This window comes from Ascaphus truei, chromosome 4 (genome assembly GCF_040206685.1).
Source record: "Ascaphus truei isolate aAscTru1 chromosome 4, aAscTru1.hap1, whole genome shotgun sequence".
Classification (NCBI taxonomy): Eukaryota; Metazoa; Chordata; class Amphibia; order Anura; family Ascaphidae; genus Ascaphus; species Ascaphus truei.
In genome coordinates, this window is record NC_134486.1 from 27,011,645 (window position 1) to 27,155,823 (window position 144,179).

The window sequence follows — 144,179 nt, forward strand, 5'->3', positions numbered from 1 at the left end:
GTATTTTTGTTGAAAGGGTCTGGTGTGTGTTACATAAGTGAAGGTGTCAATCACACCGCTTTCAAATCACATCTGATTAATGTGTGGTTCAATGGCCGTCTGTAAAGTGTAATATAGCTAGTACATTACTGGCCAGACCAACATTGTATATGCTGATTGTGGCCTAGTGGGAGTCGATTGTTAGAGAGACCACCAAAGGGTTAGTATATATCCTTCAATGCAACGCTGGATCAATTAAAATGTCAAAGAAAAAGGCTACTATGTAGCTAGGGGTGGTGAGGCTATATTGTGGGAACTATTAAGGTGTAACAATGTTATAGTTGGTTCCCCCTGGTCAGTAATTATTCCAAGGTTATTATAGCCTCACATGTGCTCAAACCAAATTAATGTAGTAAATAGATAAATACATAATGAAATGAATCACTGCTCGTATCCCCTGTGAAGGTGGCAAGTGTGTATCTGAATAGGCTTGCTGGTATACAGATAGATAAGTATGGCCAATTATAAACGGTTTACTTCAGCTGCCTATAGGACAAAAAGCACTCTATCTCTGCAGACTTATGTGGATGGTTTCACATTTAGCTTATAGGGCGAGTACGCCCTGTCTGCTGGGTAGAGACAATAAGGTATGATAGAGATGGTGCCCTGCAGCCGCTCGGTAGAGTACCCTCTACAATACAGGGGTGCTGTTGGGGGCTACTATCTCGGAGCGTTTAATCTCTGCTCACGAGTGGCGACATCTGTTGAGTTTCCGCCCGGCATGGTGTATTAATGAACACCGCTATGAGTAAAGTTGCCGGGTGGAGCTCGGAGTGAAGCTGCGGCTACAGTATTGTCCGCGCTCTCTAGACAGACGTCGCCGCACCAGTGCACGTGCTGACGTCACAGAGGACCGCCCACCGACGTACGTTTCGCGTCACACTGACGCTTTCTCAAGGGGTCCCCCCATTGTAGAGGGTACTCTACCGAGCGGCTGCAGGGCACCATCTCTATCATACCTTATTGTCTCTACCCAGCAGACAGGGCGTACTCGCCCTATAAGCTAAATGTGAAACCATCCACATAAGTCTGCAGAGATAGAGTGCTTTTTGTCCTATAGGCAGCTGAAGTAAACCGTTTATAATTGGCCATACTTATCTATCTGTATACCAGCAAGCCTATTCAGATACACACTTGCCACCTTCACAGGGGATACGAGCAGTGATTCATTTCATTATGTATTTATCTATTTACTATATTAATTTGGTTTGAGCACATGTGAGGCTATAATAACCTTGGAATAATTACTGACCAGGGGGAACCAACTATAACATTGTTACACCTTAATAGTTCCCACAATATAGCCTCACCACCCCTAGCTACATAGTAGCCTTTTTCTTTGACATTTTAATTGATCCAGCGTTGCATTGAAGGATATATACTAACCCTTTGGTGGTCTCTCTAACAATCGACTCCCACTAGGCCACAATCAGCATATACAATGTTGGTCTGGCCAGTAATGTACTAGCTATATTACACTTTACAGACTGCCATTGAACCACATATTAATCAGATGTGATTTGAAAGCGGTGTGATTGACACCTTCACTTATGTAACACACACCAGACCCTTTCAACAAAAATACACACATCACACTGAGGCACCCTATCTAATTTACACTGCAATATTAAAACTCTTTATTGCACATGGTGCCAGATACATCATATTCCTTCAAATAGCAACCTCTATTAGTCTACGATTCGGACTTAGAGACATTTAGTTTAATACGTATTTTAATTGTGTTGAGTGTTTATGTACTTCACTTATTTTACCCATATACACTAATAAAGGTATTTTTAATTAACTTTCTTGTATCAATCCCAATATGAGTGCTTGTTGAAAAGGGGTTCTCTCACCTGTTTAGGCAGGTACTTTGCACGTTCAATGACCCTCTCACCCCTGGCACCGTATCACAGACAGTAGCTTGAGCTTACCATCCTTTCCCCCCTTCACTCCCTATTATTACAAACAAACCAAATAACTTATATATATCTTACACATATTGATATAAAACCATAGAAAAGGACTTACAGCCGTAAACAAAATATCCTTTTTTTTTATATATATCATTACTTATTTTTTAAATTTTATTATATTAGGGAAAGAGGGAAACTTACTCTCCAAGTGCTTTCGAAAAATCTTTATTTATTCAAGTCCACCTATTCATAAAGCGCATACAATATTGTAAGGCTAAGGCCAGGCTGATAGTGCAGGCTATGGGGACGGCAACACGACCACGTGACATCATCCATCGCTGTTGTAATAGCGATCCCTGCACTATGGTGCAGGAGACGAGAGGGCGACCAGGGGGGCATGGTGGAGGCGTGGCCATGAGCGGTTCGCCCTCATTGGCTGAACCGCTCACGTGCCGCTGATATCACGCGGCGATCGCCGAAAAAGTCACAATCCTTTGACTACCACCGATCGCCACTGCTCTGCAGCGCCATCGCGGTCCGCCCACTATGGGCACCCACGACAGACTGCATGTACTTGTCACGTGCTGCGTGACATCGCAGTCACTGTAGCCAGTACTATAAGTGCAGCCTAAATCTTGTAATTGGTAGCCATGCTTTAAATACCATCATGACTGACATAGTCCGTTTGTTTTGTCAGTAATCACCACCCTTCCACTTTCATTTGTTCAATGCATTCTTGCATTCTCTCTCAGGCCTAAGCAGTATATTGTCCAAACCCTTCATCTATTCCAGTCCACCTTACTGTAGAGTGCACACAATCTTAAGAAATACTATTCGAAGGATATTCAGTGCAAAATAGTATCCTTCTGTATAAAGTGTTAGTTGATCAGATGGATATAGTCACACATCCTGTCAAAGCAGTTGGCCCCATGGACGATTGTTTGGAGATTCCCCATGATGTTTCCATATAGTGATGAGCTTGAGAGTTGCCAGGACATCGTATTTTCAGGTACCAATTAATCTGAAATGAGCTTTCTCTTTTGACCTCTGAAGATAGGATGATTTCAAGCCTAACCAATAATGTTATATTGTCTATATATACTGTATATTCAGCATGTAACTAGTTAAAATAAGTAATTTACTATTAAGTTAGAAATTATATTGGGAAATTATTAGCTGCCTCTGCAAAGATAAGAAGATAAATCAGTCTGAAGACAGGAAGGTGTAGAAATGTTTTGTGTGATTTAAGAAACTTGGTATGTTTAATGTCTGCTGAGGTGAATAGTGTATTGTCTTGAGTGTGGAATCAAAGGTTGTTAAATAGTTAGTAAGTCAATACAATAGAGAGAGGTCTTAAAACATAAGGAACGTAGGATAAACTATAGTTAGTGACAGAACAAAGAGGGGTTTGTAAATCAAAGTTAATATTGCTAAATGTAGAAATCGCTGCCATTTTTTTAAACTTTTTTTTTTTTATTATTATTTATTTAATTAACTGGCGCCCGGCCGGAGTCATCGCGGGCCGCACAGAGAAGCCAGGCGGGCCGCATGCGGCCCATGGGCCGTATGTTGTGCAGGCCTGCTGTAAAGGGTGTTTTCTATTGTCTCTGACTAAATTGAGAAAAGAATTGGAGTGTGGACTACTTGATATATATTGAAAGGTGGGACATTTATTTGCACCCATATAATGAGCAAATGCTCTCAAGACACTATAAAATGAGCACTTACACCTGTTAGACTGTGGGGGGGAAATTAGCATATTTATTGAAATCTTCACTCTGCTGGGAGTGGAGCAAGGCAACTGGGCAGCCAGTTCTGGTTAACCACTTACACCTACAAACACACGCGCGTATGTACATGACAAAGAGTAATATTATTGATGTTAATTATTATCCTTAGCTGTAGGTTTAACAACTGTATGACCTGTGACAATAGAATAAATGAAGCCAGTGTTTGAGACTTGTTTTTCCGTTTTGTGTTTGCTTTACCTTTTTGTCATCTTTGTTCTGTCCACTGTATGGTTTTTCTTTGCCTGGCTGTAGTTCCCTAAACCTTAGTTGTTACTCTGTAACTCCCATAGCTGGCTTCTTAGTCTATTGCCCTCGCAATCCCCCCTTTTACTCATCTGTGAATTGGACAGCCCTCCTCCCCTTGCTACTTGGTGCAGTCCCTGTCCTTTTCCTGCTTGCATAGGCAAGCACGCTTTCTTTTCAAGACCGCAGTCATTGTGAGTAGTCACACCTCACTGATTTCTCCAGAAAAGTATTGTCTTTTTACCTTCTCTTATTCAGCTACCCCGTTTCCCCTTTCGTTTGGTGTACTTCAATAAAAGTCTACAGAAGATTAAAAGAAGGACTCTGTGTACATGAACAGGGGATGAGTTCAGCTGCCTGTTTCAACTCATTAGCCACAGTTAGCCTGGGACAGAACAATCATTGTATCCATCATCAGCCTATAAATAACAAGGAGAATACCCACTCAACTTAGGATGAATAGTGCAGAGAGAGCAGGTGCACTAGGGAAGGGCAACGCTGTGGGAGAAGGGGAAGATGAAAGGCAGAAAGTGTCCCACCAGGGGTGGGAAAATGCCAGGAAGGTCCCAATAGCATGCACTCAATGATCGCTAGTATTCTTTAAGTGGGAAGATAACCCGTCAAATTAAAAGTGGCTAAATCTGGGATAGTGACACTGGTTGAACCATAAAGCTCCACAGGTAATGAAGCCAAACAAGTCCCAAAACAGAAGTGTGTGTGTATATTGAATGTGTTAAAAACAGTTTAATAGTCATACTGTACAGCATATAAAATAAAAGATGAGGGACCAATATTAAAACAGAGCTACAGTGTCATATGAGTCCAGCTCTGTGAAAGCAGCATAAATAGCTAAGAAGTAATGGTAACTCATGAACGACCAACGTGCAAGTGTATCCGATAGAGTGTAGGATGGGAATCGAACTAACTCACCCTGGAAACATACCCCTGCACACAGGGATAGGTGGAGGGTGGAAGGGAGTACAGTGGGAGCAGGTAGCAAGGCAGAAAAGGTAAAGAAACCCTAATTGCTACACCTCCTCTGGCCTTCAGTCCGATTCCCAACCTTCCCTACCTGCTCCCACTGTACCCTTCTCCATCCCTGTGTGCAGAGGTGTGTTTCCCATCCTACACTGCGTTTGCCGTTCATGAGCTACCATTACTTAACTTAAATCTAATTAACAACTCCTTTTTATGTCTGTATGAGCTGAATAGACAGACCCCTCCCTTAATTATTAGTCAAGTGAATGTTTAGAGTATTTAAGTTAGTCTATCTTGGCTGTGCCATATGTATGTGTAACATCTTAAGTGTCACAAATAAAGTGTCTGTGGAGTTACTACTGGAGTTACAATTGGAGGTGAAGAATACATGCAGATCTAGACTCTGAATTACAACAACAACAACTGTGAGAACTTGACTTTCTAAATGCTGTGATAATTTGAACTCTTCCTATCCTCCAATATCTGGGAAGTCTCTCCTCCGGCATCTCATTATGCCCTCTCTGTTGCTTTTTCTGTTTACTGTTTCCTCACTCCTTTGTAAACTTTTCTGTTTTCTCCACCTGCCCCAGTTCCTTCTGTCACAAGAGACCAATGCTTCTAACACCAAAATACTCGGATCCTTTGAGCAAAGAAAGAGATAAAATAAATTGTAATTTATTTACAGACACGATTATTTGCAAAAAACACTTGAAATACACTTAATGGGACGGGGAAAAACGAAATCTTCTATTTCCAAAACGAAATCATTAGAAACAGAGTCTTTAGGCACAACTTCCCAGGAGTGGGAGTTGTGCGCAAATAAAGCCGAAAACAGTCTTTGGATAGGGGTGCCTCTTGCAACCCCTGTTACTCCTCCACAGCTGCTTACTTCGTTCTACCGCCGTAGAATTGGTTCTAGATTCCTTAGTTCTTATGAATTCTTTACTTGGGTTACGATGTTGCAAAGTTTAAAATCCAGTTTAGATGAATCTGACTCCCGATCGGCTGCAGGGATTTTTATGCAGTAAAAAATCCCTATCTGTAACCTCTGCAGCCAATCCCGTTCGTGGGAATAATATTCCTACCTATCCCAGGGTTGCCCCTACTTGGCAAAACCTGGCAGAGTTCTTCTTCGTTTACTATGGGCATGCGAGAACCTCGCACCTTTGCCGCTTAGCATACCAGACCATGTCCCCTTACCTGGTGACATTTTGTCTGAGCTGGCCGGACATTTGGGCCATTTGCTAAGATGGGAGATACTTGAATTACCCCTCCCCACTTCACACTTTTAGTCGGCTAATGCTTTCAACTTTTCCAGACATTGGAGAACCAAACAAGCGGGGTGGCTTAGAAGTCCTAGTCACATGCATTGCTCACCTCTCAGGAATTTCCTGCCAAACATTTCTAAAGTACTGCAATTACAACTTGAGTGTTTCCCTCTGGTCCGACCATCTGAATAAAATCCCCCTATGCCTATAATGTTGGAACCATTAAAATAGGGAGACTTTCATTCATTAATTTTTATGAAACTGTATAAAAATTGCGTTATAAACTTTTTCATGATTTTACTCTCCCAGCGCTCACAGCAAATCTCGGCGATTTTATAGGACTTTCCTAGCAGAAGTTAGCTAAACGCTGTGGGCTGATGGGTTTTAAAACCATTTTTCCTTTGCGCCTTTTGAGGAAAACACTGCTATTGAAATACATTTCACAGTAGAAATAACATGATTCTCGCCACCTTATACCTGGTGGGAGATAGACATTTTTATTAAAAGCACAGTGTTTCTGTCATTACTGGGTTGAAGAGCTGACAATCACAAATCCACAATATGGCTCAGTGACACCCAGCCGGGCATAATTCCTTTTTATTTACTTGTCTGGGTACTCCTTCACCTTCACACCCTCCTATCCAAATTTCTTTATCTATCCCCCCCTCCACCTATGCCTGTGCCCATACACTGCACCATTATTTATACACCTCTCTCCAAACAACCTCTTTACCCCTCAATAAAAAGCATTCACACCCTCTATCTACTCCTTCCTGCTGCTGGGGATCTCTCCTAATCCTGGACCCAGCCATATGCACACCTACTCTCACCCACACCTCCATGCCACCTCTTCCCCTGCATATGGTGTTAACCTATCTGATTTAAAACTGACTAACCTTTAAAACTCACCTCACAAATCAAGCATCCCAATAGCCTGTACTCATGGTTCCTGTCCAACACGCACAGTCACTCCTACCAGCCATTGTGGCCAAGAACTGCCATCTACAGCACTTATTCCGTTACCTGCTGTCTCTGTAAGTCTCCCATCATGCCACTTAGATTGTAAGCTCTTTGGGGCAGGGATTTCCTTTCCTATTGTCTGATTTTGCTGCACTTATTGTAATATTATATTTCCCTGTACTGTATTCTTTGTGAAGCACCGAGTACACTTTTGGCACTATATAAATAAAGATATACATACATATATAAATTAATAGCCATTTATGCTGCTTTCGCTGAGCTGGACACACATGGCTCTTTAGCTCTGTTTTAATATTGGTTCCTCATCTTTTATGTTATATATGACTATAAAACAGTTTTTAACACATTCAATATACACACTCCTGTTTTGGGACTTGTTTGGCTTCATTACCTGTGGACCTTTTATGGTTCAGCCCTTGTCACTATCACAGATTTAGACACTTTTAAATTGACGGGTTATCGTCCCACTTATAGAATACTAGCGATCATTGAGTTCATGCTATTGGGAGCTTCCTGGCATTTTCCCACCTCTGGTGGGACACTTTCTGCCTTTTATCTCCCCCTTCACTATCAAAAGCCTACTGTGTCCCTGTCTGGTTTTCAACCACTAAAAGCTGAATCACCAACCAAGTCAAAACTGACACATCCCAGAAGACAAAATAACTTTCTTTGATTTGGGTTTTCTTATTCTGTACCATCTCAATCCCAATTTTGCTGGTTTATTGTAGAGTATTTTGTAATTATTTAAAAACAGAGCATTGGGGGATGCTGTTTGATTGAAATTTAGGATCACAAATTTTGCTGGTAGCACCAATGCATAGAATTGTTTTTATTACTGCTGTTGATCGCTGCAGAAAGATGATTCATACATTTATTTTACATGTTCAAAATCTTTGTTTTGTTCTAAAATAATGACAATAAAAATATATGTAAACATCAAATCAAGAGTTCATGATTGCATCTTGTGATTGTATTTAATACAACCCACAGAACACACATCCTTAAACATACAAAACTACTTCTAAACAACTTATACCGAAACCTTATAGCAGATAGAGAAAGTTCCATCCTTCTGGAAACCATGCACCAAAATAAGCACACCTACCCACTTTACCCCACTGGTGTTTGCGAATAGTGGTCTAAAGAACCTATGATTTTTCTTTTATATGTATACTGTAATCTAAGTATTATGGGTTTGTAATGGGACTGCCTCCATTTTATATTTAACATAACATTACATAGCATGATTACTAGATCTACATGAAACTTCTCCAAATTAGAAAGAACAGAGCTATGAGTTTATGGCAGACCTACAGTATACAGTATATCTGCCTACTTACGATCATTGGTATATCAAATTATATCTCAACCGGATATTTTCTGTATGGATTCCAGACTAACGCTGTGCAATAATATTGTTAATACTATAATATTGTAATAATCATATTTCGATTTAACAATACACTTAAAGATAAGCAGAGTATGGGTTGTAGCAGACTAATATTTTCAGGGGGACCAGTGTTTTAAAAAAAAAAAAAAAAAAAAAAAAGGGTAGTACTGTACAAGTGAATGTACAGTATATTGTACTGTTCACCAATGTTGGACTTTGAAGTTTAGTTGGGGTATGACTTGTATTTACCCTCTGGGCCGGGTGAGAGGTAGGGTCAGGTGCAGTAACCTAGCTAGAAAAGAGCACAGGGGAAAAACGAGAGGAAAGCTGATAACTATTCAGCAAACATCTCTGAAAATGGCACCAAATGTTAAGGATTTTTTTCCCCCCAGGATTTCTTGAACGCCTTCGGTTTCCAGTGTGTGGCCGGGATCCGTGTTCCATTCTGTAAATTATCCTTCCTGGAATAAAGAAACATGTTGCATCAAAACAGATAGTTTGTTAACAACACAAGGGAGAATAATATAGAGGTTCACAGTTGCTATAGTCTAACATTTCCTGATTATGTCATGATTTCTGTGAAGTTGATAAATGTTTTACTTCAGACACTTCAGTATATTACTTGTCTCTTCCTTTACATCTTTTCACATTCAGTTTCTGTGATGTTGCTCTCCTCCCACCCAGATGGCCGCTGTCATCTATCACCTTTGTGATCATGTCATCCCCATGCTGCTGTCACCTGCTGTATCTGACGTGTACCTGTTTCTGTCCCAACTTTGAATCCTCGCTCTCCTTCCGCTTCACTGACTTACTTCACCTAGGCAGGTGTGTCGAATAAGTATTTGTTTCCTGACATCATTGCCTTCTTTCTCTAGTCTCCTCCTTTTGGTCTCTACTCTCTACCCAGGGGCAATTTCTTGCACCCACAAGAACAGTCAATTTCTGTAGAATATATTTAATAAGCCTTGTTTCCGTCAGATATCTGTATCAGCTCTTTTCTCTTTTCTTACCACTTGTAGGATGCATTATTTCAGTTTACTGCCACTTACACCTCCATGCACCATTCTTGCATTTTCTTTTATGACTACATAGAGAATTCTTAGCGTGGAACATGCGCTCTAATGCTGGATCCGTTAAGTACATATAATTATGTTCATCAGCAATTAATCCACAGCACTGCTTAATGGGTAAATGTAATCTTGAAACAAGAATTCTGTGGTGTGGTATCCTTAAAAGGGGCCTATATTCCCTGAAGGGACTGGACAAGGGGATAAATATCCACCGCTCAGAACCTCATTGGGATGGACCCTGGAACACTATTAAACCACAAAGAATATCATCGTATTTAATCATATTGAATGAAGATTCCTACTCACATCTCTGGAGTGTCCCCATCCTGTGCTGGTATATGAAGCGTGCTGCCACTGGTAAAGAGTCAAGATCAGCATCCATAGAGGTGTAGCGCACAGACAAAAGAGTGGGTCAGAAACTAGTAAAAAAAAGTTTTACTAGTTTCTGACCCACTCTCTTGGCTGTGCGCTACACCTCTATGGATGCTGATCTTTTAAGACTACAGGCTGAACACTTCTGAATCCTGTTTGCATCAACTCTTTGCTGTGTGTATGTTAGTATATGCAACTGAAACAATCTTAGGTAATATCCTATATCTGAATCCTGTCAGCTTCAACTCTTAATTGAATTAAGTGTTGGCACCTAGGCTGGGAACACCCTGTGTAGAAAACCATCTGTTTGAATGTGCCTCAGATGTGCTAATTAAGCAGACAGAACCAAACTGTCAGGTGACTTTTTTAGGCCCATATAAACCCTGATAGAACAGCCTTATGCTGCCTGCAGCCCATGTCCAAGTGGCCCATTATAAGTGGCAGGACTACTGTGAACTGTAGTTTAAAAGGAAGTTGTGAGAAAGTGGACACCCCCATCTGGCACTGATTCCTGCATTTGTACTACGCTGGAAAGGAGGATATACCAGACTGCATCATTACTGCTGTGATGCTGCCTTTACTTTTTATATTTGCTGTGACTACACTTCTTCTCAAATTATGCACTTCTTTTTACCAGCCTCATTATGTCTCTAACTCTATTCATATATCTCCATCTCTCCTCCCTTCACCACTTCTCTGTTCACATGAACTCCTTTCTTACCTGTGCCTTCTGACACCACACAGCTATATCCCCAGCAATAAAGCACATCCCTATAAATCATCCTCACACATTCTCTTTCTATCAATGCTTCTTCTCCTTGCTTCTGAGGATATCTCTCCCAATCCTGGTCCCTGCCTTATTCCTACATGCGCTCGTCCTCGCCTGCCACTTGCAACCTCTACTCCTTCTGGTGTCAATCCCTCCAACCTCATACCCATCACCTGCCACCCTCCCTCCTCTCTCCCTTTCTCCTGTGCCCTTTGGAATGCTCGCTCTATTTCTAACAAGTTCCTCTCTGTACATGACTTTTTTCTCTCTCACTCTCTGCTCCTATCTGCTATAACTGAGACCTGGCTCACTCCGTCTGACTCTGCTCTAGTAGCTGCCCTCTCTTATGGTGGCCTCTCTTTCTCCCACACTCAGCGCCCTGATGGCAGGGGTGGAGGCGTGGGGCTCCTGCTCTCCTCTCTCTGCCATTACCGAACCCTTCCTATTCCTCCATCTCTTGCTTTTCCCTCCTTTGAGGCTCACACTGTCCAGATCTTCTCTCTTCTCCCTGTCCATGTGGCGGTCATCTATCGCCCACCTACCTCTACTCATCCCCATTCTGCCTTTCACTCTCACTTTTAATCCTGGCTCTCTTTCTTTCTCTCCTCAGACTCCCCTGTTCTTCTCCTTGGGGACTTCAATTGCCACATTGATGACCCCTCTCTCCCTTGGGCTTCCCGCTTTCTTTCTCTAACCTGTTCTTTTGGCCTTCAACAGTGGACTGCAGCCAGCACCCACAAGGATGGCCACTACTTAGACCTGGTTTTCACTAAAAACTTCCCTCTCTCCGATTTCTCCATTTCACCTTTTCCTCTCTCTGACCATCACCTCATCTCATTCACTCTATCTCGCTTCTCCCCTTCTCCACCTCCATCTATCCCCCGGTTCTGCAGAAACCTGCGCTCTATTCACTTACCCGACTTTGAGTCCACTTTACGCTCCTCCCTCTCCTCTCTCAGCTCTGCTACAGACCCTGACAACTTGGTCAGGAACTACAAGTCTGCCTTGTCCTCCTCTCTTGAACTACATGCCCCACTTTCTCTCTGCCGCCCTCGCTCTTCTAACCCTAGACCCTGGATAAATTCCCACACGCGCATGCTGCGTTCCTACACTCGTTTCTCTGAACGCCTCTGGAGGAAATCTCATACTCTCACAGACTTCCTTCACTACAAATTTATGCTATCCTGTTTCAACTCTGCCCTCTCGCATACTAAACAAGCCTACTTTTCTTCACTAATCAACATGCACAAATCTAACCCACGCCGACTGTTCTCTGTCTTTGATACTCTACTCAAACCACCCTCAGCTGCCTCTCCTTCCTCCATCTCCGCTCAGGACTTTGCTGACTATTTTAAGGAAAAGGTGTAATCCATACGTCAGAACATCCCCTTTGTTTCTTCCTCCCATTCTACACCTCTTCCTAACTCTCCTCCTGCCTTCCTTGACTCTTTTTCCACTGTCTCAGAGGAGGATGTGTCACTGTTGATAGCCTCTTCTCCCTCAACCACTTGCCCTCTTGACCCCATTCCCTTCCATCTCCTAAAACCTCTTGCTCTTACTATAATCACTATGCTCACACACATTTTTAACTCCTCACTCTGCTCTGGAACCTTTCCATCCTCCTTCAAACATGCAACAGTCATACCATTACTCAAAAACAGCAAGCTTGACCATATCTGTCTTTCTAACTATCAACCTGTCTCCCTCCTGCCTTTTGCCTCTAAACTCCTTGAACGTCTTGTATTCTCTCACTTGCTCCATTTTCTCAACACCTATTCTCTCCTAGACCCTCTACAATCTGGCTTCCGCACTGCTCACTCCACGGAAACAGCCCGCACTAAAATAACTGACGACCTCCATGCTGCCAAAGACAGAGGTCATAACACTCTGCTCATATTACTCGACCTCTCTGCAGCATTTGACACCGTGGACCACCCTCATCTCCTTCACATTCTCCATACTCTTGGTATTCGGAAAAACAAAGCTCTATCCTGGATCTCATCCTACCTCTCCCATCATACTTTCAGTGTCTCTTCTGCTAACACCTCCTCCTCCTCTATTGATCTCTCTGTGGGGGTACCCCAGGGCTTTGTCCTGGGACCTCTTTTCTTTTCTCTGTACACACTCTCTTTAGGTGACCTAATAACATCTTTTGGGTTTAATTATCACCACTATGCTGACGACACACAAATATACTTTTCAACCCTGACCTTACACCTGCTGTACAAACCAAAGTTTCTGAATGTCTCTCTGCTACAGTATATCATCCTGGATTGCCCTCTGCCGCCTTAAACTCAACATGGCTAAAACAGAGCTCCTCATACTTCCTCCCAAACCTGGCCCTACTACCTCCTTCCACATTACTGTTGGAACTACGATCATTCACCCAGTAGCCCAAGCACGCTGCCTAGGGGTCACACTCGACTCCTCTCTCGCATTCGCCCCTCACATTCAAAATATTTCTAAAACTTGTCGCTTTTTCCTCTGCAATATAACAAAGATACGCCCTTTCCTCTGTTGCTCGACTGCTAAAACTCTGACTCAGGCCCTCATTCTCTCCCGTCTTGATTACTGTAACCTCCTGCTGTTCAGCCTTCCTGCCTCTCACCTGTCTCCCCTACAATCTATCCTAAACGCTGCTGCCAGAATCACCCTACTCTTTCCTAGTTCTGTCTCCGCATCTCCCCTCATGAAATCCCTCTCCTGGCTTCCGATCAAATCCTGCATCTCACACTCCATTCTTCTCCTCACTTTTAAAGCTTTACACTCTTCTGCCCCTCCTTACATCTCAGCCCTAATTTCTCGTTACGCATCATCCAGACTCTTGCGTTCTTCTCAAGGATGTCTTCTTTCTACCCCCTTTGTATCTAAAGCCCTCTCCCCACTTAAACCATTTTCACTGACTGCCCCACACCTCTGGAATGCCCTTCCCCACAGTACCCGACTAGCACCCTCTCTATCCACCTTTAAGACCCACCTTAAGACACACTTGCTTAAAGAAGCATATGAATAGCACTGTGGATATTCTGAACACATGATACATAAAGCTTGGCCCCCTGCAGACGCACTTACCAGAACTCCCTCCTACTGTCTCTGTACGTTCTCCCTACCTACCAATTAGACTGTAAGCTCCTCGGGGCAGGGACTCCTCTTCCTTAATGTTACTTTTATGTCTAAAGCACTTATTCCCATGCTCTGTTATTTATTTGATTACCACATCTATCACTACTGTGAAGCGCTATGTACATTAATGGCGCTATATAAATAAAGACATACAATACAATACGAAGTCGCACACTTCAAGGTGACTTTCTTCATTACAAATGTCTTCTGTCCTCTGAACACTGTCCTCATTCATCCTAAATAAGTTCTCAAATATGTAATCCATGCCTTCTCTGCTCTGTTTTCAACTTCTTCTTAGACCTCCTCTTGCTACTCTATTCTTTTCTATTGTTCAGAACTAAAAGGTGTGAACTGCTCACACAAGTTTGCTAATGCTTCCAAATTTGTTGTTTTTATATGGTGTGTGAAAACACTCAATAATGCAGGGTCGCATGACCCTTATGTGCATGTCCCATTGAACATGTGACCTAGATTTTTAAATAAAATTGATGACACACTTGGTGAAATCGCACAATACATTTTGAAAAAAGGCATGGCTTTGCCATTTTTTTTTTAACAGCAACATTTTTTGTTGTTGTGAATTTGAGCAAATTTCTAAATCATAAACCAAAACCTAAACAGTTTACATATCTTCACTTACAACCAATTCTAGCACAAGGTTTACTATATCTACATAGCAGTCATCTAAACGTCATTGAAATTGCTAGATAAAACCACTCTTCCATCTACTCTTCTCAGAAGGAAGTCACTGTTGCTGTCTGTCTCCTCCATAATACTATTTATTTGATCTCTTGTACTGACTCCTGTCTAACTCTCACACACATCTTCAACTCTTCTTTCTATTCTGCCACCAGCCTCCCTTTCAAGCTTTGTCTAAAAAAAAAAAAATGGCTTTAAAATCTTCTTTCACCCTTACTTGTTTTCCATTTCTATCACCGTATTAAAGATTATGTATCCACGTATCCCCTGCTTCTTGGTCTTCCGACACCCCTGGCAAAGCTATAGTGAAACGCACATCGGGTGTGGGTTCATTGAGTGAGGTCCTGGCTGGCACGGCCGTAAGATGGAGACGCCATTTCAACTGAGCCATGAGGTACTGGCACCTAACACTGGAATAAATCTGATCCTTAATATCTGGGACTGCGACTATATTTACTGTACATCATTAGCAGCATTCATGTCCGCACCTTAGATGCCTAAGTATAAACCTTTTTTAAATATATGTTTGTTTCATGTTCTATTTTTGGTCATTCTGTATGTCTTATTATATTTTATTTCTCTTAGATCTAACGATTGATTAATGTTGTATTCAGGATCTGCTCCCCTCAGGAGTGGACTGGTCTGAGGGGCCGGGGTGCAATTGCCCTCTGGGGCTGGTCTGATTTCACAAACTCAGGGCCGGTAGCCAAGAGTAGGAGAGGCTGTGTACAGCTCCCAGATTCCAGGTATAGGTTGCTGAACAGCTCACATAGAAGCTGCTCTGAGGGTCTCCCAGGCTAGCACCCAGCAGTATGTGGGTGTGTGTATGTGTGTGTTCCCCCTATGTATTTAGTATCCAGGTACTGTATGCAGGCTGGTTTACTAGTGGATTCTTTTTTTTTACTCCACAATCACCTCATCTGGCCCCTAGACTAATGTATAACATACAATTTGTATTTATTTATTTTATTTATAAAATGTTTTACCAGGAAGTAATACTTTGAGATACCTCTCGTTTTCAAGTATGTCCTGGGCATAGAGTTATGATGACAAATAACACATGGTTACATTAAGTGGACAGGGTTATACATTATATACAATACATTGTATTGATATGGGCCTCACTCTTGAATAAAAATATTTTTTTACTTATTGTTTTAACCATTGCGCCCCTGTTCTTATTTTGTGATTACACATTACGTATAAATATTTTTCCTATTTACTTCATTTATGCCCATTTATGCAAGACTTATTTTGCCCATGTCTTTGTCTGGGTTCTGTTGCTTTCTATTAGATTTGGGTCCTTCGGGGGAATACCTCCTTTTGATGTTGTTTATTACCTTGATACCACAGGGGAGTCAATTATTTATGCCGGGTATACATGTGGATGTGCACGTTACTATACTTCATTGCATATATAAAAATAACAACATTTAAGACAAACTCCCTAGTTTTTTGCAACACACGGATGGGAGATTGAGAGTACTAATTTACTGCTTCTTGGGCTACAGTATGAGGTTTTTAGTCACTGAGGTAAAATCGCCCTAAACATGCAAACTTGTATTCAAGATATAAATAAATAAACTGACGCTACAGGGGAAAAGCAGCGTAATTAGGCAAATCTGGCCCCATGTTCAATAGTGCCTAATGAAAATAAAGTTGCTATTGTCCTTGTACTTCAGGTAGTACTTCACAACGCAGTGATTAGTATTCGTATGCACACCAAGCAGCCAGTGTTGCCAGACATAATGAGAATTGTGCAAACAGCAGGGGTATCGTTTTAGGCATTTTACAATTACCATCAAATTGTGAAAGTTAATGTCCCCTTGGATTCTGTAAAATTGCATTTGCATGATTAGAATAAAAATGCAATTTATTGCAGCATCGCTGCTAATTTACAATGCTCTCCCCACGTCTAATCTCTTTTAAAGCAGCATTGCAGGTTACATCAAAACGTACTTAACACTTACTCTGAATATTTCTTACTGCTGGGGTCATCAAGGTGTAACACTGGGAATCCTGGCATTAGGAATTCTTTGTGTGTCTCATACTGTACATCATGTGTCGTATGTATATAATGGTATGAAGCATTTTTGCACAATTGGGTTGCACTACTGCTAATGACATTTTCAGTATAGGGTTAATTATAGCGTTGTTATTTAAGAAAGCACATGGACGTGCTTAGACTAAACAAGGTTGCCACGCGAAACGCGGCAAGGACTGATTCTCATTTTATACAATAAAATATAAGAACTATGGAGGCTGGTTTGTAGCCGGGTCCATGGAGTTCTTGTTGGAGATATTGATCCAGCTGGGGGACGCGTTTGCAAGCCTGCAGCCTCCAGTTAGGGCCCTTTGGAACTCATTACTTATCACATATTACTAATATTACACATTGCTCATCACATAATGCCTCCAATACCTTTTCCATCTCCTATAATACCTGTTCAGTTCCCTCTTTCAAAAGCAGTAAGACTGCTTTTCAATAGAGGGTACTTCAAAGGACCTAAAGATGACGGGCGCTCTCAACTCTTTTTCATAATGGAAAGCGAGAATCCCAGCGGAAATTGCTCCATCGTCTTCAATAAAGGATATGATCCTGGGGCACTCAAAAATATTTTGACGTCTCAAATCGACATTTAAAGCCTTTTCAATGATGCCGACATGCTGCATAGCATTTTGGGGACATTCCTTCATCAGGTGTTATAACACGTACCGGTCTGTTTCACCTGACGAGGGGATCTCCCAGAAACTTTCTGCAGCATTAAAAAGACTTTCCATGTCGATTTTGATGCGTCAAAATGTTTTGGAGTGCCACAGGATCCTGTCCTTTATTCTTCTCAATATAGGGGTTTGAGTTCAAACAAATAAAAGTATGATCTGATGCACTGAACCCTTTTCTCTTTGTGTCCTTTTACAATGTATAAAATATATGAATAAATGTGGCTCAGACTGGTGAACAAGGATATTTACTCCACTTAAAACCTGGCAGAGTTTTTGATGCAGAATAAAGGGAGAAAGAGAAATCCCACAGAACCTAACATGTTCTAACCTAGGATGTAATACATAACATTATATTATGTGCATTATGCACATCTTCCATACTTTTCTTACTGACACTATTCAGATGGGGTAAAATTGGATATTTGCCTCTAGATGAAAATGTCTCTACAGATTTGCTCCAAATTTACTTGATATACAGTATACCGTATCATAGATCATAAATTCTTCCCCAAAAATGGGCAAAAATGCCACCAGATACTGTACATCAAGGCAAAATAGACCATCACAAAATGTATCACAGATTGTAAATCTGTACTATGACATAAAGAGCATCATTTTCATAGTATGCCACTTTTCACAAATGTATGAATGTGCTTATTTAAACAATTGTGCTTCATTTGCACCTGTGATATGTTTGGATTTAGAACTGGTGTATTATTATACAGGATGTCTCATACAGATATAGTGTGATTCCGTGTTCCATGCGCTGTAATATATCCTAGTAAAAAGCGTTCTCTCTCAAGGTTTTATTCTTCAAGCTCCGAAGCTTTATGTAAATTGATTGCAGATTTCAGTGTGATTGTGTGATTGCCACAATTTAGGGAACACTGAGGGATGATTCAGCATACCGGGTTTGCCCGATTATAAGGCGATGTTTTTTTTCGATAAAGTTAAAATGAAAATTACATACTCGCCTTATAATCGGGCCCGCCCACTTTGCGAGTCAATCAGCAGTTGGATGTATGAGGTTGGAGGATAAAATAGAGGAAGCTCCACCTTGGGGGCCCGAGGCAGCCATGTTGCTTGTGGCAGGAAGGTCAAACCGAGCGACAGAGACAGAGAGAGACAGACACAGAGAGAGAGAGACACAGAGAGAGTGAGTGTGTGCTACTAAAATTATAGGGTCATCCTAAAATCGAGCAACTACAGTACTTTAGAATAGATTAATTCAGTCCCTTAGTTGTGTTTCCTCCCTAGTTTGTGTGCAATTGTCTAGTCTCTTTGCATTGATTAAATCTGCCACGTCATTAATCTCAATAGTCTAAAACAGAGGTCCCCAACTCCAATCCTCAAGGACCGCTAACAGTGCAGGATTTAAGGATAGCCTCTCATTAGCACAGGTGGCCCAATCATTTTGACTGAACCACCTATGCTCTAGAAGGGGTATCCATAAAACCTGCACTGTTAGTGGTCCTTGAGAACTAGAGTTGGGGACCTCTGGTCTAAAAGATAAGTGTAACTTGTAGGAGTACTTGCCCTGTAGACCTTAGAATCTAGTTTTCGGTGACTTATTGTAAGGAATCCACACCTCAGTTTATTGCTTACCTTGCCTTACAGACCTGTGCAGTCCTGGAACACTCCACCTGGTATCTACAGCAGCTGTGCAAGCTATGACTGCAGCCCCAGCCTGGGTTCAGTCATTAGAGCAATGCTGTCACATGCCCCTTCTGCTATTGGTTCGCTGAACTTTAAATACAGCATTCCCACAATGCTCCTCTGCCGAGCATAATCCTTCTTGGATATCTTCTGTGTTTGCCACAAGCTACCTGTTTGGCCGCCTTGTTCCTGTTTCCTTATTCATGTTCCTGGTTCCTGGGGCCTGCTGCTCTCTCTCCATTGCAGAGGCCGTGTCCTGGTTCCTGTTCTGAAGCGGTGGATCTCCAGCGTAACTTCAGTTCCCTGTTCCCTGAGGCCTGCTGCCCTTCCCATAGCAGAGGCCTGTCTCTGAGTCCTGAGGTCTGTAGCTCTCTCTCCCCGCACAGGTTCGTTCTGGACTCCTGCGCTGAATCATTGGTTTACCAGTTCTGCCTGGCGGTGTGCCCACTCCGGTCTGCCTTCTCCTCCTACGTGAGACCGGTACCATGAGCCATGGTCGCCGCTCGCGCAGAACCCGCTCCCGGCCTGCAGCTATTACGCTGAAGCGGGACCTAGTTGACTTCCTGTTGCCGAAACTCCGCTTAGACAACATTTACTCTGATGTCTCCTATCCTGACCCTGGATTGTCCACTGACTACGATGCTCTCTCCAGTCCCGACCCTGCTATGTACGACTACAAACTGCGCAACCCGGGTCAGCCTGCGCGGTCTAAGGTCGTGCTTATATAACCCCACCTCAGCCACCCGGTCCGACCCTGGTTTGTGGCGAGCACAACCGTGACACTTATCCATGCTCACAAGAAAAGCCGACACTGATATTTGAATCAGGTTCTCCCTGCCTCAAAGACAGTAAGATCACTGAGTTACAAGAAACATATCATGTTCATGATTTCATCTCTAGAACTGACCGGATGGGTCTTGTTCGCTGGTGCTGTGATTGGTAGTGAATCTGATGGGTGCTGCTTAGGATCTTGACGTATATGTATGTACAGTATGTATGTATGTATGTAATATATATATGTATATGTATATATATATATATATAATATATATAATATATTTTATATATTTTATATATATATATATATATATATATATTTATATATATATTTATATATATATATATATATATATATATATTATATATTATATATATTATATCTATATATATTATATATAGATGTAGCCAGGTCTCCCCAGAGTGTCAGCCCCGCCCTCACCTAGCTGCCGATCGCGGGTGCCGCCGAGTCCAATGGCGGCTCCGTCGGGCGATACAGGAGGTGAGGGCGGTCAGGTCCCGGCTCGGGGGGTTGCCGGGGACGCGCGCGACCGGTTGCCAAGGCCGCACGCGCGTCACAAGGATCCCGGCGCTTCCGGAGCCGGGCGGTAAGGGCGCCGCCATTGCCCAGTGACTCGCGCATGCGCAGTGGTCGCGCATGCGCAGGGAAGCCCCTAGAGCCAGGGAGAAGTCGCGCGAGTGCAGGAGCCCAGGAGAGGTTGCGGTGGCCATTAGAGACTCGCGCATGCGCAGGGCAAGTGCGCACGCGGCCCCAATGCCAAGACAGGCTCCATGCGACTACAACTCCCATGAAGCATAGCGAGGGAGGCACCTTGTGCCTCATAGGAGCCAATAGTGCTGCAGGACTGCTCTGGAGAGCAATAAGATACATTTCGCGCGCTGAGAACATCAGTTGGAGCTGGGGAGCTGTGAGGGAAGGAAGGGTGCAGAGAGCCAGTGCAGCTTCTGCACCGAGTAAGGTCCCCCACATCCCAAGTAAGGCCCCAACTCCCCACCAGGTTAGTGGGTAAGTGCTGAGGGACGGCGCAAGATAGGGACGCTGCCCTTAGTGCGTGTGAGTGCTGTCTTGTCAGGGTCACGGCTGTGAGGCCTGACAAGAAGGCATAGGGTTAGTGTGCAGCAAGTTTGCTGTACACACTCCGTAGGTTGCAGCGCGTAGCTGCGAGTGTAGTTCTTAGTTAGTCAGGACTGGGAAGAGTTAGGTTAGTGGGGCAGGCTATTAACCCCTGTAGGCCCCTAGGAGTTTCCCCCTAAGCCATCAAGGTTGCTGTGCTATAGGGACGGCCTATAGTACAGTATTGTCCCTGTAGTTATAAGAGTCAGATAGGAACATAGCGGACGCTGCGGTTCATGCTAGGAGGTTCGGACCCAAGTTGGGGTCCACAGAGACTCCAGGGTGGGATCGCCCCGGCGGACCCGTGCAAGGAACCACCGGATCAGACGGGATCCAGAGCCACAGATCCTTTTCGAAGTGTTGCAGGCCTGTGCAGGAGCACTCGGCAGGTAACCTCTTTTGTCAACAAGTGCACCAACAGTTCTATTAGTTAGTGACTGCACAGTCACCCATATCCTATCTCTCTAGAAGAGTGCGGGACATTGGGTGGGGATCTTATGGACACGGGGTGGGAGCATCCTGTGTTGGGGAAGCGTCCTGTGAGACGCATTAGTTAGTGTCTCCTCCCGAGAGGGACACCCGTCGTTCTGTGCATGTTTATGGAGTGTTATGTTTCCTTAAGTAAACAGTATTGGTTATCATACTTAAGGTGTGTGAGTATTGTGTGATTGTCCTGCGAGGAACCACTCCCCTCTGGTGGGAGCCATCGCAGGTGGAGGCGCTGCACCGATGTAAGTGATTACTCCTAGTATAATTGCCCCAGGTTCCCCTTGGCGGAAGCTCAGCCCTCCTGCGAGCCAACAGGTAAAGCACCACACCTGGTAACATCGTATGTCTCCGCACCCACATTGTATCTGCGATTGGGGGGGGGGGGGGGGGGGGGGAATACCCGTTACATAAATATATATATATATATATATATATATTTATGTATCTGTGGGGGACCCACCAGATGGAGAGATCCTAGATTGCGCACACCATTCAGATGTAGCCAGATTACCACACCCCACTGGCAGGATGTGGTAAACAGATTACGGCATCCCTCAGCAGCAAGGAGAGAAGCCACACGTTGCTGGTAAACCAACACTGAGCTGCTGGTGCTTCCCGCGGCTTTCACCTTCTCCGCAGCCGAGGAAAAATGCGTTTTTTCCCTCACAGCACCAGGGGAAGGTGAGTCTGGCTACATCTGTGTTTATCAAAGAAAATAGTTCAATAGCAAGTAAGGGGATTTACAGTTATTTGATAAATCTGTGGCTGATTTGGTAACCGCATTGTTCAAGTTTTGAAGACCTTGATAAATAACCTGATTGATATACAGATATATCTTACCAGTTTTAACAGCAGGTATCGCTCTCTTCAGCTGTACATCATGAGCTGCATCCACTGCAAATAAACATGATACATTTGTGACAAATGCAGTATTTTAAAACATGTATAATTTGAAGGAAATTCTTTTATTAATAATAGTGTTTAATACACAGGAACATTTCAAACAGACAAAATAGGAGGTGTTTGGAAGTTTGTTTCCAGATGCTCATCTCAATGCTAAAATATTCAAAATCCATAAATAAAACCGCGTGCAAGTGACACCTTTAGATGGCCGTGACTTTGCATTTCCCATGTCAAGATCTAATTTTCCTGAAAACCTAATAAAGCTGTTCAGGTTCAATTAAAATGTAATGCCAACATGATTGCACAACTTTGTACTATACTGTTGTAGCATGCCTGGTTTGGCTACTAGTCTGCCCTCCCTGACATGCAAGCCCTGGTAAGAGCAGGCAGTGTCAGAACCAAATATGGGTTTTCCCCACACAGGCAGCTCCTTAGAGTGACAGGGAGGAGGTGGGACTAGGTCTGTGTTCTGCCCAATCCTGGGATCAGAACTGGTATCTTCCCCCTACTGTACTTAAGGAGTTGCACCACCCAAATTTAGCAGTGTCTCTACCGTGAGGGAGACAGGTAACACGCTGGATTGCTATGCACTGGCATACCCTGGTATCCCCTTAGGGGAAGAGTGAGTGATACCATTCCCCTGGCCCTGCTAGAGGGTTATGTAAGAGAAGGGACTGATGCAGGGGGCCCTTGACCCACAGTGTAGGTTTCCAACGCCCGGATGGTCCCTGGACATACAGTGAACTGCATTGGGCAGAGGCCCAAGTGTTACTGTATGAGCAGAAGGACAATAAACCAGTTCCAGTTGAATATACCTCCTGCCTAGAATGTGATCCTTCTGGGGGGAGAGGAAACCGTTTCTACCGTAGGAGATTGCCTCCATACATCTGGAGTCTGAGGCAGATGGAGGCGCTGTGTACCCAGAGATAAGCAACTATAATGTACCCCAGAAAACAGTCCTGTTCTCCCCAACATCGGCGGAGACTCAGATCTACTGTGAACCAGCAGGTATGCACCATCCTACACTGTGTAATGGCGACATCTCCCAAGGGGTGGGGGAAACAGCGTTACACAGTTATCTTATGATTTAAAATATGTAATATTCACAAAAATACCTGTACATTGAATCGCTGCTAACTCAGTAGTCCAAAAATGTGAAATAACTGGGTGCTCTTAAAATATAAGTGACATCAAAATAGTGGCAATGCAAGGTGAGAAGATGATGTCACAATATATAAGTGACTAGTGAAAAAAGTGAACACAGCTCTAAAAAAACATAAATATGCTGCTCAAAACCCCAAAAGAACGTCCTGGTGGTCCTTGTAAATTGAATTTTCTTGGCAAGGCATCAGACGCCTTACCTGAGGGAGGGAAGGCAGCGTGCAGCACGCATCCTTTCCAGTGAAGCAGCAGCATTCGAGGCGGGAGCCCTATCTAACTCTGTGCTGGTTTTCACCTTTTTAAATTGTAAGTGTTGATGTTGCACTTTATTGTTATTATAAAATAGTTTTTTTAACGAACGTTCCTATCTTGCTCGTTGGGAGAGATGGAGGGTTCCAATTAGGTCTGAGGAAATATGAGGGGATCTACTTGCCATCCTTAATGATCCAGAGTGTTTTACACACGTGCCTGTTTAAATCTGACGCCATGTGAGTTGTGGTACCTCAAGATCTCCTAGCATCAACAACCAATTTTTTATTATATTATAATATTGCACTATGTATTTCCTTTCTTTTCTGCATATCCATTGATGCTGCACTTCTCATTGCCAAGAAGATTAACTCAGTAGTCACTTTGTCTGCTAGGTAGGCATAGTGTATTGCTTATACCAGGGGTTCTCAACTTGAGTCCTCAAGACCTCCCAACAGGTCAGGGTTCCAGAATATCTCTGCATCAGCACAGGAGGCTCAGTCCCCTGTGCTGAAGCAGGCTCTTTTACTGAGCCACATGTACTGAAGCAGGGATATCTTTAAAACATGACGTGTTGTGCGTCTTGAGGACTGGAGTTGAGAACCCCTGGCTAATACAATAGTGTCTGCTTTACAGACAAAATATGGCATTATATCCTCATTATTAGTGTACATCAGAGGACACAAACTGAGAAACAAAATACAAATGCGTCACATTTCACCTACCTTTTCCTGGCTCACATAAACTCCTTTTCCATCCGTTGATAACGACTGAAATGTCTCTGAGAATATTAGAAAAACAGAAAGCTACATTTGTTTATTGTTCCATTTCATCCGTCTGCCATCTGGCTGGAAGAATACAGAAAATTCCAGGTTCCATCAAAGGAACATACGAATTCTTCATGTTACCTTGAGAATTCATATAAAGTGGGCTGACATACAGGGAGCATAATGTCTCATTTGAGATGAATCCATAAGTTTTCTTACTCGAGATGCATAAATAGCAACTGAGGCTACATCAAGCTTCACAGGTGAACTCAATGGCCCTTATTATATAGCTGCGATAGCGCAGATCCAGCACTATCGAGCAGAAAGCCAAATTAGAGTCAATAGGTCGGCACTATAACATTTAAAAAATATGAGCCAATGAGTGTTATTCATTACAGAGCGATAGAGCCAACCTGGCACTGCCGCATGTAAATTCCCATTGACTTGAATGGGAGTTTCCGTGCGGTAGTGCTCTCTTGGTACTATTGCAGTATATTGAATAACACCTAATACCCAAAGAATACTGTACAGTGTACATGAAATCGTATTCTGTGTGAAATGGGCTGTGTATGACTTGTCCCTGTTATCTCAACAGCTAGTAGAAGGTGATCAGACATGCTGCTCTCTTGGGCACAAAGCTCTGTTGTGTCTTAATATGACGTTAAACTAACTTAAAGTTACGTTAAGCCTTACCGTGTACCTTCAAAGGACAATAATGTAACGTTAAGTCATGTCTTTTCCCGTAAACAGTAAGTACATCTCTCTCTCTGTGTCTCTCTCATAGGCCAAAGGCTCAGACATACTTAATATCACGCTACTGGAAGATTACGCAACGTTGTTCCACAATAATTTGACATGACGCCTATGCTAATGAAATCTATTCCGCCGTTGTTTTTGCAAATAATTAGTTTAGGGGATACACGTTAACATCAAGGAAAGCAACATCCATTCCTGTTGTAAGTAATGTCACGTTATTGGTCCTAATTGAACGACGCATTATGGATCCAGCCCTCGGTTTGCTTTATTTCATTAAACAATATCAGGGATAGGATGCAGCCAATTTTTTTTTAATCAAATAAATGACTACTTAATTGAACACTTATTTGAGTAAGCAGTGCTGATTAAATGTCCTCCTTGTAACTGGAATGTCACTGACTTCAGTCCATAACATCTGTTTATGGCAAAGGAAAGTGGTGTATTTGTATAGTAGACGGCAGAGAGTTGCAGTTGAAATAGTGTAATAATAAAAAAATTTGTTTTTAACTTCTCTAATGATCCGGAAGAGGTTACATTTAAAGCCTGAGTGGTGACACTGTGCCCGGAATAGAGTTACCTGTTCTGAACTTACTGAAGGAATTTAATTCCAACCTGATCAGTCAGAATATGTGTCAGAAAAAGTTAAGGGTTCACATTTCTTCACTTGCTGGCACAAGTAATAACATTATTAAGGAAAGACTTTGTCTATTAAGAAACCTTTTAACTCCTGAGGGAACGGCTTATTTTTGGCACACATGACAATAATATATTTTAACTAATAATTGTCACATTTGCAGGTTCAACATCCCCAAACCTCCGAATTTGATAGGTCCGAATTTCAGGAACCGAACTGCTGAGACTCTTGTGGCGCACATTAATCCGGACCACGAGTTTGTCTGGATTAAATCCAAATCCGGGACAGCAACAAATGAAAACAATATATATATATACTGTATATATATTTATTTTAAAATCCAAAAACAAAACAAACCATGTTGTGCCAAAAAAAACTATTTTTTTTTTTACAACTACAGCTAATACCAAACCAGCAGTGAATGTTCCCTTCCTTTCAATTTGAGTTAAAAAAATGTAGTGCAGAGAGGTAACACTGAGAAGTGTGTTTTTTACCCAGTTTGTGCTAGGAGACCAGGGAATCCTGGTGGGTGGGTCAGTGGCAACAAATTAGTTGGAGGTCCGTGAGTTTTTTTTTTTTTTTAATTCCCTGTGGAAAGGTGACATTGTTAGTGTTTTTTTTAACCCCTTATTTACCCCTCCACTATCACGTTGGAAACATCAAGTGCTCCTGTTGCTTGCCAGCCAAAGTGTGAATGTGACATGTTGCATACTGTATATACCGTGAATGCTTTAATGCAGACCAAAGAGTCGGGAATGAACTGCTCCCATCCGTGTAAAGGGATTTGCTCTATTTCATTTGCTTTTTTTTTTCTAATTTCTATTATGCTTTTGATAAGGCTACCTAGTGAAGAAATGACATTACGTCCCACAAAAGAAAACAGTAGAAAATGGTAGAAACGCATAAAAATTAATGTGTAATTAATGCAAGGTTGTTTAAGAACCAAAACACGAAAAAAATTTAGAACAAAAACCAATATCAAAACACCAGTAAATGTGCCTGTCCCTAATTTAGAGTTTTTTTTTGTTTTTTTATATAGTTATTGAATGAACTTACTTAAAGTAACATGAAGTCGCACCATACAGCACAGATAATCCGTGAAGTTTAGTCTCATTCCAGAATCTCCATATCTTAAAATCATCTGGTTCAGCTGATCATTGTTAGAGAAAAGTCCTATATTAGTATAGTTGGATAAAAATATACATATGAGTTTGGTAATCATCTTCCATCATACTGTAGCAGTTAATATATTTGTGCAAGTTCATGAACACGTTATTAAATCCAAGGGCAGCAACGCCCAGCAATGGGTTTAAAGGGGCATCACTCCCTGCATTACACTTTTCTTACAATGTTTAAACAAATAGGTCTTCCACTTTGCTACCAATATACACGGATTGTCTCCTCTCAGTGACTCCTATTCAATATGCTTCAAAGCCCTCTTCTCGTTGCTCAGGAAGATTGCGACTTAATTTAAACGAACGGAGAGAACATCTTCCTGAGCAAAGAGAAGAAAGCTTCACATTGTGTTGAACAGTGGGCGGTGTTCTGACACCTGCTCTTCCTCTGTGCTTCTGCATTCATGGACTTTACATTTTGTGTTATTTTTATACCCACTACAGTGGTGTGAAAAAGAAAGTACACCCTCTTTGAATTCTATGGTTTTACATATCAGGACAAACTGTAATAACAATCATCTGTTCCTTAGCAGGTCTTAAAATTAGGTAAATACAACCTCAGATGAACAACAACACATGACCTATATCTGAAGGCCGCACCAGGTCTTGCTTTTCCTTTACCCGCTTACTATGTCCTTGTTAAATCTTACTGATTGGGAGTCAGTCTCAGTGACTTTAGCATCACCAGTCTCAGACTTTAACAGATTCTCACTAATGTCTCTTTTTGGAGGGCCCGGAACCCTCCAATTCTCACAGATTCCAGTCCTTGACATCTCTATGTCGGAGCTCAGGCTGCGGTCCCAGTCACGACTGTTACACGCGCGCCCGGCGGGGGGGGGGGGTGGCGCGTGCACAGCGCTAACCGCGATCTGCGGTCTCCAGGAGAGAGGGAGCTTGCGACGGGAGGGGGCGTGGTCGGGGATTTGCTGGGGTGTGGCCATTATGTCACGCGGCTGCTTCGCCCTCATTGGGTGAACCGCCGGTGGGGGCATGGCCACGCCTCCGTCGCAAGGTTTAAACTCAATTTCATTGAGTTTAAAAAATCTTGCAGTACGGCGCGGCTGCACCTTCAGCGTGAAGGTGCGTACTGGGCCCTTCCCCATTGAGGGGCGGTGCATACACGTACAGCGCACGCCGAGGTGTGCGCTGTAGCAGTAACTGGGACCGCAGCCTTAGTGTAGCTTATTTAGAGGGTGGCTGCTAACTCTGTTTTAATTCTGTAATAACAGTTTTGCTAATATCTTCCATTTATGCGTTGGATGCTGTAACGTAAATGAGAGAATTTCGCACTGTGCCCCCCGCTACTGTGCATCCCTTGTTGTTGGCCCTAAATAGCCACGTAATTCCAAAGCATACCTGCTAATTTCACTGCTTTCTGCAGGCCAGGCAGATCGAGAAGTCCACTGCGGTTGATATCAATTTCATTGAAAATGTCCTTAAAAAGAAACGGGTTTAGTAAATTCTGATCATGATTCGACATGACCACCCACATTTTAAACGTTTTATGAGCCGAGTTTTACACCGACATTTAATTACAACTCCAGATGTTTTATAAACTTGGAAGATCTCATAGCATAATATGTCTCTACCATACCATAAGTCTCCAAGAAAAGGAAGATAAAGACTTAAGGAGGCTTACATTTAAGAACATAAAAAATATGTGCTTGCAAAAGTTGCAACATCTTAACTTATTGACAGATTAATTTTATGATGAATTTACGTTCCATTTCTTTTCCAACTCATCTTTTAAAGTCTGTCATTACCTTATACTTGGTAAGATGTCTCAATATGTGACCAAACTGTACTGCGTCAAGCCTGCCAGTGTGAGAATACTGTTTTTGGAGTTAAGTGAAAAAATTAAGTCATTATTGTCCATCATTATGTACCTGTTCATCTCTTCTGCTCTTCTCAGAGCTGTCTTCTCCCTGTTTCACGTATTTCTTCAGCTGTGTTCTGTCTGAAACCTCTCTCTCTCTTACATTCCCCTCCCCTCTAGAACTCTTTCCTCACTATCTACCAAGCTTTGCCGCTCTCCATCTTCTTGACCTACCTGAAGAAGCCACCTTTACAATGACAGAATGCAAAGTTTTCTCCTTGCTCGCTTGCAGGATATCTGCGTTGTATATTAATTTGTAGCTAGGAAAGACAATTGCCTTTTTCACTCCCCTTGCTGGCAGTCTCAAGAATCCAAATTCATCTCGAAAGAGATCTAGCAAGTAAAGGTAGAAGGACCACAGCACTAGGGATACGCAACAGTTAGCAGAGGGAAAATTCAGAGCTACATTTATTTCCCCTCTTGCGTAAGCAGAAATACACGAACCTGTGTATCCGGTTGTCCCTCACCTCTAATATGACTTGTTACCACTTCATAAACTCAATCCAGCAGAACTGTACACTAGAGATGTTGAAACTTTTTCCACTTGCCGATTGTCACCTATTTTGATATGGCGAAGAAATTTGCTTTGATACAAAATTTCATGGCAAATTCGATTAACGCTGAAAAATCAAATCAGGATTAGATTTTCTTTTTTTCTTTCACTTATGAAAGTTTATCAAAGTTATTTAAAAAAAAACTCTTTTTTTTAAAGTCGCAGGGCTGCTATTTTGCCACTTCAAAAACGGCACCATTTTTCCTTTTTAAACAATTTGGGCCATTCCCGTACAAATGTTGATGCCAAGTTTGATCATTGGTTTTTACATTTCCCAGAATCCCTTGCTGCAGTGGAAGCACTATATGCTTAGAGATAATGGTGAAAGGCAGGGTTGCAGACCTGTCTGAGACACGTGAATGTGCTCACTAGTAATATTTTTATTTGCTGTATGCTCTATGGTGGAAGGTTTTTGTCACCTTTTTTTACCCATCATACCCTATTTAATGTGTGGTTGAAACCTATCCCAGCTTCAAATTGCAAGAACAATATAACCATCCTCACACTGGTAAGACCCAAAAGGTTAAAATAGCTGTCCGTGAGTAGGTTAACTGGCTCTGCACTTCTTTAACCAAGCTGTGCTGAAAAGCTGTGTAATGCGGCAGACATATGATTATAGGCGTCCATGTCAAAATGGATTTGAAGTAAAAGGTGGCACACATCTACTGTAGACTTTTTCTCGATTACACAAACCAAACAACAAATGGGATTGTTGGCAAGCTGTGGAGATCATTTTTCATGTTGGCTCTACAAGTCAAATAAGCTCAATTCCATTTATAAAAGGAGTCTAATTGGTTATTATATTAGCTAATATAATAAGAATGATGATTTAAGGGTCATTTGTATTCTTCCAAAAATGTATTTAGTAGTAAAAGTGTTATATTTTGTATTGATTTTTTTAGGATACATCCATCAGAGCCAGCATTCCTCGGCAAGCATCTATGGTGAAACCTGCTCCGTGACTTGATGCAAACTCTGCAAGGAAAAAGGTACTGAATTCATTCCCACAACATTATATTTTAGCAATTTTCACCTGAAATCAATATGCACAATAACTTTTATTTGAATAATTTATGCTTTTTTGGGGGGCAATATTATTAACATGTATTTGGATCGTGTGAAATTAGGTTTCTTTATAGATACAGTAGTTCAACTAGAATTAAATACTAGTTGATTATACTGTAGTACAGTATATTGTCATACCGTATATAGATGTTAGAAAATATCCGCATAATATTTATGAAGCACTCTACAAATAAAAGAGAGCCATCTAAAAAGTACAGTATATTTAAAGGCATATGTTTTACGAGACACATTTTTTCTTACCTTTATAGTTTTTTTTAATATTTTCATATATACAGTATATCTTTTAGATTTTTGAGACAATATTTGCCATTTAATTAGGAAATGTTAAGACCTTTTAAAACAATTAATCACTAATAAGTCTTACCTTTCAGAATCACTTCATTCAGGGATCTCTGTAGATCCCAGGCATTCATTTTCAGACCCTAATGAGGCACAGAACAGATGTTGACGCAATACCAGTACTGCCTTCTATAATAACCTGTGCAGGACAGCTGCTCTACAACTTGGCAGTGCCTAAGAAGTTTAGTTGTACTTAAGTCAGTAGAGAAAGTTAATGTCCATGAGAAACGTGTTGTATCTGAGTTGCCAACTAGTTTAAACATCAGTCTTGCATGTAGTCTTACATTACGATAGGGATGCTTAATAATTATTAGCACTATTTTATTATGCATTATTCAATACATTATATAATGATACAATGTAGCATAAAGGGAAAACTATAAAACAAAATACATGGATAAAAACCCTCCACAAATGCAGACATTTTAAGTATAGGTGCAGCACAGGTGTCAGAGCACCTGCAAGAAAAGACAATCGGGATTATTAATTAAACTTGGGTAGTGCTGAACAGGGCACTTTTGCACAGAAACTCCTATTGGTTTGACTGGGAGTTTCCAAGTGATACTGCCCCAACCGGCACTATTGCAGTTGAATTAATGACCCTCTTTTCAATATGTTTTGAAGTGATCTTCCCCAAAGTAGACTTAACTGACACTTGTTTAATTTCCGCCAATAGATCAGCAAATATAAATGCATGAATATATTAATGCAGGGGCAGAGCTGACGTGGGAGGATGGTCTCATATTAGGGGCCTCATGCAGAGAGCAGCGCTATTTGAAATTGGAGAGGGGAATAAAAAGTAACTGTAATGGAGAGTTTTTTTCTCCATATGCAGAAAGGGCATAAAACTGCATTTAGAATCCTTTCTGCATATGGAGAGTTTCAACCAGCGATATGAGCGCTGTTGAAACTAGTGGGGAAAAAATCGGGGTTTTTTTTTTTTTCTCTCCCACCGGCCGCAGAGCGCCAGCTTCTTGCTGGCAAAGGAAAATGTTGAAAATCGCGCCTTTTTTTGCCGCGAACAGCCACTAGATGGCGTTCGCTGCTCTCTGAATACGGCCGTTTTCAACACTGGAGAGATTTATGTTCTCTCCAGCCGCGCGGCGAGTTTCAGAGAAAAAAAAAAAAATGGCGCTTTTTTTTAAAACTCGCCATTATCTGCCTTTCTAAAGGCAGATTTCGCCAATACATGCCGCTTTCCCTGTTAGCGCTGCTCTCTGCATGAGGCCCTAAGTGCTTAGTGGGAGTACACTTGATGAAGAGAGTTGTATGGATTTCAAAAGCTCTGCACACTATAATTTACTCAACTGTAATATGAAGAACTCCCAACCTACATTGACTCTACAGTTCTCGAGGACTGATATAGTTACTACAACTTTGAACTACATGTTTAGTTCATATGAATATTACTTCATTATCCCCCCCAAAATGGACTGGTGAATAAGTTAAATAACATTTATTCTGCCGTTTCTGCTCTGACTGTAAATGTAATTATTCTCTTTGGGTTTACGTTCCAGTTTTTTACTGACGCGTCTGCCCTGGCAGTGGGGGTGGAGGAAGATTATTACTAGGGGTAGTCTGATAGGGAACCATGAACCCCCCCTCAGTGGGACACAGACTTCAGCACCGCAGACCATTGCTTTTTCGGCCCCGGCCCCGGAGACCATGAGTCTTGCTACTGTACATCTGTACATACTGTAGGTCACATGAGATACTGTATAGAGGGTATAGGCTTCTTTCCAGTGATGCTTAGCGTAGTGAACTGCATTTTTCTTACCTGAGTAGCATACTGCTTGAAAATATTTTCATAGGTGTTGTCTTCATAGTTCTATAAAACAATAACTCATTCAGACACTCTTTGGCTGTTTTGTTCATAAACTAAATTAGTAATAACGTCTGTCGTTTCTACTACACAAGTAGATCAAATGTAGATAAATACTACTGTTTGATAGTCTAGGCTGGTGGAATTCATCCGTAACATCGTATCTATCATGCTATGTTACCTAACCTACGTTATTAAATACATAACCTATCCAAACCCTTCAAGTGACAGTCGTATTTAATAAGGTGTGAAGTGTATAACTCCCCTGTAGTTATGCTCCAACTCCCATTCACCCAAAAGGAAGTTACAGCATCATTTGCTATGCTTTGTGTTTCCACTGCTTCTCTTTATACTGAATACAGTAGGTGCCATGGACAAGAAGAATGATACTGACAGAGATACACACAATTAGACAAAGTGACTAGTAGAACAAAGGTTGAGACACCCCTGTTATGTGTTCCAAGTTTGACAGCTTGGCTTTAAATTTGGTTTCTCTACGGGTTAAAAGAATAAAGGTTTAGTTGAGATGACCCATAACAATTATAATTAGGCCCGTGGCTGTTGCAAGTTTGCCGATAGCTGTGACAATTTGATGGCACTTGAAACTAATGTGTTTACAAATTATTTTTATGCTGTAGCTGAAAGTGATCAGACATTGCGTTATTTATCATTTCTACACAAGTTCAAATAAAATATAATTGCATTGTTTAATTTAGAGTTGTAAAAACCAGCAGGACATTACAATTACGGAATCATTAGCCAGCAATATACTAGCAGTACTTACCATTAGCACCTTCGAGCTTTGTGCAGTACCAAGCTCGCTAGAAAAGAGAAGATAAATAATGATTATTACTATAATAAAAAATGACGTACGTTTTAAGGAAAATGATGAAGATGCAATTTGGGGTTAAACCAGTTGGACAGGGGATTCTCAACTCAGTCTTCAAGACCTCCAAACAGATCAGGTTTTAAGAATTTCCCAGCTTCAGCACTGGTGGCTCAATCAGTCCCTGCTTCAGCACTGGCGGCTCAATCAGTCCCTGCTTCAGCACAGGTAGCTCAGTCTTTCCCACCTGTGCTGAAGCTGGGATATCCTGAAAACCTGACCTGTTGGAGGGTCTTGAGGACTGGAGTTTAGCGCCCGTTGAGTAGGGCATTAAATACACATTAACTTGACTTTATCAGGTCACCTCCATGTTTATGTGAAGGGTGTGTAATAGTTAGTGGATCTTACTTTACTGTCAATATCTACTACACTCATTTCTTTTTGAGGTTTTGCGTACTCACCAGACACTATGGTGGGTAAAATGGGACAAGACCTGCCCTCACTTGTCCAAGTTGCCTAATGTGAAAGGCGGAAGTTTTCTAGAAATAGCTGATAAAAAATAAATTTAACAGCTACAAATGGCACACTTAGATGTGCTATTTATTTAACTGTGATAGGTGCATTTCCGGGTGACGTTTTTCCCCCGCACGGATTGGCATGCCTTTATATTCCTTATTTCCTTATCGCATGTCTAAACAATGCACAAATGGCTGTTTTTGATGACATTTGGTTCTGGTTACGCAATAGCGTGAGCTATAGAAATCTATCTCTCCTCTCCCGTAAAGAAAACCTATCCCACTTTACTGAGGGGGCGAGATTTTCGTCTGCACTTTCCGGTCAGTAGTGATAGATTTGGACAAAAAGAGCCCGCAAAAGAAGCAAGATTGTTATATTTTGGAAATGCTTTCGTGTCACAGTGAGCGGATGTATGCTAAAAAAAAAAACGGTACTTTTTTTTAGTTCATCGCTTTATACAAATGAGGTCACATGACCAATATCACCTGCGCATTGGTCATACACCCCCATTTTGATATTTCTTTGCAATTTGTTTTCCCACTAAAAACAGCTAATTTAGCTGCGTTCGAGTTTGGCGAAAAATTTGCACACCTCTACAAAGGGTACAGTACATCACAACGTTCAACGTTTATGCATACATTATTTTGATTTAATACTGTGAAAATGCCAGATTGTTATCGTGTCAAAGTGTGCGCCATGTTCGGGTGACATGCCTTGGCAATAGGAGTTTAATGAGCAGGCCTGTTAATGTACTTCCATGTCTACGCCCAGAATGTGAATAGCTGCAGCCCAAACACAGTGGGATGTGGGAAGAATCTATGTGAGACATGTGGATGTGATGTTGAGTTGCTTTCCATCTCTACTGTTGCATGTTAACCACACATTGCGATATTAATTAGCTGCATGTTGGAAGCATGCAGAGTATCTCACACAGAGTTTCAGGCCTATGAAGATATTCAATACACCCCAAGCCCATATTTACTAAGCAATGTTTTGCAATAACAAGTCATTCAGCTGTCATACTGTAGCACTAGTTAGCAACTATAGTTTGACCCTCAGTCATCAAGCTATGTAATAGAATAAATGGAAAAGGGTTGCCAGGTATCCAGTATTGAACCGGACTATCCTGTATTTAGAGTAGATATTCTGTCCAGTACAAAATTAGAGGTTATACTGGACATGTACTGTAAATGTCTGATATTACCTCTCTGGACATAGTGACTTGACCCGTTTGGGTGGCTGCTGGATTTCCCCCAGCAGGGAGAGCAGAGCTGTTTCTTGTCGGCTGGGCAGCTTCCTTCATCCTGATTGGCTGATACTGGGTAATGCAGCCAATCAGCAGGAGGTGTCACGAGCCAGGGGGTGGTAGCAAGGAGAGGAGGAAACGGCATGGAGCGGAGAGAGGGTGTGTGTGTACTTGCCTGCGTTGGTCTCGAGCGCATCGAGACTTTCCCCATTGTGTCCAGTATTTTTGGAGAAGTCACCGGCAACGCTATGTATATGCTGTTTTGTGAAATACATGCATGTTGTGTGGTTATCAAGATCTTATCACGCAGATTCGACGTGAGTCAGACTAATGAATTGGTAACATATTTACACGATGCAGTCTTCGCTCTTCAGGAAGATTTGCAGCAGAAATGAGGACTCCTGGTCTCTGTTTGTTGTGTAGGGAACTATAACATATCTTCCTGCAGTCAGCTGGAAACTCTTGGTAACTTCATACTTTTTGCTAATATCATTTTTACTGAGTTGTTCATTAGTAAAGAATGAATTTGGTAATTTCTCTTGCTGATCCTGTATCTGTATGAGACATAATAAAAGAAGCTGCATTAATAAAAAAAAAAAAAGCATTTTTTTTTTGCAATGGGAGTTATAAAGTATTGTAAGTATTGTTAAAGTTAGCACTCTAGAGATTTTAATTACTCAATGGTTAGAGGCCTTTATTTGGGATGGCATGAATATATCGCATCAGTAAATGTTATTGTATTTGTGCATGGTGGAAACTTTGATATATATATATATATATATTATATTAGAAAAGGAAAAAGAGGAGCGCGTGCCACATGGTGTAAAACTGTAAAATGTTTCATGCCAAACTTGAAAAAATATAAGGTAGCACACTCACAAACGGAGCTAGAATATCAACATAGTAGGCAGACCCATCATATCCGAGATCGAGTCGGGAGTGTCCAGATATGTGGACCACTGTCTACAACCTTATGTACTCCAATTACCTTCATACCTGCGTGAAACTCTACATGTCGTGGTCTCGGGTATTAGATGGAAATCCACCTACCTGTGGGCAACTTTAGACGTTCAATCCTTTTATACTAACATCGTTCACAGTAAAGGTTTAATTGCAATCAAACACTTTCTGGATGCGGATGATAAACTTCCTCAAAAAGACTTTCTACTCTCATGTATCAGCTTCATCCTATCCCATAATTATTTTTTATTTAATGACATTTTTTATCTTCAAGTCTCATGGGAACCAGGTTCGCCCCCAGCTATCCAAACCTGTTTATGGGTTTTTGGGAGCTTAGTTACTGGGCAAATCCTAGACTGGGGGTGGGCCTAGTATACTATGGCTATTTCATAGACTATATTATTATAATTTGGGATGGAGAGTGGAAAGTCCTTGAGGATATCATCGCTGGTTTTGCCCAAAATGATCTGGGCCTGGACCTTTACCCATTATATCCACGAGGAATGTATTGTCTCTTTAGACCTACTTTTATTCGTGGATAAGGAATTTAAGATTCAGACGAGTGTACATTTCAAAGAAGTCTCCACAAACAGCTACCTACATGCCAAAAGCTGTCATCACCGCAAATTACTGAACAACATCCCACTGAGTCAATTTAGCAGGATCAAGAGAAATTGCTCAGTGGAGGCTGATTCTGTGGAGGAATTTAATATACTGACAGAACGGTTTCTAGAAAAGGGATATGAGGAAAATTGAAGCAAAGGATAGAGTAGAACGTCTAGAGCAGTCTTGTGCTAAAATGTCTAAGAGCAAGAGTTTGATGTCAGTGGTTGTTGCAGGTTCTGAAAACAAAACAGCATTTGGTCCACCTAAATTCATCACCAAATACAATTCTGTGTCGAGTCGAATTGCCAAAATACGGAACTCTCACAGGAAAGTGCTCAAGTGTGACCCATACCTTGATGGGGTTCTCACTAAATATGCCTCTGTAGTCTACAAAAAAGCTACTAACATTAAAAACCTAATAGCACCTAGTAAATTAAGACGTACCAAGACAAATATTAAACCAGTTGTGAATTGTAACTTTAGGTGCAGGCGACCTAGATGCATAATGTGCAAACAAATACATCTACAAGACTGCTTTCGGTCACATGTAAATGGGAGCTCCCACAAGGTTAGGAGACACATTGAGTGCCAGACAACACATGTGGTATACATGTTAAGCTGTCCCTGTGGCATCCAATGCATTGGGAGGACTATAGATTCTGTCAATATAAGATTTTTGGAACACAGGAGGCACTTTTTTCACCACCATGACCGGAATCTGGGGCTCCTGACTGTTATGGGTTTGGAGCAGATTCCCCCCTCCATATTGGGGGGGATAGATTCCACAACCTATGCAGAAGGGAGTCATATTGGATATATACACTGGATACGCTCAGGCCGGCTGGGCTGAATGAGTGCCTTGACACAAGCACCCTGATTTAAAATATAATATAGTAATGGTCACTGCTGTCTTTTCTCTTCTTGACAACATCCCTAACCGGTGATTATCACTGGTTAACTTTTATCTCATTTTATTTCATTATAATTATCTCTTTATGCACTACAACTATTTTAACCATAGGATTGGTCTTAGGCTCTAGTGTTTCTGTTTTTTTTCCGATTTAGAACTGCTATATAAGTTATTTATAATTGATGTATTTTTTATTGCAGTTAATTTGTCTTGTTATTTTATTTATGAGCTACTTTATAATATTATTATTATCTTTTATTATATTTGATTGTTGTATTTGTACTTTTATTGTAGCAATTTGTATTCCCTTCCGATTGCGCAATATACGACCAATAAAGAATTGCACTAATTACATTGGCGCTATAAATGAACGTGCAGTAGGGAGGGACTTCCCCCCTGATGAAGTCACGTGGTGATGAAATGCGCATTGGGACCCGGATGAGGTGAGCGACTGACGTCAACGCGGACGCCTACGAGCTTCTAACTAGTTGCTCTATGCGCATGGTGTTCTCTGTATACCGGAAGGCTGCAGTTTCAATTTATGCTACCTGGCAGCTGTGTTTCTCTCTGCCTACCCTGTATTGTGCTGTGTGGGAGAAACTACTGTAGGACTTCCTCTGGCTACTAACATGGAGGATTGAGACCTGCTGTAGAGGAGTAACAACTAGAGACATATCTCTCTAATACAGTATGCTGATATCTAGCTCCATTTGTGACTGTGCTACCATACAGTATATTTTTTCAAGTTTGGCATTAAACATTTTACAGATTTACACTATGGGGCATGCGCTTCTCTTTTTTTTCTGACAGATTCATGTGGATGCAGGTTATCCTATAAGAAGCAGCGAACGCACCCAGGAACTACAACATTTTCTGTGGACTTTTATTAAGTATCACCTATATTATATGCCTACATATATGTGTGTGTATGTGTGTATATGTGTATATAACAAAAAACAGAAGCGAATGCTCAGTAACGTAAAATTAAATTTGAATACATTAAGAAACTGTAAAAATGCACATTTTATGGGCATAGGACTACATCGTTGCACATTGAGTCTCCGGTAAAAGCTTTACTTGCTAACTCCTACCTGTGATCAGGTTGTTTCAAACTGCGTATATTATATCTACACTTATGAATGTGCATTTTACGGTTCCTCCAAACCATCAAAGTATTCAAATTGAATTAGGCTATGGGGCATGCACTACTGTGTATTATGTCTTTTAGAAATCTTCCTGGGACTGGTTTAATCTATCAGAAGCAGCTAAGACCCCAGAGATTCGTCCCGCTCCGTCTAACATATATCCTTTCATTATTTTTTATATGGATTTATTTACATACTGTATGCTATTGTTTTACTTGTGATAATTTAGCGTGTGCGTGTGTCTGTGTGTGTGTATATAATGATTTTGGACAAGATTGAACTAAATGTGAATTTAAAGTAAATTGTATAGAAATGAAGGACAGAGTAATTGAAATTATTTGGAAATGTCCATTTTCTGTAGCCAGATAAAAGAACCATTTAGTCCTCTGTTTTGTGAGTCATTATGGAAATAGCAGGCACAATATCTCTATAGCCGTGGATCCATGTAGTGCTTTGCTTGAGGATACCTCTAAGGCTGTGTCCCCGCTGGCGCTGACCGCGCTCATACTTGAGCGGTGACGTCACCAACTCTCTAAGCATGAGAGCCGGGTGTCCTGTCTATTTTGCAAGCGCGGACAGGAGGAGCATTGCGGGCAAGTTGAGCGCGCTTCAGTCTGCTCAAGTGCTAAGCTTGGGTGCGCGTGTTTGCCCGTGCGCGTGCACCGTGTGAGCGGGGACTTGCACATAGAGACTGCAATAAGTAAAAGTGGCAAGTGCCGAGCGCAGCTCGCTCAGCGCCAGCGGGGACACAGCATAATGGGCTTAAGTTCACAGAGGCATTCGTTGTTCAGCGGCTTGCGGTTCTATTGTAGTAGTGTGAAAAACCTCTAACCCCTATCTCTATACCAAATAAGGCAAAGTATCTGGAAAGTATCAGCTATGGAACGATTAACAGGATTATTGAACGATACTGACCAAAAATGTATGTTGATGTAGTTATTCACAGAATTCCTTCCTATTGTTTGTTAAGGAGTGAAGCAACACATAATCCCTTCTAATTATATATTAATTTAGTAGTGTTTGTAACAATATTTGAATATATTTTTTGTACTTTTTTTTTACACTACATGTTTACTTTGATGTAAATTAAGATATGGTGCTGTAATCCTTTTCTTTCCTTCACTCTTGTCCCCATACTTTGTTTTTATGGTACCCACCCCGTACACATCCTCCTACAAATACAAAATCCTTTGATAAAGTCCTGTTGTGCCTTGAACCTCCCCCGAGGGTACCGCAGCCCCCGAAAAAAATGCACTGATGGCTGCTCAGTGGTCACTACCTGGAGACGTAGAGGCTGCGATCCACCTCTCCTCTCTCAGCCCGGAAGGGAGAAGAGAGAAGCCTCTCCATCTCCAGATAGCGCAGGACGTACACGCGGACATGTTTGAGGTGTATGGAAGGAAAGAGTGAGGGGGAGAGTATGATGTGTGTGGCTGTGTGTGTGTGTGTGTGGGGGGGGGGTATGTGTGTGATTGCTTTGTGTGGGAAGGAGAGGGGGTTGAGTGCTTCGTGTTGGGTGGGGGAAGGTGAATGGTGTCAGTAAGATAATAGGGGGAGGTGAATGGGGTTTAGGATTAAGAAAGGCGGCGAGGGTGCTGTGTGAGAAGGGGGGAGTAATGTGGAGTCTTTGTTGAGTAAAAAGCTCAGATTGATGTGTAAGTGTGATTGTGGAGTATATAAGAAGGGTGTAGGTGAATGTGGTAGGCATGTGCGCATAAACGAGGAGGTGATGAGTGAGGTCTGAAAAGCAGGGGTGCCAATGCGATTTAAAAAATCCTTCAGGGGTACTTCTGCTCAAAAAGTTTGAGAACCAGTGAAATATATATAGTATAGAGAACAGAGTAAATGATAAAATACTATACCTTAGATTCTACCTTAAAGAAATGAGACAAAAACATGCTTAGTTTGTAAAACCCAGCAGCAGATATGAATTATTCTGCCATAATGCAAAATTTTATCTATTATTCCAGTATCGGTCTTTTTAAACTGCCGATCATCCTTCGAGCACTATCACACTTTTATTAGTCCAAATGACATCACTTCTCTTTGCCTACATTTCTCTTTGAAATAAGTCATACGTAATAAACACCCCATAAGTAAATTAAAGCGTATGCATTGTTCACTGTGCATTATCCTGCTTCTCACAATACTGGGCAGGGGGGATCCCCAGGGGACAATGCAGGACTTCAGGCTAGTAATTAATATAATCAATTCAGCATTTTCTATTCCATTAAGAATATGCTGCCAGTTGAGAGTAACGATGATCAAATTGCAAAGCAACAAATGGGGTCACGAGTCAACAGTCACCACAGTCCCCTTTATTATATTCATGCAATGAGACTCATTTGAAACATTTCTTACAGATGTGTGGATATCTTCAAATTTGCTTTGTGAATTTTGTTTTTGTTTTTCATAAATTGTAATTTTTTGCAAAAGTTCCAATTGCTTAGAAATTTACAAATGTTGCCAATTTCGCCTGAATTTTGAAATGGTTTTGCCACTTTTTGCCTGAATGTAAAGAAAATGGATTTTTTTTTTATACCGGACTCACATGAATTTGCACATTGACTTTTAACGCTTGCCAATTTTTTTTTTACATAGCTGTCCTAGTTAAAAATGTTGCGAGACAGAAAATAAAATGTTGCCTCGTCTGTAAACTTTAGAAAAAAGTTTCCTCACGTCTCTACTCTTAATGTATCCAAAGCACTTTCTTACAAAATATTCATATGACTGGACCAGCACAGCTACTACATTATCTCGGACTTACCTGCGAGACCAAAAAGCCGATTGGCAACCAGTCACCAATGAACATCTGCTTATTCTTGGGGGGTTGCATGAGAGTTATCACAACATTAGAACCTTTCTTCACCTCATCAGACCCGGTTACTTTGATCAAGTATTGGGGATTCTTGCAAAATGTATCTAAAATGACAAATATTTATACATATATATATATATACAACTTTCTGCTCTGAAGAGGGTATCTATGGTTTAGTGCAAGAGTAGCAGAAAAAGAAAACCGGCGCCTTACAAGTTCAATTGGGTGAAATTCTGGAAGTCCAATGAGTGATGGAAAAAGTGTCCAAATGTATATAGACCCTTCTGATCCTTTGGTACCAGATGGTCAGATGCGGCTTCCGCCGTGCAGTCCGTGATATGTGAAGAAAACACAAAAAAAAATATAGTGCAATATTGCCAGCAAATAAGGACACAAATTGGACATACAATACAAAACAAAACAAGACACTACACAACAAATATGACAAACAAAGCAAGGCTGAAATAATAAAAAAGCTAATTTAATATATAGATTAAACAACATAAAATAGTTAATATGCGGATGACTGAGAGACCACCGGTCCGGAGGGTCTAAAACGGGGACCCTACTTACAGAAATAAGGAAGTAAGCAGGCAATGAATATCGGCCGTGGAAAGGTACACAATCTCCCTCCGGTCACACTGGAGCGTTTCTTTGATGTACTCCTGCGATTCCCCGCGTCTCTAGGGTGGATACTCCGTCACTTGGGGGGCGGACCTTGAGGTTGAAGACTCTTTCCGTTTCCGACACACATCTGCCACGCTGCTCTCGTCACTCCGTCAGATGAGCTCTGAACTTTACCCTACGCGTTTCGTGCGCTTGCGCACACGGAGGTGTCCTCAGAGGGTTAAATACTAATGAAATTGTGGGGTGCGCCAGTAAGTGGATCATATAAACGTGGATTCCATGTGGTATTGAGATGAAGGAGTCAATGAGACGCCTCTCTGTCAGCGAGCACTCAATGAAAAGCCTCTCTGTCAGCAAGCTCTCAATGTGACGCCTCTCTGTCAGCGAGCACTCAATGAGACAACTCTCTGTCAGCGAGCACTCAATGAGACAACGGGGAATCGCAGGAGTACATCAAAGAAACGCTCCAGTGTGACCGGAGGGAGATTGTGTACCTTTCCACGGCCGATATTCATTGCCTGCTTACTTCCTTATTTCTGTAAGTAGGGTCCCGGTTTTAGACCCTCCGGACCGGCGGTCTCTCAGTCATCCGCATATTTATTTTATGTTGTTTTATCTATATATTAAATTAGCTTTTTTATTATTTCAGCCTTGCTTTGTTTGTCATATTTGTTGTGTAATGTCTTGTTTTGTTATGTATTGTATGTCCAATTTGTGTCATTATTTGCTGCCAATATTGCACTATATTTCTTTTTGTGTTTTCTTCACATATCACGGACTGCACGGTGGAAGCCGCATCTGACCATCTGGTACCAAAGGATCAGAAGGGTCTATATACATTTGGACACTTTTTCCATCACTCATTGGACTTCCAGAATTTCACCCAATTGGACTTGTAAGGCGCCGGTTTTCTTTTACTGCACCTTGTTTTTTCTGATTTGTACTAATCAGTAACATCAGGCAGCCTAGCCCGCCATTAGGGGGTACTTCTATAGAGTTATATTATATATTTATTTCCTTTAGCGCTAACCATACACCACCTTCCTTTCTTGTTAGCGCAAGAGTAGGCCACTCCAGTCCCAATGGCCACCAACAGGTCAGGTTTTCAGGATATCCGTGCTTCAGCACAGTGTTTTAATCAGTGGCTCAGTCGTAGACTTCCCTGAGGACTGGAGTTGCCCACCCCTGGTCTAGCATAATGGTTTTGGAGTTGTATTTGAATAGACAAGACTGAAGATTCAATTGCTACTTCAACACCCTACAGTCCCTGTATCCTTTCACGAGAAGATGAGATGTACAGTATAGTAAATTTTATTTCCTGGGGATAAATTAGAGGTGGGGGACAAAATCGTAACCTGCACCAACTCCTGTAATTTGATACGAAACCTCATTTCCACTTCTGGATCTGGCAGAGAGTGGAAAGGTATACTAAGAGATACTGCCCCTTTAAGCATACTGTACAGAGCTGACTGTAGCTTCACCCCTAAATTAGAAAAGTGTTTATCCTTTTTAGTTTGTCGGTCTGCTGAGAGATAGGAATAGATGTTGAACTGTTTTTTTAAATCAGTTTTAATATCCTGCTCTTGCATGGCAAGAGCAAACCATTTACTGTTGCATGAGCAAATCATACATTCAAGGTAAGAGCACAAGAAACACAGAATAGACAACTGCCAAGTTCTAGCAGTGTGGAAGTGAGCATACACAATCAGAAACTGAAACAAGCTATCACAGGTGTAACGATGTTTCCCCCACCCAATCTAATATTGGCCCTAACCTGTGGAAACTGACCCATGTTACATGTGGTATAGTGTGGTGCACCTGCTGGCTTACACGACTCCTGCGTCTCCCGCTATGTTATGGGGATATCATCAGGACTGGCTTATGCGGTACAGCTGAGTAATACTCAGTCTTGGTACAGCGCCTTCATCTCTTCCAGACCCACAACGTAGTAGGGAGAAGTTTCTGAAAGAGAACCTCTATGTGCATCTTCTCTCTGAATGACTCCACTCTCAGGCAAGAAGGGTTCTTTATACATGGCATCCTTTATTGCATCAACAAGTGGCCGACTGCCCATCATTGCAGCCGGTCTTCAGCCGCTCATTATAGGTTGCCAACCTTAAGGACGTCCCTGGACACCACTTCTAGTCATGGCCCTAGAAGCTGTCCTTGCTCTTCCCTTACTCCCTGATGGAGTAAGGGGAATAGTCTTCCACACCTCTCCCCTGAGGGAGGGCCACAAAACCTGCCAGAGCCCTGGCAGTTTGCTGGGTCAGACTAGCCTTACTCAATAGGGGTGAGGCACTGCTAAATACAGGAAGTGCTGTGCACGAAATAGCTCCAATAGGCACCACCCCTGTGTCACTATAATTGGACACAGCGCCTGATGACTCTATCTTCACTGAATACTACACAACACATGGGGGTGGGGGAAACCCCCATGTTTACTCCTGGCAAACCTGCCCTTACCAGGGATTATTGCACAGGAGGAGAAAGACATATAACCCCAAAACTACACAGGGTTACACAGGTTTCAGAGTTCAATCAATATTCAGTGCCTGTTCCATGAGTCTCTCTGGAGCAGAAATGGTTATACACTCTACAATAGATAAGCAAACGGACAAAAAAATACAATGCGACCTGCAGAGCAATTCTGTCTCTACCTGCGATTTGGTGGCAGGGAGAACACATCCTAACGTGAAACTTCGGATATAATTTGGGAAGAGCAGGAGAAATTAGAATGAGATCATGCCCACAACTTTACACAGGTCAGAGTAAAACTACAATGGCGTCCCTTAGGCTGCGGCCCCAGTCACTGCGTGCACGCGCGTGCGGAGCCAGGGGACTAAGCCTTCAAATTTGTTTAGAAGACTTGATAACAATGGAAGTGGCTGTGGAAAATCCATTATTTGCAAAGGCTGAAAACCTCAGACAGTTACCTTTATTAAGTAGCATCTTCACCGTACACCCTTTGTAATCTAAACAGTTGTGCATATTTAACCAGTGTACTGTACAAAGAGAAGCAGCTTTAGCCTAAACATTACTAACTCATAACAGTAAGTTTGAATCAGGGCTGTTCTGCAATATGTGTGATCTACCACAAGAGGAGTGGCTCCACCTAGTGAATATGTACAGAACTCCATTCAATTGAAATGATGTCCAGATCATCCGGGATCCTATATTCCTTGATAAAGAAACCTAATGTATATCAAACCATGTAAATTCATGGAAACAAACGTTGAACATATTTTTAAGCAAGCTATTCTCCCTGTAGATAACGATAGGGCTCTTATAAACATATTAGAGAAGCAACAGAAAACTACTGAACCATTGCCTACATATAAAATATACAGGGTAAATTAATTTAGAAAACTAAAAACATCCTTTTTCGGAAACAGAAGAGATAGAAATCATTAAGATGACAAGTACAAGGTGCACTACAATATATATATAGTATGTCTCCTACAACCACCATCACTAACCTTATGCAAGGCCACAAGTGGCACACTGCTCCGGGATTCAGAGAGACAGGAATTAGTCAAGATGTACAAAACATTCACACTAACAAACATACGGATATACCACCGTGGTTTTTACTGTGTATTTCACTGATGTTGTATTTATTTTTTGACAACTACTTGATATATCTTTGTGTAATTAAAGGAAGATGTTTAACAGTCTAAGTTCCATACCTTTTTATTTTGTAAGTGTAGGGCCAATGTTTGTATATTCCATTATCGTCGCTACATTATAGAGGCAATAGATCTCGGAAAATATTAATGCTCCTTTTCAAATAAAAAAGTCTTTCTACGTGTGTAGTAGTAAAGCTAAACAAGAACCGCAGTATCCTGGTATTTCATAACATACCTGCACAAAAACAAAACCCCAACATACCGGCGCCTACCAGGGCCCTCAAATCCGGCATTCAGACCACTTTTGTCATGAAAACTTTAATATGTTTCACCACACGTGGAATAGCTCATCTAGTGTCCGGTGGAATATACGGAGTGACAGAAACATTAACTTACTATCAAGGCACCTTTGCGCTCTCACTTTTCTCCTAGCAAGGCTGAATTTTTCAATGTAGGTGAAAAGGATTTCTGAGATCCCGCCTATAAGTTCCCAGCTTCTAGTTTGTGTGAATACTTAATGTGGGAAAATGGGCCCATTTGCATATGAAATTAGCATATTGCACAGAAACAAGCCAAAATAAAATCACTGCAAAAAATGTATTGCACGGTTCGAGCATGTGACGTGTGTTTAATGGACAGAACAAGATGTGTTTCCATGCAATAGACTTTTTTTTGCATGGAAACTCCATTCAGACCCTTCGGAGTTCTAAGGATAAACAGGGAAAACACCTTTAAACATGGAATTTGTTTGTTAGAAATTCTTTCCTTCTATGTAGAGATGGGCGAATCCACAGTAGATCGTCTGGTTCCCTTGGTCCATGGATTTCAGCAGATTAATCTCAAGAAGGGCGATTCGCGTTTTGCGTTTTTTTATTATTATTGTCAACACACTCATGCGGATTCAGAGATCTATTGACGGATTTGTAGAATCCAATCTTCAGATCCAGCGATCCGTTGACAGATTTGTAAGAATCCGCCAATAGAGTCGCTGAGTCCCCGGATTGGATTCAACAAATCTGTCAATTGGTTGTATCCAATGGCGGGTTTGGGTGAATACGCACAGATTAAAACCGACCAAATACGTTTGCCGATTTTACGCCGCGAAACAGATTTTGTGGTGAAAATGCGAGAAAATCCGGGAAAAGGATCTCAATTTAGAAGTTCTATGCTAAACGGGGAAAACACCTATAAAAATGGATTTTGTTTCTTATAAATTAGTTCCTTCTGTGTATGATGTTTTGTGTAATGTTGTTACCGTTACAGGTGGAATACAGTAATAATATATAGAGCAGATTACATTTGTTACTGTACCTTTATTAAAGAAGCCTGAAGCGCTGCTTTCCTTAGGCCAGCTGTTCCAATATATACTTTTGTACCATGGTCTGCGATGATCTCCCCAATCCAGGAAGTCAGGTGAACGATTGCAGATAACCAGCTGGGAGAATTCATGCGAGAAATCTTCCCAAGTCATCCTGGTAAAAATGAACGAAAGAAACGTTTTGCTGTGATAGAACCCTTCTGTGTCAAAGGAGTTCACAATCCTTTGCACAGAAGGCTGATCCTGCAGTGAAGACATGGAACTATTATGTTTTGCAGAATATATATGCACAAAAGACATAACTTTTAAATGACAAAATGACACACCTAAAATACAAATTAAAACAAAAAAGTGATTTGCACTGTGACAATTGTTCACTTTAAGGGGCAGATTCATTAACTGCTGGTGTGGTTTAGAGCAGGGGTGCTCAACTCTAGTTCTCAAGCCCCCCCCCCCCCAACAGATCAGGTTTTCAGGATATCCCTGGTTCAGCCCTGGTGGCTCAAATCAGTCCCTGCTTCAGCAAAGGTGTGCATGCACGATCGGCGCTTGCCGACCGCTCTTGCGCATGCGCAGCTTGCAAGCGCTAATCGCGCATGCGCACGAGTGGCTGGCAAGCGCCCATCACACATGCACAGTCAGCGCTTGACATTCACGCATGCGCGGTCGGCGCTCGACATTTGTGGAAATGCGGGGATTTTGTCCCCGACAGTATACGGTCACCCTAACAATATGGCAAAAACACGATCTGGTTGATACTTAAGCGGCTATTTCTATTTAATCAGGTAGGAAAATAGACCAGCTAGGTGGGCCAAGTGGTTCTTATCTACTGTCAATTCATGTTCATTTAAGAGTCATACATATGGAAACATTTTATTAACATGATCAATAGCAAGACAATATGTGTATGCATTAAAAAAGGATCATTCATACCAAAACTCGCCATTATCCTTCCTTTGATATAGTCTTTTTCTGTCTTGAGGAGTAACTTCATTCCACTGTGGACAGCTGTAAGAAAAACAACATGTGTCTTACTAAAACAAACTGAGACATCAACAAAAAATGATATACTATTGTCCTCCACCGTTTCCTTATTACGGGCAGTGTCATTGTTGATCATTATTTGGTGAACCAACAAGATGTGCGAAGAGACGATGTGGGTGACACTGCACCACTTTGACTCCTCCCTGTATCAGCTACAGTGTGTGACCTAATGTAGAATGGATCCAAATGAAGTTTGTGTAATCACTTATAGTTGATGCTACTTTAAATATGGACACTAATGCAGGAGTGGCTAACTGCAGTCGTCAAAGGCCACCAACAGGTCGGGTTATAAGGATATCTCTGCTTCAGCACAGGCGCCTCAATCAGTGGTTCAGTCGTTGATGATTAGCCACCAGTGCTGAAGCAGGGATGTCCTTAAAATCTGACCTGTTGGTGGCCCTAGACGACTGGAGTTGGCCCTCCCATGCTCTAATGATTCATTTGCGCACACCTTTTGGTTTTATGTATCTATGCAGGATGTGGTTCATTCTTTAAGGAGCTATCACTATTTCCAGGATCTTGTCACATTTTTTGTTAATACTAGTCCATTTTTGGTCTATTTTTATCTATTGCATTAATTTGTCACACATTTTCAGTATTTATTTCTTGTGTCACTTTCCTATTTGTATATTGTCACTTTATAAATCACTTTTTTTAATTATTATTTTCACAATCAGATTCACAGCTAAGATTTAATAATAGAGGTTTTAGATTGGCACTGATTATCTGTGTGTGTGTGTATATATATATATATATATATATATATACACACAGATAATGTGTAGCCATGAGTTTCCGGTAACCCTCCCTTACCTCCGCGCGTGCCAGGGGGTTGCTTGACTGCAGGTGCAGGGCGCCGCCATGTTGGCTTCGGATCACGCATGTGCAGTTGCACGAGAGCTGCGGCGGTCCGCGCGGAGAGCTGGCGCATGCGCAGTGAGTTGAGCGCGAAGGCTGGCCAATAGGAGGGAGGCTCTAGGCAGGGACTACATATCCCATGAGCCTCTGAATAGACACCTGTCCTCAGACAGCCAATAGGGTTATGTAGATTCTGGCTGACAGGATAGGGAAGTGTTCAGCAAGGACCACACTAGCCAGAGGAGGCTGGGAGAGCAAGGGGAGAGGAGGTGCGTAAGTGCAGGGGTCAGTGTCCCACTGCATAGACAGTAAAAAAGAGAGAAAATACTGTGCACTACTATCTAACCCAGAATTTAGAATATAAATATAGTGCAGTGACTAAACCACATAAATAAGTGACCAAGAAATAAATCACAATAACCACAGTGAGGGTGTATATATGAAGAAAATTATATCACATAACCGTGTATTTGTAGAGGCGTCTGCTGCTATAAACACAGGGGGTGGCTCAGCACCCCCCCACACTCTAAGAAATGGAAACAAGAAACAGCGCACAACGCCAAATAGTGAAGCAAGTAATGCTATGTATTAGTAATTACAGGGTAATTAATCTGCGTACATCAAAACAGTGGAATAGGTGCATTTAGTGTGTTTCACACAAGTTACCACTCAGCAACTGTTGTCAGAAGAGTCTGCAGCTTGCTTCTCTCAGCGGGGGCGCTACGTTGGTTCAGGAGCAGGATTAATGTCCAAAACCCCTCATCCAGCAGTACATCGCTCCCAAGGGGATTTCCCTTTACAGCAACCACGCTCCGTTGCAGGTATTGGTGCTTGGTGGGACCGCTCGCGCTTCCAAGCCGTCTGGTGCAGCTCGTGTAGCTCAGCGAGCAGATCCACTGTACGGGGGTGAGACCTCAGCTCTGCAAGGGTACACTCGGCGTGCCACGTTGTCGCTCTGTCGCGGGATACTGCGTGATGACGTCACAGTCTCCGCAGCAGCGAGGGAACCGGCAGGGAGGCAGTCAAAGTCTCTCAAAGTCTCTCAAAGTCTCTCATATGCCCCAAATTACTATATCTTTAACCATAGTCTAGATGATTGGTACATTTTTAATTGTTTGACCAATGAGACATCTTTGTTAGGTACTTAAGACCTCTGGGTAATGGCTAAATTATTCCCTGAAGAAGTAGTTTATTCTACGAAACATGTTGGATGATTTTATCTAGTGCCTTAATATTGCCATTGCCTCCATTGGCTTCACCCTGCTAGTATTACTCCCAGTGGTAATTTTGGGCATATGAGAGACTTTGAGAGACTTAGAGCTGCACCAGACGGCTTGGAAGCGCGAGCGGTCCCACCAAGCACCAATACCTGCAACGGAGCCTGGTTGCTGTAAAGGGAAATCCCCTTGGGAGCGATGTACTGCTGGATGAGGGGTTTTGGACATTAATCCTGCTCCTGAACCAACGTAGCGCCCCCGCTGAGAGAAGAAAGCTGCAGACTCTTCTGACAACAGTTGCTGAGTGGTAACTTGTGTGAAACACACTAAATGCACCTATTCCACTGTTTTGATGTACGCAGATTAATTCCCTGTAATTACTAATACATAGCATTACTTGCTTCACTATTTGGCGTTGTGCGCTGTTTCTTTTGTTCCCACTGCATAGGCCAGAATTCCCCCTAGGCCCCAGTGCAGGCCCCGAGACATCACTAGCTTGTGGTTGTTGCAGGGAACAGCCCTTAGACAGGGACTTTTCCTGATTAGTGTGTAGAGCTAGTCAGGGACTCAGTGCTGCAGTGAGGAGCCTGGCATTATTAGTCTGGGCTCAGGCTATTGGACGTCACGGCACGTGGAGTCATCTGCTGCGGTGGGGACTCCTCGTGAGAGATTACGCTGGATCTGCGGATCCTTTTTGAAGAATCAGCGACCGGGTGTTGGAACGCCCGGCAGGTATATCACCAGTGCACCAACATACTGGTACCTTACAGGCGCTGATCCCTCCTTGGGGGTGGGTTCCTTGGGGACACTCAGGGGCTAAGTGTCCAAGGGACACGGTGTGGGATATACACGGTAGGGGGAGGAAACAACTGCACTGTGACGTGTGGCAGAGCCACTGGTATATAAGGTTATTCATATGTGTGCATATACTCTATACAGTAAAGGATTACGTTATATATATGCGAGATGTTATTGTTCTTGTTCAGGAAAATCTCACGTATTGGGTATCCTGGGCAAGTGGAGGCGCTGCCAGTCATTATATTTTGTTGCTCCAGGCACCCAGTAGCGGAAGCTCAGATCTCTGTGAGCCAGCAGGTAAAGCTAGCACCAGTAGACCCGTCTAAGCTAGTGGGAAAGAGGGCTATATATATATATATATATATATATATATATATATATATATATATATATATATATATATATATATATATATATCGCTTGTGAGCACATTCACATGTCTTATACAGGTCTGCCACCCTGCTTTTCGCCATTATCACCTACCATACAGTGCTTCCACAGCAGCAAGGGATTCTGGGAAATGACATGCAAATGAGCACACAGTGTCGCATTTTGCCTCAAATCCATTTTTACATGGACCCTTAAGCTAATTATTGTGTATGTATATATATATATATATATATATATATATATATATATATATATATATATATATATATATAAAGCAGAAAATAGCCGTGTTAGTCCAGTTGCGATACTGCAGAATAAATGAGTTCTCCAGTACACATATATTTATATACACATTTAACTATCAGCAAGACAAGTAACAATAAATAACTATAATAACTAATAACTATTGTCTCACATTTTAATCTTTTCTGTAACTGTTATATACGCATATAATATATATTATCTTTAACTGTGCATACAATGTCTTGTATGTAATGTATACCCTGTTCACTCATTGTAACCATATATTTGTAACCATGTATTTGCCATTATAACTCTATGCCCAGGACATACTTGAAAACGTGAGGTAACTCTCAATGTATGAGTTCCTGGAAAACATTTTATAAATACAAATAAAGAACTTTGCCTGTTCCAATTTTACCACTAAGCATTCCGGCTCCCAACACCCTAGGAAGTGAGCTGCCGCCATTACAGAACTCGCTGTCATCAGGTAGTGGTCTCCCGGATCTGACTACACCTGGACACGAAGATGTCTATACCTACCTGATTAGGAGACAACTGCAGCGGTCGTCCAGGGAGCGGGAACAAGTTGATTGCTGAAGCGGTAACATGCACCCTAAACATGCCATGTTTTAAAGATTTAATTTCCTGTACGTGCAATAATTACCACCACAATTTTGTCACAATATACCAACATTTTTATACTATGAGATTTGTGTGCTGTCTCTTTTTTTCTTTCCAATGTCTGAGGGACAACGTCATGTAAGTAACACAGCAGTCTATAGAAATGCTAAAAATGTTCCTCTGGTTGCACCTCGATATATAAATATATATATATTTGAAACTTTACCTATCACTCCAGCGTCCTGTCCATTCTCCATGGCCCCATGGATTCCACAATCTAATCAGATTTTCCAGTCCATTCTGGAAACAGACCTACAAAAACAAGATTTAACAGTCTTGTTTATTTGTATTTTTTTTCTCTCTCCAAATCGTCCAGTACGTTCATTGACATGTATCTAGAATTACTATTTTTGGCCAAACTAATATTGCTACAGTGGCTTCTTACTCCTTTTTCTTAAGTCTTTTTTTTTTGGCAAGAGTTGCAAAACTAATTTAAAATCATACTGTACTTATTTAAAGTAGTGGTACTGTGCATGCAACACTAGAATGACCAAAAATGAAAAGGCTCTGTTAGGAGGCAAAACACGTACATAGGGTATAAAGAGGCAGATGGAACATGTCAAATTTGAGGGATACAAAGTTGTGTAAGAAAGGCACTGTGACAATATGAGGAATTACCTGAAGGCATGGCCTCTTGCTAACAGCACTGGCTTTGAAGTATGAGAACCTGTTCTGAATTCCAGTCACCGCTCTTTGACGCCTTGGGCAAGTCACTTTATTCCCATGTGCAATATGGAGCATTTTACTAGCTTTATGCTCTTTTGTACTAGTTTTTCTTACCTTTGTATAGTATATATAGTATAGTAGAGCCTTGCTACAAAGTTCTAAAGATAATGTATCTATGGATATCACTGCATATATTTAGTGATCAAAAAGTAGTGGTAAATAAGAAGGATATATAATAGTGGGCATCTTCCCCTTTCTGTTTTTATTACACAACAATTTATAAAGAGAATTACCCTAATTTTATAGTATTTTTAAAAGTTAGGTATTTCAACCATTTTAAGCCATTTCGGCCTGTAAATATCCAGTTTTTGTTTCCGTCTGGACACTGACAACCTGTGTTACGTCAACATAGAAACTGGTCACATATACAAAGAAATCACGAAGAAGAAAATAGATCATCTGGGTTTAAAAAAAAAAGATATATCTCTTTTGGTTGAATCCGTTTGGACTAGGCACCTATTTTGATACATGTGTGCATGGTCAAGGTAATAAACCTGGTCAGAACTGACATGGTGGCTCATATTTACTAAGCAGGCTTCTGCCATGAGATACTTTTCCATGCTAGGATAGACCATACAGCCCATTGACTCGATTGGCACTGGAAGGTGTACTATGGAAGAAGGTTACTTACTAAATATGAGACACTGTGTCAGTTCTGATAAGGTATCTTTAGAGGCTCAGGATAGGGCTCCTCTTGCATACGTTCTACATTAATGTACCTTAGTCATTAAGAATCTGTGTTTAATTACCACCAATCAATGGTGTAAATGAAATACTTTGTTTCTTCCCTCTGAAAAAAAGTTATGTATTATGAATGTTACCTGTGCAGTGCCAGTAACAGTATACGCGTGACTTTCAACGAGGCCATTTCTCAGTTGTATATTTGTCTGAATTTTCTGCAGATAATAATAAAGGTGAAAGTAAGCACAACAGCCTGGAGAATATCGAAAGGTCCAACCAAGCCTCCTGATTTCCTTCAACTTACAGTTTCCATCGAGTACAGCAAAGCATTACAATTTAATAGTGTAATGAAGGGGGGTTGAGGTTAGGGAAATAGGGTCTTTACGAGGTAATAAAAACGTTTTGATGAATACCCCAAATTAATTGACTAACTATAAAGCAGCTGTTTCTGCTAAACTTAAAATACAAAAACACAGAAAGATTTGAAGTGCCCTCCAAACACTGAACAATTACTAATCAACTCAGAATAGCAGGTAGGTGCAATCGCCACAAAAAAGGGTATTCCTTCATAAATGCCAAACTAATATGGACAACACTATGGACAATATGAACAACCTCCATTCAAAATGAAAAGAGTCTTCACACTGATCAGTTTCAAAAATAAATCCTTTTATCAATTTGTAATATCAAAAATAAACGAAGTACAAATATCAAATAATTTACATCATCAAAATTTACAAAGAATACATACAATGCGTCAAAAGGGCCAATACCAGTACACTTAAACGCCTCAACGTTTTGGAGAACAACCCTTTGTCAAGAGGAGATCTGAGATCTCCATTTGATACAGGGTTATTCCCTGAGATCTGAGATCATCCTCTTGACACAGGGTTGTTCCCTGAGATCTCTGCTTGACACAGGGTTGTTCCCTGAGATCTCTGCTTGACACAGGGTTGTTCCCTGAGATCTGAGATCTCTGCTTGACACAGGGTTATTCCCTGAGATCTCAGCTTGACACAGGGTTGTTTCCTGAGATCTGAGATCTCTGCTTGACACAGGGTTGTTCCCTGAGATCTCTGCTTGACAAAGGGTTGTTCCCTGAGATCTGAGATCTCCTCTTGACACAGAGTTGTTCCCTGAGTTAGAGATCTTTGATCTCCTCTTGACACAGGGTTGTTGCTTGAGTTAGAGATCTGAGATCTCCTCTTGACACAGGCTTATTCCTTTAGTTAGAGATCTGAGATCTCCTCTTGACACAGGCTTATTCTTTAGTTAGAGATCTGAGATCTCCTCTTGACACAGGGTTGTTCCCTGAATTGGAGATCTTAGATCTCCTCTTGACACAGTGTTGTTCCCTGTGTTTGAGATCTCAGATCTTCTTTTGACAAATGGTTGTTCCCCCGAAGTTTTGAGCAGTTTACGGCTGTTCGCCCTTTTTCAGATATTTTTTTTTTAATTCTTTGTACATTTTGATTGTTAATTATTTGATTTTGTGTGCTATTGTATCTTGGTTATTTTGGATATTACAAATTGATAAATTATGTATTTTTGAAACTGAGTAGTGTGCAGACTCATTTCATTTTGATTGGAGTTATTTTGCCTGTAGTGTTGGTTAAACTTAAAATAAACCGTAAATAAACTTGCAAGAAAAAGCAACAGTAGAATAATTGTCGATGATTTCCACCCAATAGGAACATGCGTCTGTTATGGCCATACAGCAGTAAATTCACAGGTATGCATTTGCTATTTTGAAAGTTAAGTTGCGTAAACAGAATTAAATATGTATTTCATGGCGGAACGCGTCGTAAAAAAGTGTCTTTTGCTTTTACTAAACAAGGTAACTGGGTGATTGAGAGATGTATACTAGTGCACAGACAAGACCATGATGTGAATGAATATTTATTTCATACAAATATTGTGAAAGTCAGGTTAATTTACATCCGGCATGTGTAAGACGGCATTAACCTCTTTACTAAAGAGATTCGAAACTCAAAATAAAAACTTTCAGATATTTCCTGTTGGTAAATTTCACAATATCCTGGGACATGCTTAAAAACAAGGTATGGAGCACAATATATTTTTCCTGCATCATATTTGTTAATTAATTTTGAAGTGCTTTAAAATGTTGATTTAAAACATTTTGTTGAAAGCTTATAGTCTGACCCCTTCATGATTGAAAGAAGTTTGAGGGGTACTTTGGCGATGCAGTGCCACAGAACAATTATTGTTGCTATTAATTATAACGCTTATACTTGAGCCGCTGGGATATTTTAATCAATTTGTCGAGAGGGAAAGGACCACTGAAAGGAAGTCAAATATAAAGTACCAGACCTTCTTTGTTGACCGAATATGCCATGAACAATACTCACATCGACAGGCACACTGCTCCTCCGTTCATCATTGTTTATAGTCTATGAAAATGAAAATTCTTATTGGAATTATTTAATTAGGGAACTAAATGAAAGAACACCATTGCAATAGGAGAAATGGAGAGAGAGAGACACAGAGAGAGACACACAGAGAGAGACACACAGAGACACACAGAGACACACAGAGACACACAGAGACACACAGAGACACACAGAGGCAATGATCTTGCTCATTCTTACCCCCAAACTACTTAACTTATTCAACTTGGGGGTGAAACATTTTCAAAGAAGATTTACATACACAAAAATATGATATATGCAGAAATATGCATTATATACAGATGTAGCAAACGTTATTGCACCAGTTACCGCAATTCGATGCATTAATGCCTCAGCAATATTTGCAAACAAACACAACCTCTGCAAGCTCAAAACCCACCTGTGCCACGTCAAATATATATGATGTGGTGGGGTTGTGTGTGTTTGTGAATTTCAATTGGTAAACAATTTGGAATTTTCTAACCACTCCTCCCTGGCTTTAAGGTCGCCCCGGATCACTTAAGTGGCAGGTCTTGTGATGCAGCTGCTAATGGCCAGTCTATCAAGACTTCTTCTTCCATCAGACAGGTAAAGGGAATGTTTGCAGATAGTGTTGGGACCTGTAAAAATTGGGCAAAACTTGGCGTAGTTACAGACTTAAAAATAACTTGGCCAAAGGATTTGACTAAATGACCCTAACTTGTGAGAAGAAAGACAGATTCGTGTTTAATAACTATATCATTTGACATACTGGATGTAGCACTGGGGCTTTTATGCCATTAGCTGCCACAATATTTATCTCAAGAAATAAAGGGGCTCCATCGAAAACACTGGATTTTGCAGTATATAGGGAGACATGGAGAAACAAACCTCCCTCCACACGCCCTCCCCAGTCTCCCCAGTCTCCCCAGTCTCCCCAGTCTCCCCAATCTCCCCAATCTCCCCAGCCTTTGCACAGAATATGAAAAAGGTGTGAAATGCCATCATGCTTGGGCCATTATGAATACATGAAAGGCCATATACAGGAATGGTTTAGATATCCATCTATCCCAAACAGTAAAAGCTAAACATTGGATAATTTGGTAAACAATTCTTACCAGGTTAGGGACACTTAAACTTCGGTTCATGGTTGGTACATCCTGAAAAATCAAGATAGAGAGAGATCTGTAATGTGTTGTGTATTATTACCGGCCAGTAAGTAGAATATACAGCTAGGTTTTCTTACACAACTTCACAGGTATGTTCAATGTCCTCATGTCAACAGAAAAGCCCACTGTGCAACATCATAAACAATCCCAAATAATGCTTAAATTAATTATTCATTATGTGAAACATTATTGTTTTTCATATTAAATGTACGCAAGACAAAACATATTAACCACTTGCACTCACTAATGTCAAGAGGACATCAATTCCTCTGAGAGGTTGGTAAAAGCCCCCAAATCTTTTATTTTATTTAATTTTGGAATTAAACCTTGCAGACCCCCCAAAAATATGTGTGACCTCCTCTGAGTAAGTGACGCAGTTACGAAGTACATTGTTATTTCTCTTCGCTTCACCAAAAGATACCTGGCGATATGTACAGTATATATACTTTTGTAATAATTACAGTCTTTTATTGAATATCTTAAGTATTTGGAGGTTATATAGTGGGGTTTTTTTTAATGAAGAAAACATTGGAACATTGTGTGTGCTGTGACATCGAAAGATAAGAGGGCTGAAGAAGGGCCATGTTGTGGTGTGATTCATGCTGATAAAGTGTTACAAAATCAAAATACAGAATTGGGTAACAATGGAAGTCTGGCAGCACCAAAGGGCCGTAGCGCTTCTGGGATCGTGACTTTAGGATGTCTTCGTGGCGATTACGTAGTTGGTGCCACCTGCTTGATGACAGACTGAAGTGGAGTGATGAATGCAATCTCTCCCTAAAATAGTAAAAAACCCCGGACTGTCATAAGGATCATTGGAGTCCAAGATGCCCGACCCTTGTGATGTTCAGAGAATGCCATAGGGACACTGGAAAGGATAAATGATGTCTTTGTCCCCTGAAAAGCAGAGAATGATGACATATGACCTGTATTATGACACAAATGTTCCTGAACATCGGGTACATTCTAAAATATCTTTACCAGGCAGCAGTAAAAACTGCCACTAAAAACGTCTAATCTCTTAAATTCACAGTAACAAGCTCGACATCCACAGAAGCGAAGATTACAAAGTGTACTAGAGAAAGTGGTTAAATGGTCTTTAAAAAAAAAGTTGTGGTAATTTATCTGATTAAAACAAGCATGCAGACCTGTTAAACATTAGGGCAAAGCTCATTACATCTTATTTCAGAAAGGTTTATATATTTTGCCAGAAAATTGAGAGAGAATTTCTGTAAAATAAATTCCCTTTCCTTAAAAAAAAAACAAAACAAAGCGGAACTTTAAATTTGCAAATAAAAAACTAGTTGTACTCTGGGTCAAGAAATCTAAAAAGTAGTGGCGCTCTATATCCCACAGTACCATCACACTGATAAGTAGTGTTAATATATGTAATGGTAAGTGATACACAGACAGAGAACAATCTGAATGATGTTGCCAGATTGTTAAAAATCCAGGGGAGAGAGAGAAAAATACTTTTAAATGTAGTCTCTCTCCCTCACACTCTCTCACACTCTCTCTCACACTCTATCTCACACCCACTCTCACACCCACTCTCACACCCACTCTCACACCCACTCTCACACCCACTCTCACACCCACTCTCACACCCACTCACACACCCACTCTCACACACCCACTCTCACACCCACTCTCACACCCACTCTCACACCCACTCTCACACCCACTCTCACACCCACTCTCACACCCACTCTCACACCCACTCTCACACTCACTCTCACACTCACGCTCACACTCAGACTCACACCCACTCACACCCACTCTCACACCCACACTCACTCTCACACTCACACGCACTCTCACACGCACTCTCACACGCACTCTCACATGCACTCTCATGAATCTGCTTGGCTTTGTTAGTACCCAGTCCACAGACAGATTTTGGCGGGCTATGGTGAAAACAATCGGTAGGGTTCTGAGGAACGGATTTGGACTGGTTTGCCCATCTTTAATGCTAAGACAGTGCTGTGGTTCCACATCATGCCACAAACAGTTTATTTTCAGAAGCCACATAGAAGTACAGTATGTATGTGCTGGTGGAGAGTGTGTTCCTGGAGAGAGTGTGTCCCTGGAGAAGAGTGTGGGGACTCTGTAAATGCCTCACACCTTCTCTCCTGCTTCTCCTGACTACACATCACCATGACAACCCGGCATCAAATGTTGCTGCATAGATGAGATGCCGGAGAGCATGTACTATAAGAGTTTGTGCACCCTTCATTAAAACATGTATTTAGCCATAGTTTTTTTTTTAAAACAACTCCACAAACAATTTAGACAAAGTAGCTAGCTAACACTATTGGTCTGGGAGGAGTGGCTCAGTGAGTAAAGATACTGACACTGTGTCATGATAATATCATGAGATAATTTAATCAGTCTGGTGCTTCAGGGGTTAATGTGGTTAGCGGTTGTTCTAAAATAGAACATATTGGGTTTATGAAAGTTCAAGACACATCCTGGCTCTGCCCAGAGCTTCAGATGACTTAATTGGTGGGTTATCCCTTATGGCCCATTAAAAGTACAAGACGTGTTGTATGGGGCTGATGAGATCAGGGAAGTTGTTTTGCCAGAGATGAGTTTAAAATATGGCTCTCTTGACATCTTTATAAACAGGATCATTTTAAGGTTACCTGCAAAGCATTCTCTAGAGCATTTTGCAAGGTTCAGGAGGCGTGGCTAAGAAGATATTCCACACGAGTGAATTTACTACAAATAAGACTATACAGTGATAACCTGGATTCTAAAGTATAACATTCAGAAATCTGTAATAGGCTCAAGGAGACTCTTTCGGTGAGGCCAGACATGTGAAGTCTAGATGGTAACCAGGGGCTGATCTTTCTCACCCAAATTCAGGAGCAAGATGGTCATTATTAGTCTCGTTACGTTTTGTCATAATCACCTGAATCTATTGATATGACTCGAGTGTATTAGAGAAAGGTAGTTATGAGTATGTTTATATATTGACGGAAATATTTAAACATTTTTTTAGGAGCTTTTTTTCTCTACCTTTCTCAACCTAGTAGATGATTTATGACAGGGACGGGCTTTTGTAGTTTCAATGGGTGAAGAATGATATATAGGGCTTGTCCTGGAGTTATGTAATCATAATTCAACAGAGGTGTGTTTTGGACCAAACAAGTGAATTCTTATACAGTATTTCTACACCAGTGACCCATCAGGGGAACAACTATGGCATACTGTATGGTAACGTACTGCATAGGGATTTCTGTTTTATGTTGTATCCTGTTATTTTAAGACACTGTTCTGCATTTACTGTAATTGTATGTTCTTGTAATTATCTTTTCTGTAATCTGAAGCACTGAATTTTTATATAAATTAAACAATTATTATTAGTAATGCTTTGGGGCTCTGAATGAACTGCTGCACGCTCTGGAGAGATTATTTCCATTTTTGGATACAGTTTGCTACAACAGATTTGTGTGGGTTATGTGCATAGTTTTCTATAATAAACAGGGACCTGAGATTTGCCAGATATATTAATTTACATATTTTCACATAATGTCTCGGGTGGTAACAGCATATAGATATGATTCTGAGTGGAGTACCTCAGGGATCGGTACTGGGACCCCTGCTTTTTAACTTGTTTATTAATGACCTTGAGGTTGGCATAGAGATCAAAGTCTCCATCTTTGCTGATAACACAAAATTGTGTAATGTAGTAGAATCAGAGCAGGATGTAATTTCTCTCCAGAAGGACTTGGGCAGGTAAATGTCAGATGAGGTTTAATATAGATAAATGTAACGTTTATGCCTTTGGGAAGCAAGAATGAACAGGCAACTTACAAATTAAATGGGGATAAATTAGGGGAATCCTTGATGGAGAAGGATTTAGGAGTGCTTGTAGACAGCAGGCTTAGCAATAGTGCCCAAAGTGATGCAGTAACTGCAAAGGCAAACAAGATCTTACCTTGTATTAAACAGGCAATGGATGGAAGGGAAGTAAACATAATTATGCCCCTTTACAAAGCATTAGTAATAACTCACGTTGAATATTTTCGAGACTCGAAAACTGGATTTCCCAAAACAAACTGTTTTTTAAACACTGACAAGACTGTAACAATGGTATTTGGGACGAAGACAAAAATTTTAAAGCTTCCAGTGACGGAGCTCCAGATCAGCACCAACGCTAACACCACCCTAACTCCTGTTACTAGTTTTAAATACCTGGGCATATGGTTTGACTCACACTTACCATTCGGGAAGCACATTGATACCCTGACATCCAAAGCTATGCCAAACTAGGTGTGCTTTACAGGAACAAATCCTCCCTAGGTCTGCTGGTCAGAAAGTGTATCGCCCAACAGATGTTAATGTCAATTAGCGACTATGGAGACATAGTATATGGCTCGGCACCCCAAACCCACCTTAGCAAACTTGACACCCTCTACAATTCAATATGCCGTTTTGTTCTCCAATGCAACTACAACACACACCACTGCGAAATGCTCAAAGAACTAGATTGGTCATCCCTTCAGTCTAGGCTCAAAGTTCACCTTTCCTGTCTTGCCTTCAAATACTTTCTGGGTAAGCTACCCATCTATCTGAATAAGCTGCTCACCCCTACCACATGCAGCACTTATCAGCTGAGATCAGACTCCAAAAGACTATTCATGGTCCCAAGGCTCAACAAAGTATCCGTCCGTTCTTCCTTCTCTTACCGTGCACCCCAAAACTGGAAAAACCTACCAGAGACTCTCACATCCACCACCAGTTTGTTCTTTCAAAACTAAGGCTGTGTCACATTTTAATCTGGTCTGTAACTGTTACATAAGCCTAAAATATATATTTTCTTTAACTGTGCATGCAATGTCTTGTATATAATGAATACCCTGTTCATTTATGTAACTGTATTTGTAACCATGTATTATTTGTCATCTTAACTCTATGCCCAGGACATAATTGAAAACGAGAGGTAACTCTCAATGTATTACTTCCTGGTAAAACATTTTATAACTAAATAAATAAATATGGAATACAATTTTTGGTACCACTCCTTAGAAAAGACATTATCGAACTAGAAAGAGTGCAGAGAAGAGCCACCAAATTAATAAAGGGGATGGACAATCTAACTTATGAGGACAGGCTAGCTAAATTAGGTTTATTTACATTAGAAAAGAGGCGTCTAAGAGGGGATATGATAACAATATGCAAAAATATTCAGGATAGTACAAGGAGCTTTCAAAAGAACTATTGATCCCAAGGGCAGTACAAAGGACTAAGGCTCATCCCTTAAGGTTGGAGGAAAGATTTTACCAGCAACAAAGGAAAGGGATCTTTACAGTAAGGGCAGTTACAATGTGGAATTCATTACACATTGAGACTGTGATGGCGGATACAATAATTTGTTCAAAAAAAGGTTGGATGTCTTTTTAGAAAGGTAAAGTATACAGGGATATACCAAATAAATAAACTTGGGAAGGATGTTGATTCAGGAGTCATCTGATTGCCAATTCTTGGAGTCAGGAAGGAATTTATTTTCCCCCTTATCAGACATCATTGGATATTTCACTGGAGTTTTTTTTTTGTTTTCCTCTCGATCAATATACTTTAGGTACAGATACTGTATAGGATAAAGTATCTGTCGTCTAAATTTAGCATGGGTTGAACTTGATGGACGCATGCCTTTTCTCAACCTCATCTACTATGTAACTACTGTATGTTACTATGTAACTATAATTGCAATTTAGTAAAGTGTTAATATTAACTCATTGAAAGTACCTTGCAGAAAGAGAAAGGTGAATTAGCTAGAGTAGCTGTGTGTATTAACCCCAGTTGCATATCTAAGTCACGTGCCCACTTGTGTGCTGTTCGTGACAGGTAGCATATGTGGACGGATTGAGGGGAGATATTGTTCATATGAGGGACTTTTGCAAAGGTGAAAAGAGGGCCATCTAGAGAGCGGTGTATTAACCCTTGTTCTGTATGCAGGTCACGTACTCACAGGTGTGCCGTACGTGACACTCTGTAAACAATTTTAGAGGAAACTCATTCAATTCCTGGGGTCAGCTACACCCCACCCCCACCCCACCCTGTCCCCCCTGGTTATATTGCCCTAAAATTAAACATCTTTGGGATAGATTCTTTAGATTTATAAACTCACTTACTCTCACTCGAGACCCGTTGACACGTGATTTGGGTAAGGTATCTCCAACCTCAGCTAAAGCACTGAACAAACTTATATCTCACATACTTTTGGCTGCTACTGTAGATGTGGGATGGACAGATTTTGGAAACAGCACAATCCCCCACCTTTCTTTAAAGTTAAAAATCAAGGTTTTTTTTGTGATGGAAATGGAAACACTGACTTGCGACAGTATATTACCGACATAATCCCTACGTTTAGTAAAATATACAAACCTTTATTCACTTAGAAAATGGAAATAGAAAATATGCGCTACAAAACAAAGAAATATACTCACTCAACATATCTAATGCTTTAAATTGGGTGCAATTCGGGGAAAGAGAAAAAACAGAAACATGACCAGAATTAGGGTGATTGTAAACCCATGATTGCATGTACTCTGTACCTAAATATATATTGCTCTGATTAGCAGCCCCTGACGAAGCCCGATGTGGAGAAACGCGTAGGGCCAGCTTTCACCTGCAGCAGAGAGAGAGACACGCCAGGAGGTCTGAGTGGAGAGACATTCGCGAGGAGCTCCGGCAGTGTTCCACTGTATTGACAGACACCAAATCTCGCGAGTGCCGAGCCGCGTCACTAGCCGCGTCACACGCCACGGCTGATCACGTGGTACGGAAGTAACGGAGATCGCGGAGAGGACTGGCAACCGGCGAATCTACACGAGTGTGAGAGACTCGCAAAACACTCTCAACTGCTTGCTATTTACTCACACAATGTGAGTGGATCAGTCATATTTTATTGTTTTTTTATATATTAAATAGGTTTTACACATATCTTGTTCCCTTCCATTATTTCCCTCCCCCCCCTTCCCCTCTTGTGTGAGATCCATCCGCAGAGACACAGAAGTGCCCAGACAAGGAGCTCCTGCAGCAGCTGTAATTGACTTCTTGTGGAGAAGAATCTGGAGATCCAGCAGTCCAACAACAAGATCCCTAAAGCTACGGTGGCGAGTCCCAGAGAGGATTACATGCTTTTACTTGTCGCAGCTGTGTAAGCATATATCTTACCAATTTTAGTCCATATAATTATAGATATACTGCCCTATGATCTTTTCTTGTGTTTTCTTCTTTCCCTGTCATATTTGCGCTTAGGTCACTCTTCTCCATATATATATATATATATATATATATATATATATATATATATATATATATATATATATATATATATATATATATATATATATATATATATATATATATATATATGTAGCCAGGTCCCCCTCGCGCACTAACCCCTTCTTCCCCGTTGCGCGCGTGGTTGCGGCCGGTTGCTAGGGAAGCGGTCGGGCGGTTGCCGGGGACGCGAGCGGCGAGCAGGCCGGTTGCTGGGGACGCGATCGGGCCGTCGCTAAGGCCGCGATCGCGTTGCCACCGGCCCGGCGGCTAGCAGAGCAGGGCGCCGCCATGACAGTGAGCTCGCGCATGCGCAGGAGGCCGCTAGCGCGGGAGGCCCCAGATAGCTCGCGCAAGCGCGATAATAGGCTGCCAGCCCCCAGGGTGCTTAGGGGCAGAGACACCTGACGCCAGGGAGCCAATCAGAAGGCCAGATTCCCCTGCTAGCAAGGGGATACATTTCGCGGGGTTTTGCAGCTACGCAGTCACTCAGGATCCGGACCAGCTAGGGGTAAGAGGTGGGTGCAGGGGTCAGTGACCCTCTGCATAGGCCAGCAGCCCCCAAGGTCCCAGCTAGGTCCTGAGTCACCTAATAGCTTGTGGAGCTTAGGGACAGGCCCTAGATAGGGACACTGCCCCATTATTTGATCAAGTAGTCAGGGACACAGAGCGGAAGCCGTGCGACCCTGCGAGGTGGGTTCTGGGCTCAGAACACCACCAAAGACTCTAACACAAGGAGAGACATTGTTCGCGCTGGACTTTCAACCCACGCGGTGTGGAGGACGACGTCGGATCGTGCGGATTGATATCGCGGTACCCGTGGCTGGAGCCCGGGCAGGTAACCGGCAACTCACGTGCACCAACCAGGCCTATCACCAAACATAGTGGCTGCGCAGTCACACACACACATGTACAGTGGTATTTGACTCTGGGAGTACAAGACATTTGGGTGGGGGTTACTGGACACAGGGTGGGGTCACATTGTGGGTGGTAGCGTCCGCCGTGACGCCAGAGGTGGTAGCGTCCGCCGTGACGCCAGAGGTGGTAGCGTCCGCCGTGACGCCCAGGTGGTAGCGTCCGCCGTGACGCCCAGAGTGGTTAGCGTCCGCAGTGGCGCATGATTGTTGTGTTGATGTATGTAGATGTAGTTGGTTATGCAGTAAAGCCAGTCCTGTTTTACCTTAGTTCGCTTTGTGTGGTTGTTTCCTGTGAGGGCCTCCTCCCACTCCGTTGGGACCCCTCCCAGGTGGAGGCGTTGCACCTAGAGATTTATGAGATGTATGTACCCCAGGTTCCCCGTGGCGGAAGCTCAGCCCTCCTGTGAGCCAACAGGTAATGCACCACACCTGAGTAACTTGCATGTTCCTACACTTCCACAGTATTATCTGCGAGTGGGTGGGGGAATACCCGTTATATATATATATATATATATATATATATATATATATATATATATATATATATATATATATATATATATCTATTGTAGACCTTTTGTAATTTGAGAAAGATTGGGGAATAAAGAGTGTACTCAATGTGGCAATGATTTGCTACTGATGAATAGTACATTGTATCTGGCTATCTGCATCTTATGTCCACATTGAAGGCAATTAGGCTCAATAATAGAACCAGCATTCACTCTGGTTAGATCTATTATACAGCCCTATAACACTGAAAGGAAACTGATATGACATGTCTGCACATTAGTGGCTGTCTTATCTACTGAAGTCATCTCAGGGTTGATTATTATTCCTCCATCTGGCTGTCACTCTGGGGAGGACACATACTTTGATTCGCTGTCCAAAAAGAGCACTTTTTCCTTTTTGAACTGAGTTTTTTGTTGATTTTTTAATTACCACATTATAAATAAAGAAATATTATGTAATTGTTTTCTGCATTTATCACTCATCTATTCAGAGATGAGTATACCTTTATCCAACATTAAACACATCATTATCATTATCCTTACGAATATGTAGAGATGCAGCGGCGATCATTTTACGAAATCACGCGGTTTATACCTCGGAATACCCATGCCATGGCGCAGGATTTCTTCCAAACTTACCGCCTTAAGACGCAAGTGCAGGCAAGCGCATAAAATGGCATTTTAGTGTTCTGGTTTTTAAACACCTGAAATTGACACAGTAGCACAGTACTGTACACATTACAATTCATTCATTTCATTGCATTTAATTGCACACAATCCATAAAATTCAAACAAAGCAACCGCGATAAACACGTGTGCCGGGGGCGATTGGCCGCGTTAATGCCGCGTGGAGTACAGCAGCGCACACGAAAACGGCGCTGTCATGCCGTAAAATAACGGCCGCTGCATCTGTAACTGCATCTCACACACAATCAATAAATACTACTGCTGAGTTAGCATCATTCAGGTTTCTTGCATTCAGGGGGGTAATATTAATTATTGTCATTAAAAATACTATATAGGACATTTCTGGGGATTTCCTCTGCTGGAGGACTTTTTGCACACTCTGCATTCCCCCAATCCTTCAATAATTACAAATATATTCAATATATATATATAGCCATGCCATACTGTGGAGGTGTCGTGTCGCCTTTTTCACCTACCATAACTTAAAATGTGTATATATATCCGAGTGTGCGCAGTAATACCATATGTCCTAAAAGTCATAAATGTATAACAATGAATATCTATATTCTATGTGAATGTAATAGCCTCTGTGTTCATCACCCCTTCCTTCCTCCACTATTATCCTTTTCTTTCTTTTATCCCCTCCCCCCGTTTCTCTGTTACCCATGGACATGTACTGTATGCACACTATTTGTTTATTGAACTGTTTAACTACAAAACTTTATTAAAAAGTTAGAGATAAAAAAAAATGGCTGCTTGTAAGAAATGGTATCGCAGTGATATTTCTTACAATTACTGCTATATTGATGAAGAATTATTCATAAATGGGTAGGAATACTAATTGTATCTCAGATTTAAGCTGTGCTAGGCGATTTCTCAGATAAATCAACACCGAGGAGGCAATTGGGGAGAGGTAGAAAATATCTTATAAAACCCTCCGACAGAAAATTATTTACCCCTTCAAGGAACCAAAGAGATTTACATTCAACACAAACCCCTGCAAAAAACACCCCACTAAAAGAATAACATCCGTATGTGCAACTATTCACCCCTTATCAGCTCATGGGCTACTGCCCAATAATCTAGGTTTTCTTATCGTGCCTATGTATATAGTGGACATTAAATACATAGACAGGATAGGTCTAACGCCAGCCTGGGGTAGGTGGAACAAATTGGCACAATGCAGTGGTACTCTTTTATCGCCAGGTATCGGAGTTCACTAAACAGCATGTGAATAAAGTCATTCATTTTATAATTACTCATGTACATGTTCATTTGCACACATTGCATTACAATGTTTGCCTACAGTACTTATATTGGTTTAGTGAATGTCGAAACTGATGTGAAACACTGAATGCCGTTTTTGTGTGAAATTAGGCTTGTGTTCTGGATAGAAAATCTTAAAGGGTTGTTCACGTGGCAGATCCTTTATCATGTAGTAACAGCTACCAGTGCAAAGTGAATATCATTCCTCTTATTCAGCAGTAATGGGAGCAATATCAGACCTCACTGAAGCGTTTGTGTTATAATTCCCAATCTTCCATCAGATCAATATTTCATGGTATTAACTTACTTGGCCTTACTGTGTTTTTTAGGGTTCTGGATTTTTTCCAACTTGTCTTTTACTAGGAGTAAAAGGTGTTCCTTACCGGATTTGAGACTGTGCATGCCATTAGTGCTACAGGACTTGCTGCTTTGACCATCTGCCACAGATCAGCTTGCATACGGCTGCTCTTCAAGTCAAAAGTCATTGCCAATCCACCTGTAAAGTTTACAAAAGCTTCAGCAGGATTACCCCAGTGCAAGGCTTGATATGATCCAAGAAGCCTGGAATTGAAAAGGATTTCATGATATGGTAAGAAGAATAGATTTACCTTCCATTTACCTTGACTAGTTAAATAATAGTACTGTACATGCTTTAATCTAGATATTCCACTGAATTATACATATAGATTAATGTGCATTACTGTGGGGTCATGTAAATGTTACTCTCACTTTCCAATACAAACTACTCCCTCCTGGTCCACACTCAATATCATCATACACCCTGGACTACTCAAAAGCCATGTATTATCTAGTACACCAGCCACTACTCATTCTAATGTCAAACACCACAAACTTACTGCCTGCAAACAATTACTCACATTTTTATTTATACTGTTACTCTCTTTTGCAGCCTATATGAACTGGACTCAGGCCCTCCCTTTTCAACTCTGTCCCATATCCCTTATAATGCTCTTTCAAGTTCCAAAAAGGACTTACTGTCACCTATATAAATATCCAGAGCCTGTTACCCAAACTGAATGAACTAAGGGCATGGTGCCTTTTGTATTAACCCAAAGCCATCATTCTCACAGAAGCATGGCTATTAAAACTCTCAATGCAACTATCGCCATTCAGGAATACTCCATTTCTAGGAAAGAGAGGAGGAGGGGTGTTACTTTATATTGAAGACACCTTACAACTTACGCTGCTAAATTGCCCCCAAGCCCACACTCTTCGAAATCCTAGTTGGCAAAATGTGCCTTCCCTTCTCTAAGCCCATCTCTAAGCCCATTCTTATTTCTTGCATCTACTACCCTCCCAAAGCCCCAATACAATTCCTGACTAATATCACTCAGGTTCTTGGCTCAATTTCCTCTCTGAACGTTAAGTCTGAGCTAATTCCGCTACGCGTTTCGCACAATACTGTGCTTCATCTGCCTGATGAAGCACAGTATTGTGCGAAACGCGTAGCAGAATTAGCTCAGTCCCTACAGGTTCTCTGTAAGCTGGCTGCTGGTATAGCCCTGTGTACTTCGTACATATAGTCAGTGTTGCCGGGAGGTATGCGGAGGTGTGGCAACGAGGGGGACTGCTAGATGCGAGTGCGAGTGACGCTCTTCATCCTTGGTGCGCTTCTTTGATTTTTTATTCAAGTAATTAAACCTAACCCAACTAATTTCCAAACCCACACGGACAAACCTAAAATTTCCCAACCATTCTTTTCTAGACTGGATTCTATCCTCTATGCCCCAACCGAATCCAATCCTCGGCATCCTACCTGACCTTTTCAGTGACCATGCAATAGTGCACTTTGTGAGGAAATTCAGACCACCCAAAATCAAGCCCTTAAGTTCTCCTCACTAGAACATTTAGAAAATTCAACCCACAACAGTTTCTGGCTGATCTTACCAACAGCCCTTGGTACAGAATCAACTTGATACCTGACTCCGATTCTGCACTTGATTATTTCCAAACAGAGTTCTTAAAACTCTGTGATACCCATGCTCCAATACCCAGAATAAGAGTACGGGGGGCCCACCTTCCATAGGTTCAACCAACCTTATTGTGCTTTACCATATACAGTATGAGATGCCTTTTGGAAAAGCTACAAAATAATTGACACTACAGATGCCTGCGGAATACATGCCCAAGGCAAACAAGACACTCAAAAGCCCAATATTACTCTGACAATCTTCACTTGAATACATCAAATCCAGGTAAAATTCTGAAGATCATCAACAATGTATTCCAGTCTTTTAGCCATCAACAACCATCTAATATCAAAAAGGATTACAGTATATTACTCTGAAAAAGTCCACTGACATTTCAAACACATTCAATTAATACTTTGTGGGGTGTGCTACTTCCTTTTAGCAAAGTGCAACCCAAACTACAAACATAAAGCTCAATCTGGGAGAACCCCTATAGCCCCACTCTCTCCCAACACAGCCCACAATTTTCAATTTGTCCCAGTATCTGAAGAGAAGATGATAGAAGCGCTCCTCAAATTACAACTAAGCAGCCCATGTGGACCTGACCAACTGCAATCAAAGTTGCTATGACTCAGTGTCAGCCATTGTCAAACCATTTGCTTCCCTAATCAACTCTATTTTGTCTATAGGAGAATCCCTAAGAACTGGAAAACTGCCAAAGTGTCCCAATCTTCAAAAGTGGAGACAAAAATACACTCTCAAATTACAGGACAATTTTCCTTCTCCTAATATTATCCAAAGTCATGGGAAAATGTGTCCACTCCCAATTAAGCGCCTACTATACTGTACCAAGACGAATTTCCTTAGCCAACTTCAATCTGGCTTTCACCCAAAACACTCCACAGTAAATACCCTGTAAAAAGTTTGCAATGAGATCCAGTGTGGAATGTAACTGGGACACCTTATTAGTTCAATATTCCTAGATTTTGCAAAAGCCTTTGATAGTGTTGACCATGTTATCTAGTTAAACAAGCTGCAGTGCTCTGGAATAGGGGAACACGCTTTAAATTGGCTTCACTCCTACCTGTTGAGTATATCCAAACATGTGTTTATCTCAGGCTCTAACTCCAACCCCTGAAAGATACAGTATGCTCTGAGGGCCCTACTCTTTTCAGTCTTCACCAATTACCCACAGCTTGTAAGGGAGCTTCAATGTACATGTTTGCGGATGACACAATCTATGCCCACAGCCCTACCCTCTCTGACCTTGGACACATAATTCAATCTGATTTTTCAAGACTTTAACATTGGATTTCTCAGAACAAATGGTTTTTAAACACTGCCAAGACTGTAACAATGGTTTTGGGACCAAGGCTACATTTCTAAAGCTACCAATGACAGAGCTACAGATCAGAACCAACAATAACACAAGTATAGCCCCTTTCACTAGTTTTAAATATCTAGGCATATGGTTTGACTTTAACATGTGGGTTGCACATTGATACCCTGACATCCAAAACCTATGCCAAAGAAGTTGTACTTTAAAGGAATACTTCCTCCCTAAGACTGCTGGTCAGAAAAGCGCATTACACAGCAGATGCTAATGCCAATTATAGACTATGGGGACATAGTATATGGTACAGCACCCCAAACTCACCTTCGCAAACTAGACATTGTCTACAACTCAGGCAGCTGAGAAAACCTTTCTCTGTTTTATATACAGCTCAATATGCCACATTGTCCTCCAATGTATACAATAAGTCACTTCACTGCAAAATGTTCAAAGAACTAAGTTGGCTATCCCTTGAGTCTAGGCACAAAGTTCATGTTTTCTGTCTTGCCTTCAAATGCATTCTGGGCAAGCTACCCATCTATCTGAACAAGCTCCTAACCTCTACCACATGCAGCACTTATCATCTGAGATCTGACTCCAAAAGACTGTTCATGGTCCCAAAGCTCAAAAAAAAATTCCGGCCGCTCCTCCTTCTCTTACCGTGCACTCCACAACTGGAACAATCTACCAGAGACCCTCACAGCCGCCACCAGTCTAAGTTCTTTCAAAACTGAAGCTGTCTCACATTTTAATCTAGTCTGTAACTGTTACATACGCCTATAATATATATTATAGGCTAAAGCAGTAAAATTCAGGGCATTATTGAAAACCCTGCTCTCTGATTGGTTAAAATTCTGGGCATTATCCAATCAGTAATGCCCGGAATTTAGCAGCTTGAAAAGTGCAGTTTTCAATGGGTTTATTACCAGCCAATCAGCTTTCAGAACAGCTGAGACAGGGCAGGGGATTGGGTTGAATGAAATAAAAGCTCTGTGTCATATTCTCTAGCCTGCTGTACCTATGCTTAGCCACCGGGACTGCTGCCACTCTGTCTTGTTATAGCCTGCAGTACCTAAACTTGTCCACCGGGATTGCTGCTGCTAAACTAGGAACATTCCAGAACCTGTTACCTGACACCTCTGCACCTGTGCTCCACCTCTCAGCCTGCCTATATACACCTCCCTTTCCTGTTCCTCCTTGCCTGTTTATACTGGTTCCTTAGCACCTGCAAGGTTCTTGTGTTTACTGCTGTGTTAGCTTTTGCTATCATCCTGTTCCAGTTTCCTCGTTGCCGACCTCTGCTTGTTTCCTGACTTCGCTACCTGCCGCCTGCCTCGGACCCCTGCTTGTTACCGGACTTCGCTACCTGCCGCCTGCCTTGGATCTCTGCTTGTGACCCCTACTTCGCTCCCTGCTGTTCCTGCCACTGGGATCCACTTCAGCCGAAGTTCAATCCTTGACACTCTGAGACAGGGCAGGGGATTGGTCAGGACTTATCAGCCCCGGGTTGACTCCTCCCCCTCCCGAGCTAACAGATTTTCTGAGCAGATTCAGTTGATTGGGGGGGGGGAGAGATGGTGTCTGCAAAGAAGTAAGTGGCTGTCTGCAGTTTCTTTGTGGCTGCAGTTTGTGTGTGCTGCTGTTGTGTTGTATATCTGTGTAGAAGTGCTGTGTGTGTATGTCAGTAGCAGTGTTTATGGGTGTAGAAGCAGTTTGTGTGTGTGTGTGTGTGTGTAGAGGTGCTGTGTATAGAGGTGCAGTGTTGTGTGTGTGTGTTGTGTGTATAGAGGTGCAGTGTTGTGTGTGTGGGGTGTGTGTAGAGGTGCTGTGTTGTGCTGTGTTGTGAGTAGAGGTGGGGGGGGGGGGGAGAGTGCAAAGTTTAGTAAGTGCCTGCATTTTTGATTGTGGCTGCAGTGTGTGTGTGTGTGTTTGTATGTGTATAGAGCTCCAGTGTGTGTGTGTGGTGTGCTTGTGTGTGTGGTGTGCTGTTGTGTGTGTGTGTGTGTTGCAGCAGTTTGTGTGTGTTGAGCTGCTGTGTGTCTGTGTGTGTGTGTGTGTGTGTGTGTGTGTACACACAGGGGGCGGCAGTGTGTGGATATAGATAGCTGCAGTGTAAGCGTATATAGAGGTGGTTTCATGTATTTACCATTTTATTTTAATAAACAAATCTATATAACTATACAAAAGTGTCTATTATTTATGAAATAAGCCGACATTTAGCATATAATAGTAATAATCCCCTCAGAACAGGGCATTACTGGCTAATAATGCCCTGGCTGGGTTAAAGTCCCTCGGCTTCGCCTCGGGCCTTCAACTCTTCCAGCCAGGGCATTATTGGCCAGTAATGCCCTGTTCTTCAGGCCAGGGCTTACTTGTATTACTTCCTGGAAAAATATTTTATAAATAAAAAATAAACAAATTAAACAATAGTCACAACTAGAGATGGGTACATTTTTTTGGCTAATTTGGATCCACAGCGAATCGGCCGGTTCCTTTGATCCGCGGATTTCAGCGGATCAATCTCAAAAAGGCCGATTCACATTTTGCGGATTTTTTATTATTATTACCAATAAACTCCGCGACCCATGGATGGATTTGTAGAATCTAATCCGAGGATTCAGGAATCCAGTGGCAGGTCCTTAAGAATCCACCACAGATTGCTGAATCCGCGTATTGGATTCTACAAATCCGTCAACGACCCACATATTCCGTTTGCGGATTTTACACCGCAAAATGGAGCAGGGGGGGAAATACGGGAAACGGATTTTGGACGGATTCTCATCTCTAACAATGACCCATTTTCAATATCCTGTAAAGTAGAGATGTGCACTTGGCCGGGTGTTCTGGTTTTGGTTCTAAATAATTTGGTTTGGTATATTATAAAAAAAATGTTTTAGTCACATGCTATAATTAAAATACATCTTTGTTTTACAAGAAAGCAAGAATGATCAAATAAATATAAATCCTTAAAAACTCAAGAAAAACATTTCATTTTTTATATTAAAGAGACATTAAAGTTATGGCCCCAAATCCTGTTTTTTTGGTTTTCTTTCTAATTACATTTTGGATTTGGTTCTAAAAATCATAAAGGTTTTGTATTTATTTTTGGAATTTATGGTTCAGTTTCACACACCTGGTTTTGTTACTGCAAAGTAATCTTCCCGATCCTGGAAACCAGTTCAACCACATTCAAATTCATGAGACTAAAGTCTTCTTCAAGATTGTAAAACAGCTTCAAAGCATATTTTATATATATATATATATATATATATATATATATATATATATACATAATGTATAATACTATATACTGTGTGTATGTATATATATATATATATATATATATATATATATATATATATAATATATATATATATATATATATATATATATATATATATTAACACACATTCCCAGATAGCTCAAACGCCTACATCCGCCACATCATGAATATATATTTATGCCAAAATGAGTGCCACTGAGCGTGGCAAATGTATACGTACAACAGAAGACACGGGTGCCCAATGCTACATCAAATTGACAAAACATATATGGTAATGAGTATAAAGTTTAAATACTTGAATAATAATAGTAATTCTTGTTTTGTTTAGTTAAACCCTTTGGCCAAAGCGTCGTAAGCCTGCATACCAATGTCAAGGTAAACCAAAAATGCAGGTCCTAACACTAAAACTGTGAACCCTTCCTTTTACCTCTGTATGAGGGGAAGGAACTGCAGTGAGTCCTGTCCATTTCAGCAAGTTGCCAGAACCTCCCAAGTTAAAAAGGTGGGAGGGGTGAGCTCTGGGGGGAGGTGCCACCTAACCTCCAGAGACTGTTACCAGTCAGAAATTGATTAACATATTATATATATATATAATATATATATGTATATATATATATATATATGTATATATATATATATATATATATATATATATATATATATATATATATATATATATATATATACTGTACTGTATATTGGTATATATACACATACAATATACATATCTACTATATATTTGTGAAAGCACTGTCTGTTTGTCTGCATAGCCTCTGTCCCTCAGGCCAATGAGATTGCTGCCTTGGGCCGCCCGCCCCCGCACACCTCTCATTGGCCCGAGGCGGAGTGACGGCCCAAAGGAGACACACAGACACACACACACACACACACACTCCCCCTCTATCCCGTCCCCCCACCGTCCCCCCCATCACGTGCGCCACCCTGCACCGGCTCCGGACGGAGGGGAAGTGAGGCCCTCCTACACCAGCCGCCAACGTTCCCTTACCTCCCCGGCGCTATCTCCCCCTCCTCCCGCCCAGGTAAGTCACACCACTGCGTGTCCCGCCTCAGCTTATGGCGCCAGTGACTCACCTATTTCAGCCGCGCAGCCTCGTGCCTCAGGCCCCAGGAACACACAGGAACACACAGGCCCCAGGCCCACACAGGGCGCTTCCTGCCGCCAGCTGCACGCGCCTCAGTCAGCCGGGCGGCACATCGGTGGACCAAGCGATCGCCCGGGTGGGAGGGGGGGGAGAGTGCGTCGGGGGGGGGGAGAGCGCGTCGGGGGGAACGGGCGAGTCACGGGGAATGGGGGAGCGAGCCCCAAGTCACGGGGAACGGGGGGGCCAGCCCCGAGTCACGGGGAACGGTGGGGCCAGCCCCGAGTCACGGGGAACGGTGGGGCGAAGAGCAAGCCCCGAGTCATCGGGGAACCAAGAAGGGGGAGCGGTCAGCCGCCGAGCCAGCAGGGGGGACGGATGCCCAGACGGGGGGCATGCGGATACATACATTATGACAATACATATGCCCCCTGCTCTCCACCACCTTTCCCCACTCTCCTTTCCCCCCTCCCCCACTCCCCTTTCCTCCCTCCCCCACTCCCCTTTCCCCCCTCCCCTACTCACCTTTCCCCCCTCCCCCACTCACCTTTCCCCCCTCCCCCACTCACCTTTCCCCCCTCCCCCACTCACCTTTCCCCCCTCCCCCACTCACCTTTCACCCCTACCCCACTCCCCTTCCCCCCCCACTCCCCTTCCCCTCCCCACTCCCCTTTCCCCCCCAACTCCCCTTTCCCCCCCACTCCCCTTTCCCCCCCACTCCCCTTTCCCCCCCCACTCCCCTTTCCCCCCACTCCCCTATCCCCCCCACTCCCCTTTCCCCCCACTCCCCTTTCCCCCCCACTCCCCTTTCCCCCCCACTCCCCTATCCACCCCCCACTCCCCTTTCCCCCCCACTCCCCTATCCCCCCCACTCCCCTTTCCCCCCCACTCCCCTTCCCCCCCACTTCCCTTTCCCCCCCACTCCCCTTTCCCCCCCACTCCCCTACCCCCCCCACTCCCCTTCCCCCCCCACTCCCCTATCCCCCCCCACTCCCCTTTCCCCCCCACTTCCCTTTCACCCCCACTCCCCTTTCCCCCCCACTCCCCTATCCCCCCCCACTCCCCTTTCCCCCCCACTCCCCTATCCCCCCCCACTCCCCTTTCCCCCCCACTCCCCTTTCCCCCCCCACTCCCCTTTCCCCCCCCCAGTCCCCTTCCCCCCCACTCCCTTCCCCCCCCCACTCCCCTTTCCCCCCCCCCACTGCCCTTTCCCCCCCACTCCCCTTTCCCCCCCACTGCCATTTCCCCCCCACTCCCCTTCCCCCCCCCCACTCCCCTTTTCCCCCCACTCTCTCCTTTCCCCCCCACACTCTCCTTCCCCCCCCACACTCTCCTTTCCCCCCCCACACACTCTCCTTCCCCCCCCCACACTCTCCTTTCCCCGCCCCCACTCCCCTTCCCCCCCACTCCCCTTTCCCCACCCCCACTCCCCTTCCCCCCCACTCCCCTTTCCCCCCCACCCCCCTTTGCCCCTCCACCCCCCTTTCCCCCCCCCACACTCCCCTTTCCCCCCCCATATCGTATTACATTTTATTCCATCTTTCTTTTCAACATTATTATCCAACCTTTACAACAAATAGTGACCTATTGTTCCACCATTTATAAATAATACTACCTATTACGCACTTACATCCCGGGCAACGCCGGGTCTCTCAGCTAGTATATATATATATATATTACTGATCACACGGATACTCCATAGACTTAAACAAAGTTTCCATGAGATAGTGCCACGATCAGCACTATCACAGCTTAATGAATACCCCCACTGTATCATCCACCTTGGCTCTGTCATGATCCTTTTTCCTAGCCAGATTAAGTTACATTTGTAGTAACTAAAATGTTTTCGTCCCTCAGGAGCAGTAATCAAGAAACAATTATTTAAAACAGGAGAGAGACACTCAGAGAGACTCAGACTGAGTCCATATATCCTTCACCCACGCGGAGGCGTGCACGTCCGTGACATCACCCGCATGAAGTGGGTGCGTATTTCGGACATGCTAGACCCGCCGTTGGGGGGGCGTGTCTAGGGGCGTATCAGTGATTCACGGAGCTGGTTCGCCCTCTTTCGGCAAACCGCTCACATGACCTGCCCGTCGCGCCAAGAAATCCGTTTCAACTGATTCCTCGCGCAACACAAGTCCCCGTCTGCTGTTGCGCTTGCCCACGTGGCCTAAGGGCGCGATCAATGCATTAAGGCAATGTGATCACACCGCTCACTCTGAGAGACGACAGACTCAGAGAGACGACAGACTCGGACTACAAAATGAAAGTCCGCCTTACGGATTGTATTAAATGATGGATTTTAATTAATCCGCTTGTTTTTTTAGTATCCAATCCGCAGACAGATTTTGGTCTGAACAATCCGTGGAATTCTGGGAAATGGGAAAAATCTATTTTTATGTTGTATCAGTATTTTTTAAGGATGGACACGGTAGCGGGCTTGAAATCTGAACTTCGCAGATCTGAAGTTCAATTTGAAGTTCGAGTCAACCTGCTGGAAAATTCATCATTTGTTTTGAACTGTAACAAACTTTGGAACAAATTTTCGTATCTTTGTGAAATTTGAGCAAAAACCTTGCAAAAATAGTAATGCAAAGATAAAGTAGTTATGTGCACACTTTATTCCAGTCTGCTTGTTGCTTGTTTTGTTTGTCTGCTGCAACCTTGTGAACACATCAGTACATGTAATCACACATGAGTGATACATTTTATCCTGAAAATCAGGTCAAGAACACATTAGGGAGAGAAAAGATCATGCTGCACTGCATACCCTAGAAATGAGACTAAATATACATTAACAAGATAAAGCTGGTGATTTACAAATTAATAAGGTATGGAATATCCACAATGAGAATAGCAGCCGTTGTAGAACTTACTAGTGCATTTACTATAAGCTGTATTTTTCAGCACACATGGAATGAATGGACTTTTAATTGCATTGGTCTTGTCTGGTCTCCCGAACGCAAAGTACATGCAAAATTACATGCAAAAGAAGTATTATCATTGTATCACCTATCCACTTAAGTCTGCTAAGGTTAACGAAGGACTTAACGTTATGTTAGTTAAGTCGTAGCTATACTTGGCATTCTCCCATCCATCTATATATATAAAACTGAAAAATTGTTTGTGTGTGGGTTTGTGCGGTTGCTCCTTGGTTGGTGGCAGCTCACGCTGTGATTGGCCTGCGGGGTGGGGTGATGTCACAAACACAAATACACACGCCCTCACCCTCATAGCCTCCTCACACTGCGTGAGAGCCACGAGGCCCGCCGCCTCACACACTCCACCCAACGCGCCTTTGAGCCCACTACCCCAGCTCTCCCTTCCCCGGTGCTCTCCCTTCCCCGGCTCTCCCCCCCAGAGCCCACTCCCCCAGCTCTCTCTGGCTCTACCTTCCCCGGCTCCCCCCCAGAGCCCGCTCCCCCGGGTATGGGGGACAGAGGGGGGGGGGGAGATGCATGGGGGGGAGAGATGCGTGGGGGGTTGCAGGGGGGAGAGAGGCAGGGGGGTGAGCGATAACCCACCCACCCAGTCACTAAACCCAGTAACTATAACACAGTCACTAACCCACCCACCCAGTCACTAAAAGTTACTAACCCACCCAGTCACTAGAGTCACTAACCCGCCCACCCAGTCACTAGAGTCACTAACCCGCCCACCCAGTCACTAGAGTCACTAACCCACCCACCCAGTCACTAACCCACTCACCCACCCACCCACTCACCCACCCACCCACTCACCCACAACTCACTAAGCTCTGAATGGGGGGGGGGGGGAATTGGAGATGTAATGGGGGGGCTGCTGGGCCATGACCGAGGGGGGGAAATCAGAGCTCTGAATGGAGGGAATGGAGCTGTAAAGGGGTGGGAATCGCACATGTGAACGCGGGGGGTGGAACACAGCTGTGAAGGGGGGAACGGAGCTGTGAACGGGGGGGGGGCAACAGACCTGTCAAGAGGGGGGGGGGGAATCACTGATGTGAAGGGGGGGGACAGAGGTGTGAAGGGGGGGGGGCGGAGCTGTGAATGCGAGGGGGCCACATTCATGTGCATGGGGTGCCCAGATTGCTGTCAACGGGGGAGAAACAGACAGGGGGGAGAAAGGGGAAGGGGGGATAGGGAAAGGGGGGGAGAGGGAAAGGTGGAGAGAGAGAGGGCAATGGGCAGAGAGAGAGAGAGAGGAGGAGCGGAGAGAGAGGGGGGAGCGGAGAAAGGGGGAGCGGGAAAATTCAATCACGGGCAACGCGGGTATATCAGCTAGTACCCTATAAATAGAAGTTTTATAGGGACTGGTTGGATGTAACATCACCATTAGCATGATTAAACTAACATAATACGATTTCCACCTCCTCTCTTTCTCAACCTGTTCTATAGATCTATTTCAGGGTCTGAATCAGAGCTTCGTTAAGACAAACTTAACATCACATTTCTGCAATGTTATGCTACAACAACGTGATGTTAAGCCTATACCTATGAGTGCTGGTGAAAACGAGTTTGTGCAGATATTCCTAAAAGCAAATATGTGACAGGTGCCACAATTCTCAGCTATAATCCTAATCACACTTTAGCTAGGCAAGCTTCCAACACATGCCTGATTCAAAATTGACTATACTGCAGCTTTTCGCTTCTTCACACATACAACAAAGCTACTGCTGCTACTACAGCATGCCTACACTAATGACATGTAGGGTGGATGTTGTCTGTGCATATAAGTAGCTATGAGGATACCATGATAACTCAGGGGACATACTGATCATTCTTGTTTTAGGTAACATCACGTAATAAGCCCTGATTTAACTGAGATTTGTGGATCTGGGCCTTTGTTTAGTAAATAGTTTTTTTTATTTAAAACGGATGTTATTTAAGCTTTCTATAGGACGAAATGCAATAAAAGAAATTACTTTGCATATGCTTTTTCCAGTAGACAAGGCCAAAATTCATTGTTACTGCGCGGCTGGACACACAAGTACTCCCCATCTATAAATGGCAGCTTATCGTCGATCACAACGTCCACCCATTCTCCGAAATGCCAGAACTAAAAAAAGAGAAGGATACAAGTTAAAAAAAGATTTTTTTTTCCAATCATAAAGCAAAGCTAATTGTGCAAAGCATCCTGGGTAAGAAATGTTCTACTGTAGCTCCGCGTGGGTATTAATCAAACAGTGGTGATTACAGTATTACTTTCATACTTCCATGCCATGAGCTCCCGTCTTTGTTTTACAAGTTTCTATTTTGCATAGAAATGTAGGACTGTTTAGAACCATAATGCATTGGGTTAAGAGTTAGAAAACATGGAGTGGATTAAAATCTCACGATGACATGGAGTTAAATTGGCGCCCATTAACTCTGTACCAGGCAAAGCAAAATTGGTGTTTTGTCGTTAAGTTATACCTGTTGGCATCAGTGTCAAGGTACTTTTCAACCATTCAGCAGAACCATTCTTAATAAGTGATTGGGAAATAGGTTTACAAAAATAGTCACAAGAGAAGCTACTTGGTGTAATATATTTTAATTCAATTATTAAAGTATCTGTTTTTAATTAATTAATTAATTCTGAGATGGCTATAAACTTTTTAGACTAAATGATTGATGTTATATGCGAGACCATTTTGCATTGTGCTCAAAATGCATACAGGGTGGTCAGAAAGTGGTCTGCTGGACACAAACCCACCAGTGGAGGAATCTAGTTTTCTATATTTATGGGGTGAAAAGGATTACAGTACTGCAGATCAACCACAAGTTATGTTCTTTGTACACAGACGTTTTACGTACAAATAGTAATTAGCCAAACACATTTCATTTCTCATCTTGTTATTGTTCTTTTCCTTAATTTTATGTGGTATATAATACTAATCCTACCAATTTTGTGTAGCATTTGGAATATGTCTCCTTATCATTTATCTTACATAAAACACCATTGCATTGAACATAACAAATTATTCATGATCCAAACATCTAGTAAGTCCGTTAGGTTCTCCTCTATCTCCGCCATCATCACCTCCCTCATGGTAACCTCTTCATAACTGATTTATCTGCCTTTGACTTTTCTTCTTCATTTTCACCCCAATTCCAAGGACTGTAGCTAGAATAACTGCTTCCAAATCAGTCTCCCCCATTCATCTATTTAAATTCTATTAAAGTCTAAGAAAATTAATATATGTCTTGTTGTGTTAACAATTACCAAAGCACCTTAATATCAACAATAATAACAATAAATCTATCATACCCTGAAATGGAAGATTCCAGCATATTTTGTAGAATATCCTTGGTTTAATGGCATAATATTCCTCAGAAAGTTCTGTTTTAGTGTAATAGATCCGATGGTAGATAAAACCCAGCAATCACCTGCAGGTTGAAATAACAACAGATACACAATATAATGTACACAATATGTTCTGGTCTTGCTTGTGTTCAGGTCTCTGCTAAGGTTCTAGTTGTATTCAGAAAGTAACCTAAGACCACCTATTACTTATCTTACTGGTTACTCATATTCCAGTTATGTTCTTATATTGATTCTTTATGTGCCATTTAATACAGACTGAAATAATGATTGGGCCACATAATGATATTCATGTTTTTTAAATAATTATTTTCTTTACCAAATGGCAGCAAATTAGAAAATGAATCACGGAGGTATGGACATGACTCATGGGGAAGTTGGATGGCATGTGAGCCTCTGGAGGTGTAGAGGTAGGGCTAACATTCGGTTAGTATTGGAACGGTGAATAGGCAATAGGTCACATAAAGTACTGCACCGACACACTTTATTCGAGCATATACCCGGTATGTACCTGGCAGATACCTGGAATGCGCCACTCCTAACCTCTGACAAGCCCCGTTGCATTTGCCTTCCCAGCCTGGGTTCATGCCTGGCTGATGGGCGGCTGATCTGTTAAATGATAATGATTAGGATTTAATAGGCTGCAATGCTTCGCGTGTCTACCAGATGGCATAAATTCATGAATTGTAATGCAGTTTATATATATATACTGTGCAGTATTGCAGCCAGCGGGAATAAAATGCTTCAATCCCTGCTTGGAAAATAACTCAATGCACTCGGGCAGAAAACAGTCACAAACCTCAATACACCCGGGTATACCCGAATTCGTGGGACTAGCCAAGCTCGAATAAAGTGTGTCGCCAGTGTACCTGCTTTGTGTGGAGGGCAGTTATTTTAGTCCTACATTAGCATAACACCTACCTTTCCTGTGTGATCATTTATGAAGGCTTTTTGGAGCCTATTGCATAATATTAAAAAAATTCGGAAGAGGTGAAGAAGAAAAAAGACAAATTAATTGTCTAACTACTGTATGCTTGGAACCTTATTCTCAGGCATGTTGGTTGTAGGCTGGTAGGGTTGTGCACATTTGTTCACAGACATTCGACTTCGCCATGAATATGGCTCGTTTTCGGAGATGGGGAGAGAGAGGGTGGGTGGGAATATATAATATTAATCTGGGAATCAAAACTTGCCTAAAACTCGCTGAATAGTTCACTGATCGAATTTTCACACATTCGACTGCCCATCTCTACCTGATGAAAGAGTTGGAGCTAGGCTGGGTCAGCAGCCCTGGCTATCTAGCCTTGATTCTTGGCCTTATGCCCAAGTTTGCTATCGCCTGTCTGGCAGGATTTTTGTTTTACAACTTTGTGGTAATGGTTTTATATCTGGTAAGAGGACCATCAACTTACCTTGCATTGTGTTTAATATGGTTTATTTAATAAAGCAGTGGTCTTTTCCACCATTTTCTATGTCTTAATTAATTAGAGTTTAGACAGGTGGATTTATGGAGGATTTAAAGAGAAAAGCTGTTATTTGAGGTGATGTGGGTGACTCTTTGCCCTACTAAAGCCATTTCATTCTTAGAGGGAGGTAACGTCATGGCTATATTGTTATTGTTTGCACGATACTCCTCAAGTTGAAATGTCTATAGAATATAAAATGATACTTACCTAGTTTACTTTGGCAAATGTCAAATAAACTAACGCCATCCACAATTAAATGTGGTTCTTCACAGAATGCCTAACGAAAAGAAACAAGAATGTTATTGCTGTCAGTATAATGACGTTAGGTGGTAATTTTGAGTGGTGTGTTTTTTTACAGTAAAGCCTCACAAAGTAATGACTGGTCTTTTTAACAAACAAATGTAAATTTTGACAAAAAAAGTAAACAATCTGACTATCCTATTTCACTTCCTATTTTTTGTTCAATAGCAATATGAAATATTTGACATTATCTAAACTATATTTGCTTTAGAACTTTGTGGCATATGCTAGTAGCTGTGAGAAGTGTATATTAGTCCTGCTTCTGCTCTTGAAGAGAGAGGAGTCCTGATCCTGCTCTGGCAGAGAGATGAAGCAGCGGGCTGTCAGTCTCTCCTATGGCAGGATGAGCATGCCCACCTTCAGTCTTTGGACTGAGGGAACATCAGACTCAGCCAGAGTGTTGCCCTATACTACCAGGGGCAAAGCACCATCCAGAGGTATGGAGCCTCTGAGACCTTGCATCGCTGTGAGAAGATCTGCAGTGTATGCCACCCAATAAAGACCCTGTTCAGAATATACCCCTGTCTGAGTATCAGTCCTTGGGCAGTGGAAGAAAGAGTGCAATAGTGGGAGGCTAACCTCCGTACTCCTTGGAACCCACTACTTCTGGAGATGCAAGCACCAAGAGAAAGAAAGAAGATGATATCCAAAAGCCTATTCTGGTCTCCACAACAACGCAAACAGATGCCTCAGCACCACACAGTAACAAAAAAGTGGATCCTTCCAGGGGGGGAGGGGGCGGGAAAACTGTGTTACATATAATTAATTACATTAGCAAAGAAGGGGGGGTAAAGAATGGGGTTGGTGGTGGTTGTTGGTGGTGGGGAATGGATACTAAACAGGCTGTAGCTCTTCTATTTTAGGTGATGGGGAGAAGAGGGGTGGGTAAGGGAGGGACTGAGGCAGAGATGGAGGGGGATGATGAGCAGGGTGTCGATAGTGTGTGTAGTGCACAAACTGCACAAGCAGGGGATGGAAGTGAGTCTGATGGTACTAGCAGTGAAGGAGCTAAAAATATTATCCTAGGTGCAACTGATAGCGGGAGCAGTAGGGAAGTGATGATAACAATTATGATCGTCAGTCAGGATTATGATAGTCAATCACTCTGTAAGCACTAGTGCTCCTAATATTAGTAGTACACCCAAAAGTAAATTCACATGCCTATAAAATACCATATACTATACTGTATATTTTTTGTTCAGTGAAAAAGAAAAAAACATTATTCCACAGCAACTAGTTTCCACCACCATCCTCATTACCATCATCCTCATTACCACCATCCTCATTACCACCATCCTCATTACCATCATCCTCATTACCACCATCCTCATTACCACCATCCTCATTACCACCATCCTCATTACCACCATCCTCATTACCACCATCCTCATTACCATCATCCTCATTACCATCATCCTCATTACCATCATCCTCATTACCATCATCCTCATTACCATCATCCTCATTACCACCATCCTCATTACCACCATCCTCATTACCACCATCCTCATTACCATCATCCTCATTACCACCATCCTCATTACCATCATCCTCATTACCATCATCCTCATTATCATCATCCTCATTACCATCATCCTCATTACCACCATCCTCATTACCACCATCCTCATTACCACCATCCTCATTACCATCATCCTCATTACCACCATCCTCATTACCATCATCCTCATTACCAAAATCCTTATTGCCAGTTGCTCACTTCCAGTGGTATCAATTACATTTCGACCATTCTGTGGGGGTCCAAACAAGCCAGCACCCATGCACATTGTCAGCCACACAAGTAACTGGTGAAGTGCCTGGTTGCCATGTTAATACACAAAAGGCACAATTTAGCAATGTTACTATTATGTCAACAACCATCTATTGCAGTCATGGATTCTCTGTAACAAACCAAATGGATAAACAAATATTGCAACAACTCAAGTATCACATTGAGCAAAGTGCATCTCTACAGTATTCATTTCTGCTATTCAGTTCTTCGAAACTGTCTAAGGCCGCGCTTATAGTGCCGGCGATGCGACGTGGCCCGAAAACAAATAATTGCCGCCGCCGCGTGCGCTTATAGTGCGCACGACGGCGACGGAGCGACGGAGCCGTCACGAAAACTGGAAGCCGGCAAAATTAGATATTTCAAGGGCTGTCGCGTCACGTGACGGCCATTGAACAAATCAAATTGCCGGAATCCCGCGCCACCGCCGCCCGGCGAAACATAACTTTTGCCGGTGGCGATGGCGACGGCTGACGTCTGTCGCCGACGCCATCGACAGCACTATAGGCACTGCCTAAGTCAGGAGTTTCCAACTCCAGCCCTCAAGGGCCAGCAACAGGTCAGGTTGTAAGGATATCCCTGCCTCAGCACAGGTGGCGCAATCAGTGGCTCAGTCAATGACTGAGCCACTGATTGCGCCACCTGTGCTGAAGCAGATATCCTTAAAATCGGACCTGTTGGTGGTTCTTGAGGACTGTAGTTGGCCTCCCCTGCTCTAACAGTTATTTATTTAATTATATTTTTTTAACACAAAGCATATTATATGGGCAGACTAGCGGGGCAAGGAATTTGTTATCCTTCATCAAATTCTATGTTTCTATGATATAACCGCTGGATGCATGACCTCATCTTCATGTTTATGGTTTTGGGGAGCAGAATGGAATGAGGCCTTCCACCATAATGTCTGGTAGGATGACCACCGTGTTTCTCCAGCTCACCCCTCCTCCCCATAGTATGAAATATATTTTGGCAATAGTATCAGGATACATAATATGATTTTGCTAATGGGACAAAATAAGGAAAACAAAATAAAAAATAGATGTGTTCTCTATCTGTTTTTACTTCATAAAAAAACAAAAAACACAAAGAAATTAAACAACACAGCACAACAGCAAAAGCAACGGTTCTCAAAACAACAAATAGGAAGAGGACATGAAGCCAGCAGCAGAAGCAATTAGCAAGAGGTTTTGTATGTTGGAGAATGAATATAGTAAGATACTGTGCAAGATCCTACACCATTATTACTTATAAATATAAATGCTGGTGCATCACGCCACACACCCAAACTGAAAAAATGGCCAGGGTCAGTAGCTAGTACACATCTTGGTCATGATCATCAAGTAATTCCATCTTCTCTCTGGTCACGGTGCCTCAACAGTAAGGAATGATAATGAGACAAGAGAAGGCCAGAGGAATAAAAATGGAACTATGCCAATTTCTTTTAGGATGGATAATAAGATGTTGGATCTACATCACCACCTACTTGAGAAGCTGCAGCTAAACTGTTACAGCTTTCACCCAGCATGCTTTGAGGTGGACCTACTGCTCCAACGAATGAAACGTACAGGGATGGCACCTCAAATGCTTGCTTAAAAGCCACATCGCTCGTCCTCACCTCTACTAATAATGCACCCACGGAACAGGTGTGCTCACATGCATCTCTTCACGTGTTTTTGGATGTCTGTAAATTAATGGGTACTGTGCTATATAGAGCTCTCTTCATCTCTCTCCATCTCTCTCCATCTCTCTCATATCTCTCCATCTCTCTCATCTCTCTCCATCTCTCTCCATCTCTCTCCATCTCTCTCCATCTCTCTCCATCTCTCCTAGTATTGCATATTTTTGAAGCATAACAAAAAACTGCTCATTTTTTCCAGGTTCACGAAGTTAGGCAAAAAGTTTGCACATATCTATTAGGAATATAGGTCCAGTATTAAATGAAAATATACAAAATATTCTCCTAACAGTTCTGTGGTCCTCGGGTATTGTAATTCTTTTCTCTACTTTTTAATGTGCGAATCTGTAAAACATATAAAAGTGCCTATTGTCATCTTCTAGCATAAGTAGCAAGGATAATGCATTATCAGAATTACCGGTGGTCTCTTCCATTGAATGCTTCGAATATGGAATTCAGCTTGCAGTCGAGGCCCAATAGTGCTATTGTCGGCTGGAAAAATTTCATCTTTGAATCTCAGACCCGCCTTTAAATGATATTCTCTCAAAGCATTAAAGTCCTGATTTTTAAATCGTGTCGGTTTTTCCAGTGTCCCAATCCTACGTTGGCCTTGTTGGGCATTGCCTCTAGTCCCATTCATTCTGGTTCTTATCTATGGAAAAAGAAATATATGTAAGTTTTTTTCTTCTATCCACTGTGTGCAATTTAAAGAGAGAGATTAACATTTATGTTCTCTCCCTCAATTGTAGTATGAGGGGTTGGACAACAATTCTGGTGCCTTTAATCCCAGTTGACCAAACTGAAATGACAATAAAACACTTCATCGAAAAGAACCACCCCCCACCCCCCATCCCCTCCAGAATACAAGGGTGGGGAAACTTGCTGTTCTGGAGTGGTTAGAAGAGAAAGAAATATCAAATGCAAATCTCTATTGTTATTCTGGCTACCCCATCGCAGCAGGAGTTTGTATAGCAGACACAATTTAAATGTTTTTTTTTTAATCTGCGCCTGAAGAAAGGGGAAGAGCTACCGTGCAATTGCATGTGCTGGCAGATGCCAGCGGCTACGGTAACATCTGCTACATCTGTATAGAAGCAGCTACGAGTATCCGAACACTGCTTTGAAAAATCTGGGGCAATATCCCTGTAATCCTGCCACATTTCTCTGACATTTCTGCAGAAAGACTAATGGCCCATCGGATTAACACAGCAGGGATCCCTGGTCAGTTTGAATGAGACTGCCAGGGACCACCGCTGTGTTAATCCTCTGGGCCATTAGTCTATCTGCAGAAATGTCACAGAAATGTTGCAGCATTACCGGGAGATTGCCCCAGATTTTCCAAGGCAAGTGTTCGAATACTCGTGGCTGCACCTGTACTCACTTACTGGTGCTGGAGAAATGACTTGAGCCTGTACAGTACCTTCTTCCAAATATGGTGCTTGCACAATCTTGCAAGTTAAATCTATCATTTTTAAACAGTGTGTATCAAAGCTCATCTTTCAATTTCTGTCAAAGAAACGCCTGATTTTTGTGCCCAGGAAGCTGCTGCATCTCTGGTAGAACATGCTTTAAGTTGAATAGGAGGTATTGGACTAGCTTCCATAAGGCAGTTTGAGGTCCATTGACTATTGATGGGGTTGAACCGGCCTATCTCTTTCTAGGATAAAAAGGAACTAAAAAATGTCCTAAATGCTTATTCCTGTATATTTAATTTGTGGAGGGTCTTCCCTTTTTTTATTTGATGGGTTACTCAGAATGAGGGTACAGTATATAGATCTGTTTGAGTGAGACGTAAAGAGGTGACAACTTTAAGTTTGAATTATAAATTATTAGGTAAGACTCCATAAAAGAAATTTTTTTTCTGTATTTCGCAATATTAGGTCTGGATTTTGCCATGTCCTTAAAAGCATGTCACCAAGTAATGACATATTAATGGAAACTCTCAATGTAGAGAGGCCTGTACCTTAAGACAGGGGTGCGCAAACTGGGGTGCTCGAAATTTTCTGGAGATGGCGCAGCGCATACAGAGGCCCCGCACTCTTCCCCAAGCATTTCAACAAATGCCGGGAGAGTGAGCAAGGCCTCTGTAACTTACCTGGTCTCTGGCAGCTTCTGGCATCAAATGACGCCGCAGGGTCACATTACATTGCAACACCAGAAACGCCGGAGACAAGGTAAGGGGGGGAAGGGGGCACGAGCAGGGGGGGAGAGCAGGCAGGGGGGAGGGCGCAAACTAACAAAATTTGCGCACCCCTGCCATAAGAGATGAACATTTTAGATCATGCTGTGGAAAATCCAAAATGTGTTGAAATAATAAAAATAAAGAAAAGACTATACTCTGTAAAATGTTTTGGATTTGACAGGTGTCATACAGTAACTAGCAGTCCCTGGCCCTGGCCAGGCTCTGTTCCGGGTGCTGTTCTGCTCCCGTATCCGAGCAGAGTTCAAGCACGCTGTGGCCACTAGGCAGGTGCCTGCATTCACCTCCCAGTGGGCCTTAAGCGGCGTGCTCTGCTCGGCATCCCCCCATGGATTTTCTTTGAAACTTAACCTTCCCATCTAGTGCACTTTTGTTATTATTTACAGGTGCACTTGGTTACCGGCTTATGTTAATATTTTGTTTATAGACTAGTTATGCCAAATGGATTGTGATGAAAGATGAACTCTTGGTGCAGAAGATAAGGATCTTAGTTGACATTTGAACAACTAGAATAGTTATGGGAACCAATACTACCTGGGCCAGGGGTTATCTGGATTTCTTCTGTTGTGCTTTTTTATACTCCACAGAACTCTGAGAGGCCTAGGAGGTAAAACGTAACCCAGAGAATATGTCCAAGGAGTTACTGTACAAAAGCCTTATATATTGATTTGGTGTCTTTCAATGTTTTGCAACATACCAGAATCTTCATAGTGTCTGCAGAAGCCATGTTTTAGAGTCCCATTGTTTTACTAGGTATGCAAAAATATAAATGTTAATAGCCCATTCTCCTGGTTTGTGTACACCTGAGGAAATCTATTTGCCGATTTATTTCCAAGTTATATAAGCGTTTGATATTCCAAAAGAAAACATCTCTGCTGTCTATTTGCCGTTCTCATACAGTACATCTAGAATTTCTTGTGCCCCCTTGTCTGTTATACAGAGGTGGCACACTTTATTTGAACTTGGCTCGAGCCGCAAGCCGGGAGGTTTCCCGGCTTGCTCGTTTTTTTCCCTCGGCGTGCCCAGGGCTCCCCAAGTGTCCCGCGATGTGGGGGATGGCGGTGGTGGGCTCCGGCGGACCCGGAGAGGGGAGGGGGAAGCCCCGATCGGAGGACCGATCCTCAGAGGCTCCGGCGCGCGCATGGGACACCTCGGCGCGTGCCCGGTATCTGTCGCGGCCGAGACCGGGTAAAGGTTAGAATAAACTCGGCCGCGACAGTATGAGTGTGAGGATCAGACACACGCTCCTCCCCCGTCAAGCTCCACTCGCCTGATTGGTTGTTGCTTCTACCATGCCTGCAGGAGTAATCCTGCATCTGATTTGCCGATCCTGCTATTTATGCTCAGCCTCTTCCACATGGAAGTTGGCTGAGCATAAATCTTGTGAAGTTTGCAGGTTCGCAAACACCCTGACTTTTCTCAACTTGCCTTGCCTCGTTTACCTTGGACTTCACTGCTGTCTCCAACCCTCAACCTCGGCTTCCCTATGACTACCCTGCTCTCTCAAACCCTCAACCTCGGCTTCCCTATGACAACCCTGCTCTCTCCAATCCTCGACCTCGGCTTGCCTTCAACTATCTTACATTCTCCTACCGTGACCCAGCTATCCACGACTACAAACCTGCCCACCGGACGCGACCTCGCATCTCTAGGTCAGTGTTTCTTAATCCCCACCTCGACCTCGCGGTCCTGTCCGGTTTGTGGCGAGAATCCATTACAATGAGATGGCTGTAATATTGGCTGAATGGACTCATATTCTGACTCTTATGAAATCTTGAAAATGCTAAAAGGCCTTTGGTAAATGGCTTTGAATGCTAAAATGTGAACTGTATCTGTGGTCTTCTTCCTCTATATTCCTTGTAGAACAAACCTCGACAATTGCCAATTCAACTCTGAAGGCTCACATCTATTCTCAAAAGCTCCCGGCTTGAGAAATCCAGATGTTTTGCTTTCAACATAAATATACTGTATACATAGGGTCGCCCAAAAAAACAGCGCAACAGTGAAGTCAACATTGATCGAACAGTTTAGTTGGGACTGCACCTTTAGAAATGGTTGAGGAGGCAATGGATATAGTTTACTCTAGGACCCAGATCCACAAAGCTCTGTTATTGATTTAAAGAGGTGCTAATTTAAGTTAACGCCTCGTTAAGTGCTTATGGATATCTTCAAAGATCACTAGCACAGTGTTACCAGCTATTTTCAGCCAAAAAGGACCTTAGTGCTAATGATATGCAACAGACGTGTTCCTTCTATCAAAGCATATCCAGAGAGCTCCATTATACTGTAGTTAAAGCAGGGATTTAATGAGATGTTACTAAGGGCTGTATAGGTGGCGTTAGCTCTGTCCACACTCTGAAATATGGGTTTTGCTGGAAGGGAGAAGGGGAGAGAAGCAAAAAGTAATGTGTTTGCAAGACTCTGATGTTTAGGTGTATACAGATACTGTATGTTTCCTTAAATTTACATTATGTGGTTTTTTTTTTGCTATACTGTAGGCAGTAAAACAATACTCTGCCCTGGGGATGATACCTGTGTGTGTGTGTGTATGTTTGTGTGTGTGAGTACATGTCTGACAACCCTTAATTTGAAGGAAAAAAGGCTAAGAGTCAACAACTCAAAACAACTAACAAAGGTAAAACTCCACACTCACATTGAGCATTTTGCTGAGGGTGGAGGTTGTAACTAAATGGTTCAAACACGTAGCATGCATTTTTTGTCTTTTCATGTAGGCATTTTAACATGACACTAAAGATATCATTCTTAATGTTTGTCCACTGCTGTTAATTCCTACGCATCAGCACTATACTTTACAATAATACCTTTGAATGATTCAGAAAAAATTAAAAAAGTGTATGTGATAGCGGATGGTTTTACGTGAAAATATAGATTGTTTGCAAAACCATTTCAAATAAAGAATCCCCCTGAACACAGAAGCTTTGTGCAGTATGTCAGAACAAAAGGCTTTCTTCCAAATGTGGGTGATCCAATTCCCCACAGTAGCAGCCTCCAAGGGACCAGTGCCAACGTATACACGCTATATCTACTATATATTTGTGAAATCACTGTATGTCTGCGTCCCAAGGGTCAATCGCATTGGACCTTGGGCCTGTCACTCCTGCTCAGGCCATGCCCGCCCCCGCACACCTCTCATTGGCCTACGTCCAACACTCATGCCACACTGTCCCACCCCTCACTGACTCTCATTGGCCTGCGTCCAATGCCCGCCCCCGCACACCTCTCATTGGCCTGCGTCCCACCCCTCACTGACTCTCATTGGCCTGCGTCCAATGCCCGCCCCCGCACACCTCTCATTGGCCTGCGTCCAACACCAATGCCCTAATACTTCCACACTGTCCCATCCCTCACGCTTTGCTTTTGCAACACCTAATCCTCTAATCCTCAACCTGCTCTGGGGCCACGCTTCACAGCTATCAAAACCTTCACGTCTGCTACCACAGACTGCCGAATCAGGTACAGCAGTGTTTCCCAAACTGTGCGCCGCGGCGCCCTGGTGCGCCGCGGCTTGGCTAGAGGGGCGCCGCGATCAGGGCCGCCAGCAGCGGGAAACAAGGGCTGCAAGCTCATTTAAAAAAAAAAAAAACCTCTGAGGGGAAGCAGAGGAGCGGTCATGTGACCGCTCCCATCCAATGGGGCTGCAGCCTGCCCGGCATTGCAACTGCAGAGCCACCAGACAGCACCAAGGTGTAGGTGTGTGTGTGTGTGTGTGTGTGTGTGTGTGTGTGTGTGTGTGTGTGTGTGTGTGTGTGTGTGTGTGTGTGTGTGTGTGTGTGTGTGTGTGTGTGTGTGTGAAAAACGGGCTGCAGGGTGTGTGTGAAAAATGGGCTGCAGGGTGTGTGTGTGTGTGTGTGTGTGTGTGTGTGTGTGTGTGTGTGTGTGTGTGTGTGTGAAAAACGGGCTGCAGGGTGTGTGTGTGTGTGTGTGTGTGTGTGTGTGTGTGTGTGTGTGTGTGTGTGTGTGTGTGTGTGTGTGTGTGTGTGTGTGTGTGTGTGTGTGTGAAAAACGGGCTGCAGGGTGTGTGTGTGTGTGTGTATATATGTGTGGTGTGTGTGTATATGTATATATGTGTGTGTATGTGTGGTGTGTATATATATATATATATATATATATATATATATATATGTGTATATATATATATATATATATATGTGTATATATATATATATATATATATATATATATATATATATATATATATATATATATATATATATATATATATATAATGTGTGGTGTGTATATATGTATGTGTGGTGTGTATATCTACTATATATTTCTGAAATGTCTGTATGTTTGTCTGCATGCCCTGTGTCCCTAGGGCCAATCGCATTGCACCTTTGGCCTGTCACTCCACCTCAACACTGTCCCACCCCTCACCACACTGTCCCACCCCTCACTGACTCTCATTGGCCTTCGGCCAACACCACTGCCACACTGTCCCACCCCTCACCCCACTGTCCCACCCCTCACTGACTCTCATTGGCCTTTGGCCAACACCACTGCCACACTGTCCCACCCCTCACCCCACTGCCCCACCCCTCACTGACTCTCATTGGCCTTTGGCCAACACCACTGCCACATTGTCCCACCCCTCAGTGACCTTTGGAATGCTTCTAAGCACCTAACACTCACCGCACTGCCTCTTACAAACACCCCCCTCCACCACCACCCCCCCAACCTCATGCACCCCCCTCCACCACCACCCCCCTCAACCTCATGCACCCCCCTCCACCATCACCCCCCCCAACCTCATGCACACTACAAACGCACGCCACAGCTCTCCCGCTACTGCAGCCCATCACCAACCCCCCTCACCCAAACATACAACGCACGATGCTCCATCACCCCCCCCCCCTCACACCAACAGCAAACGCACGCTGCTGAACATACAACGCACGATGCTCCATCACACCCCCCCCCCCCCTCACCCGAACATCCCCGGAGCACACCCAAAACTAACCCACCCCCCTCACCCATTCATCCACCGCACGATGCTCCTCCGGAGCCCCTCACCCCCCCCCCCCCACCATCCACCGCACGATGCTGCTCCGGAGCCCCTCACCCCCCCCCCCCACTCAACCGAACATCCACCGCACGATGCTGCTCCGGAGCCCCTCACCCCCCTCCTCACCCTCTGTCCGCCCCCCCCCCCCCTTTCCTGGCCGCTGGCCCGCAACAACGGAACTACCCCCTATCACCACTCCGCGGGACCTCAACATCAACCGCTCTCTCCCGGAGCACCCCTCTCCCCCGGTGCTCTCCCCCCCACCCCCAGAGCACCCTCTCTCCCGGTGCTCACCCGCTCCCCCGGTGCTCCCCCCCTCCCCCCCCCCCCCAGAGCACCCTCCCTTCCCCCCCCCCCCCCAGAGCACCCTCTCTCCCGGTGCTCTCACCCGCTCTCCCGGTGCTCCCCCCCCCCCAGAGCACGCTGTCGCCGCTCTCACCTTCAGGCCTAGAGGCCGCGCCCCCAGCTCCCCATACCCGCGCGCGCTGCTCCGGCTCTCAGGCCTAGCTGTCTCTGTCGGGAGCTGCACGGGCCGCGGCCCACACACCCCCTCACCTGAGCGTCTCAGCTCCGCATCGCCGGGGTGAACCGCCGAGGAACCCGAGGAGGAGCGCGGCCCGGTGCGAGGTAAGTAACCGCACGGGAAGAGATCTTTCACCCCCCGGCCCGGCCCTTCACCCCACCCGGCGCTTCACCCCACCCGGCCTGGCGCTTCACCCGGGCCGGCGCTTCAACCCCCCCCCCCCCCGCCCTGGCCCTTCACCCAACCCCCCCCCCCCGCCCTGGCCCTTCCCCCCCCCCCGCCCTGGCCCTTCACCCCCCCCCTGGCCCTTCACCCGCCCTGGCCCTTCACCCGGCCCTGCCCTTCACCCCCCCCCCCTGCCCTTCACCCCCCCCCTGCCCTTCACCCCCCCCCCGGCCCTGCCCTTCACCCCCCCCCCGCCCTGCCCTTCACCCCCCCCCCCGGCCCTGCCCTTCACCCCCCCCCCGGCCCTGCCCTTCACCCCCCCCCCCGGCCCTGTCCTTCACCCCCCCCCCCCGGCCCTGCCCCCCCCCCCCGGCCCTCCCCCCCCCCGGCCCTGCCCTTCACCCCCCCCCCCCCGGCCCTGCCCTTCACCTCCCCCCCCCCCCCCGGCCCTGCCCTTCACCCCCCCCCCTGCCCTTCAACCCCCCCCCCGGCCCTGCCCTTCACCCCCCCCCCCGGCCCTGCCCTTCACCCCCCCCCCGGCCCTGCCCTTCACCCCCCCCCCGTCCCTGCCCTTCACCCCCCCCCCACCCCGGCCCTGCCCTTCATCCCCCCTCCGGCCCTGCCCTTCACCCCCCCCCCCCCAGCCCTGCCCTTCACCCCCCCCCCCGGCCCTGCCCTTCACCCCCCCCCTCCGGCCCTGCCCTTCACCCCCCCCCCCCCGGCCCTGCCCTTCACCCCCCCCCCCTCCGGCCCTGCCCTTCACCCCCCCCCCCGGCCCTGCCCTTCACCCTCCCCCCCCCCCCCCCGGCCCTGCCCTTCGCCCCCGGCCCTGCCCTTCGCCCCCGGCCCTGCCCTTCGCCCCCCCCGGCCCTGCACCCCCCCCCCCGGCCCTGCCCTTCACCCCCCCCCGTCCCCTGCCCTTCACCCCTGCCCTTCGCTCCCGCCTTCGCCCCCACCCTCCCTGCCCTTTGCTCCCACCCTCCCTGCCCTTCGCTCCCTGCCCTTCGCCCCCACCCTCCCTGCCCTTCGCCCCCACCCTCCCCTGCCTTCGCCCCCACCCTCCCTGCCCTTCGCCCCCACCCTCCCTGCCCTACACACGTACACACACGTACACACACGTATACACACGTACACACACGTATACACACGTACACACACACGTATATACCACACACACGTAGGCACATGTATACACACACATGTAGACACACACGCGTAGACACACACACGTACACATACACACACAGGCACACGTAGACACGCAGGCACACGTAGACACGCAGGCACACGTAGACACGCAGGCACACGTAGACACGCAGGCACACGTAGACACGCAGGCACACGTAGACACGCAGGCACACGTAGACACGCAGACACGCAGGCACACGTAGACACGCAGGCACACGTAGACACGCAGGCACACGTAGACACGCAGGGGACACGTAGACACGCAGGGACACGTAGACACGCAGGCACACGTAGACACGCAGGCACACGTAGACACGCAGGCACACGTAGACACACGTAGACACGCAGACACACGCAGACACGTACACACACGTATACGTAGACACACACGCATGTGTACACACACACACACACACACACACACACGTGTACAAACACACACACACGTGTACACACACACACGTGTACACACACACACACACATGTACACACACACACACGTGTACACACACACACACACACACGTGTACACACACACACACACGTGTACACACACACAACACACACGTGTACACACACACGTGTACACACACACACACACACACGTGTACACACACACACACACGTGTACACACACACACACGTGTACACACACACACAACACGTGTACACACACACACACACACACGTGTACACACACACACACACGTGTACACACACACACACACGTGTACACACACACACACACACGTGTGTACACACACACACGTGTACACACACACGTGTACACACACACACACGTGTACACACACACACACACACGTGTACACACACACACACACATGTACACACACACACACACACGTGTACACACACACACGTGTACACACACACACGTGTACACACACACGTGTACACACACACGTGTACACACACACACACACGTGTACACACACACGTGTACACACACACACACACGTGTACACACACACACACATGTACACACACACACACGTGTACACACACACACACACGTGTACACACACACACACACGTGTACACACACACACATGTACACACACACACACGTGTACACACACAACACACACACACGTGTACACACACACACACGTGTACACACACACGTGTACACACACACACACACACGTGTACACACACGTGTACACACACACACACGTGTACACACACACACGTGTACACACACACACACACACGTGTACACACACACACACGTGTACACACACACAAGTGTACACACACACACGTGTACACACACACACGTGTACACACACACACACACACACACGTGTACACACACACACGTGTACACACACACACACACACACACGTGTACACACACACACGTGTACACACACACACACACACATGTACACACACACACACACACACACGTGTACACACACACACACACGTGTACACACACACACATGTGTACACACACACACACACACGTGTACACACACACACACACGTGTACACACACACACATGTGTACACACACACACACACGTGTACACACACACACACACACACGTGTACACACACACACGTGTACACACACACGTGTACACACACACGTGTACACACACACACACACGTGTACACACACACACACACGTGTACACACACACACACACGTGTACACACACACACGTGTACACACACACACGTGTACACACACACACACGTGTACACACACACACACACACACGTGTACACACACACACACACACGTGTACACACACACACACGTGTACACACACACACACACGTGTACACACACACACACACGTGTACACACACACACGTGTACACACACACACACACACACACGTGTACACACACACACACGTGTACACACACACACGTGTACACACACACACACGTGTACACACACACACGTGTACACACACACACGTGTACACACACACACACGTGTACACACACACACACGTGTACACACACACACACACACACGTGTACACACGTGTACACACACACACACGTGTACACACACACACACACACGTGTACACACACACACACACACACACACGTGTACACACACACACACGTGTACACACACACACACACGTGTACACACACACACACACGTGTACACACACACGTGTACACACACACGTGTACACACACACGTGTACACACACACACGTGTACACACACACGTGTACACACACACACGTGTACACACACACACACGTGTACACACACACACACACACGTGTACACACACACACACACACGTGTACACACACACACACACACGTGTACACACACACACACACGTGTACACACACACGTGTACACACACACACACACGTGTACACACACACACACACACGTGTACACACACACACACACACACGTGTACACACACACACACACGTGTGTACACACACACACACGTGTGTACACACACACACACGTGTGTACACACACACACACACGTGTACACACACACACACACGTGTACACACACACACACGTGTACACACACACTCGTGTACACACACACACACACACGTGTACACACACACACGCACACGTGTACACACACACACACACGTGTACACACACACACACACACACGTGTATACACACAAACACACACGTGTATACACACACACACGTGTATACACACACACACGTGTATACACACACACGTGTATACACACACACACACACACGTGTATACACACACACGTGTATACACACACACACACGTGTATACACACACACACGTGTATACACACACACACGTGTACACACACACACGTGTATACACACACACACGTGTATACACACACACGTGTATACACACACACACGTGTACACACACACACGTGTATACACACACGTATACACACACGTGTATACACACACACGTGTATACACACACACACGTGTATACACACACACACGTGTATACACACACACACGTGTATACACACACACACACACACGTGTATACACACACACACATGTATACACACACACACGTACACATACACAATGTATACAAACAAACATGTATACACACACACACACAAACATGTATACACACACGTGTGTATATATACACACACACACGTATACACACACATACACTATCCCCAGCACCACCACATCAGCACACCGGTATCCCATGCCCCCCCCCCCCCCCCCCCCAGCACACTGGCATTCTCGGCTCCCCACCATTCCCAGCCCCCATCAACACCATCAGCACCCACACATTGGCACCTTCGCACCTCCCCATCGGCACACCCACATCCGCACCCCCACATCAGCAACAAACCCTCCCAAATCAGCACACCGATACAATCACCATCAGTACAGCCACAGCAGCAGTACCACCGCACACTGCCATGGGCCGCGTGGACCACTCCCCACCCAAATGCCACCCCCACACCACAAACATCCCGGGCAACGCCGGGCTCTCAGCTAGTTATTGATAAAAATTATAGTGAAAACTTACAATCACGTAAGTGTTAGCACACATTGGACACACTGCCCACATAGCTAAAACCCCAACCACAGAGATGGGACGTGCGTGCCCCGTGGACAATGGCATAGCGAGACACCGGAAGAACACCAATGAGATACAGGACTGTGGGTTTGTACTGTAGGACCAAAGACCAAATGACACAATAACATCAATACGTACGTCAGACATACTTCATCAGAGGGGGAAGTACGGTAAGTCTGAAATACTTGCATGGCAGCGGGGACTGCAACAAGGTGCACTGCTGGCTCATTTAGCAGGCAATACAGGTACAGTATTATTATACAATATATGTTAAATATGTTATAAAAAAAACATACGGTATATCTTTTGTTACGACCCTTGTAAACATACTGTATGAAAAAATGACCACATTTTAGGTATCTACATAAATTTAAAACACATATATTTTTATTTAATCCAATGGGAAAATCTGCTAAGAATATGTTGAGCTGCAGCCATGAAAAGCAAATATTTTTTTATCCTTTTTTACTTGTGTATTTGAATGCAACGTTTCATCTGAGATAAATGGGGGAATGTATTAAAAGTGGTTTTGTTTAACTGAGAAATAAATAGTGTTAATTGGATTGTATAATGAGCTGCAGTGATGTGCCGAGTTTAATTACTACATGCAGAACATGGTCTTTCATTCATGTATTTAATTCTCACACTGAAATCTGCTTTGGGAAGCATTATATTTAATTAGAGCTTAACTAAAATGTCAAAGTTTGTTAGAGGACACGACTGAAAGAACCATGTGCACACCTGGAAGAAATAACTTTCCTGTGAGTGACAAGCCATGCTTTGTGTTATTGTGTGTGTGTGTTCCAAACCTAAATAAAATGTTTCATACTTACAGTACAGCTCTCCTTTTTCACTTCTCCAAGGTATCGACGGCTGCAGCTATCCCAAAACGTTATATCCCAGATTGGTTTGGTTTGCCAACTCAGGTTGTTTCTTCAGAGTACACAAAGACCAACGTGTGCCGCGAGAGAAGGCAGGAAGTACAATGAGTATATATCTGTAAACGTGCAAAATAAGGAGAATAGAAGTTTTTCTAGTTACATACCAGAAGCTCTAAAAAAAAAAAAAAGAAATGTCATTGCTAAGGTTTGACAGGTCAGTGCATGTCATAGGATTATCTCATGACTGCCCTGAAGGCTGGTTTCCGGTATCCTGATAACTCTCAAATACTGTAACTAGAGTACAGGAGTAAAGTTAGTCCAGAAAAATGGAATGGTGCTCAGCTGATTAGACCCTCTTAAGCAAATAATGCAACATAATAATTACCACTGGGACGGCATTCAATGGGGTTAGGTAGGCACCTGAGGTAGTGGTGAGTATAAATTTGAGCACATAATACAGCTCAACCACAAGCTAGGGATGACTCAGGGCCTATCTTGGGTCTAGGGGAGTATATGCTGGCCTAGTGTAGAGGCTTACTTGCCCTCCACACGGACCCTCTGTCCCCTACATCTCCCTGTCACACTCTGACACGCTACCTCCTGTGACACACTTCCTATATATCCCTGCAGCACTTCCACAGCTCCTATTCGCTCCCTGGCATCAGGTGGGACACTCCTAAGGCTAAGGCCCCGCTCCCAGAGTCAGCGCACCCGCACTGCTGACAGGCGGTGCGCTGAGATACACAGACCGCGATATGCGGTCTGTAGGGAGCGGGAGCCGGAGCGGGAGGTGGGCGGGAGTGGGAGGTTTGACAGGGAGGGGGGGCGTGGCTTGAGCGGAGGGACCCGCTACTCTCCCACCCCTCCCTCCACGGACTGCAGGAGGGACCCGCTACTCTCCCCCCCTCCCTCCACGGGCTGCAGGAGGGAGCTGCTACTCTCCCCCCCCCTCCCTCCACGGACTCGGGCTGGAGCTGCTACACACACACACACGCAGGCACTCATACATACACACATACACACACAGGCAGGCAGGCACTCACGCACTCATATACACACACACGCGCGCACACACATGCAGGCACTCACGCACTCACACACACACACAGACAGAGGCAGGCACTCACGCACTCAGGCACACACATACACACACAGACACAGACAGGCACGCACGCACTCAGACACACACACAGACAGGCACTCACCTGCTTTCACTCCACACTCCTCCCCGCTCCCCGAAGCCTCTCCTCCTCCCGGAGCCTCCCCTCCCCATTGGCTCACAACCACACCACGTGACACGTCAACGCTAGGAAACACCATTCTCTTGTGTCTCCTAGCGGCTGACGCGCCACAGCGTGTAGTCAGCTGTGCCGCCAGGGGGGACCGGGACCGGCTCGCGAGGATTCCACTGCTGGTGGGGAACTCGTGACATAGCCGCCCGCGCCAACGAGCGCAGCGGGACCGAGGCCTTAGGCTCATGGGACTTGTAGTCGTGTCCCTGAGCCTTCCCTGATAGGCTAGTGTTCGCGCATTTTTCATTGCGCATGCCCGACCTCGAATCTCTGCTGCCGCTCCTTTGCGCATGCGCAAGCTTTCCTAAGATGGCGACTCTCTCTCTGCGATCACCCGAGCGCCCGGCGACACGATCGCCCCATCAGTGCACACCACAACCTCCCGCTACCGTCCGCAACTCTCCTGCATTAACGGTGGTACACAGCAAGGGGCACAATCTCAGAGGGGGAACCTGGTTACATATACAAACCCCCAAATACATCTAAAAAAGCCTGCAATGCATCTAAAAAAAGACCCCAATGTATCTAAAAAAAAAAAAAAACAATACATACAGTATAAAAATAGAAATACACATTGTAAAATAAACACAATACAGCTCAACCCCGATATATTGCGACCCGTTACAACGCAAATCCGCTTATAACGCGATGTAAGCGTGGCTCCAAATTTTTGTATTTATGAATACTTTACAACACGATTATTGGTATCTGAAATGCTGTATTGTACAATGCATACAATTGTACATTATTTCTAATGCGATCCGCTTATAGCACGATGTCATTCTTTGGACCCCAAGCACAGCGTTATAAGGGGGTTGAGCTGTACATCTAAAAAAGACCCAAATACATATAAAAGAAAAACCAATACATATAAAAATACCCCCACTCAAATACAAATAAAAAAAATAGACTTATCATAGGGATGGTCATGCTGGGCCCGGTGGCTGCATAAGGGGGCAGTGACTGGGGAGGGGGACAGTGACTGCGGGCAGGGGGAATTGACTGTGGGGTGGGGGCAGGAGATTGCTGCAGGGTGGGGCAGGTGATTGCAGGGGGGCAGGAGATTGCAGGGGGGCAGGTGATTGCAGGGGGGCATGTGATTGCAAGGGGGGCACATAATTGCAGGGGGGCAAGTGATTGCAGGGGGCAGGTGATTTCAGAGGGGGCAGGTGATTGATGGAGGGGCAGGTGATTGCAGGGGGCGCAGGTGATTGCAGGGGGCACAGGTGATTACATGGGGGGGCAAATCATTGCGGGGGGCAGGTGATTGCAGGGGGGCAGGTGATTGCAGGGGGGGAAGGTGATTGCAGGGGGGCAGGTGATTGCAGGGGGGGCAGGTGATTGCAAGTGGCGCAGGTGATTGCAGGGGGCGCAGGTGATTGCAGGGGGCATAGGTGATTACATTGGGGGGCAGGTCATTGCGGGGTGCATGTGATTGCAGGGGGGCAGGTGATTGCAGGGGGGAAGGTGATTGCAGGGGGGCAGGTGATTGCAGGGGGGCCAGGTGATTACATGGGGGGCAGGTCATTGCGGGGGGCAGGTCATTGCAGGGGGCAGGTGATTGCAGGGGCGACAGGTGATTGCAGGGGGGAAGGTGATTGCAGGTCGGCAGGTGATTGCAGGTCGGCAGGTGATTGCAGGGGGGCAGGTGATTGCAGGGGGGCAGGTGATTGCAGGGAGGCAGGTGATGGCAGGGGTGAAGGTGATTACAGGGGCAGGTGATTGCAGGGGGGGTAGTTGATTGCAGGGGGGAAGGTGATTGAAGGGGGGGCAGTTGATTGCAGGGGGGCAGTTGATTGCAGGGGGGAAGGTGATTGCAGGGGGCAGGTGATTGCAGGGGGGGAAGGTGATTGCAGGGGGCAGGTGATTGCAGGGGTGGAAGGTGATTGCAGGAGGGCAGGTGATTGCAGGGGGGGAAGGTGATTGCAGAGGGGGAGCCCGGCGGCCAGACAGAGCAGTCTGAGAGCTACTCTCAGATTATATTTATTTTATAGTTAATGCAGCATAATTGCACAACACTATCTTAACTCACTAAATATTTCTTATTCAGTTAACTCTGTTTTTTTTGGTACATTGACAAGAAAAGGGCAGAGCAGAAGCGGGAGGTGTTTACTTGGAAGGTGTGGGGACTTTTTTGTTTGCATTTTCTCTAATCAATAACTGGAGATGGGTGAATTGTTTGGTCGATTTGGATTTGCAGGGGATCGGTCAGTTCCTTTGGTCCACGGATTCTGCGGATCAATCTCACAAAGGGTGATTCGTGTTTTGCGGATTTTTTATTATAATTACCAATACACTCCGCGTACTCTCCAACCGTGGATTTGCAGAATCCAAGCTGCGGATTCAGCGATCCGCTGTTGGGTTCTTAAGAATTCCACCAATGGATCGCTGTTTCCACGGATTGAATTCTACAAATCCGTGCACGGGTTGTGTCCAATGTCGGTGTTTGATGAATCCACGCAGATTGAAACCGCCCAAACCCATTTACGGATTTTACACCACGAATCAGATTTTGGGGGTAACATCAGCGAAAATCGGGAAACAGATTTGCGTACTTGTGTTGGTCAGTAGCCTCACCGCGGCCATCAAGAAAGATATTCACTGTGGCATCTGTGGTATTAAAATTGCAATGATAAAAAAAAACTCACCTAAGCGCGGGATATCATTTCATAGGCTTCCCGCTGTTAGCCCACCGTAAAGAAAGTCTTCTCGCGGGAGGAATCTCACACCTGGCCCCACTACCGGGAACAGTAAGTCTTTCTACGTCTGTACACAGTGGGTTTTGTGACCACAATGATAAACAAAATATAAATGCAAAGTGTAATAAAAATAAATAAATAGTGGAACTGTAACGGTAAACCCCCTATAAAGATCCGAAAAACTGTTTTCGTTAAGTTTGCAAATACATTTGTAAATTGCAATTTTTTGGCATATGAAGGTACCCAACTAAATCAATGGAATTGTTTGTTTTTACTAAACACTTACAAACTGGTTTTAAAAGCTGCTTTTAACAACATGGGGGAAATCTCTCATTCCTCCTTAATCAGAGCTGTCGCTTTCACTTACAGATGTGGAGGACGTTATTGCAACGTTTGGCACGTCAGCGGGACAAAACAAGCCAGCATGAGTAACGCCCAGTGATTTGAATCAGCCGTGCACAAGATGGGGGCGGGGCTAGCGCACCATCTTTCCCGTATTGTCTATTAGATGATATTTCACTCGGGTTTTTTTGTTTGCCTTCCCCTAGATCAATATTCTGTACAGTATATACAAATATAGGATAAAGTATCTGTCATCTAAATTTAGCATAGGTTGAACTTGATGGACGTATGTCTTTTTTCAAACTCATGTACTATTTTAACTATGTAACTGTGTAACTACAGTATATGGAAGCAATTACTGGAACCGTGTCACAAACAGGGCATCTGCCATGGTCGCAAAATATCTAGGGATATTATTGCCATGTGCACAATCATTTTGGCCACTTCTTCAACATAACATTTTTTTCCTACATTCTCTGGCAAATGATTTGCATATTTTTCTCCGTCGGTCTCTTAGGAGCATGTTTTATTTTGTAATATGTTTGAAGCCTGCCCAGATTTTATTATTAATATGCATTTCTAAAATTAATCTATATGCTAGAGAAGAGGGCATCAATGCAGTATACGGCAATTAATGGACACTTTTTAATTAATAACTTTTTCAAGCCAATTGAAACAATACTTCGCCATGGAAATAAAATATGATAGCCATGTTATACTTTTATTTATTTTTTTAATGAAAAAGGATTTATAAACAGATGGATCGTTCTTCAAAAATAATGAGAATAAATATGTTGTTTGTTTTAATCATTAGTAACAAAAGGAGACAGCTGTTATCTGTCAGGTCTTTCTAAATTAGGGCAGATGACACAAATTGATGTCTATAAGGCTGCTAATCACAATATACAACTTATGTTTATTAATTCCAGCAAAAATGTCTCAAAAGTGCTGGTGTGACATGAACTGGTCTTACTAATAAAGTATATATTATTGATTATCTACTGTACAGGCATACCCCGCATTAACATACGCAATGGGACCGGAGTATGTATGTAAAGCTAAAATGTACTTAAAGTGAAGCTCTGCCTTTTCCCACTTATCGATGCATGTACTGTACTGCAATCGTCATATACGTGCATAACTGATGTAAATAACACATTTGTAACATGCTCTATAGTCTCCCCGCTTGCGCACAGCTTTGGAACAGGTAGGGAGTTGGTATTGCTGTTCAGGACGTGCTGACAGGCGCATGCGTGAGCTGCCATTTGCCTATTGGGGGACATGTACTTACTCGCGAGTGTACTTAAAGTGAGTGTCCTTAAAGCGGGGTATGCCTGTACAGTATATCTCCTAAGGATTTTTCTGTACAGAAATAACATAATGTTCTAAGAATAAACTCAACTTCAAATAAAGTCAAATTGAAAAATAAACAAAGAAATGTGCCATATAAATAAGGGTAAGAACTTAGGCTATATATAAGTATAGCCATATATCAGTCTATATCAGTCCCTTTAAGTGTTCAGATTAGTTCAAACTGACTGTCAAACTTTAAATGTCTCGAACTTGTGGGTAACTTGGGAGAACAGTTCCACAGTGAACAAGGAAATAACCTGAGATTTGGAATTTGCACGCTTTAGAAACTTAGAGACAGTGAGTTGGTGATCTGCACGAACATTCTCCGCTTATTCAGCGTGATTTGAGCCAAGTCCGGAAAGATGAGGGTGGAACGTTATCTTGCTCTATCTTTGGGGTGGTTCTAGCGGCTCTCAATATTTCCTCTTTAATACGGAAATAGTGTAGGCGTGTGATCACGTCCCGTGACTTTGCTGGGTCTAGGCCTTTCGGTTTTGGAAGCCTATGTGCTCTGTCCATCTGAAGTTTGTCATCTGATGTTTCGGGTAACAAGGACATGAAGAGCCGAGTGAGATATGTATCCAATTGGGCGCTGTCCACTTCTTCCGGGATGCCTCTGATCCGCAGATTATTGCGCTGTGACCGATTCTCCATGTCTTCCAGTTTTTCGAAAATTGCTTTGACTTGGGTTTTTAATTCCTCGATTTCTTGTGCTTGGGTCTCTTGTGCCAGGGCGGTGTTATCCACCTTCTCCTCCAAGTCTACGATGTGGTCTCCTATAGACGCAATCTCCTGTCTGATGCTGCGGCAAAAATTCTGCATCTCGGAGTGGAAAGAGCTTTTTATTTCTTGCACAAACACCATCATTTCTTTGCGGGTAAGTGGAGCGTCCGTCTCTTCTCCAGAGTCTGGATCTGAGTCCGCATCTCCACCTGCGGTGGACGCTTCTTGGTCTTTTGAACTTTGTTTTTTGAAGAAGAGGGAAGCCTCGCTTTGGACCGCTGTTTTTTTTTTGTTGTTTAGTGGGCGGCATATTTGTTGTTAGTCAGTCAATTTTTGCTGAAAGTAGAGCTGGGTTTGTTTGAGTGATGTAAACAGAAGGATTTTAAATTGAGATGAGCCCCCTCATTCTTAAAATGTCCCTATCACACACACATTGTTTACATTTCTTTATATGGTTTTGATTGAGCCTTTATTCCTTGGTAATTTGGTCCCATCTTTCTCATCTGGGCTGACCCTGCGCTGGGCCCAGTGGTCAATTTAAAGGGGCAGTGGGGCTCAAAGTAGGGGTTACTTAGAGGGGAGGGAGAAGGGAAGTTCTTTATTTGTGCTTTTTTCCAAGAATTTATTTGCACCCTTCAGCAATTTCTATTCAGCACAGCAAAGGTGAGCAGGTAGGGTGGACCAAGATGGCCACCAGCCTCCTCACAGCAGGGCTGCACTAGCTGGCAGTCTCCTTTCCCCGAGATGGGTCTCCCCCCTCTCTTCGGAGCTCACGGGACCCTGTGTAACAAGGGGAATCACCCGCACTGGCTCCGCTGTGGCCACACATTTGTGCGGCCTTCCCAGCACCTCACACACCGGCCGGCACCATCTTGGGATTCCGGCTCGGTGCGTGCGTGCTGTATTTATCGGGAGAGGGGTGGGTGATCACCGCTTTTTTTTTTGTGTGTGCCTCTGCACTGCCTTGCCAGTGTGGGGTTCCCCCTTACCTCGGTCTGCCTTGAGGGGCTCAGGGATCAGCTATTATTCTCGCCGCGTGATCCCGGTGGCCATCTTAGATTTCCTGGGAGGTGAAGGGGTGGGGGGGCCCAATGACGAATGCACTTCACCCGACCGATCTCTCGTTCAGCCGCGGCCAGGGTCACTCATAGACCTCTCCCTCTGTGTCCTGGGACTGTGAGTAATTTTTGTTGAAATTTTTCCCGGGTTTTAGGGGCTTAGTACCGCCTTTGCTGGAGGTTGTTTGAGGAGCTAAACAATCTGCGGCTGGCTTGCTTAGCCTCCTGGTCACGCCCCCATAAAATGTTCACTTTTAATACTTTGTCGAGAATTCTTTGCAGGCAATGACTGCTTGAAGTCTGGAACGCATGGACAACACCGGGTTTCCTCCTCTGAGATGCTTTGCCAGGCCTTTACTGCAGCTGTCTTCAGTTGTTGTTTGTTCGTGGGTCTTTCTGCCTTAAGTTTTGTCTTCAGCAAGTGAAATGCATGCTGGATCGGGTTGAGATCAGGTGATTGACTTGGCCATTGCAGAATATTCCACTTCTTTGCCTTAATAAACTTCTGGGCTTCTTTCGCAGTATGTTTTGGGTCATTGTCCATCTGTAAAGTGTAGCACCGTCCAATCAACTTCGCTGAATTTGGCTGAATCTGAGCAGACAATATATCCCTAGACACTTCAGAATTCATCCGGCTGCTTCTGTCTTCTGTCACATCATCAATAAACACTAGTGACCCAGTGCTATTGGAATCCATGCATGTCCATGCCATCACACTGCCTCCACCATGTTTTACAGATGATGTGTTATGCTTCAGATCATGAGCCCGTTCCACGCCTTCTCCATACTTTTTTCTTCCCATCATTCTGGTACAGGTTGATCTTAGTTTCATCTGTCCAAAGAATGCTGTTCCAGAACTGGGCTGGCTTTTTAGATATTGTTTGGCAAAGTCTAATTTGGCCTTTCTATTCTTGAGACTTATGAATGGTTTTCACCTTGTGGTGAACCCTCTGTATTGGCTCTCGTGAAGTCTTCTCTTTATGGTAGACTTGGATAATGATATTCCTACCTCCTGGAGAGTGTTCTTCACTTTGCTGGATGTTGTGAAGGTTTTTTTTCTTTACCATGGAAAGGATCCTACGATCATCCACCACTGTTGTTTTCTGTGGACGTCCAGGCCTTTTTGTGTTGCAGAGCTCACCAGTGCATTTTTTTCTTTTAGAATGTACCAAACTGTTGATTTGGCCACTCCTAATGTTCCTGCTATCTCTCTGATGGATTTTCTTTTTTTTTGCAGCCTAAGGATGCCATGTTTCACTTGCATTGAGAGTTTCTTTGACCGCATGTTGTGGGTTCACAGCAACAGCTTCCAAATGTGAATGCCACACCTGGAATCAACTCCAGACCTTTTACCTGCTTAATTGATGATGAAATAACGAAGGAATAGCCCACACCTGTCCATGAAACAGCTTTTGAGTCAATTGTCCAATTATTTTTGGTCCCTTGAAAAAGAGGGGGCTACATATTAAAGAGATGTAATTCCTAAACCATTCTTCCAATTTGGATGTGAATACCCTCAAATTAAAGCTGATAGACTGCACTTTAAGCCCATATTCATTATTTAACTGTAACTTGAATTTACTTTGGCACACAGCTGAAATAACAAAACTTGTATCAGTGTCCAATTATTTCCGGACCTAACTGTATATACATTACTGTCTTTCAGTACTGTGCAGTAGAAGTTAAGTTTGATAATAGAGTCAATGACATAACACTAATCCTATGGTTTAGCTGGTAGAGAATCGCTACAAGTGTATGAAGGGTCATGGGTTCGATTTCTGCATGGTATGCTAAAATTATTAGTGTAGGTGGGAGGTGTGTGTGTGTCCGTTAGCAGTAAAGCATTGAATGTTCTTAAAAAATAAACAATAAAAACCTTGGAGATGTGCGCTGCACACGTGGATGCAGTGTGATGAAGCAGGGAGAGAGCTGTAGATGCCAGGTAAGGCTGAGTTCAGGGTGGTTACTATGCTTACATGCGCGCGCACATTCGGGAAGTTGTGACAGAGAATATCTGTTTTCAGGGTAGAAATGACCCTTGGCGGCAAAGTACAGATTTGACGCTGGTACATTTTGCTGACACAACTAAAATTGATTTTTCAGCGAACCAGCTCCGTGACACGTTTGCCACGCCCCATCTACGCCTCCAAATGCCGCAACCCAACTCCTGCAGCTAAGGCACAGATTGCTGGGCTGCAGGAGTGCACGGTGGAGGCGCGCACGGAAGCTCGCAGCCATAGTATCCACCCTGAACTCAGTCTAAGTCCTCGAGCGGCAGCCATTTAGCTAAAAAAGAAACAAAACATGGATGTTTTTAAATCGAGAGCCACGCTCAGACCGCGTTATTAGTGGATCCGCGTTGTAGCGGATCACGCTATAACGGGGTTAAGCTGTATATATATATTAATGTAAATGCATGTGCAATACATTATTGGTTTATACTTGTTTGTACTATGCTGTAGGTCAATGTGTTTTGAATGACCTTGGAGCCCGTGATGGAGCTCCCCACCCAATTCTGGGTGACCACATACCCATTATAACATAACATAAATAAACACAAACAAGTTCTGAAGGTAGATAGGCCATGGCTTTTATTAAATGCATAACTTAACTCAGTAAGTGCCAAACCCCTGTGAGTGCTCAACCACTTGGTGAAGGCCAATTGTACTCAAACCATGGCTCTCAACAAGAGTTTGCCAGATGTCCTGTATACAGTATGTGATTGTCCCCTATTTCAATTAATTTGCCCCATTGTCCCTTGAAAGGTCTGTCGGGAGGTATAATTATCCTGTATTTCAGGGGCAATGGGATAATTTAGGGATGAAGGTCTGGCCGGCAGCGACGGGAAGAGAAGGATGGCAGTGATGTGGCGGCAGAAGGCAAAGAATAGTGGCTGTGGAGGAGGACCATGGTGGTGGAAGCACAGGGCAGCGATGGAGCCTGCCCAGCAGTATATGGCATGGACGTTAATTACAACTTCCAATGTCTGCTGGAGCAAGCTCCACCACTGCCCTCTACTATAGCAGCCGCCATGGTCCTCCTCCACAGCCGTCATCCCCCTGCGTACCACTGCCATCCTCCTCCTCCTGTCAGGTAAGTGCTGCGCAGTGAGAGAAGGGCTGTGAAGAGGACACCGGGGGCTGTAAGGAGGAGGAGGGGAGCTGCGAGGAGAAGGAGGAGGAGGAGGGGAGCTGTGAGGAGGGTGGAGCTGTGAGGAGGAGGAGGAGGAGGAGGGGGCTGTGAGGAGGAGGGAGCTGTGAGGATGAGAAGGGGGGCTGTGTGGACAAGGAGGAGGGGCTGTGATGAGCAGGAGGGGGGATGTGAGTAGGAGGAGGAGGGAGATGTGAGGAGGAGGAGGGGAGGCTGTGAGGAGGAGGAGGGGCTGTAAGGTGGAGGAGGAGGGGTCTGTGAGGAGTAGGGGAGCTGTGAGGAGGAATGGGCTGTGAGGAGGAGGGGGCTGTGAGGAGCAGGAGGGGGCTGTGAGGAGGTTGTGGGCAGTAAGGTGGAGGATGGGGCTGTGAGGAGGAGGAGGTGGGCTGTGAGGAGGAGGAGGTGGGATGTGAGGAGGAGGAGGGGGGCTGTGAGGAGAAGGAGGGGGGCTGTGAGGAGGAGGGGGGCTGTGAGGAGGAGATGGGGGGCTGTGAGGAGGAGGGGGGCTGTGAGGAGGAGGTGGGCTGTGAGGAGGAGGAGGGAGCTGTGAGGAGGAGGCAGGGGGGCTGTGAGGACGAGGAGGGGGGCTGTGAGGAGGAGGAGAGGGGCTGTGAGGAGGAGGAGGGGGGCTGTGAGGAGGAGGGGGGGGGCTGTGAGGAGGGGGGCTGTGAGGAGGAGGGGGGGGGGCTGTGAGGAGGAGGGGGGGGGCTGTGAGGAGGAGGAGGGGGGCTGAAATGTGGTGGAGGAGTGTGGCTGTGAGGAGGAGTAAGGATTAGGTTGAAACTTCTGGCAGATCTATTAGTGTAGGTGGAGAAGAAAAGTACCCTAAAAGTGTCATCAACATCTGTCAAAATGTGTGGCTGTGTAGAGAGAACACACAAACACAAACACACAACTAAAGGGGTTTCAAAGTCTTGTAGAAGTCTTAACTTTTCTTCGCTCGTTCGCTCATCCACAAATTATCTATATTTATGTAGATTTAAACTTTGAATGTTTTTCTGAAATGTCTTTTGCAAAGCCATTTTATTGGTGAAACGCGTAGGAGGAGGAGTTACAGTGGGTTACGTTTTAGCTGGGAGGACACACACTCAAATCTGTGTGTCCCCAGACACGTAGCAGCCTCATTTTTTATTGCCTGACTGTTTAAGGACATTAGCCGCAAGCCGCAAGCCGCAAGCCGAAATCCGCTTTTAACATCATTGTGGAATGGCAAGAACCAGCGTCATACTAGTTGAGACGCCGGAAGCCTCTAGTCTGACGTCATTTCCTGTGAGCCTTGTGAGGAGCCAACCAGCATTGGCCAGCCATAGGAGAAAGCAGCTCTGAAGCAAGGGGTCAAGCCGACAGAGGTAAACACCCCAGGAGACGCTCCCCAGCATAGCAGCAACACCAATCCGGCATTTATTTGGCAAGCTGAGTTTTATCTTTCATCTACAAAAACACCACAGGCTTACATTGGAGTTTCAAGCACAGACCGCATCTCCACATCAGGCTATTGACATTAGTTCTTCAACTAACAGGCATAACTTTCCATTTTGTATTGCAATCTATTCATTTTCTTGTTATAGTTGCATTGTATGCTTTTTATTTCTTACCCGAATCATTATCTTTATAAATTATTATCTTGCCAAACCCTTGCGCCTTTCCTCCTCCCCCCCCTTTTTTTTTTCTTTTGAGGCAATTTCCACACTAAGGACTGGTTATCCTTACTTTTCTTAAGGCAGCATTTGTTGTTTTTTGGCTTATTTTTATCAATCCTACCATACATTATTAGCCTGCTTTTTACCCACTTAGTCACTCCCTTTGGTTCATGTCACACACATTTATGTGTTAATATTCATTCCTTTGTTATTTATTCTCATCTATATATACATTTTATACTATTTGCGTATTTTTATTCTTTTCCAGCTTTTTTTTAATTATCGTTCTTATTTTCCATATTTTCATTTTATATATGGTACTTGTATCAACCATTATCAGGGTCTATTTTATCAGCCAATGAAACCACAGGGTTTACGTTCCCAATAATAAAGCTATTTAATGGATCAAAAATAGATTACAAAACACACCAACGCGTTTCGGACTTAGACAGTCCTTTATCAAGGACTGATAAATTTAAAAAGGACTGTCTAAGTCCGAAACGCGTTGGTGTGTTTTGTAATCTATTTTTGATCCATTAAATAGCTTTATTATTGGGAACGTACACCCTGTGGTTTCATTGGCTGTTTTTTACAGCACTGGACATAGTGCTTCGTTCCTTTCCCTCTCCCCTCTCTGTGAAGATTCTGAAAACGGATGCACATTCAACCTGGAGGTGCTGGATCATCCAAAGGGACTTACTGCTCATCGTGGAATCTGCTTTCCCAAGTGAGTCCGTTCCAGCTTTACCTCAATCATATTCCAGGGATCAACAATTGGTAACTATCCTTACCTCAGCGCATTGTGGGATAGCTTATTACCTGATCCAACAGGACATTTGTATATTTACAGGTTGTTTTCCTATCAATTGCTCATTGTTACATACTACAGATTTGTCTTTGGAGCATCACACATTTTTTCTATTGTTCTATTTTATCAGCGCACCATTTCTTTATCTTTACGATGAACAACATTTACAAGGAGATGGGCCTACTTCGCAATCAGACATTTGGTCCCGGCCATCGTGTCACAACCTGGTCATCGCCAGTGTCTGGCCGCCGAGGCACCCTTCGCCGCAGCCGCTGCACCACTGAACTCTCAGCCGCCAGCTGTTTCGCTAATAAGGTAAGTTACCTTAAGGGGTTTTAGCAGCTAGGGTAGGGGGTTAAGGACAGGGGTTTTAGGGTAAGGTGTGGTACGTAGAAGGCTTAGGGTAAGGGCTTAAGGTAAGGGGTTAAGGTTTTTAGGGAGAGGGTTAGCATTAGTATTAGGGGTTAAGATTTGGGACTTTTATGGTATAGGGTAAGGTTAGGGGCTTACTTTGGCAGCGAAACGGCCAGTGGCGAGATGTCTCTTGTCTCTGCGGCAAGGTGAGTGGCGGCTAGACTTGTCAAATGTCCTAGACCAGGCATACTTTGCATGCAGTAGCACGTAGAGGAATAAACCTCAATGTTCGGTGCTACTAGCCCAGTAGACAAGCGTGCATCACGCAGAGGCACAAGTATTAACACTATCCATACCGGAGTCCGGAACCTTGAACACCAGGCAAAACTGTAGCTGCAATGAATAATACCCCTAGGGTAATCACATAGAACGGGGATAGGCTGACCACAGCGATCATGAGGTCCCCCGACGGGAATCAGTGGACCCCGAAATGCCAAACAAATCCCCTAGTGATATGAAATATGCAGCCTTTTTTAAACTGTCAAAAAATGGGATACTCACAAATTCAATCGCAGGTAAATCCAAGACATCCGGTATTCAGCAGCGTGCATCCGCAGGTAAATCCCAGACATCCGCTATTCAGCAGCGTGCATCCGCAGGTAAATCCCAGACATCCGGTATTCAGCAGCGTGCATCCGCAGGTAAATCCCAGACATCCGGTATTCAGCAGCGTGCATCCGCAGGTAAATCCAAGACATCCGGTATTCAGCAGCGTGCATCCGCAGGTAAATCCAAGACATCCGGTATCCAGCAGCGTGCATCCGCAGGTAAATCCAAGACATCCGCTATTCAGCAGCGTGCATCCGCAGGTAAATCCAAGACATCCGGTATCCAGCAGCGTGCATCCGCAGGTAAATCCAAGACATCCGCTATTCAGCAGCGTGCATCCGCAGGTAAATCCCAGACATCCGGTATTCAGCAGCGTGCATCCGCAGGTAAATCCAAGACATCCGGTATTCAGCAACGTGCATCCGCAGGTAAATCCCAGACATCCGGTATTCAGCAGCGTGCATCCGCAGGTAAATCCCAGACATCCGGTATTCAGCAGCGTGCATCCGCAGGTAAATCCAAGACATCCGGTATTCAGCAACGTGCATCCACAGGTAAATCCAAGACATCCGCTATTCAGCAGCGTGCATCCGCAGGTAAATCCCAGACATCCGGTATTCAGCAGCGTGCATCCGCAGGTAAATCCCAGACATCCGGTATTCAGCAGCGTGCATCCGCAGGTAAATCCCAGACATCCGGTATTCAGCAGCGTGCATCCGCAGGTAAATCCCAGACATCCGGTATTCAGCAGCGTGCATCCGCAGGTAAATCCCAGACATCCGGTATTCAGCAGCGTGCATCCGCAGGTAAATCCCAAACATCCGGTATTCAGCAGCGTGCATCCGCAGGTAAATCCAAGACATCCGGTATTCAGCAGCGTGCATCCGCAGGTAAATCCCAGACATCCGGTATTCAGCAGCGTGCATCCGCAGGTAAATCCCAAACATCCGGTATTCAGCAGCGTGCATCCGCAGGTAAATCCAAGACATCCGGTATTCAGCAGCGTGCATCCACAGGTAAATCCAAGACATCCGGTATTCAGCAGCGTGCATCCGCAGGTAAATCCAAGACATCCGGTATTCAGCAGCGTGCATCCGCAGGTAAATCCAAGACATCCGGTATTCAGCAGCGTGCATCCGCAGGTAAATCCAAGACATCCGGTATTCAGCAGCGTGCATCCGCAGGTAAATCCAAGACATACGGTATTCAGCAGCGTGCATCCGCAGGTAAATCCAAGACATCCGGTATTCAGCAGCGTGCATCCGCAGGTAAATCCAAGACATCCGGTATTCAGCAGCGTACATCCACAGGTAAATCCCAGACATCCGCTATTCAGCAGCGTGCATCCGCAGGTAAATCCCAGACATCCGGTATTCAGCAGCGTGCAACCGCAGGTAAATCCCAGACATCCGGTATTCAGCAGCGTGCATCCGCAGGTAAATCCAAGACATCCGGTATTCAGCAACGTGCATCCACAAGTAAATCCAAGACATCCGCTATTCAGCAGCGTGCATCCGCAGGTAAATCCCAGACATCCGGTATTCAGCAGCGTGCATCCGCAGGTAAATCCCAGACATCCGGTATTCAGCAGCGTGCATCCGCAGGTAAATCCAAGACATCCGGTATTCAGCAACGTGCATCCACAGGTAAATCCAAGACATCCGGTATTCAGCAGCGTGCATCCGCAGGTAAATCCAAGACATCCGGTATCCAGCAGCGTGCATCCGCAGGTAAATCCAAGACATCCGCTATTCAGCAGCCTGCATCCACAGGTAAATCCAAGACATCCGGTATTCAGCAGCGTGCATCCGCAGGTAAATCCAAGACATCCGGTATTCTGCAGCGTGCATCCGCAGGTAAATCCAAGACATCCGGTATTCAGCAGCGTGCATCCGAAGGTAAATCCAAGACATCCGGTATTCAGCAGCGTGCATCCGCAGGTAAATCCAAGACATACGGTATTCAGCAGCGTGCATCCCCAGGTAAATCCAAGACATCCGGTATTCAGCAGCGTGCATCCGCAGGTAAATCCAAGACATCCGCTATTCAGCAGCGTGCATCCGCAGGTAAATCCCAGACATCCGCTATTCAGCAGCCTGCATCCGCAGGTAAATCCAAGACATCCGGTATTCAGCAGCGTGCATCCGCAGGTAAATCCAAGACATCCGGTATTCAGCAGCGTGCATCCGCAGGTAAATCCAAGACATCCGCTATTCAGCAGCGTGCATCCGCAGGTAAATCCAAGACATCCGGTATTCAGCAGCCTGCATTGGCAGGTAAATCCAAGACATCCGCTATTCAGCAGCGTGCATCCGCAGGTAAATCCAAGAAATCCGCTATTCAGCAGCGTGCATCCGCAGGTAAATCCCAGACATCCGCTATTCAGCAGCCTGCATCCGCAGGTAAATCCAAGACATCCGGTATTCAGCAGCGTGCATCCGCAGGTAAATCCAAGACATCCGGTATTCAGCAGCGTGCATCCGCAGGTAAATCCAAGACATCCGCTATTCAGCAGCGTGCATCCGCAGGTAAATCCAAGACATCCGGTATTCAGCAGCCTGCATTCGCAGGTAAATCCAAGACATCCGCTATTCAGCAGCGTGCATCCGCAGGTAAATCCAAGACATCCGGTATTCAGCAGCGTGCATCCCCAGGTAAATCCCAGACATCCGGTATTCAGCAGCGTGCATCCGCAGGTAAATCCAAGACATCCGGTATTCAGCAGCGTGCATCCGCAGGTAAATCCAAGACATCCGGTATTCAGCAGCGTGCATCCGCAGGTAAATCCAAGACATCCGCTATTCATCAACCTGCATACCCAGGTAAATCCAAGACATCCGCTATTCAGCAGCGTGCATCCGCAGGTAAATCCCAGACATCCGGTATTCAGCAGCGTGCATCCGCAGGTAAATCCAAGACATCCGCTATTCAGCAGCGTGCATCCCCAGGTAAATCCAAGACATCCGGTATTCAGCAGCGTGCATCCGCAGGTAAATCCAAGACATCCGGTATTCAGCAGCGTGCATCCGCAGGTAAATCCCAGACATCCGCTATTCAGCAGCGTGCATCCGCAGGTAAATCCCAGACATCCGGTATTCAGCAGCGTGCATCCGCAGGTAAATCCAAGACATCCGCTATTCAGCAGCGTGCATCCCCAGGTAAATCCAAGACATCCGGTATTCAGCAGCGTGCATCCGCAGGTAAATCCCAGACATCCGCTATTCAGCAGCGTGCATCCGCAGGTAAATCCCAGACATCCGCTATTCAACAGCGTGCATCCGCAGGTAAATCCAAGACATCCGCTATTCAGCAACCTGCATCCCCAGGTAAATCCAAGACATCCGGTATTCAGCAGCCTGCATCCGCAGGTAAATCCAAGACATCCGCTATTCAGCAGCGTGCATCCGCAGGTAAATCCCAGACATCCGCTATTCAGCAGCGTGCATCCACAGGTAAATCCAAGACATCCGGTATTCAGCAGCGTGCATCCACAGGTAAATCCAAGACATCCACTATTCAGCAGCGTTCATCCGCAGGTAAATCCAGGACATCCGGTATTCAGCAGCCTGCATCCGCAGGTAAATCCAAGACATCCGGTATTCAGCAGCCTGCATTCGCAGGTAAATCCAAGACATCCGGTATTCAGCAGCGTGCATCCGCAGGTAAATCCAAGACATCCGGTATTCAGCAGCGTACATCCACAGGTAAATCCAAGACATCCGTTATTCAGCAGCGTGCATCCCCAGGTAAATCCAAGACATCCGCTATTCAGCAGCGTGCATCCCCAGGTAAATCCAAGACATCCGGTATTCAGCAGCCTGCATCCGCAGGTAAATCCAAGACATCCGCTATTCAGCAGCGTGCATCCCCAGGTAAATCCAAGACATCCGCTATTCAGCAGCGTGCATCCCCACGTAAAGCCAAGACATCCGCTATTCAGCAGCGTGCATCCGCAGGTAAATCCCAGACATCCGGTATTCAGCAGCGTGCATCCGCAGGTAAATCCAAGACATCCGCTATTCAGCAACCTGCATCCCCAGGTAAATCACAGACATCCGGTATTCAGCAGCCTGCATCCGCGGGTAAATCCAAGACATCCGCTATTCAGCAGCGTGCATCCGCAGGTAAATCCCAGACATCCGGTATTCAGCAGCCTGCATCCCCAGGTAAATCACAGACATCCGGTATTCAGCAGCCTGCATCCGCAGGTAAATCCAAGACATCCGCTATTCAGCAGCGTGCATCCGCAGGTAAATCCCAGACATCCGGTATTCAGCAGCGTGCATCCGCAGGTAAATCCAAGACATCTGCTATTCAGCAGCCTGCATCCCCAGGTAAATCCAAGACATCCGCTATTCAGCAGCGTGCATCCGCAGGTAAATCCAAGACATCTGCTATTCAGCAGCCTGCATCCCCAGGTAAATCCAAGACATCCGGTATTCAGCAGCGTGCATCCGCAGGTAAATCCAAGACATCCGGTATTCAGCAGCATGCATCCGCAGGTAAATCCAAGACATCCGCTATTCAGCAGCCTGCATCCACAGGTAAATCCAAGACATCCGGTATTCAGCAGCGTGCATCCACAGGTAAATCTTAGACATCCGGTATTCAGCAGCGTGCATCCGCAGGTAAATCCAAGACATCCGCTATTCAGCAGCGTGCATCCGCAGATAAATCCTAGACATCCGGTATTCAGCAGCGTGCATCCGCAGGTAAATCCAAGACATCCGGTATTCAGCAGCATGCATCCGCAGGTAAATAAAAGACATCCGCTATTCAGCAGCCTGCATCCACAGATAAATCCAAAACATCCGGTATTCAGCAGCGTGCATCCGCAGGTAAATCCAAGACATCCGCTATTCAGCAGCGTGCATCCGCAGGTAAATCCCAGACATCCGGTATTCAGCAGCCTGCATCCGCAGGTAAATCCAAGACATCCGGTATTCAGCAGCGTGCATCCGCAGGTAAATCCTAGACATCCGGTATTCAGCAGCGTGCATCCGCAGGTAAATCCAAGACATCCGGTATTCAGCAGCGTGCATCCGCAGGTAAATCCTAGACATCCGGTATTCAGCAGCGTGCATCCGCAGGTGAGCATAACGAACTAGAAGAAAAAAAACTGAGAGCACAGCAAAAAGTGGAGAACTGGAGGCCAATGAAAAAATAACAAAAATGTATTGTAACATAACCTAATGAAAAAGAGAAACCTCTAACGCGTTAGTGGTTTCTCTTTTTCATTAGGTTATGTTACAATAAATTTTTGTTATTTTTTCATTGGCCTCCAGTTTTCCACTTTTTGCTGTGCTCTCAGTTTTTTTTTTATACTTTGCGTACACAAGATAATGCATATTCCAGTAATCACCAAAGTGTCAATAATGCCACATTATTTTTGGAAGAACATCAAATATATAGAAATCACGTATTTTAATTGATGTCCAATTTAAAGGACAAACTCAGCATAGAAATTTGATCTGGTGTGGGACAACTGGAATGGTCCATTGATTTACTAACATCATCTGTGAACTGCATAAGCAATTTATTTCAGTCTTCGATTTCTTTACGAATGTCAGCAAGCACAGTTTCTCCAACAAATAACACTCATAAATCACCAACTACAAGATTCACAACATACCAGAATGAAACAAGCAGAAAGTCAGACACCTGTATGGCAGAAATAATGAGACAGTCACAGCAGTAAAGTACCATTTGTTTGACTCCTTCATACTCCATCAACTCCAAATAGTGTTGTAGACTCTTCTTATATTCAGAGTCGAAGACCTCAATGTAGGATCATCACCACAACATTACGTGCAAGCATTAAAATACCTATCTTTTAAAGTCTAATTTGAACAGCGTTGAAAAGGTAACCTCTTTAGAAAGTAATTTATCAGACCAACGTTTACTGTGTATACAGATTACAATGCTTCCTCTGCTTTAAACCAAGACAAATACAAACGTACTCACATGGTGGCAGCTATCTTTCCACATACCACCAAGAGTCCCCCAAAATATACATCCTCAAGAAGAAGCAAATAAATAAAGGATTCCTGGAGAGGGCCTGTGCATTGTCCCAAACAATTTATGTGAATAAGAAAAGTAGTTACTTCCTGAAAAATACTGTATGTACGTAGTCTCAAAGATTTGACTACACGTTTTATAAAGTCCCAAAATGTCTAAATCTGATAATGCTGTAATCACAAAACGGCAAACAGGAGAATTACACAAATCTGGTACCATGGGCTCACAATCTATTTTGGCTGGAAATTCTGTGGACAGTTGCTAAGTGAAAGATAAAATGAAGAATAATATTCATAAACATCATGGAGGTTTCCACACCAAGTCTTGCATCTCAACTAGTAATCAAGGGAAACCCCTCCCCCGCCCCCGCCCCCCAGCTCCCCCTTAAAAAAATAAGATATTCTAGCCCTTCCGTTTAAGGAAAACAGAAGCCCTAGCTATGAAAGTTATTGAAAATCAGATGTAGAAAACAAGTTCTGTATGTTTATTCACATAACAAAAAGCACCCGGATTCATTTGGCTATATATATATATATATATATATATATATATATATATATATATATTACAAAGCATATTTTGATAGTTATATAATTATTTCACTTACACAATCATTACGCAAGTTATTGCAATACAACTTAGTTTGTTTTTACATGTCAATATGGACCAGGTATCTAATTCAGGCAAAATTATTTATATCATCATGTTTTTACAGGTACAGTTCTACAGAAAAGGTAAAAACACATGCACATGTAATTGGCTGTTTAGTACATGTGGAGAATATAGATGAACCAAAAAAGAAAGCACTGAGAAAGAGCAGAAAGAAGATTCCAGTAGATAAATCTCCTGTAGAGAAAAAAAAGGAAGACATTAATCATACAGTATGTGAGTAATTTTTTGTAGAATTTAGAAACATTAATGAAATGACAGTCCTACAGTATATTTAAAAAAATGTTGTTGAACCAACTCATTTTTCACCTTGAATACCACCTATTCAATAATATAAATATGGGTGTTAATACATCCTTTAAAAAAAAAGTAATACTGTAGAATACTAAAAGTCATCAAGCAATATCCTAAATGTGTGGTTTTTAAAAAAAAAATCAGTACTATGAGAAAATACTTGTAGCATTTAAAAATTTTTTTTCTATAACAACCATTTACAAAGTCATATTCCCTTCCTCTTCTGAAATTGGCTCTGTCACACTCCTTTTTGAGCCATGCCCTCTCCAGCAGTGCACCAGTTGTACAGTATGTAGTGACTGCCTGGTCACATGATCTTCCCCACAGAACCATGTATATTTGGTCCTCTCTGCTGCACTGACAGCCATTTAGTGAACCCCCTTTGTCAATCGTTCACAGGAGAACGGATCGTTCAGCAACTTAGTCAATTACTTATCATTGTGCGGATTGTACAGAGGTACATATTAAAGGAGAAAAAATTAAAAATAAATAAATAAAACAGCAACAGTTCTTTCTAGCTACAGGCTGTGACAGGCCACCCGGTGGGCATTGGACCCCACCTCATGCTACTCTCTGAGTGATAGAAGTGGTGGTGACTCATGGTATTTGTACAGCCTATCAGGGTACAGACCTTGAGCCCTCCCCTTTGGGTTGTTCAGAGAGGAAGTGACAAATTGTAGTGAGTCTGCTTCCATCCTTCCTAATGAGTGGAAGTGTGTGCTATCTCCTCCCTGCTGGGAGTGAAAGGCTCGTCAGCCCCTTATGGGCTGGCTGGTCATGGATGATCTAGGGCTCCACAATGCGAGAGCAAGCACCATCCAGAGGCCTGGAATCCTCTGAGACCCCTGCATCTGCTGTATGAAAAACGACTGCAGTGACTGCTAATAAAGCCCCCTTGCTTTTATTATAATTCTGACTGAGTGTCAGTCCCTTGGCAGAAGGGAATAAATTATGCTTTGGTGGGGACTGATCTCTGGACATCCTGGAACCCACTACAGCTGAAGGTGCTAACCATCCTGAATGAAAGAACATCAGATCATCAAAAGCCCGACCTGGTCTCCATCCCATCGCAGACAGCTCAGCTCTCCTGGACCATCACAGGTACTCCACACCACAACACAACACCTTGTAACTAAAGCAGTATCTCCCAGAGGGTGGGTGTACATGTGTTACATGTGCAAAAAAGGAACAAGCAACGATAGTTTGTGCCCTTTTTTTTAGCACTTCGTTGTTCGACCTCTGATTCAGCTTCCCATGCTGCATTTGTTTACTTTAATAAAAATATAAATGACTAAATAGAATCTTGGACTCTTTCCTGTGATCCTCCATTGCCTGTGAGTAGATACCCTCTCTCCCCTGGAAAGGTTGGCACCTCTGCCAAAACTAGTAGCAGACAGCACCACTTGCAATAGATTATATACTTTTGGTGTATTTGCTTGCCCACACAGTCTGCCCGCATGCGCTCTGCGGGGGAACAATTGTGTCTTCTGTCCACTCTGGTCCCTTACTCGTATAACTTTAGATACACTACGCATTACTTTCTTATATACATCTACTGTACTTGGCATCTTACCCTTAATCTTTTACCCATCTGTTGACATAACCTTTCTTTTTACCGATATATATTTTGGTGTGTATTCAGGACTTTTATTTAACTGCTAGTTATACAGTCATGGCCCATACCATTAAATTGTTAAGCATAAGTAACTTGTTCCTTTTTTGTTATCTTAACTTCTATAGAGATCGAGACAAACTGTAATATGTGGTTACCACAAACTGGACTAGACCGCGGGGCTAAGGTGGGGATGTGAATAACCGCTGCCCTACAACCACGGGGCCAGGTCAGGATTGCAGAGTCAGGGTCGTGTAGCCGGGTCAAGGTCAGAGAGTTTGGGTTGGTCGTGGTACTTGCCGAAGTCCAGGGTTGGAGAGAGAAGGGTAGTCATAATCCGTAGCCATGGTCGACGAGAGGAGAGAACGGGAGTCCAGAAGCTAGCCGAGGTCCAGGGATACAGAAGAGAGAAGTCCAGGTACGAGAAGGGGTCACAACAAAGATCAGGCAAGGCACAGCAACAGGCAATACTCCGAATGCCGCAAGCACGATACATAAACAATAGTTTATGCACAGCAACAAGCAGAGGGCTGACTGGGTATAAAAAGAGACAAGAACCAAAGGAAGGCAGCAGGATCAGTGACGTCACACATAAGCTGAGAGGCGATAGGAGGAAGCTAAATGGGCATCAGTAGAGAGACAGCTGATTTCAGTCCTGACATTATCTGCTGCGTGGCGTGCACGCGCAGGGGGAGGGCGATGTGAGGCGACTGCGTCGCCAATGGGGTTGTTCACTGTGGTTTCACGGAAGCGAGATTGCGCAATCTGTCTATTACTGCAGCGTGTGCGCGCAGACGGGGGTCTGCGCATGTCCCTGGTGTTGTTGCGTGACGCGTCCTGGGGACAGGGTTTAGCCTCGATCCTGACACAAACACAGTGCAATTCCTGGTAATAACTTTGTCATAAACTTTTAACGTTAACATCACCGATATAATTACATGTATTTCCCCCGGCTATGCATTGCTAAACATTTCTAAACAGACCTTGTATTTTAAGTGGCATTCGTAGTGTCATAAACTTTAACGCTAACATATTGGACAAAGTAAAACGTATTTTTCCTCGTTTGTTTTTCTCTTATCATATCATGATGTGTCAGGCTGGCAGCCCTTCCATCGCTGCTAAATGCTGCATGGTGCTGCCACTCCTGACATGCGGCCTAGTGGTCTAGCAATAAGCACACATACACTTTCCTGATGCCCGCTGTTATTTGCATTTATTTCCTTCTCCACTGTGTCCCATTGTTGTCTCCTCTTGTAATGGTTGTTGCTGCTGTGGCCTGGTGCTTTTCATGGGGCCCTGGTTCCATCCGGTTCGTTGGGTCGGAAAGGTTTAGTCTCTTGAAAAAGTCACTGAAATCCTCCCCATATTTAAGGAGGCCAGCTTTCCCCTAATGGATCACAATTAGCTTGGTAGGAAATCCCCATGTATATCTTATGTTAGCTTTCTGCAGATAAGTGCTGGCCTCCTTCATCTCTCTATGGTGCTGCACTGTAAGTGCGGAGATCATTGTATAGATATAACGTCATCCCTTCATGCTCTATGATGTTAATATTTCCAGCTTTTTGCATGATCTTTGTCTGTGAAGTGATGCAATTTTACTACCATGTCTCTAGTGGGATCTGATGGTTATGACTTTGGTCTGAGGGCTCGGTGTGTGCCCTGTCCATCTCCCAAAAGCATTGTAACCCTTTTCAACAAATTTGTCTACGAGTATTTCTGATTGTTTCAGAAAGTCGGCCTCAACTGAACAATTCCTCCATCCTACTAAGCTGGCTAGAAGGAATGTTTTTCACCATCTCCCAAAGATCCATAAGTCTCTGGTCAACCCGCCGGGGAGACCAATTATATCGAGCATTGGATCTTTGGGAGATGGTCTTTCTAGGTACGTGGATCAATTTTTGCAACCCTTGGTCAGGAGGTTACCGTCATTCTTGCGAGATTCTATTGACTTGTTGACAGATATACAAGAAATCACATGGACTCATTCCTATCGGTGGGTCACATTAGATGTGACCTCCCTGTACACTATTATTAATCATACACTGGGTATTAAGGCTATAAGTTATTTTCTTAACCACTCAAATATCCACCTTGCACAGAGCACCTTCATCCTTGATTCTATCATCTTTTTATTACAGCACAATTATTTTTTATTTAATAACACTTATTATTTACAAACACAAGGCACGGCTATGGGGACTTCCTTTGCACCCTCATATGCCAATTTATTCATGGGCTTTTGGGAAACCACTTTTATTTTTGGTGATGCTAACCCATTTAGACAATATATTATTTATTATCGTCGCTATGTAGACGACTTATTAATTATTTGGTCTGGTAGCACCCCTATCTTTCACAAATTTCTTGTATATCTGAACGACAATGTCTTTAACCTCAAATTCACCTCAAATATACATGAAAGCGAGATTGACTATCTTGACCTACATTTATACATAGATTCTGATCTTAGAATTTAAACTAAGATGTTTAGGAAAGAAAACTCCAGAAACTCCCTGCTCATGGCCAACAGTGCACATCCCAGAACCCTGATCAGAGGGATTCCGAAAGGGCAATATCTGAGACTTCGGAGACTATGTTCAACAGATGAGTCATTTCTGAGTCAGGCACAAGAACTATCCGAAAGGTTCAGATGTAGGGGTTATAGGGATGAAGACATTAATGGTGCCCTAGATCATGCACTTAAAATGGACAGGTCGACACTATTAACACAAAAATCTAACAAACAAAAACAATCAAGATCCCTAGATGGATCACCATTGTTTATTACTACATACTCTAAACAGGCCAACCAGATTAGAGCCATTCTGAAAAAGCATTGGGACATATTGAAACTAGACAAAGATCTAGAGACATATATACAAGATCAGCCAAAGATGGTATTTAAAAGGGCAAAAACAATAGCCAACAAAGTGTCGCCTAGTTTGTTTGATCCCAAGAAAAAGAACAACAAACTAAAAACCAAAGGCTTTTTCAGATGTGGAGATTGTAGAATGTGCCGACATGCTTCCCCTATAAAAAATATAAGAAATGTGAACACAAAGAGAACTCATACTCTCAATTCCATGATGACATGTAATACAAAATTTGTGATATATCTCCTTAGATGTTCATGTGGTAGTTCATATGTAGGCAGGATAATACGCCCACTAAAAGAGAGGATTGTTGAACATGTTAGAGCTATCAGAAATATGGATGTGAGATACCCTGTTGCACGTCATTTTGCAAGGTGTCAATCAGGTTCCCTGACGAATTTCTCCTTTAGCGCGCTTGAACACATAAGGCCACATGTGCGGGGAGGAGATAGAGAATCCCTCCTCAATAAGAGAGAAATGTTCTGGATTTATGCCCTTGGGACATTGGCACCCAGGGGCATGAATCTAGATTGGGAACTTAAACATTTCTTAGATTGAGATCTTGAAGAGTGATGTACTGTGCATGATAAAGTGCTATACCGACCATTTCTATATGTATATATGAATCAAATACAGCTATGCTATTCATGCATTTGTGCGCTACAGGATATACTAGTATAAGGCTAAGGCCCCGCTCCCAGAGTCAGCGCACCCGCACTGCTGACAGGCCGTGCGCTGAGATACACAGACCGCGATATGCGGTCTGTAGGGAGCGGGAGCCGGAGCGGGAGGTGGGCGGGTGGTGGGCGGTTTGACAGGGAGGGGGGGGCGTGACTTGAGCGGAGGGACCCGCTACTCTCCCCCCCCCTCCCTCCACGGACTCGGGCTGGAGCTGGAGCTTCGGTAAGTATTAAACACACACACACGCAGGCACTCATACATACATACACACACACACACACACACACACACAGGCAGGCACTCACGCACTCATAAACACACACGCGCGCACACACAGGCAGGCACTCACGCACTCATACACACACACACACACACACACACAGACAGAGGCAGGCACTCACGCACTCGGGCACACACATACACACACAGACAGGCACGCACACACACAGACACACACACAGAGAAAGGCACTCACCTGCTTTCACTCCACACTCCTCCCCGCTCCCCGAAGCCTCTCCTCCTCCCGAAGCCTCCCCTCCCCATTGGCTCACAGCCACACACGTCACGCGTCAAAGCTAGAAAACACCATTCTCTGGTGTCTCCAGCGGCTGACGCGCGACAGCGTGTAGTCAGCTGTGCCGCCAGTGGGGACCGGGACCGGCTCGCGAGGATTCCCCTGCTGGTGGGGAACTCGCGACATTGCCGCCCGCGCCAACGAGCGCAGCGGGACCGAGGCCTAACTCATCAGAGAGATTCTTCTGAGAAAACGTTGGTTACAATACATTAGGTTAAGACTCTGTATATTAGTATATAAAAAATAATATGCCTAACCTCATGAACTTGCTTTTTTGTATATGTAAAAGATATTATCATATAGATACTCCGAACAAATCATATTGTTTCTCGCTTGATTAGAATAATAGCAGCACTGTATGTGGACCCTATTCATAGGAGCAGTCAAATGTTATCAGTAGAGGGCTTGATCCAAATGAATAATTGTATGATCTTGCTTCAGTAGGAATATGTAAGATATTTACATGAAATTTCAATATGACTAGGATGTATGTTTTAGACATTATTATCAGTCTATTTTCAATATACAAGACACACACATGAAATTTCATTATGATTAGAATATATGTTTATTTCCAATACTTATGTCTTCCATCTCATTTGCTTTGTTTTTAAACGTTGCGCTTTTGTAATTCTTGTAATTTTTACTTTGAATATTTGTTTACCATATGCTTTTAATGTCACTATATTTGTGTTTTGTTCTTTCCTGAGTGTCTCCATTGTGCTATATACTCCCCAGCTATGCCCAGACATCATATACTTTTGTATTATAAGTGGTAATAGGGTATATACTAACTTACAGGCTAAAGCAAACAAGCATCCGATATATACAGAGCGTGTGACGTCACTAATAGAGGCGGGAGCAAGAGTCCGTGGCTCCAATGCTAGTCTCATTGTTTAATTATTCACCCATGCCGTGCGCGATTGGCTGACATGGCATCCAATGGGATGGGGGCCTCCACAAATCACGCGATAGTAACGAAGCGTGTGACGTCACGGTTGGGGGCGGGAGCTATACTACATAATGGAGAACTCAGTAGACGCGCAGTTACTCTTTGATAAAGGGACAACTGTCCTGAAACGCGTCAGAGTGCTTGCTGTATACTTCAGATGACCACTCAATAAATCGATTTTTAACTGGAACTGGTGTGCAGCCCCGAATTTCGTCAAACAGCAGTGCTCCGCCATCGGACCCCACGGGACCACCTTCAACTTACCTGAGATGCAGGCATGACGCACGCACACTTCTGAGTCTGAGCAGCTGTTCCACTGAGGCTCCATCAAACACCATGGGTATGTACTTTGGTTTTCTGGGGATTTAGACAGTACCTTTATGGTATATATACTGTAGAGTTCTGTGTATTGTCTCCAGTTATACCTGTACACCTATTTGCATTATAATATATAGAGCCTCACACAGCTTAAAATACATGCTCATATGACCAGACACATGTTTAATTGAGACTTCAATCAAGTCATTTCCACACACAGCTGAGCCCTGAGGATTGGGATCATTTCCCATACACATGGCTAGAAGGAATGTTGTCAAGCCATTTTTTGTGGTTGATACTAGTTGCATGTTGGCAGCTATTAGCTGCCACTGGCTTGAAATGAGTGACTCTCTCGATACTAGACCTTTCATCAATAGAGAGCTCTAGATCTAAGTAAATTATAGATTTTGAACTGATTGTATGTGTAACTTTAAGGCCCATATCATTTTCCACAAAAGTATGTCAACATGTCGACTAGAATTTCCTCATCTGCATTCCAAATAATAATGATGCACAGTAATTAATGAAATGGCCAAAATACACCAGGCCCATCCTATGTCTGTTATTCCACACATGGATGTCCTCCCACAATCCTACAGTATATAGAGATTGCCACACCTGGGGCCAAACCTGGTCACCATTACCGTTCCACAGATCTGCAAAAAAAGACCTATCCTCAAATTAAAAAATTGGGCTGCCAAGACACCCTTAGAATGTTCAATACATGTGTACAGCAATGTGACATCTCAAGGTGTCTATCTATATGAGTCTTTCCCCTTTATCTTAGAGAGGGAGTCGATGACGTGCGGCATGGCCTCAGGTAGGATCTGAGTTTGACCACATAAGGTTGTAGAGAGTGGTCAACATAATGGGGCAGGCTGTACATCACCGACTCCATGCTGGAGACAATGGGTCTGCCTGGAGGATTAATACGCCATGTTTTTTGTTTTACCAATATAATTGAATGTGGTAATTGTGTGGAGGTATGTTCTCATCCACTTTTGTTGTTGTCTACTGACCTCAGACTATTTTAAGCCTGTTCCGGATGTATACAGTATATCCCTTGAGAAAGTCACTCATAGCGTGACAAAATGCGTAGGGTACGTTTTTTTGTGGCGTCACATTATTGATAAGTGGAATGGAGCAGAGCCACACGTCTTACCATTATCAGCCTTCGGTACTCTCTGAGATCCAGCTCTTGCTTTTTGGAACACCTGTGCAGCTTTGTGGGAGAAACTGAAGAAGCTCTGCTGATACTGTAGTTGTTAGAATTGCGTTGACTTTCAATGGGTGCAGAGCCTTTAGCTATACAGCTTCTACTCTTTGGGCCTCTCTGCCTTATATGGTCGTATGAGACACACCCTCAATGGAAATCTTTAAAACCAGCTCAAAACGTATCTGTTTACCTGGGCCATTGATTGACGCACCACCACCAATCTGCCATTTAACATTGAATTTTTATCCCGTTTTTTTTTTTTTGCTACATCCTATATCTGCATCCGGTCTTTTTTTTCATCTTTAATACTGTAGTTTTAAATGTTTTCTTTACTTAGTAATTGTAAATCACTTTGAGTCCCTTTGGGAGAAAAGCACTATATAAATAAAGTTATTACTATAATATTTTTTTTTTTTTTTGCATTTTACAGTTGGGTGAGAAAACAATAATTTGCTCATTATGTACTGAATCTCAATTTTGACATTAAAGTGAATGCAATGTTAGAGCTGCTGAATAGTGCTATGTACAGGAATTTTTACATGCACTTAAATTAAACTCTAATGGTTCCACTGTACTTAGAGGTAATGCAGTTGCCATATCCAACTTAATAATCATAGGTTTTAAGTTAAATCAAAAATATACTGCCGCAGTTAAAAATAAATTGCAGCAAACCTCCTTTAATGCACAGTTTATTTCAAACTCAAGCAGCAATTTAAAGGTTCAGAGTGCATACTTTGAAAAGTAATTTGAGCATAATCAAATAAATATACCAGTAGTAGACGAAAGCTACTGCATTTCTATGGAAAGGGAGTCACAGTATATGGATTGGAGGATTCCCGGCACTCTGAGTAAATGAGAGAACCACACTAGGTTTATGCCAAAAAGAGAAAAATATATATTGTATGCAAAATCAGGTGCTATACATACTGTTATGTTCTTGAACAATATAGAAACAGTGTATATGCACATGTAACACGTGTTCCCCCACCCTCTGGGAGATTTCACTGTTACCTGGTGTTGGTGTGCTGCTCACCTGCTAGGCTTACAGGATACTGAGTGTCCGCCGGTGGTAGTAGGGTTCTTATGGTTGGTGCAGCGCCTCCATGTCCAGCAGGCCCCAGCAAAATTGGGTGCAGTCCCTGCAGGAAAACCCCTTTTGCACTCCCCCTGATAAACTGCAGTCTCAGGCAGGAGTATAAAACAGGAACAGATCTTTATTCTCCAACAGCATACACCAGGTACACTTCTTCCAATGGTCCCTGGACTCAACCTTGGGAGCTTGAGGCCACAAAGGTCTATCCTTAGCTCCCTTATTCCCTGGTGGAATAAGCGATAGTATCCCACTCCCTTGCAGGAGGGGAAGGAAGTTGGCCAGAGCCCTGGCTCCACACTTCCAACTCTTAGCACAGATCTCTAAACTCTTAGAATTAGGATCAACAGCACCTTATGTACCCAGGGGGAAGGTCTTAGGTCTGAGCCACTGATAGGGCAGAACACAGACACTAGGCCCACCCCCTGTCACTCAAGGGAGCTTCTTACTGCAGGGGAAACCCCGCATTAACTCTAAAACTGCCTGCATTGGTACCAGGGCTTATGTGTTAGGTAGGCCAGATTAGTAGCCAAGAGGATACATGGCTACACACAAATGGATCAGAACTACAAGGAGAGGAAGAGGGAGAGGGTTAGGGGAGGGTACACATTCGTTGGTGTATTGTACACCCCTCTTTTATCCAACAGAGGAAGGAGTATTTGATGGGAGTAAATGGAAGTACTGCAGGCCCTTTGGACCTGTGGGAATGGGCCTGAAGAAGGTGCAATATGCCCTGAAACGTTGCCCCCCTTATCCTATCACATTTCTCGCTTGTTGTCTTATATTACTTTTTCCTTCCCCCCACCCATTTTTTCCCACTGTCCTAGTCTTATCCATTACCCTTCCCCAACCTCCTCCCTCTCCTTGTAGTTCTGATCCATGTGTGTATATACACTGCTTCTATATTGTTTAAGAATTTAACAGTATGTATAGCATCTAATTTTGCATATAATATATATTTATCAGTTTTTGGCATAAAGTGTAGTTCTCATTTATTCAGGGTGCTGGGACTCCTCCGATCCATTTATAACTCTGATAGGAGGGGTGGGGTCCCTCCATTATTCCCGTGCACCTATTCCACATCTCCCCTACTTGCATTTGTTTTGAGTGCTGCCTATACCCCATACCTTTTTGGGTGAGTCACCGTATGTTACAAGAGAAATGACAACAGATAGCAGAAAGAAAAAGAAAAACCTGCTCCACTTCATTCTTATGGTTGTACAATATATTATAAATACCACTTTAACACCAACCAAGGGAGTAAGCAAAGATTTATTTGGAAGACAATATGACATAAAACTAATGAGTTCTCATGATGGATTAAATGGTTTCTGGCAGTGCCTTTGCGTGCCATTCTTTGCACATCTGATTTGTACTGTTTTATTTATTTTCCCACCTATCTTAAATAACAATTTGTAACTATACGCAGATTGGTAATACACTGTTGCTTGAGGTAAATGGAAAAGATAATTTCCTGCCTTAGCCTGAGGATGTTCGCTGATGACTGAGCCCTGACATACTGTATCATGGTATTATAACAACCCTTAATGAGATTCGGAAAAAGTTGAAATTATACAGTATGCTAACACAGGCCCTCATAGACAGTGCCACCATGATTTTATGTGTAAGCAGAGCACTGTATCCTTCTACTCTCTTAATTCCCCCCCCCCCCTGAACATAGGTCATTTTAGTTAGATCACTTGCCAGTGATGTGCAACTCTGAGCTCATTTGGTTTACAAAGCTCTGAAGTGTCATTATTTGTGGTAATTATCAGATACATTTGTATTATGATATCGCTATATTACAGATGTGGCACGATTCAAGTTCTCCTTGTGCAGCACTTGGAGCCGGTTGACCGTGGCCCAAGTGCAGCCGCCATCGCGGCAAAGCGCTCTCACTGCCCAGCTCAGAGGGAATTTCCCAGAAGGATTATTGCAGCGGGGGTCCCTGCTTCTGGTCAGGACTCCAACAGCGTTAATCCTACTGGGCCGCCACCAGTCTAAGAGCTGCGCAGAGAGAAGTAGTCCTTCTCTCCATGTCTCCCGGCAGAGCTCTTTCAGCAGATCTCACTATTTCTATTATTATTTTTAGTACATAGGATTCAATCAGGGGGTCTCTGGTACTGACCCACATTCATTTCAGATCCAGGGACACCCTGCTTCCCAAATACAGGTGTTGGGTGCTGGTATCTCCTACAAATTTAAATCATCTGCGTCATGGCCCACAAGTCCGGGACAGGTACTGCTGCGACACACTTTATTCGAGCAAATACCCAGTATGTACCTGGCAGATACCTGGAATGCGCCGCTCCTCACCTCTGACAAGCCCTGTTGTGTTTGCCTTCCCAGCCTGGGTTCATGCCTGGCTGACGGGCGGCTGATCTGTTAAATGATAATGATTAGGATTTAATAGGCTGCAATGCTTCGCGTGTCTACCAGATGGCATAAATTCATGAATTGTAATGCAGTATATATATATATATACTGTGCAGTATTGCAGCCAGCGGGAATAAAATGCTTCAATCCCTGCCTGGAAAATAACTCAATGCACTCGGGCAGAAAACAGTCACAAACCTCAATACACCCGGGTATACCCGAATTCGTGGGACTAGCCGAGCTCGAATAAAGTGTATCGCCAGTGTAGCAGAGAGTCCCCGGACCTGAAATGAATGCGGTTCTGCTCCGGAGACCCCCTGCTACAATACTGTATACTAAAAATAAACTAAAAGCAAAGCTTCATTACCTTAGGGGCTAACCCCTAAACTTATGAAGGTGTTACACCTTCCCACCACCCGAGGGGGAACTAACCACTCTTCGCACCTCTAGACTAATGACCAGTATTCATATTAACCAAATGTGGCTAATAGTGGTTTGGGCCATTAACCAAAATAAAGAGACGCAGAGAGGGACTGCTGCTCTCTGATCTCTCTGCGCAACTCTCAGACTGGTGGCGGCCTGGTAGAATTAACACAGCAGGAGTCCATTCGGAAGCAGGGATCACCACTGTGATAATCCCTTCAGGGCAGCTAGCATTACTAGGCTCTTGGGCGTGAAGGAACTGTGTTCAGGCCATGGTCGGGCTCTGTTCATCAGCACTTTCCTCGAGACCAAAGGGAACATAAACAGCACCACTTGTCTGCAATATCACTGGACACAAAGAGCACCACACATGCATAGTGTAAGGAATCCGCACCTCAGTTTGCTGTTTGCCTTGCCTTGCAGACTGTGCAGTCCTGGAACACTTCCCCTGATATTTACTGCAGCCTGGATTCACTCACTAAAGCAATGCTGTCACATGCCCCTTCTGCTATTGGTTCACTGACCTTTAAGTACTGCCTTCCCACAATGCTCCCTGCCAAGCATAGTCCTTCCTGGATGTCACCGAGTGTTCTGCCACAAGCTCCTGGCTTGTTATTCTCGTTACTACTCTGTTTTGTCCCAGTTCCTGAGGCCGGCTGCTAGTCTCATGCAGCGGCCTGTTCCTGTCTCCTGTGCTGAAGTGGAGTACTCTTCATGTTAACTTCAGATCCCTGTTTCCTGAGGCCGGCTGCTAGTCTCATGCAGCGGCCTGTTCCTGTCTCCTGTGCTGAAGCGGAGTACTCTTCATGTTAACTTCAGCTCACTGTTTCCTGAGGCCTGCTATCCTTCTACTGCAGAGCCTATCTATTGGTTCCTGGGGCCTGCTGCTCATTCTCCATTGCAGAGGTCGTGTCCGGGTTTCCTGTGCTGAAGCGGAGGATTCTCCAGTGCGTACTTCCGCTTCCAGTTTCCTGAGGCCGGCTCTCCTTCCCTAGTAGAGGGCGGTCTATGAGTCCTGAGGTCTGTAGCTCTCCCTCTCCTTGCACAGGCCCACTCTGGACTCTTGCGCTGAAGCACTGGTTTACCAGTGCTGCCTGGCGGTGTGCCCACTCCGGTCTGCTTATCCCTTCCTGAGAGCAGTACCATGGGTCATGGTCGCCGCACGCGCAGAACCCATGCCCGCGCTCACGCTCCTAAGCTGAAGCGGGGAACTCCTGACTACCTGTTGCCGAACTCCTGCTTGAACAAGGTTTACCCTGATGTCTCCAGTCCTGACCCTGGCTTGTCCACTAACGATGCTGCCTTCTCCAGTCCTGACCCTGCTACGTACGACTACGAACTGCGCAATCCGGATCAGCCTGCGCGGTCTAAGGTCGGTGCTTTTACAACCCCACCTCAGCAACGCGGTCTGACCCAGGTGTGTTGCAAGCACAACCGTGACACATAGCTCTTTTATAATACCTTGTGCCAGTTGTAGGAAGGGGTGAGCATGATACCGATCATCATCATCCACCACCACCACCACCACCACCACCATCATCATCATCATCATCATCCATCTTTCTTTCATAAGGCGTCCACATGTGGTGAATTTTTCACCACTACCAGAGTAGAGAAGTAACCGGGAGGGAGAAATCGGAGCTCGTTCCTAACAGTGGTACACTATCATAGTGAGCATTAGGGTCCTACTGAATCTCTACGCAAAATACTTATTGGTCTGGCGGCCAAAGTAATGAAATGATTGTGATTAATAGCAAGCGGGGCAGAGTCCCTCCTAGGTTTCGCTTGGATAACTAACCCCATATTATTGTAGGAATGCTGGCAAGGCTATTACACAGTGATGTACTGTGCTGTCCTGCTGCAGTTCAATGTAAACAAGTTTCAATGTTCAAGGGTTAATGTCTTTCTTGCGGCAAACAAGCGTGTTAAAGACATGTTCTTGCAATAAGGTAAATGTAATAGCTCTCGTTCATCATTTACCCAGCCTAATAGTGTAGGAAATAATTACAAATAGACAGTGTAAGCCAGAATGAAAATGTCTGAGTGCAACACTATTGGCATAAGAAGATATCTTTACAGTTATTATGTACATTGTAAATATCAAGCTGTTCACATGTTGTGCCTTGAATGAAAGCTTGCTAATGACTGCATTTGAGCCACAAGTTTATTGCAGATCCCGCTATCCAATTGTACTAAACAGTTTAGACTGGTGAATAAAAACATGGAATAATTCATGTCACTCACAACAGATGAGATATTACAAAGCCGACTGGAATTTAATAGTGCTCATAGCAATTTGCTTAATTAATTTGTCTAAATATACAACAAAAATTAATTTAAGAATAGCAAGAGGAAAACTCCAGGTGGCACAATTATCACACGCAAAGCTTGTTGTTAAATAGATGTAGTATATACTAATACCAACTTTTAATTACTTACATATTTTTGGGTCACACAATAGTAGAGTACATAAACCCAAAATGAAGTTGTGCAGAAGTATTTAAGGATGGAATTACCATTTTGGTTTTAAAAGAAATCGAATTTCTGGAGAAATCCTTTTCTGAGGATTTTCATACTTCACATTCACCGGCATAACCAGCCTGTTTTTTTGGGGGTAAGTGCGGTATATTGAATGATTTGATTTGAATCTAGGGATCACCACAGAAACAAAATGTTAAGTCAACAGTCAACAATAAGACTATTCTGTGGAACTGGAATGTTTTTCAACATAGGACTAAGTACTTGGAGTGGCGCTTTATTTTTAAATCCGGTTTATGATTGGCTCAAAAACTTAGAATGTACTTCCTCAATACTGTGTGAAAAGACAATACACCCCATATTAGTGGCATGTGGGTCAGTGTTTATATTACACATTATTATTATAATCCTTTATTTGTACAGCGCTAACGTATTCCGCAGCGTGGTACAATAGGGGTACAGAGTGACATCGATGACATAAACGGAATGATATACAAATAAAGACAGACAAGCACAAACAGATAAAGGAGGTAATGAGGACCCTGCTCCTGAGAGCTTACAGTCTAGAGGGAATAAGGGGCAATGTTGGATCAAAAGGTAAAACAGCAGCTCATTGTTGGGTTAGGGTATGCCTCAGGATGTAATATAGTATAGACGTAATGCTGGATCTATTCAGGTTTTGGGATGTGGATGTTTAATGGGTGTTCTCTTCCTGGGAATTACATTTTGTTAGATCTGATCATACTACCTATGCAGCACGATGGTTGGTCGCGTAGTAGGCACAGAATCCTCCATGGGTACGGTCCTGGCACCCGCATGCTCGCGGAATCACCGCAACCAGACTAATGCCCAACAGGATTGACACAGTGGGGGTCCTTGTTCATCATTTGTCACTATTGATAACTTGTTTGAACTCTGCACATCCAGAAATCATATTCACTTTTACCAATCTACATCTTTGTCCATCATGTATTTTTCTATCTTGTATATCTGACTGCAGATTGCTGTGAAGCAATCCATTGCTTTGTGAATGTGTCCATTATTTAACAAATTTGTCTAAGCAAACATTTTTAAGAATGACAGTAGGACAACTTCGCTTGCTATAATTATTATTAACAAAGCTAGTTATCAATCAGTTATCCTATTTAATAATGTGGGGTCCCAGATCATACAATAGTTGAATATATAAAGAATCCCCTCTGTATCTACCATATGCTGTATACAGTACAGTACAATGTTAAGTCTGCCTTCTTTTTTGGGAGTGGAAGAGCAATTATACTTTATCTTCTTCACTGGCACCAAGACTCAACTGCACTGCAAGGCCACCTGGAAAAGAAAGGATTACTATACATGCTTTTCTTTCTGAAGAAATCGGTTCAACACTTTTTATGACATTTTTCATAATCCACATACATGCTCATATAAAAGCACATTTTTATAGTGTTATAAAATCGGTATGTGTACTTCCTCAGAACAGGGTGCATGTTGAGTAAAAAGATTCTAGCCTCTGCAATTCAACAAAAATAAATGTGGACAGATTCCACAGCAAAGCTTTCCTGTGGATGCATTTGGTTGAAGATTCCATTAGTACTTTGTGTTAATTTTAATGTCAGATGTCAGTATTTTCCAACACTAATAAAGGTGTATGCCAAGGTCATGCTGGTTTGTGTTTATTCTTTCATTCTCTTCCAGGGCTGGACTAGGTAAGTCTTTGCTGCATATCAGAATAAAATGTAACTACTTACAGTACCACCTACTATATCATTATATACTGGTTGTATATCCAAATATAGCATTGACTTTTACCCATTCACCGATGGACACTGTACAGTGACCATTTTGCGCAATGCTGTCCTTATTAGGTAACATTTTGGGGTGGCAAAATGTCCGCCACGTTCGCCATGCTCGCGGCCTATCGGACCTAATGGGAAAGCACGTACATACCTGTGCCGGCCGCCTCCGTTCTGCCGCCCTGCTCTTCCTTCAAAATCGAGCGCCAAACAGCGCCGTGGACTTCACAAACGATGTCACATGGCGTCTCGTTGCAATGGCAACTGTGACATTGAGACGGCATATTACGTCATGATGCCGCGTACCATGGTAACGTGACACCATGCGACGTCACATTGGTGATGTCCACAGTGTCATTTGATGATGGATTCTGAAGGAGAAGCCGGGCGGCAGACACAGGCGGCAGACACAGGCAAGTGCCTAAGGGCGGCGGATTTGTAAATTCGCCACTGTGTACACCTAATTACAGAATTTCTGTTCATATTTCATTGTTTTTACTAGAGTGCACCTTAGGACTTGTTTCAGTCTCCATACAGTATAACGGAAACATATATCCATTACTGGAAGAAAGATAGTAAATCAACTCCATACAATATTCAAAATGTTAAACTGGAATATTGATGAAGTTTGGAAAAAATGCTTTAGCGTTGTTACAAACTTGCAGTGATCCTAATCTGCACTTAAAAGAAGCAACAGTACTCAATCAACACTAAAGTACTCGGCAACACTGAAGTACTCAGCAACACTGTTTTGATTAGGACTCTAGGACTTGTTAAAGAAGCAATCCAAGCAGGTGATGTTTTTGAGAATTGTTTTATTTTTTAACACAGGACTGACTCAGGGGACCGCCGGAGCTGAAACCCATTCATTTCAGCTCCAGGGACCCTCTTCTTCTGGAGATACTTACCTCCGAAGGGGGCGCCAGTATCAACTGCAAGTTTAAAGCTCCCGCATCACATGGGCTCATCGGAAGCTGCATCGGATGATGTCACAGCTTCTTATTGGCCCGCAGGGTGCAGGAGATTTGAAAAGCAGCCATTATGGGATCCCTGCTAACTGAGGAAAGTATCTCTGGAAGCAGAGGGTCCCCAGAGCTGAAATGAAGATTGCTACCTGAACAGACCTCCCCAATGAGGCTACAGACGTGTGGAATATTTTCACACACTGTGACCTTCAGGGGGTGCTTTTTGTTATTGAGAAAAGTGCAAGACTTTTCACTAGTTTGAACCTTTACCCACTCTACTCAAGTGTCCTCTCTATATGTATTTCTTATATTAGTATTGAAGTTTTTGTCTGGAACTACTTGAGCAACCCATTATCTCCCTTTGACTTGATTAGAATCAACACAATGTTCATGCAGGAAACACATCTTGCGATACTGTAAGTTAATGTAATGTAATTCATCGACCCATTTCTTCTCTAAATAACAATTTCACAATTATTTTACATTTGAACATGTAAAAGAGATAGCAAAAATAAGATGTCAGTTGAAGACATTGCAACATTGCATTATTTCAAACAGTATTTGCATTATTTTAGTAATTATTTAACCCTTGTTTTTATCCTTTTTTTGCAGATTTCGGCAGGCTGGTGAACATCAACAATGATAATGGATAATTAATGCTTTCCATTCAATTGTCAATACCTGTACTGCGTATGTGTTCCATAGCGTTTGAATGTGCAGAAATTCAATGACACGCATGTGCCATTCAACCAGGTACCATAGAACACGCATGAGCAGAAATTAAAGATATGCATATCAGTTCCATACAGGTTCTATAGCACACACACGCTCTGAAATTCACTGACACACATATTTTTTCCATACAAGTTTTATTGTTTATTTGTGCCACACAGTGTTATTTATGCATATATTTTTTCTCGATTTTTAATAAACAATATTCTCACAATTATTTTTACAGGTGAAACTGCACAAGAGCCAGCCCGAAGAAGAAAGACTGAAGAAGGGTGTATATTTGGAAGAAGAAGATTGAAGAAGATTGTATTAATTCACAAAGTCTCTGCTAGTTATCTGTAAACTGTCATTTACTGTAGTCTAATAAAAAAAATGAAAACTTTTTAGTCATCTGAAGTTTTTAGGGGAATAAGTGGTGGGTTTCATTGAAATAACTGGGATATCAAATAATATGAAATGAATGGGAATAAGGGATGGGTTACATTGTATTTAGATTAAAGACACACTACCACATTAGCACCACCTATCCTTACTGCAGAGTAGTACGACCAACGCTAAAACTCAATTTATTCCGGTCGCGGCGCACTCAAGCTCACTCGTGGTAACCACATCAAACACGCAAAATGAAAATCATTGCCGGGGATTTATATCCAGCTTCTCACGGTCACGGGAAGTTTAAGTCTGGCTACATCTGTACGAAAGAAAGGTAACAATAACTGCGGAAAGCCGAAACACATTTATTACAGCACTGTAGGATGGCAAAAACAAGATGTGCATAACTAATTGCCCTTTTATATTGTTATTGCATTCAATTATTAGCTGTCAAACTTATTATAGGCCATGTTAAGGCTGCTCATCTCACTGATATAGTTTGCAGTCAATAGATATTTATATTTACAGAATGCAAGTTAGGAATACCTAATTAGGGCTTCTGAATAGTGCCATTAAACTGAGAATCGCATTAACTAGTAAATGCAGACAGCTGTATTTTAGTCAAATTAAATTTGATTGTTATGTCTGAACAGAATCGTGGTGCTCATCACATTGAAACACTGAGAATTGATGTTTTCAAATGTAAAAAAACCCCATAAAAAAACAACATTAATGTCTAATTCAGTTATATGAGTTGCTTGCTACATTGCCACTTGCTTTAATGTCCACGGGTCCTAATAGCTACAGGCAATGCATGAACTAAATCACAGACTCTAATTCAAATAAAACTTGGAAGGTAATATTCTCTGTATAATTAACATGACTAAAGATGATTTAATATGCTAAGTGACTAATGAGTCTGGATAGAATTTGAAGGCAATATAATGGGTAACAATGATAGAAATATCAAGATACTGATAGTATTTTGACTTTGTAGTAAATGATTCCATTTGGAATGATTTAGGAAAGAAATACTATGTTCTCTGTAAGAATATCAAAACTGACGTTAAAAAGAAAGTAGCAGTTCTTTACGCCCTTTGGTTCCAAATAAATACAGAAACAACATTAATTCACAAATAATAATGGTGTCAGAATTATATGAAGTTCTTCTGGGTATTATCAAAAATCGACTTTGATAGGTTTCCTGGAAGCATTGGACAGAAATCTTTCCAGCATTTGCATTTAAAAAAAATATATATTGCACTATCTGTTATATTTTAACATGTTAAAGCAGGGTTTCTCAACTCCAGTCTTCCAGAACTCCCCCCCCCCCCCCAAAGGCCAGGTTTCGTTGATATCCCTGCTTCAGCACAGATGGCTCAATCAGTGACTAAGTCGAAGGGTTGAGTTGAGAACCCCTATGTTAAGTCCTCTATCAACAAAGGTCTGTTAAATCAGGGCTTATACAGTGACATTACTTTATATTCCATGCACGCGTTTGCCTAAAATTGTTGAAGATGTTGCATGCAATAGTTGTCTGTAGCTTCAGACCAGACAACCTGTGACAGAAATTGACAGAAATGTGATTTTCTCTTAAATTACGTTACAGAGTTGATTAAAAGAGTCTGGATGTACCATATAATATCTAGTGCTACAGCATTGTCTGTTTGAGTGGGCTCAGCTCCTTGATTTAGATCAGTGTTTTTCATTCAGGGTTCCTCGGACATCCTTAAAGGGTTCCCTGCAATTATTTAAAAATTGTATCAAATAAAGAAGAATTTACAATGCATCTGATTACAGATATGGTTGGGGGTTCCTCAGAATTTCACTTAGGGGTACTTAACCACAAAAAGTTGGAAACCACTGATTTAGATACTAGTAGAATCCAAAACACACATTGACATTTGGTCCTGGAAAATGGCAGAAGCTGTGTATCAATCTCCTGCTGAATGTGACCAGACACACTCTCAAATGTTAAGAACTAATTAACCTTCTTTTTTCAACTTTGATGTATTGTAGAATTGTTATCCAATTCGGCAGTGACGTGATCACGTCAGAGGGGCGGGATTAGCGCTCGTGGTCGGAGCACGACCGCCTCAACTAGCTCCCTGTACAGAGCTATGTTTATGCACTAAGCAATTCTATTTTTAATCTACTGTACAGCAGTAACCTTGGTTATCCTTGTGAGCACCCAGCATTAGCAAGAAGGTGCACAGCTACTAAGCGCTACCACAGGGTCTGCTGTAATCCTGCCGGATACCTGTTTTACCTATCGAGGTGTAAGTTGATACTACTTGTGTACTACTGTTCTGAGCTCAATACCTACCTACCTTTGGCAATAGCCATTTTTTGTGACCTCACCAGCCTCCCTAGCTTATGGGTGCTCCAGCCTCAGTGGTACACTCAGTGTGTGTATTCCGACACACACTGCAGAGGCTGAGGTCTCTCTGACACCCTGGACTGGTCAAAACTGACTGAACTACGATACAGACCTCTATACATACAACCAGATTGATACTGACACTTGCTGTGCTCTATCCGGTTTTACTACCTGACCGTATGGCCACATTAGTATGTGGGTAGGCTGACTCACTACACATATCTGTGTGAGAGTACCCTTACCTACAATAGTTGTTACAATAGCCTTACCAGTGGCTGGACTCTTATCACTTTTATATGGTATAGGTGACCTCGGTATATACTTACCTGCCTGCATCCTGTATAACTACCAGGAGGGCAGTACACATTCTGCGCCCAGTATCCGGCTTATTTTATTTCGCTGCGCTTTTTTGGCTCATCATTGAGTCTAATTATACCTGTGATCCAAGTGTTATACTTATTTTAGTTGAGTATCTACTCCCATTAAAGTATTTTTAACCTACTCACTCCTCACCCTTACATACATTCCTATATCCATTTCACTGTGCTGTGATTCTGTGATCGAGTGCTCTCCATTGGGGTTCTGTTCTCTCTGTGTCCTAATAAAGGAACAAGCAGGGGGCCAATTTTGTTATTTTTTTTTAACATAGGATTGAAGCAGGGGGTCTCCGAAGCTGAACCCCGTTAATTCCAGATCCGGGCACTCCCTGCATCTGGAGATACTTACACACCTGCTGGCATGTCCTGCAAGTTTAAAGCTCCTGCGTCACGTGGACCAGTAGGAAGTCACACCGGATGATGTCATGGCTTCCTATTGGCCCGCAGCATGTGGGAGCTTTGTAAAGCGACTATTATGTGATTTCTGCTAGCCAAGCGGCTACCAACACCCCTACGTAGATATTTATTTCCAGAAGCAGGGGATCCCTGGAGCTGAAATTAATGGGGTTCAGCTCTGGAGAACCCCTGTATATTATATGTAAAAATGATTGAGCTAATTCATTTTTGGTATATATATATATATATATATATATATATATATATATATATATATATATATATATATATATACCAAAAATGAATAACATATAAGAACATATATATATATATTCTTAAGGCGTGAAGTTCAGTAATAGCCAAACCATTAAATGTAATATTCAAGGACTCAATTTCCACAGGCTCAGTACCACAAGATTGGCGTAAAGCAGACGCTGTGCCTATATTTAAAAAGGGAGCTAGATCAAACTGGGGAATTACAGACCTGTAAGCCTGACATCAATAGTGGGGGAGGTACTTGAAGTTTAAATACAGGATAATATTCAGGAATACCTAATGGAAAACAAAATTATTAGTAATAGTCAGCATGGATTTACAAAGGATAGATCATGCCAAACTAACCTTATTT

General features: G+C 43.7%; 1 protein-coding gene across 1 annotated transcript; it reads right to left on the reverse strand.

Annotated features, from left to right (window-relative positions):
• Positions 1-7,861: 7,861 nt before the first annotated feature.
• LOC142492631 (calpain-13-like) lies at positions 7,862-101,047 on the reverse strand. The gene is made up of 24 exons (XM_075595455.1): positions 100,890-101,047; positions 87,785-88,018; positions 83,810-83,879; positions 82,083-82,201; positions 80,758-80,891; positions 68,591-68,768; positions 57,485-57,526; positions 56,349-56,390; positions 54,120-54,194; positions 52,739-52,824; positions 48,275-48,349; positions 47,335-47,495; positions 41,717-41,871; positions 35,680-35,882; positions 33,525-33,561; positions 32,696-32,746; positions 30,944-31,001; positions 30,401-30,468; positions 28,828-28,896; positions 28,421-28,499; positions 26,946-27,062; positions 24,458-24,513; positions 22,260-22,313; positions 7,862-9,066 (listed from the first exon to the last, which is right to left on the reverse strand). The coding sequence occupies exons 2-23, from the start codon at positions 88,004-88,006 to the stop codon at positions 22,287-22,289; spliced, it is 2,124 nt and encodes a 707-aa protein (XP_075451570.1). The 5' UTR covers positions 88,007-88,018; positions 100,890-101,047; the 3' UTR covers positions 7,862-9,066; positions 22,260-22,286.
• Between the last annotated feature and the right edge of the window lie 43,132 nt (positions 101,048-144,179).

What these genes read in the sequence shown, in the direction of transcription:
- LOC142492631 (XM_075595455.1), bottom strand. Translation starts at nt 88,006, where the DNA reads ATGAATGGGACTAGAGGCAATGCCCAACAAGGCCAACGTAGGATTGGG. An exon ending in TTCAGGCTTCTTTAATAAAG is followed by an intron (nt 41,872 to 47,334) that starts GTACAGTAACAA and finishes TTGTCATTTTAG; the next exon opens with ATACATTTTGCAAGAATCCC. An exon ending in GAATGCTGGCTCTGATGGAT is followed by an intron (nt 28,897 to 30,400) that starts GTATCCTAAAAA and finishes CTCCAAAAACAG; the next exon opens with TATTCTCACACTGGCAGGCT.